At 24.5% G+C, this 144,179-nt stretch overlaps 5 protein-coding genes across 5 annotated transcripts in view; 2 read left to right on the forward strand and 3 right to left on the reverse strand.

The window, feature by feature from the left end:
• Positions 1-2,858: 2,858 nt before the first annotated feature.
• trol (terribly reduced optic lobes) lies at positions 2,859-100,482 on the reverse strand. The gene is made up of 41 exons (XM_011496463.1): positions 100,157-100,482; positions 71,787-71,940; positions 71,088-71,218; positions 69,465-69,678; positions 68,895-69,060; positions 65,941-66,101; positions 63,388-63,504; positions 32,984-33,091; positions 31,937-32,050; positions 27,754-27,861; positions 27,344-27,460; positions 26,742-26,906; positions 22,431-22,583; positions 20,794-20,859; positions 20,411-20,635; positions 19,963-20,100; positions 19,599-19,847; positions 18,535-19,396; positions 18,163-18,281; positions 17,848-18,025; positions 16,435-16,645; positions 16,172-16,312; positions 15,552-15,845; positions 15,274-15,476; positions 14,758-14,983; positions 14,132-14,502; positions 13,393-13,675; positions 12,890-13,325; positions 12,587-12,732; positions 12,223-12,403; positions 11,512-11,781; positions 10,341-10,904; positions 9,548-9,980; positions 7,858-8,071; positions 7,236-7,521; positions 6,636-6,896; positions 6,111-6,380; positions 5,767-5,933; positions 4,725-5,032; positions 3,810-4,279; positions 2,859-3,028 (listed from the first exon to the last, which is right to left on the reverse strand). Exons 1-41 carry the CDS (start codon positions 100,235-100,237, stop codon positions 2,859-2,861), a joined length of 9,531 nt encoding a protein of 3,176 aa, XP_011494765.1. The 5' UTR covers positions 100,238-100,482.
• A 15,498-nt stretch (positions 100,483-115,980) lies between these two features.
• Positions 115,981-120,268, forward strand: omd (integrator complex subunit 5 omd). Its single transcript, XM_011496465.1, has 11 exons — positions 115,981-116,339; positions 116,549-116,678; positions 116,788-117,206; positions 117,279-117,414; positions 117,501-118,167; positions 118,260-118,507; positions 118,591-118,796; positions 118,878-119,024; positions 119,085-119,225; positions 119,312-119,572; positions 119,646-120,268. The coding sequence occupies exons 1-11, from the start codon at positions 116,118-116,120 to the stop codon at positions 119,871-119,873; spliced, it is 2,805 nt and encodes a 934-aa protein (XP_011494767.1). The 5' UTR covers positions 115,981-116,117; the 3' UTR covers positions 119,874-120,268.
• Positions 120,269-121,264: 996 nt separating this feature from the next.
• Sec61alpha (SEC61 translocon subunit alpha) lies at positions 121,265-123,848 on the reverse strand. Its single transcript, XM_011496466.1, has 7 exons — positions 123,542-123,848; positions 123,345-123,412; positions 123,025-123,090; positions 122,737-122,947; positions 122,250-122,674; positions 121,672-122,061; positions 121,265-121,597 (listed from the first exon to the last, which is right to left on the reverse strand). Exons 1-7 carry the CDS (start codon positions 123,546-123,548, stop codon positions 121,334-121,336), a joined length of 1,431 nt encoding a protein of 476 aa, XP_011494768.1. The 5' UTR covers positions 123,549-123,848; the 3' UTR covers positions 121,265-121,333.
• An 856-nt stretch (positions 123,849-124,704) lies between these two features.
• Positions 124,705-125,272, reverse strand: LOC105359779 (protein MANBAL). Its single transcript, XM_011496467.1, has 2 exons — positions 125,102-125,272; positions 124,705-124,840 (listed from the first exon to the last, which is right to left on the reverse strand). Exons 1-2 carry the CDS (start codon positions 125,270-125,272, stop codon positions 124,742-124,744), a joined length of 270 nt encoding a protein of 89 aa, XP_011494769.1. The 3' UTR covers positions 124,705-124,741.
• Positions 125,273-127,104: 1,832 nt separating this feature from the next.
• The window catches only part of LOC105359780 (collagen alpha-2(I) chain-like), a 24,975-nt gene continuing 7,900 nt past the window's right edge, over positions 127,105-144,179 (forward strand). Inside the window, exon 1 of the mRNA XM_011496468.1 lies at positions 127,105-127,438. Within this exon, the coding sequence (XP_011494770.1) occupies positions 127,312-127,438 (127 nt within the window). The 5' untranslated portion in view covers positions 127,105-127,311. The remainder of the gene's footprint in view (positions 127,439-144,179) is intronic.

The following is a 144,179-nucleotide window of genomic DNA, read 5'->3' on the forward strand; positions in this document are numbered from 1 at the left end:
ACTATGTACAACAACAAAGTATTTCCTTCCAATATCCTTAGTTGTATGATTTAATCATTAAATGTAAAGTAATTTCATCTTAATGATTTTAAGTTAGTCATACGTAAAATATAGAGAACGAAGGTATTTTGAAGAGTAAAGTACGTAGTGCTTAAGCATTTATTATGTATTCGAAGGTTGATACTTTTTCATTACTTTTATTACAAAATAATTTATAAATTTCTTCTAAGACAAAATATATGATTTTTATCGAATTGACTAATATTAATATTACATAAAACTAACGCTATGCTAGCGTATTATGAAATTATAAATAAAAAAGTTTTTACTTTAGTCGGAATAGAATTTACTTTAATAAAAGTATTGTGATTTTTGTGTTATTTATACATATTAAACAATATTATTTAACATATACAGTCTTAGAAAAAAGCATTTCTTCTATAGTATCTATAATACCGCTACTTACAGGGATCATATATCTAAATTAATACGTTATATATGTGTGTGTGTGTGTGTGTGTGTGTGTGTGTGTGTGTGTGTGTGTGTGTGTGTGTGTGTTGTGTATATATTATATATTGGCGCCGGGGTTAGTCGAAATCATCGCAGCCCCGTAGCTACGTACCTAAACGCTGATAGAAAGGAACAAACTTGAATATTGTTGTTGTTAGTCCCGTAATAATATAAAGGGAAGTGAACCCCCCATTTGACAGAAAAGCTCCAAACTCACAACACAGTTCATGATATTCGCTGCGACATTAGAAGTATGAAAATATACAACAGCTGATACGCTCAATGATTTATAATTAATATCTCTGAATTCTACAACTGACAGCTTACCTTTCAAAACCTGAGCAGGAGCATATTTTCAACACATTTTCTTAATCACGATGTTCATTTTCAACATTTAACCGTTAAAATATTCATTCTTCGCTGTGTACAGAATTTTTAACAAATAATTTTGATAGCTTTTAATAAACGAATTTCTATTTTTTTCGTTGGTTAAACAAGACATTCTAAGCTTTAAGAATTGTCAAAATTATAAAAAATAACAAACTTGTAATTTAATACTTAGTTTTTATTAATCATAAGATGTTCTTTTTAAACAAATTCTGCATTTAGTGTGAATGTTTTAATTAGTAAAAAATCGTAATTCGAAAATTCACATTAAAAACTAAATGTTCTTAAGGGCCGGTAAACATTTATAAAGGAATTTGCAGTCAATAACAAAAAATGCTTATAATTGAATTTTAATCTTTTTAAATAATATTCTGGTTTATCCTTTAACCCTTACAATGTTTTATAAATAATTTAAGTATACTTTTTTTAATATTTTGAATAAATGCATACATATATGAAATACATGTTTTAAATATATTTCATTGGCTTGTAATGATACCCTACAAGTAATGAATTACGAATCTACATTTTCGAATTATTATTTTCATCAAAATTAATCTGTAATAATTCAAAAAATTGTTAATACGTTTATAATAAAAAATTAACAATAATAAATAATATATAAAAACATTATGTTTATTTATATATAATATTATTTACATAATTACTGATTATTAGTTTTGTTGTTGGCATATTCACCTCGGCACTTAAACATACGACTCAAAAAACCTTTTATGTTATATTTTCCATAATTGATTGTTTCTTTAATTTTATTTTCAAAATCAATATGGAATCAAGTAAAATAAATTGTTTACATTACAATGAATACAACTGTTCTTTTAATTTTTAATATGACGATAAGAAAAAGTGATATCAAAGTATTAAAAAATTCGTTGAAAAAAATGAAGGATATAAATTTAATAAAAACAATCTCACATTTTTATTATGTCGACAAGAATTTATATAAACAGTTTTATCTCCGTAGATTTTGTTATGAATTATAATAGTAAATAATAAAATTAATTGTGCTATACGTATTCTATGGTAGAATAAATCCAATTGTATGATAAAATAATCTAAACAATATATATTGCACTATAAATATAAGTTTACATATTTTATAGTTCAAAGAAATTAAAAAAAAAATAGAAATTAAAAATGATAATAATATAATAAAAAATTAATAAAACCAATGATATAACAAAAATTAAAATTAAAACAGTGATATAATAAAAAATTATAATTAACAAAAAAGAAGAAAAATAAATTTCAAAAATAATCGTTTCATTATATTCGATATAAAAAAATCCATTTTACATTAAATATTTTAATCAACTTTCACCTATTAATAAGAAACAATTTTACGAGCTTTATAAAATATGCATTCATAATTGATTGAATTGAAAATAATTTAGAAATACTTCATTATTTTTTAAGAAATGTGATTGATCATTTTTCGAATTTTTTTTATTATTAAATTACTATTTCAATCATTTAAACCTGCAAATCTCATATCTATTATATATTACTAAATGTAAAAATTTAAAACACTGTATTGAAGAGTAGAAATATATAATTTTTAAATTTTAATTATCATACAATAAGTATGATTGGAAATATTCTAAAAATCACTCTAAAAAGTTTAAAGTAAATAATTAAAATAATGATATTGCTATTGGTTGAAATAAGTTTATTAATATTCTTTAGTATATTTTAATACTAATATATTCGATTGAAATTTTTTCCTATCGAGCTCACAGAAAGAAATGAAGATTCGATTAAAAAATCGAAAAATTTAAATGAAAACATACTTTACTCTCCACAAGTATATTATATATATTTAATTTGCGATCACATCGTAAGATACTATTAAATTTATTTTTTAATGAGATGTTAAATTAATAATAATATATCACGTTATACATGTTATGATATTATGAATTATTTTATCCTAATAAACATTACCTTCTTAACAGTTTAGGTGTTGAATATGCAAGAAAGGATCTAGGATGTCTTAATTTGGGTGTACGGATTGTTTGTGAAGTTTCGCAATTGCGACCAGTTTTATCAATTGGACAATCACATTCATAACTATAATCTGTTTCATGACAGACACCTTCTCCACAAATTCCTGAAAAATAAATTAAAAAAATTTAAAGCTATTTTAATTTATATAATTTTAATATATATAATTTATATATTTAACTTATTTACATTAAATTATTATATATTGAGATATAATCAAATATAAAATAAAAATAATATTATACAAAGAATCATAAAATGCAATTAACAAGAGCCACAAAACGGGAATCTCAATTTTTTTAAATCAAATGCAATAAATACTTTAAGGTTATATAGTACTTTAATTTTTTATGGTAGTCACTTACGTGACATTTTACGAACGTCTAATTTTACACCATAATTATTTTGCATTTATTATTTGATACGATTTCAAGGAAATACGCAGTCGTAATAGTCTACTTTGTGAAAATTCAATCTTACATTCAGTTCATCACTAATAAATTTAATAAATTCACTAAAAATACATTTAGAAATGTACATTAATTCATAACTCAAAAATTAAGATTGAAAATAATAATCACTTGGGATAAAAATAATTGATTGGTCAAAATATATATATATATATATATATATATATATATATATAATTGATATAAAATATGTTACATTAAAATTAATATTTAATAAAATATATACAAATTTTAACTTCAAATCCAAGTATTACAGTGGCTTATATGAATTTACTCATTGTTAGCTATTTTCATTTTTTTTTACTTTTATTAATAAACTTATGTAAATAAAATGTTTTAACAAATATTTATTTTAATACCTAAAATATAATACATTGTTGATATTATAAAAAGATAATGAATAGGAACAAAAATTACCTGGTAGACATGATTTTACCGCTGTCTGACAACGATTTCCACTGTAACCAGTATGACATAAGCATTCATATCCATCTTTAGCAGTCGATTCCTGACAAACTCCATTTATGCAAGAATTTTCAAGATATTCACAAATTTCGCAATTTGTAATTGATTGACTCATTACCATATTATTCATTAAATTTATTTGTTTGTCTTCTATAACTAATCTGTTAATGCAGCCTATGAAACCTGTGTTTGTACCAGCATTTTCATTAATAACTATATTATCTGCAATTCCACCAAGGTAAAGAGGATAAAAAACATCTAGACCGTCCTTTTTGCCTCTTGAGCTAGCTTGATATGAATAAACGTCATCTACTATCATTACTCCTTCTTTGCGATCTCGGCGAATAATAATTGTATGCCAATCACCAAGAGTAATGTTTCTATCTGCTTGAATTATTGTAGGTCCCGAACCAAGATCAAATCTAAAATAAAATGCTTAACTTATTAAATAATTCAAACAACATAATATGTTATTTAACTGATAAAAATAATAATTGTAATTTTATAATAATAATAGGCCAATTACTCAATTGAAATTTATAAAAGATTATTTGATTCAAAGGTTATTTGTAAAAATAGTTACATTATTTTAATCATCAACGTAATTATTTAAATCATTTCTTGTATATGAAAATATATACAAAAAAAAAACTTAATTTTCTGTAATTATGCGATAATAGCATATACGAAAAACAAATATATATATATATATATATATATGAGACAGAAAGTGATAACTAGATAGAGGAAAACATTGTATACGTGGATTTATTAGGATAGCTTTTATTTACCGATATAATCATGTCTAGAGATAATGTAATCGATATCCACTAAAAAAAAATAAAACGAGAAAGTTAAAGGACTTACTTAAATATTGGGAAACCATTTTCAAGGGTCAATAATATGAAATCGCCAATTTCATTTGGAGTTTCACTAGTATATAATAATATGCCGTTAGAATTTTCTGGTCTAAATGAAATTTCAATGTTAAATCGCAAATTAGCGCCCATAAGAGGTGGTAATTCAATAAAACTCAACGGTGCTTGGCTAAAATATGGAATTAATCCAGTAATCACAACCGTAGTAAAGGTTTCGACTGTTTCTTCTCCATTATTCGCTACACAGGTGTATGCTCCAGCAGCATCTCCATCCACTTCAATTAAAATCAATTTATCCTAAACAAAAATATTTATGAATAGTTTATCAATGTAAGGAATATTATTATTTTTTTTTTTTACAGAAATTACTAATTGATTTAAACACGCAGAATCATTCCCTTTATATTTATGCAAATGATAATACTATATAGTATACTAAAAAGTTTTATTTAATCTGATTAACATAATTGCTGTTCTTTTTAAATCGAATTAATTAAATAATAAAATCATTGTATTTGTATGATTTAAAATTAAATTGACCCAAAATAACTAAAATAGCATAGAAATATCAATATTTTACTTTAATAATATTTGTCATTGATAAACATACTTTAGACATGTTTTATACAATAATAAATCAATAAATTATAAATAAACAGAGAAATAAAAATATAATTAATAATTTTTACTATTATTTTTATTAATACACTTATTTCTAAACTTCATAGATATATATATATATATATATATATATATATATATATATTTAGATTTAGATTTAATAGAAGTATGAATATTTTCTAATAATTTAATAAGAGCAATTCAATTTAAAAATTATAAATATAAATGTTTATGTACATGTAAGTGCTGTTACAATACTTATTAATATTACTCAAGTACTGTGAGTATCTTAAAATATCCTCAAATATAACTAACTAATTATTTTTTATCTTAAACTTATAAAATTCTTTTTATGAGAGAATATGTAATGATAGCATATTCATGCAAATTATTTAACAATAATTTCTTACATTACGTTGTTCGTGTCTAATTGGTAAACTACTATTTGATTTAGTCCATCGATATTGTACCGGAGGTTGTAAATTATCTCGACAAGCTAATTCTAAATTTTTCCCGATTTGTTCATGTTTTATTACTACAGGTTCTTCAGATGGTACCTCAGTTGATGTATCATCATCTAAAAACAAAAATTATTTTTTATTAAAATGGAATGCTTCAATATCAGTAATTTACACAAAATTGTATAAATTTTATGCATATTTTAAATTATATTGATCACTAGACAATTTTATTCTAGCAATAAATCTAATAATATAATTAAAATATTTTTATAAAACTTATCAAATATACAGACCTAGAATTTTAAGAGTAATATCATCTTCTACAACACCATCTTCGAAATCTATGGCACATCGGTATAAACCATTATTACTTGGATTTACATCGACTAAACTTAGTATATTTCCATTTTCTCTTGCATTCCATGGCAATGAAATTTCATAAGGCTTACTCCAAACATAATGGGGATTTACTATTCCTGACGTAACACAGTGAAGATCAACAGAATCTCCTATATTTACTGGATTTTTTGAAGCCTGTACTCTTACTATTGGCGTTGTAGATGCTACAGAAATATATGCAAATTGATAAATTATTTATATTATCTTTATTGGTTGAAATACTAATTAAAACTATGATTGCACACAATGTAGTTTATGAAAAAATATATGTAAATATTATTTCGTATAGTTGGCATTTGTAATTTTTTTATATTTCTTTTTAATTTATAATTAGCTACACGCGCACACACTTACTTGCACGCTTACGCACACATACGCATACACGTGCATATTCATAGTTTTATTTTGTGCCTTATTACCTTCTACAGTTACTTCAGCAACAGATTCTGCGGTACCTAAGTCATTCCATGCTTTGCATACGTATTTTCCAGCATCGGAAAATGTTATACCATAAAATTGTAATACTCCATTTGATTGACTTACTGATGTCGGTATTGGACGACCAACAGCTTCCCATTCAACATTCAATGGTTGTTCACCTGATGCTATACAATGTATAGAGGGACTTTCACCAGGTTTAACTGTTTGTTTAGTAGGTCTTAATTCAACTTTTGGAAAATCTATATATATATATATATATAATATACATTAGATTAAAAGCACAATGTAATTTTCTTAAATAAATTTTGTAGTTCAGAAATAATAATATAATATAATAATATAATATAATATAATAATGAAATTAATAAATTATAATGATTGCCTACTATTAAAGCAAATTCTTGATTTTATTTTTATCTTCAAAAAAAAAAAAAAAAAAAAAAAAAAAATAAATATTTTTTTTTTTAATATGTTTTATGTTAATATATTGTAATTATAAAGAATCTTTATTTAGGAAATAAATGAGATCGCTTGAGAACAGAGAAATACAATAAGAAATTAAATATTTTTATACAAACCGAAAACAGTAAGTTGACTTTTTGCAGAAAATAGTTGTTTGCCATAAAGATCCACGCCAAAGCAAGTATATTCGCCTGAATCTTCTTTTTGAAGATTTTCAATTAAAAGAGTTCCATCACTAACGGTACTTCCAAGAGGCATTGGCCGACCATCTTCTCTCTTCCAATCCAAATATATATTTTTATCGTCGGCATATAACAATTTACAACGTATTAATACTTTTCCACCGGATGGAATTTTTGACAATCTGTCTACAAGCAAAGAACTATGCTTGTTTTGTTTTACCTACAAAACAAGTATGAAACTTCTTTTATTCACAAAATAGAGTTTATTATTTTACGCTTAAATTATGTATATGAGTAGTGATTAAATTATCATGTAAGTATTTATTATTTATTTAGTTTTAATATAAAGATTTTTCTTTTAAGATAATTTACAAATCCATACTCTGAATTCTAAAATAAATATTATTATTGATTAAAAACCTAATCAAGCATAAACATAAAATATAATTTTTTCATTATGTATCTATTATTTTTTATTTTTATAAATATTATGTCGTGAATGTATACTCTATAATCACAATAATATTATATCATGCTAATTGTACATTTTATGTACCTGAGGAATATTTTCATAACAATATGGATCTCCTCGGCAATTATCTGGATAATCAACTGAATTTATATCATCTTCTATTCTTAATTGTACGTAGTCTACAATTACTCCAGCAGAATTACTTGCTTTACATACGTAAGTACCCTCATCTTCTTTCGATACAGCATTAATATCAATAGTAGCAGATGGCCCAAAAGTTCCAGAATTATAAGGATCGCTAAAAATTATTATTATTTTATGTAATGGTCCAGCAATAATATTTAAATTAAAAGTAAACTATTAAATTTACACAATATTTTATAAAATACAATTTACTTTCTCTAATGTTATTGTCTTTTTATTTGTAATATTATATAAAATTTGTAAAATACCCACTGCATTTGATTTTGTAAAAATAACTATAAATATTTTATGTACAAAACGTAGAGGTCTTTAAAAAGTCTTAAAAAGCACTTGAAACCCCTTTATTGTATATTATCAAAAAAGGTAGTTAACTTTGTAATGTAACTTGAACTCATAATTTCCGTATTATACATTTAACTATTTATATTAAAAATTTTATAACATATAATGTGCACGCAAATAATTATTGAAGTACATTTATTAACTAAAAAAGGTATATAAAAATTATCGATAAAATAATAAAATATAATACATTTTTTCAAATTTTTGTATTTTAATGCTACCATGATAAAACGCACCAATTAAATCATGAAAAGTACGTATAATTTTAATAATATAATTATTAGTGTGAACTAATTAAATATTTATAATGGTAAAGTAAAATAAGGTAATTTTTTTTTTAATATAGTTAAATATGATATTAGGTAGTCATTAGAAGTAATATTAAATTTTTTATTTGAACATTTTTATGAAATGCATTCATTATCTTGATAAGTGTATAATTACATTAGAATTTTTTTTTTTTTATTAAAATAGTACAAACTTTTTATACTTGAAGCCAACAAATATTAACGAATTTCGACAACCTCTCAATACAAATCAAAAGACCAAAAAGACCAAATAGTTTATTATTGATAAATTATTATGACCAAATAAATTATTCTTGAGACAAAAATGGATACGTAAATGAAAACTTCAAAATACAGGATTTCGCATTAGTAACAAAATAGAGTAAAAATGAAGATAAATTAGAAAAAGAATAAAATAAAAAAGATGAAAAAAAAATGAAGATAAATGAACAAGAAGGTTGAAGGAAGTGTAAAGATTCAAGCCATGTTTACAAAGGAAAAAAGAGAAGAGTAATTTCTTCCTTTTCAGTTTTCTAGCGAACGAAATCGCCTTTGAGAGTGCATATATATATATATATATATATATATATATACAATTAGCTCGTCCTGTAATATGAAGAACCGTTACGAAAGCATAGGTGAGGAAATTCGCGACTCACTGGTGACCGATTACAGCGTCAAAAATCTTAGTATAATTTAGTGCATTGCATGGTACAACTGAATAACCAAGTATGATAAATCCGCACAAAAAAATTCTATTAACTAACATAAAAAATTTCGCTTCATATAATATAATTATTACGCAATAATGTTATTATTGGAATAATAATTAAATATATTATTTTACAAAATGATTGCAGCTATCTCTTTAAAATGTATATTATTTATAATTATTAAAAAAAATTATAAAATAAAATAGATTAATAATAAATGAAACTTACATAATCGTTCGTTCTTTAGGATCTTGACCGTAATCTTTACTCCAAGACACAATTGGTGAAGGATAACCCGTTGCAGTACATGTAAGATGTAATGGATCGCCTAATTTCATTTGCAGTACGCCATTTTGAGGAGTAATGATTATAACAGGGAATGAATTAATTTCTAAATTAACACTGAGACTTGTTACGCCAACAGGATTTTCAGCGACACAAACGTAAGTACCTCCATCAGAATGCGTTGCATTATTGATTCTTAGCATTCCATCAGAAGCAACTTGTGCATTAAAACTAAGTGGTCTGCCATCCTGACGTGTCCATTTAATTTCTGGAGTCGGAATACCAGCGATTGCACGACAATGGAAATCAGCTGTATTACCTTCTAAGACCGTTTGGGATTCATGCGGATGAATTTGTAAAATAGGCATTTCCCGAGCTGTTGAATATTTTAAAGGTTAGTAGGTCTGATTATAATACGTATGGATAATTATTGATAATATATAGTAAATTAAAATCATTTTGTAATTTAAAATAAAAATAAGCAGATTGTAATTTATCGACTTTTCTTATAATGCTAAGTTCGCTAAATTGAAAGGCCTGTTTTGAAAAAATGATATCATCATCAACGATACCCTGTCACTTACAAGTATTTTACTTCAAATTTGTAAAAGATTAACATTATAAAGAAAACTCAATTAATTTAAATATAAATAATAATTTCCATTTATATTATCATAAGATTTTATATATATATATATATATATATATATATATATACATAATGTCGTTAACTTACGTTCTACTTCAATTATAGCACTAGCTTCGAAATTTCCTTTTTCACTATTGCTGATTCGACATGTATAAACACCTCTATTTACTATTTGAATATTATTAATGCGTAAAATATTGCCTGTAGCTTGAACGTTAGAACCTAAATTAGATTCTCTATTCTTCATCCATTTAATGTTTGTTTCGTCACCTTCCGTTCTGCATTCAATTGTGGCTGTCGATCCTTGAGGAACTTTTTGTCTTTGTGGCTCAATAGAAATAATCGGCATATTATGGCGTGGATGAATCGTTACAGAAGTAGTCACACTCTTTTCAGTTCCATCGTACAATATCGCTGTACAAATATACCATCCAGCGTCATTTAATGCAGGGTTCGAAATAATTAAAACACCATTGCTTTGTACAGCAGCAGTTGGAAGTGTTAAACGATCTGTTCGACTCCAAATAATTTTTTGTACTGGTTTTGACGTATCACAAGCCAATTTTACTGTATCACCACTAAATCCGGACCACTTTGAAGGTGATACGTTAACGACAATGTCTGATTCTTGAGAAGGATCATAATCAATACCTGAAATTATTTTTCGCAATATTATTAAATTATTGTTAATCTAGATATATAAAAATGAATAAAAATGAATAAAATGAAATCAAATAATAAAATGAAAATGAATAGAGAACAACTTCTTATGAAATTATTTCATATTTTATATTTATTATAAGTTGAAAGAGTTAATTTTCATCCACATGATTTGACAAGTAAATTGTTTACAAAATTATAATTTTGCTTTGTATTATATAGGTAAATAATCAAATACAATATTGTCTTTTATATCAAAGTTGTAATCCTATTTCATTCTTAAAACCACACAAAAATTACAAGTAAATAACTATAGGGTTTAATTTTTCTTTTAGGATTTATCAATTTCGTTATAATTACTATAAAGTTATAGAAAATAGACTAATACCATATTAACGTATTAAGTGGTGGTATCAAAACCATATCGTTTTACGTTTCAATCTATTATCAATTTAAATATTGATAAAGATGAAAATCAAAACTTCATAGTTTTAAAAAATAAATTATACAATATTATACAATATATTAAAAATTATATATTAAATGGTATTCTTATTAATTATTTTTAAGTTAATGAATTTTCCTTATTTTATGTTACCTTTTACATGTAATTGTGCTGTTTTCTCACTGTAACCACTACGGCTTCTTACAATACATTTATATTCACCATCATCATCTACAGTAACTGATGGTATTTTTAAAATTCCACCACCAAATGTTGCATTTGGATTCATTCTTCCATCGGAACGAATCCATTCTATTAATGCTTGAGGCGAGTCAGTTACTTCGCAAAGAAACTCTGCAGGATCTCCTTCTATGACTCTCAAAAATGCTGGATTTATATTAATTATTGGTTCCAAAACAGAATCTAAGAATACATACAAAAACTCTTGTTAAAAATTGTATAGAAAAGAAATTGTATTTACATTCGTGTAGCTAAATAATAATTAAGTAACTTAACCATCAAAAATAATTCAATATTATAAATTCTCTAAATAAAATCGTATTTTTTCGTATAAAAAAATGATAACAGTATTTCATAATAATCAGTTTAAATAAAATAATAAATACTTATTTATTACTTCTTATTTATAATAAATTAATTAATTTATTTCATATATTTTACGGCAAATGATAAGTAATTCAGTTTATATTATATTGTATACATACACGTTTAAATATACACATGCATACGTAAATATACCTTTAGTTGAGATTAATGATTTTGAAAATGCTGCGTCCAATAAATAAATATAGTTATATAATAGTTATATAATTTGTTATTATAAAAGTGTTGGTATATGCATACCTCCAATGTGAAGAGTAACTTTTTCTGTTCTAACATGTACTCCATCAGTAACGCGACAAATGTAATTGCCACTGTCAGAAACTTTAACTTCTCTAATAAATAATAAACCGGACGAATCATCAATACCCCTACCTACTGGTAAGTAACCCCCTTCTTTCTCCCATTTTATGGTGACGGGATCCTAAAAGTATAATTAAAATTTTATTACTTGCCACATATTTTTAATATAAAATATTAAGCAAACTTTCTAATATAAAAAAAAAAATATATTAAAAATAGTAATGATAAAGAAAAAAAGAAAAAATGATAATAATAATAATATCGATCAAAATAATATTTAAAATAAACTATAATTAATGCTTACGTTGTATAAAGATTTTGCTGAACAATGGTATCTAACGCTATCTCCGATTTTGACAATTTGAATTGTCGGTTCTTTAATTTTGACAACAATTGGTGATGACTGAATTGTAGTTGTTGAAGGGATTGCAGGTGATTGAGTAAAATCAGCTGTAAAATTTTGAAAAACGATTAATTCAAAGTATTTTTACCATAGGTTATATCTATATTATTAATGTGTGTATCGACGTATTTATATAAAGATAAAAATTAATGTAAGCAAAGACGCATACATACACATACATTCTCATGTATACAGAATACTTACCTATATCTTGACAATATTCTCCAGTATATTGCGGGTTACAATTACATTTAACATGGGCTGACCAGTCCAATTCACAACTTTGTTCATTTCCATTACATGGGCAGGGACTGCATGATCCTAATATACTCGTAGAACGATCATTTGCATTTCTGTAATATCCTGGTGCACATGCTTCGCAAGAAGTTCCGCTGTATCCAGCCGGGCATCTACAAATTTCTATTTGAGTTGCTCGAGGATTTCCCGTAAAAATTTCTACAGCAGTATCTAAACTAATATCACTTATGTATGTCGCTATCATTTCCGTACAGTATGTTGCTCGTACTAAAATAGCATCAATATTTGTAAGAACGGTCATTAAATCAGATCTAGTTGCAACTCGAAGACCATTAAAAGAAATGTGTCGCCACTCGTGTTCTTTCAACGGAACTGAAAAGGTCTGAAAATATAAAAATATTTTAATATACTTCGGATATAAACAGAATTTAATAATTTTGCATTTTTACCACCATAGACTTGGGAGATATTTCTTTCGAACTAGTCCAATATAATGTTAATCCATTTCCAACTAATATAACATCTTGATCTTGATGACACACGGAATATGGTTGCGCTACAATATGTAGAGATAGTAATAAATTACCACCGTAACTTTTTACTTTATTGCCCGTAAACACAGTTGGTAAAGACCAAAATAATCTTTTATTACGATCAGTAGTAAATTCATATCCAATTTCATTTACAGATATATTTAATTTAAAATTGTCACTAATCACTTCACGTCTAGATCTAACAAAATATAATATTATCATAAAAATTTATCAAATTTTATGCAATAACATAATAATATAATCATGTCTGTATGTGTGTGTGTATGTGTGTATGTATGTATATATATATATATGTATGTATGTACACACGCACGCACACACACACACACACACACACACATTTATATATATTCCACATATATATATATTCTATATATTCCTATTATTATCTATATATCCTATATTTCTGTCTATATTACTTCTAATTACTACTATATTACTACTAATTCTATCCTATATTACTATCTATATATCCTATATATTCCACATATATATATATATATATATATATATATATATATATATATATATATTGAAGTTAGAGTTAATTATTTATTAGTAGTACTTTAATTTATAAAATATGATGAATAAAAAAAAATCATACACGAGAATTTAAAGAATACTGCATACTTACGAATCCGTCAATGTAAATCCATGTTGGTTGTCATATAAAAATATAGGAATTTGTTGAATGTATAAGGAACTTTCGTGACATTCATTGGTTACGCCATTGCAAAAACATTCGTTACAACCGTCTGCATTATGTTCTGATAATCCAAACGTTGAAAAACGACAACGACCACAATCGGGACCTTCAGTGTTCCGCTTGCATTCACAGTGGCCATTACTGCAATTACTTGATTCTGATCCAAGAACATTACAATGGCATGGAATAACTGAACCATTTTTTATTTGGCAATCGTTTGGAGTGCCACGTAAAGCATCACCTACATATCCAGATTCGCATAATTCACAGTTTTCTCCCGTTGTATGATCAGCGCAATTCTATAAATTAAATAATTTGTAATATTTGAGCAATCTAATCTTATATTAAATAAACAAAGTAAGTAATTATAAGATTGTCTTAATTGGAACAAGCTTGTGAAAATCGACATTGATAATTGCCATATTTGTTGTGATTTTTTACACAATATCTTTTAGCAATATATATATATATATATATATATATATATATATATGTATATATAAGAATCTTCTGACTCGATATAACATAAATATAAATATTATATTAGCTTTTACCTCGCATGCTCCATTTTCTGGATCACACTGATTTGAATGACCGTTACATTTACATGGCTCACAAATTCCAAGATATAAGCCTTCGATGGCTCTGGTGTAACCAGATGCGCAGTCTTCGCAAGAAAGACCTTGATATCCAACCGGGCAACTGCATTTTTCAACTTCAATAGCACGCTCTTTTCCTGTATTAAATTCTTCAGCAATATCCAATGAAACATAAGCTAATCTACAATATTCATAAATTAAATAGAAAAAGACAAGTAAGCGATATGACAATTTTTCAATCAAATAACTTCTTCGTTTCTTTTTTTTTTTTTAAATATACAACTTTGAATATGTAATGTTTTAATATTTTTATGACTTTTAGATATTAGCTGAGAAACTACTAGATAGTAATTAGATAAATAATTATAGTACGTAGTACTTTACACTGTTCTCATCTGATTGTAAGTAAACACTGTGTTTAAGATGTAAAATTAAATTAAAATTATTATTTAACCAATTTATATGACTCACGCAGCTTCATAAGTATGAGTTGTATAAGTTGCTTTAATTCTAATGGCCTCTATATCGGCAAGAGCCATTAAAAGATGCTCTCTATCAGCTGTAGTTCCATCAGATCGTTGCCAATATTGTTCAAGTAAAGGAACGGTAAAAGTTTTCGCAATATTGGGATCCGAGACTTCTCGAGAGTAATAAAGAAGTGTAATGTCATTAGACTAAAAAAGTCCAAACAAATTTTTTCATATAATTAATGCAAATAAGTTATATAATGTTATTTCAAAGTTATTTACACTAATTAATTCAACATCTGCTGCGCTGTTTCTTGATGTTAAACCACCGGGTGAAGGTACATATCTTACGATATATTTCAGATTTCCTCCATATGCAGTTATTTGATTGCCCAAAAATATAGTTGGTAAGCGCCAATAATAAACGTCCCCTGCTCCTCGATCAGGAAAATCATTAAAAACTATCTCTCGTGTATCAGGTTTTATATTAATCCCCAAACTAATTGGGACTGATTCACGATCTTTCGAACCAATCAATTGAAATCCTTGTACAGAATTGGTAAATGAAACTCGAGTCTGTAATTTACATTATACTTTTGGAAATCTATTAATAATTAATCTTTATTTTACGTTAAAATATTAATATACTTAGCATATTTGATTTTTTTTTTTTTTTTTTTTTTTTTTTTTTTTTTTATCAAAATTAATTTGTAATAAGCTAAACGTGCTTTAAGCATCTTAAAAATTCTAATATTTGAAACGGAATTTTTATGGAAATTAAATTATACTATTTTTATTATAATATAACAATATACAAAAACAACAAATTTTGTAATGTAAAATTCAAATTTGGTATGTCTTTTAAACAAAACATATAGTCATAAGGATTTATATAGTCATACCTCGCTTCTATACCAATTGGACGAAACGCACGTATTGGTGGTTCCCATACAAAAACAATTTATGCATCCAAATTGATTTGTTGAAGCCAAACTAAAGGTGTTAGCTTTACATTGATTGCATTTAGGTCCGATGGCATATTCCTAAAGTGTGAAAATACTTGTGTAATATAAATCATATTGATAAATTTTATAAAGAATAAAAAATGCTCGTTACCACTTGTGGGTTTTCGGAAATATTATACTGTGAGATTAATTTATTTTACCTTACATTGGCATCTTCCGGTGTATCGATCAGGTTCAGGACTTAAGCTTCCACTACGATCGCACGGTTCATAAGATCGACATTCTTCTCCTCGTAATGGATTACCTCGATACCCTTCGGCACATCTTTCACACCGCTTTCCTTCGTAACCAGGGGGGCAGTCGCATTTTGGATTTTTATTATCGAATTCCAAGTGGCAAGTTCGTTCAAATCTAATGAAATAGATAATATTAATAATCACTAAAAATGTTAACATGCACTAAATTCTCAACTTACGGTGTATTATTTTGTATATGTAATTAATGTATCTATTAATTAAATGACAAATAAAAAAACATTTAATACATATTTTTAATTAGATATATTAATAATATTAAAAGTCAATATTTTTCATTACTTACATTAATATCACAGTCATTTAATAAGTATTTTAAGCAGATACTAATGAACGTTAAAAATAAGGCAGAAATTCGGAAACGAAATATATAATCAATAATTAAAGAATACTCTGTACTAATTACTCTGTACCCTAGAAACTTAATGTTAATCGATATTGGAAATTATTACTCGATGATACAGTTTTTAAACTATTTATATACAGTAACTTTTTGCAATTCTTATAGTATTTTAATCAATAAAATGTATACATTACATTTAATAGAAATTTTGAATGAGAATAAATTTGTATGTTTAGAATAAGTAACTTTCGTTATTATTCAATGTACGTCAATATTATCTCAATTAATTCATACTCTTAAAAAATTGAATCCATTGAAACATCTTACACAAATATATACTTCAACAATGTGAACTTTATGACAGTTCAATTATAGTAGATCATCAGGTAATGGCCTCTCAAATAATTTCTATCATATTTTCTATTTATCCGCATACACTCTGGCTCTGGCTATTCTAAAAGCTTATTTCAGATATAAATACAAGTTAAAATTTTCTATTTTTGCTTTTTTCAAAATTATACGGTCACGTGTACTGATAATGAATTGAGGATAAGTATTAAATCGGAATATATGGGTGACGTCGAATATTCAAGGTCAGTGCAGAAGAAATGGATCGATTGCAACAGGGGGTGTTAATTCAGGAGCAACCGAAGTAGGAAATTCTAGAGTACGATCGCAAGAAAAAAGTACGAGCAAGGAAGCCTTTGAAGACTCTTCGCTAGTGAACAATTTTCATTTTTGTAAATGCAGTAAATGTCAATGAAAATGTCAACGCAGAGTCGCCCATCGCATTCACAAACACGTCTTAATCGTCTAATATGCAACGCTACACACACGCTCTCTCTCTCTCTCTCTCTCTCTCTCTCTCTCTCTCTCTCTCTCTCTCTCTTTTATAACAAAAGTTCTTTTATAACAAAACAAAAACAAAAATATTGTAATAAATCTTCACTACTTACTGGTTTGATGGAAGTGGGCATGGACAAGCTTCGCATGGAATTCCTCGTGACGGATCCCCATAAAATGTTCGAGGACAACTTTGTGGTAAATTTTCTTTATAACACTGGTTAAGCCATTGTCCACTCTTACGTCTTATATATCCAGGAGCACAGTTTTCACATGAAAGTCCAGTATATCCTTCGATTGATTAAAACATCATACAATTATTCTTTAAGAACATAGCATATCAATACTTAAAAAACAGATTAATAAAAAAATAAAATAAAATATATTTTAAAAACAGTGCCTGCTATTCAGATGCGTTTTAAACATACCTGAAGGACAACGACATTCTTCTATAAAAGATGCTGAATCCAACCCAGTACTGCGAGCTGAATCCAGAATTACATTTGTTATGGAAACATTTAAGTGCGGCGAATTCTCATATTGAGCTCTAAAAGTAAACATACCCATATGTATATGTATATGTATATGTATATGTATATGTATATGCATATGTATATATATATATATATATATATATATATATATATATATATATATAAAGATATACATTTCATAGATACATAGTTCGTCTTGTATAACTTATATTCGCAAAACAAGTATTTTCAAATTATTCAATTCAATTCAAAACAAATTAAATTTATAAAAATAACGATTTTACTGCATTATAAATATATACATACTTTATTAAAATATTATTGATGTTTGCTAAAACCATCATAATATTTTCTCTAGATGCTAAAATTGATCCTCTACGATCCTGCTTGTACCATTCTCCATAAACGAATCTGATTTTTTGTCTTGACTCACGATTATTGAAAAATTGCGAATTAGTATGAAAAATGCTTATATCATTTCCCATAATTATTACGGAAGGTGCTTCATTATCGATGCCATAACTATTATATCTAAGATCGTACTGTAGATATCCACCGTAAGATTTTAATTGATTACCGTTGAAGTTATCTGGTAATCCAAAGTAAATGACACTATTTTTGTTTACTTCATTATTAAGAGTTTGAACATGAATTCCATCATGTTCTATTGGAACCGTTTGCGTAACATTGGTATCTAAGAGAACTGTTATTCTAGGCTTTATTTCAACAGGCACAACTTTATAACGATCAACAGGCAGGGGAATCTGATGTGTAAACAATTTAGCGCTTCCACACTCAGTTGTCACTCCAAAACAGAAACAAGAAATGCAATCTTCAACTTTATTAGCTTCAGAATTGAATTTTCCTAATGGACAAATGCTTGTATTTTTAACGACTAGAATAGTATCAGGCACAGCAATAACAAAACCCATTACATTAATTCCCTCGCACGAATATGCGCCTTGATCTTCAACTCTCAAGTCTGGACAAGTTAAAGTGCCAGTTCCATTAGTTGAAGTCATCGAACATTTTTGAGGCACATGCCCCCAATTCAAACGCCAATTGATCTCCGGTATCGGTATGCCAATAGCTGTGCAAGTTAATGATAGTGTATCGCCTGGATCGAGAACCATCATTGGTGGTGGTGGTATTAAAATATACACAGGGGCTGTAGAAAATTAAAAACCAACTTTTAATAATTATTTTGAAATTTAAGCTATAAGCTTGTAAAATGTAATAAATTCATCAAGTTGTTATATATATATATATATATTTATAGTAAAAAGCTATCAGTAAATATATAAATTTATGACTGTATTTTAAATGTATTTCTAGATTCTTTCAAATAAAATGTCGATTAGGTTACTCACAGCATCCGATTTCATCACTACCATCCACGCAATCATTTTCATGATCACAATGATAACTCTTTGGAATACATTGATTATTACTTGAGCATTTAAATTCTCCATAATAACAAGGTGCATTGTATGATAAATCAGCGCAATTTTCTTCGTCACTACCATCGCTACAATCTTTATCTCCATCGCACCGCCAAAGTTTACTCATGCATTGCTTATTTGAACAACGAAATTCATTTGGTTCGCACCCATGATGACCTTAAAGTCATATTATAAAATTAAAATATAAGACATTGAAAAAGTTTATGTGCTTTTAATTTATATACATGTCTTTTTTACATTAATTGAATTATAACTATAAAAATAAACTTACCGCAATGTATTTCATCAGATCCATCAGAACAATCAATTTTACCATTGCATATGTCGCTTTTAGGGATACATTCTTCGTTGGAACACGTTGCCTCGTATTCGCTACACGACTTTGAAGATTCATACCACGATTGGTTATCTATAAAAAAATGATATTGTCTTGAGCCACTTGTATAAAAGAATACAATGAATATGAAAAATATATTAGAAATAAAAAAAATTTATTATACATTAAATAGTTACATATTAGTACGTCTTACTCGGTTTTCTTATCATTTATCTAATTACAACACAAATAATCTAAATAATTCGTATAACCAAAGTAGAATTTCTTTAAGATTTTCATATTTATTAAATATACTAATCACTCCTAATTTCTAAATATTTTTGTTGGTATTGTATTCGTAAACAATCATATTAAATAATCATAAGCATAATATTTATCTTACATTTCTCAACTGTAAGTTGTGCAGTAATTTGAGATCCAGGAAGATGTAGATATTTTTCTGCCTCGCATATATAGTTTCCTGAATGTTCTAACTGAATGTTAGGAATTTCAAGGCGTCCATTGTCTACATGACTACCCGGAGGAAGCGGTCGATTATTACCTCGAATCCATCGAACTTTTGCTCTTAAAAGACCTTCATCACGGCATTGAAAAACTACCTCGGATTCTAAAGAAAAATAGATAATACAATTTACCGATTTATTTTATTTTAATTTGCCCTTCGCTTAAATGATATCGTTAAATAAAGAGAATCTTTATATAATATGTTTTTAAAATATAAATTTAAAATAACATTTATTAAATTTATATGAATGAACTACTTACTCTCATTAATAATTTGATCAGTTGGATAAACTTTGAGATTCAGCCTGGCACTTTCTTCTTCTCGATCTGTATTGAACAAGATATAAAATAAGTTATTATAAACTGTATAAACGTTTATTTTTCATTTGCAATTTTTGTCTGAATTCTCATCACGACTTTATACTCTAGAAACCAATTTATATGACAAATTCATGGTTTCATTAATATTTTAATTAAACTATTTTAAAAAGTTAAAATTTAATTAAAAACATTCAAATTTTAACCCTCATAATTTATATATCAATTGTTTATAATTTCTAAGTAAATAACAAATAATATAAATATTTTACTTAAAAAATATTTTACCTAAATAAAATTAAACTAATTGCTGTAAATTAAAGAAATATATTAAAAAAAATTAATATTATTTTTCAATTAATTTTTCAAAATATAAAGTGCAATAACATAAACATTTAATAAATAATATACAACTGGAATTTATATTCAATTTTATATAAATACATAAAGACACAGTCGAGTATTCGTATGGATTAATTCATTACATAATTAATTTAATTTAATGACATTCATTCTCACAAAAATTATGAAGATGAAAGAACAACTCAAAATTTAAACAGTTAATTTGAAACTAATATAAATGAAAAGGTTCAATCTTTTCCTTATCCAATAACGAAGTTTAATTTCTACTTATATGAGTATCAAAATGATAAAAATCAATAAATAAAAATTACACGAGTGAAATATAATGAAATAAATTCCAAGTATAAAATTGGAAGAAATATAAATGTAAATATAAAATTGATATACAATACAAATTCAATTAATAAAACACGATCAAAATCACACTTGTATATAATATTTATATCATGTTAACAATAAATGTATTAAAACAGTAACTAAATCAACATTGTTAAATTATATTAATATTGTATTTGAATATCTTTTACTGATATCTACCTATAATACATGTATAATATTCAATAAACTATACAAAGACATGTATAGAATTACTTATAAATGATTAGCTTACATAATGAAAAGTTTACATAAATTGTGAATTATTTTTCATGACAGCTATTCAATAAAAGTCGTAATTATTACTCGCGATACTTATCATAAAATTGCAATCAACTTAATCGATATAAAATTATTATGACTTAATATTTCTTAAATAAAGTATTTGAAGTTAATTAAAACATACTAAACCATAGGAAAATTTACGTTTAAGTGAAATAAGGTAAGTAACTGCAATAATATTTTTAAATATAACTTATTATTAAATAACACGAAGAAATAAATATTAATAAACTAAAGTCTTTTTATTCAATTGAATTAAATAAAAATTACTTGTATTTGATCAAGAATTTGAATGAAAAGAATTTTTGTTAATTAGATTTACTAGATGAAATAGTGTAGGATAAATCGTTTCATTATATAAACATACATAATATAGTACATATCTAAACATAATTTATTAATACTTTGCTTAAAAGAAAATTAATAAATCATCTTACATGCTTATAAATTAGAATTTTAGAATAATTAAGAATAACATAGTATATGCATTGTAAATATCCAAAAATAACTTAAATATATATGTAGCATCTTAAATAAATGATTGATTTATTTATACTTACGTTGATATGGTGAACAATTTTGTTCATCATTTCCATTCGGACAATCTAATCGACCATTACAAATATCCAAACGATTAATACAATAGTTTGGAGAACATTCGAATTCATCGCTTCGACAGCCTGAATAATTCACTCTAGAATTATTTACATGATCTGTAACAGAATAAAAGTGCATTTATCAGTAATTTAGATTTTCTTATTAATTCATAATCCTAGCAAGTAAAAAAGAATCATTATTTATATTGCACAGATTTTTTATAAGTTCTGCATCCGTTTATGTATACTAAATTTTATAAAAGCAGATAATATTTTTTATGAAAAGATAAACATACTCATGCATATTCTAAAATTTAGAACTAATAATAATAAAAGCAATTATATGATATTTAAAATATTAGCCACGTATAAATGCAATAAATAAATAAAACAATTATGAAACGAATGCAATGATTTTGATTATGAAAGTTAAAGATGATTTTTACGCAACTACTATAAAAAAAAAAACTGGTATAATGTTTTAAATTTATTCACACGTTTATTTACAATATTTAATTAATATGAGTTAATCTTACAATAGTATATCAAATGTTTTTATTTGTTATAATTCAATGTTGTAGATTCAATGATTGTTGAAGTTTTTATTTCATATCTTCTTTAATTTTATATATAATTTATGCGCCAAAATTCTATCTACGTAATTATTATGAAATAGGAAAAACAAGATTAAATCTTATTTTAAAAATCCTAAAGAAAAATATTATTGTGTGCCAGATTTGATTTCAATTTAAATATTTAATTTTATAATAAAGGTTGGCTAAAAAATATACAAATACTAAATCATTTAATAATTATTTATATTACTTGTGTAAAATGGTATTACCATCCTTTCAAAAATATTAATAACTAATAATGTATGTAATATTAAACAAATAAATAATATAATGCAGATTCATATTTTCATGCATGCATACACATGTACATAACTGCATACGCGCGCACAGACAGACAGACCCACACGCGCACACACGCACACACGCACACGCACGTACAATATATACACATTAATATATTCAATATTTTAATAAAATTTAGTCATACTGCAATTGTTTTCATCGCTGTTATCTAAGCAATCACTGTTTCCATCACAGAAAAAATCTTTTTTAATGCAGACTCCATTTTTACATAGTTTTTCACCAGGTTCGCATTCTGCAAAATATGTTTGTGAAAATGAATATATTGATTAAAAATATGAAAAATGTTTGCACATTTTGCATAAAAGACGTATTAAAACTAAAGAAAAAGAATATTTTCTGGTTATCATGCACTTTATATTGTGCATAAATTGGTGCGAAATATATTAAATCAAATTGAAATAAATTTTAGTAGTAGTAAAATTTAAATAGTGTTGTAGAATATGACTAATTAAACTTATTTATACCTAATCCATAACAAATTAATTTGAAGTTCATTCTGTGTATCATGCAATTATAAAATTGATAATGTATTTACATTATAGTAATCGTTTAGAAAATTTGGTATTCGATTAACGCTGAAGTTTTAATATCAATAGGTAAATATTCAACCATTCATTTATCTAAATAACTTTGTATTCATCAAATACATTATATTCAAACTATTGTTAATTATAAGAGCAACTAACAAATATCATAAAGAAGTTATTATTGAAATAAATGTATACAATTATATTCTCACAGCGTTAAAAGAAAACTTTAAAATTACATACATGTAATAAAGAATATAAGTAGAAGTTTTATAAGATAAAATGCATAAAATATATCGAAAATCTTAAGGATTGACTATATAAAGATAAAAATTGAAAATTTTAAAGAAATTCTACACTAATTTAGGAAATTGTATAATTTACTAATACTAATGCAAACTTACTATGTAAACTGTTAATACTAAGCTTCCTCTAAGGAAGAAAATAATTATTTTGCTTATTAAATAATTTAACTTATAGTAAAGTATTAATGATACATTATTAAGTGTTAAATAATACTTTCTAATTAATTTAAAATCAATATTAAAGATTTTCCTAATTATTGATTAATTAAGAATTATTAATTAATAAGACATTATTAATATTTTATTGATATACGAACATTTTTGTTAATTAAATCTATTAAGTTTTTCACTTTATATAAAAACAAATTGATATTTAATATTTCATTTTGATTTATGTTCACCTGTTTAAAATGGATCGTTTGATTTCTTATTCTTCGCACAATTCATGATACTATATGAACTATCATTATATACTTAATAATATCACTCTTTTAACAGTAATAGAGTGAACAAAGTTATTTAGAAGAAGATGAATGTCAAAATTAGAGAAAAATTTATGGAAAATCAGCTGATATTAATTTTATTTTAAATAATAGAAAATTTATTTAACATAAATATTATTAATGAGATAATATATTATTCACTATTGCGCCAGAGTCAAATCCTGTTTGGTACAGCTGGATCATGGTTTATCACGAGTTCGGTAACCTATGGTGTTCGTATGGCTGCAATGTATTAGTTCCATATTTTTATCTTAAAATATACATTTGTCGGTAGAATATTGTTAATAAATAAGTAATAACATCGATTGACAAAACTCATATATAAACTTCACATAATATGATATAGATAAACAAAAGTTGAACTATGATCGAAATTATATTACAATATGTAATGTTTTATTTTCAAACATATAACTTAAATAAAAAGTGCTCGATTAAAAGTAAATATTTTTAAATGATACGTAACAATATTATAAATTAAAGTCACTTTTTTATATAATTACTTAGCATTATATGAAATGTAGCTGGTTGTTTGTCTTGAAAATCTAAATTTAATTGATTTATAATGAAATACATTTTGTATTATGAAGTAGATATTTAATATTAGCAATATTTTTCATTTCATCCATTAATATAAAATTATAAACAGAAATACGTATAAAACAGCTATTTAGTATTTAAACATTTCTACATTATTTCTATTTATCAAATAATTTATTATAAATGATTTTAGTTAAAATTATTTGTTTAAATCGCCTATTAAATATTTATTAATCGATAAATCATTTTTTATTTTTAAATTTAAATCAAACAATTAAGTTGAATTTATTTTTATAAATATGTTCTGAAATCTTAAAAGACTACGCCTTAGCTTAGATCTTCTATCATTAATATATTCATTAGACAACAAAAATAATAATTTTATAAATTTACGTTTGACTTTTAAATATTAAATAATAGAACTGTAATTATAATATTTGAACATATTCGTTCATTAATTTATATAATGCATAAACCATATTATTTATACGTGATTATAAGTATGTATAAATTTTATATTCATATATGCACGGACACACGTTATTACCTGCGTAATTATGCATGCACGTCTATATACAAATGTATCTTCATTTTTTATTATAAAGAAGTTAAGTATATTTAGTTTAGCAAACATATTTTTTAAATATTATTGAGAAAAAATGGTAATGTTTTATTAAAATAATATACCGTATGAGAGCAATAATTTTATTAGCTATTTGGTATTAAAATGTAACTGTCTTTTAAACAATTTTTAATGAAACTTATTTTATATTCCTTACAATATAGAGATCTTATTATTTTCTAATAAAATTATTTTACAATATTTATATGTAGTAAAATTTTATTGATTCCTTATACACGAAAATAAGGAAAGTAAAAAACAAAATGCAATAATATAAGGACAAAAATATTCTTTTAATGCCCCCATATAATATAAAATGTGTCTTGACGAATGACAAGAATTATTGCATAATTAAAATGTTAGCAAATTAAATCAAAGTTCTTTACGCTAATTAAACACTCGTAAGTAATGATAGATATGTTGTGCTCATTATCGAATGAAAAATTTACGTATCTTAAGTAAAAAAAAATATAAACTAAAATTTTGTGAATTATTTATATTCTAAACTATATTAAATGAATACATTGTAAAATGGATATTATAATAAATATATGCTTTGAACTAAATGAAAGTCAAATTATTACTGGAAATATAAAAACTATTGGAAGAATTGCTTTAAAGATTAAAGATAAAAATCCGCATATGTCTTTGTCACATGCAAGTTCAGACAAAAAATTCGAAACGTAAATTATTATTAATATGAAATACCATGCTTTTACGTCTTGCAGAAAACTATGAATTATGCATTCATGTGAGTGTTCAATCCAAATTTATGGTTATTAGTTTCTAAGGCAGTGGCAGTATTTGAGAAAAAGGAAAACAAGCGAAATAATATCATACTAGATAATGTTGACGAATCATATATTATAGATCCATTAGAAGAGCCATTGTGACAATCTTCATCACTTCTATCGGGACAGTCTGGATAACCATCGCATCTGTAGACGCTTTCTATACATTTATTTCCACTCACACATTTGAATTGGGTCGGTGTACAGTTTTTTTCTATTGACGAAAAATATACATAATAAACAATAAAAGAAAAAAATTTTTTAATGCAACATTATTAAATCGACAAATAACAAAATTCGAAATTCTTAATCGATTGCAAATGCAAATCTTTTCAAACTAATTAACATTATCATTTTATTTAAATTATTCAATAGCAATTATTATTAATGTGAAACTTATTAAATAAAATTAATATAATTATTGTGAAATATTAAGATTGTTATTTATAAGAAGAGTAATTATAGAAAATTTAAAAATTATAGAACAATTTATTATGAATCCAATCAAGTAATATGAATGACATAATTAAAAAAAAATAAATAACATTAATGTTAAGCTTAATGAAATAACATGTCAACTTTAATTATAATGCTTCAGTAAAAAATTTTTATATATGATTAAACAAAATTTGTTTGTAATCGAGAATGTACCGCAACGAAGTTCATCTTCAGCGCCCAAACAGTGGTCTATTCCATCACATACCAATGCCTTTGGAATACAAGAACGATCACCGCACGTGAAGTCCGTAGGAGGGCAAGGTGCAAAGTCTGAGAATTATTTGGATGAAATAAACATTTAATTAACCAAGCTGTTTTTGAATAACAATATTTCTTTAGTAATGCCTTTATTAAGAATGAGTCCTAATTTAATTCCTTACTTCCATCAAAATATTAACAAAGTTATCAGAATCCTATTATGAATTACTATAATAAAATGCATTTGCTCAATGACATATAAATAATTAAATATACTATCGACAATTACAAGTATTTTAATCATCTTTACATCTTGAATGTTCCATTATAAAATAAAAACTAATTTTCAGTGATAAAATAATTACCACAATCTTTTTCATCAGAGCCATCTCTGCATTCTTGAACCCCATTGCATAGCGAGCTATAAGAAACGCAGTTTCCGTCTTCGCAATAAAAATCATCGGGTCTGCAATCTAATTCGTAAATGAAAATCATATTAATTTGTAATAAATAAATATATTGCAATAAACGGAAATTCTACCAAAAAATAAAATTCGAAAAGATTAATGTATTTAAAAACAATTCCAGATATATGCTGGATTTTAGATTCATTGTTAAATTAAATTGTAACTTAATACTTGATGGTCAATAAAACTTGTGAGACATAATATCGGTTTTCGCTTGTATCACTTCGGTTCATAGATTATTACTAAAATTAGATTCTAAAGACATGAGTAAAATTCTAATGACCTAAACGAGGAAAAATTGAAAATATTTTATATGGAAAAAAAATCCATTGTTTATTAAACTTTAAACGTTTAATAAATTAAATTAATAATCCTTATATATAAAATAAATACTTTATTCATATATAACAACTGGTTCATTCGATATTTTATTTTATTATTTTTAAGTATGCAGTAATGTCTTATTGTTAATACATGTAGAGAAATTTTTAATATAAATCATTTTAATATAATAATGTAAGATTAAAATTATTTTAAAATAATAAATTATTTATTGAGAAGGAAATTTCAACATAAAAAAATATAAAATATATTATTTTCATTGACAATTTTAACAATTTTTACAATATATACGGAATATTCATTACTTACAAAAATATCAAAGAATTAAAAAAAAAAATTTATATAAACGGTATTACAAGCATATCTACTAGATTTATAATTACCAAAATATTAAAACATATTATATAATAAAATATTCTAAAGGTTATATAACTTGTAAGCCTTTTGATATATATATATATATATATATATATATACCATCAATGCGAAATATAATTAAGCATTTTATTATTAATATTAAATTACTTTTATACTTTTTCAACGTATTTATATGAAGATTAGAAACAAAATCTAAAATGATGTCTACTGTAATCCGTTTCATAATACGCTGATTATTAGAAATCAATGTTTGCTTCCCCTGCACTTATATTTTATCTCAATGTAAATAAAACTTTTTGTTATATACTATATTGAATGATAAATCATGCAATATTTGCTAAGAAGTGGCATAAAGAATGTGCGAACACATCTTGAATTTTTACTCTAATGTCACGATTCTACTAATTTTACCCTGTAGACAGCTTAAAATTAAATTAAATTTTTTTGAAGATGGATAATTATCAATTTTTATAGTCCTTATAATTTACAACTATGAATAGTTTTGATAAATATTTTTAAAATATATATATGTAAAAATTAAATGTAATATTCAAGCATATAAGATTCTTCGAGTAAATAAAAAATATAAAAATTAATATATTTGTTTAATTTTAATGTAGGTTAACAAAAATGATAATTTCGAGAATATCTCAATGTCTTAAATGACATGTATTTATAATATAAACCCAATGACTGAACGCCGAATAAATATTCTGAGCTTAGTTATTATCATGATCAATTATTTTTACAGATTCTTAATAGAAAAATAGCTGTAATTTAATCTTTCATATTACCATAAATATCTGAATCAGGTTATTAAAATAATTATATTAACTTGGTTTTTTCTTACTTTTTAGTAATCAATTAGTACTTACTTATTTTCAAAATAATGAATTAAAATAAAAATAAATTTCTCTAGTTTATAGTGTTTCTATCTAACAAAACTATATAACATTAAGTTGAAACTTTTAAAAAATATATTATAATAATTTTATAAATATATTTTAAGAAACATATTCATAATCCATCTAAATATAATACTGTAATATCTCTTATCTTAATTAAATTTTAAGTTAAATTAAATTAAATTAAAATTAAGTGTGTGTGTGTGTGTGTGTGTGTGTGTGTGTGTGTGTGTATAAATATGCATAGATAGATAGATAAGTAGATAAATATATTTGATCGCGATAAGAGACAAAAATTTTAATATTTAATAAAATTCGTATAATATAAAACTACTCATTGACCTTCATTATACATAACTTTAAAATTTTATTTTCCAGTTAAAGATTAAATAAAAATCTCAAAAACAATAAATCAACAAGATTTTAATTAATTTATAAAAATTAAATTACAGATAAAATAAATTTTTTAATGAATCATATCTCAGCCATGACTGGTTTTTTAACATATTTCAAACAAACTTGCAATATAAATATTTCAAAAAACATAATAAAAACTTTTTGTTAACTTTGTTATCTTTTACATTAAATTACATAATTAACGTATATTACATATAAATTAAATTTAATACGTATCTCGGTAATGTTATTACGAAATAAAATCAGTTTTTACTGTATATTACGATCTTTATTGAATGTATAAAGATACTAATAATGTTCATTAAATAATCATATCCTCGAAATATTGCCACTTTATAATTAATAGAATAAAAAACCCATATTTAAATAATTTGATTTTAAAAAATAATTATGATATCATTGGTTAAAGTAGTAAACTGCATTATACAACAATCTTAGACTTTGTCCCCATTTATATTATTATCAGTAACGAGTGATTTATTCCATCGAAACAATATTGCAATCTCTTACACAAGAGATCACTCTGTTATTCAGTCAGTCAAGTCTTCCTGCTAAACTGCGATTTTTTCGTATTTTCAATCCATAGTATAATACTTGAGAAATACTATATTATATTTATTACATTTTACAAATTATTTGATTTAAATAATGTTTTTATTAAAATTAAATATGTCAATTTGAGAATAATTTTCATATCCAAGAATGATCTATTTGAATGATTGACTAACTTAAATAATATGTATCGGTTGGTAAAGTTTTACTTTTATACTAAAATTACTATTATTAATAAATATTTAATTTTGAATTATCAGTTAATTAATATAAACGTAAAACTTTATTAAAAAAATTGCAACGTCAAAGAAAATTAATTAAAAATATAGTTAATCCAAAGTTTATAGGCTATTTAAAAATAAAAAAATTAATGTAAAAGTCTGAAATATTTCGCCATCGTCAGTATTGTAAACAATTAAATAATGTTAGAATTAAATGAAAACAACTGTACATTTAAGTTTTACTAAGAGATACTTTTTGAATGATAATGTTCAAATTATAGTTTTGTTTAAATTTTGTTAAATCATTATACTTGTATATGCAATACCTGCATTTACAGATATAGTATAAAAAAGGTAAATTTAATTACGTACTGTTATATGTCAATCATAATTGCAAAGAATTTTAATTGACCAAAATCTTGCACTACACTACTATCCTGACACATTCATTCATTTACCGAAAAATTATTTATAATATATTTATTAATAAATATGCTTGTTTAAAATTGAATATTAATCCATTTTCAGCCGTAACACCTAATTAGTAAAGTATATAGTAAAGTTTAATATTTCTATCAAAATTACTTTTAAGTAGATATTCTTTGTCTAAGACGACGTTCATAACTAATTGTTAATATTATTTACGAAGTAAATTTAATTAATATGAAATTGATAAATGATATTAAATTGATAGGAGACTTAGAATAAATTAAATCTAAAAATCATTTTACGCATTCATGGATTTCAGTATTATTCGTATTAAATATTTTTCTTAATAAATGTTCTTGTACATGTATACTTTGTGACCAATAAGAATTAAAATATATAGAAAGAATATAAAAAATAACATGGATCTCTACATTACAGTTATTATTTTCTTATATTAGATTATTATATTATTATACTATAAATAATGAGAATTATATTAATTAATTAATTGCGAACACTAACATTTTCCTGGAAGAACATTAAATGTATTAGCCAAAAAATATGCAAAATGTTATAAACGGGGCCACAATTTTGAAAGCACACTTAATTAGTTTATATTTTATTCTCCGCTATAGATGAAATAAGCTGAAAAATAATTACATATATAAAATAGATTAGTAAGTATATGTAAGCAGGCACAATTATGGATAAAATCTTTTTTTTTATTATTAGCACCGTTCAAAAGAACAGTCTCTCATTTTCTAGGATTTTGAAATAGAAAAAATTGAAAATGATTATTATGAAAAGTACTGATTAATAAGAGCGAATAAAACTTACCACATGAATCCTCATCGTCTCCATTTCGACAATCTGGATAATCATTACAGCGTTTGTCGATACTGATACAAATTCCTTCTAAACAACGATATTCATCACTGCTACAAGTAGTTACTACAATAAACAAAGTAAGAAAATGAACAATTAATAAGTTAAGGAATGAATGTAAAAATAATGATCGCATTTTAAAAATACGGAAATTTTAGCAGTTTGTAAGATGTTTATTTTCCACAAAAACTCCGAATATTCTTATTATTACTATTAATTCAAATAATTAGTACAATCTTAAATATCTGAATTCAATTAAATAAGCTTTAAAATATATCTGAGAACTTTTTTCAGCGTTGATCATAAAATTCTCTGGAAATCTAATCTTGCACAATAATATTTTTCCCGTTGTTTTCATAAAAAAAGTGCTTATAATGACAAAAATAAAGTATACACCTATATATGCATATTAATATGAAAGTAATATTTATATTATTTTAATTAATGTACATAATAGTATGTTATTATATATTTGCGTCTAATTATAAATAAATATAAATGATGTAAGATTCAATTATATTTTACATATTAGTTATACTTTTCTTAGGAGCCAAACTATCAAAAGATAATGAATTAAGATAATATAATACTTAAATTCTTTATTCTATTTTAATATCAATTTATCATAAATAAACACTAATTTATTAAATACTAATTTACTAATTCAATAAAATTATACATAATTCAATATATAATTCTATTATAACATTTGTATTTAATACGTAATAAAGATATACAAGTATTGAAAAATATCCAATTATTAAAAGTTAAAAAATTCAATAAATTTTTCAATAAATCTTAAAACAAAATTTTAAGATTTCATCTACAAATAGTTTGCATTTTATAAAAATAATGAAAAATTATGTACAATAGTGTTATATTCTTTTAAATAAGTATGTTAATAATTTGAACCAAACTTAAGAATTTATATAATTGTAGTTGTAATTTAAAATTAAAACTATTAATTATTTTTCATGATTAGATCTTTTCTTTACTTACAACAATTTTCTTCATCTGAATGATCATAACAATCCGGTCGATCATCACAATGCAAACTGCCCTTTATGCATTGACCGTTATTGCACACAAAATCATCTGGTCCACAAGCTTTTAACAAAAAAATAATCAATATAAATAATGACGATATGATAAATATTTAGAAATATTCTAATATTATAATAGCTAGAATTAATTTATAATTACAATATTTTAAAATATACATAACACTTAAGCTTTTCAAGTTCACTGAATATATAATTAATTAATTATGTAAATTATTAAAGAAAACTATCGTTTTATTATCTAAAATGAATAGCTTTTTATTTTCAAATCACCAATTTATATTTTATGTATCAATAAATATATTATACGGTTCGGCACTTACCTACATATTTTTAATATATTAAAATATTAATCTTATGCTGTTAGTTAAATAGAAATTATAAATAATCTTTTTATATTATTTTATATTATTACATATTACCAACAACTGTGAATATTATTTATAATTCTTTTGTACAATTAGTAAATAAAAACTAAAACAAATTCAAAATTATTATTGCTTAATTTTGCTTTATCAATAATGTAAAAATATAAACTTTTCTTTATAAATATGCATTATGTTAAATCAATGATCGCACAAATTAATCTCTATAATTAAAAATTGAATAGATATCTTTAAAAACTAAAAAAATCCAAATTTCATAATCTTTGTAATTGGAGAATTTGTCATATTCTAAATAATATTCATAACTTCATAGAAAAAACCAATAAGTTTCATATCAATAAAAAATTTGCTTTTTACTGAAGTCTAAATAAATGTAGTTATAAGATCTCAAATCTATTGAAATCAATGTTGAAATAAATATTTTTAAATATTGTGATTTTTATAAGTTCAAGTAATATTACATGTTTCGATATTACACACACGCGCGCGCGCGCGCACGATAAATATTTATAGTGTATAAATTACTTATTATTATAATTATTATAATTCATAAATTGAACATTGTTATTTCATTCAAATTAATTTACAATTATAACATTTTTATTGTAATTACATAGATTTATATTTATGTATTTGAAATACATTACGTCTTTATTAGATAATATATAACAGTATTAATGATTTTATATAAGGTCAAATCGCCATAACAAAATACTTAAAAAAAATTTGTATAAACAGTATCTTACCCAAACACTATAGATTCAATGATACATAACCACAACAAAGTTATTGTTAATATGCACAGTCTCTAATTTATCAAAATTCCTTTTCTATAGAGAATGTAGTACGAACGCTTTTTAATGCTTTACTATCATATCAAGTTAACTAAACGAACAAGTATGCTTTGATACGAGAAACTACAATATAACTATATTACTTGACACCAGCTTGTCACCTATAATCTTTAAAGCCGACAAATGCTATGAAACTAAAAATAGTCCTTAAATTTAAATCTGAAAGTTTACTTAATAGCGTTAACTTCTATACCCTTATATCTATAAAATGTTTATACTTGTAACATGTATATAAATAATAAATAAAATTTTGAAACAATTTTCCTAAAAGGTTTAAAGAACATTTTTGAAATTTCATTTAACGATATAAAAGTGAAGATTCATATATTTTAAACGAAATATTTTTATTTTTAATTTGAAATGAAAAAATTATATATGAAATTATTCTTCCCAAATCATATTTAAATGATGTATTAATTTCATAACTTTCAAGAACGTAATGATAAAATGAAAATAATCTAACCAACTAAAAAAAAATGAATTGTCTAATAATTATTAATGCAGCATTAAATATATTTCTAAAATCATTGTTTCAGAATTTATCAAGATCGAAAATAAACTAATTGTTTATTATTTTATTACAATGGATATATATTTATATTTCTAAAATTAAATGTTTATTATCAATACTACGAATATATGATTTGATTTGATTGTTTCTTTTGTTTGTCATATTTATATTAAATAATAACAATAATTAAGAAAGATCTGAAATATAAATTGACAAAAATTAGAGAATTGAGTGTTGTATCTTGAAAAGACTTAAATTAATAAAAATTACAGTTTTATGTCATACATGTGTATTTATTAATAAAACTAAAATTTAACTAACTAAACTAAACTAAAACCAACGAAAAATTAATAATTTTTTGTTTATCTATTTTTGTATTATAATACTTTTCTTAAATTAGGTAATTTTAAATTTATCTCAAATTAAAACAAAAGATTAAGTTTCGATTTAATGAATTAAATGCACCTTAAAATAAAAAATGTAGATTATAAAATAAAATAATAATTCCAATAATTAAAAGAACATATACCCGAGGCAACTAATAAATTTAACAAATAATTAACTTTTTAATTGAATCCAATTAATATTAAAAATAATACTAAAAAGTTATAAAATACATAGTTATACTGACGTATTAGAAATAAAAATTTATTTATATATTACTCTCCTAAATAAAGTTTTATTTAATTTTAAAATTTGTAAAACGAAGAAAAAAAATACATTACAGAAACAGTTACATTACATAGATTCATAATTCATATAATAAACATGTATTTTATATAAAACAAAGTGATAATTCTCGATAACATATGAGTGTGTTATCAATTAAATTCACGAAAAAATAAATATCAGTTCAAATATTTTCTAATACTTATACGAACTTTAAATCACAATGTAGTCATGCAGTACAATATAAATACAATGCAGTATAAAATTCAAAAAAAAAAAAAAAAAAAAAAAAACAAAATATTGTGTAAAATGACAGAAACCAATCATTTATAATGAGTTTTTTTATCATTTAAAATATGCAATGAAATTATAATTACATCAATTATAATTTTTAATATTGACAAATGCATGGCAGACTAACCGAAAGTCGTAAACGAAATCGATTGGAATTATAATTTAATTATAAAAATTAATTCTAATTCCGTTATGGATAACAATAAAGTATTTATTATATGAATTAAAATGTTAAAAATCAATAGTACTATTATTGTTCATAGAATAATAATACAATAAAATAATACAAAGATATATGATTACAAAGCCAAAAGAATATTGATAAAAATGGGATCAAGTTGAAGTAATTCCATCATTGATATCTATAATATGAATCAACCATTGATAAAGTTTTGTAAATTGCCCAAATAATATATGAAATCTTAGTTTGCTAATTTAATATAAAGGTTTTGAGCTCTAAAATTCAAAATACTAATGAATTGTTATTATCTTTTATTGAATTTTTTGCTTGAAAATACATGGAAACTATTTTAAAAAAAAAGGAACCATTCAACAGCTCAAGCATAGCAAAGTAATAGCAGGTATAATAATATAAACTTAAAATATTTTTAAACTTCACGTGTACTCTTCTACATATTATATTTTAATACCAGTAAATAAAACAAATTCGTAGTAAATATTTACCAATATTGTATAGCAGCATTAATTATGTAAAAGAAAAAAATTATAAACTCGATATTCCAAAGTAAAGTGCTTATAATTTTCAAATTAAATTATATTTTTACTTACATTTGCAATTTATTATAATAATAGCAAGCACATATTTAAAAATCTTATTTACATCGTTTTGAAAGCCCAAATTATATCTATGCTTTAACATCTTATTTGAGGCCTTGATTTTGAATATTCATAAATCAATTTTCAAACATTTTTCATGAAAAAAATTGTTTTAAAATTTAAATAATAAGCAACCAAATAAATTAATAATCTTTAATATTAATAATATTAATAATCTTTACCAAGATTAATGGAAAATTTTTCAAAGCAAACTATAAATATATGTATATATTTCACTAGAGTACACCTTTAATAAAATATACAGTTTTTAACAATCTGATATCTTAAAATCGTATTAATAAAATAAATTTTTTCAACTAATATAATTTTTCAACTCGTATCATTAAATTTTTTGTGTTGTTAAAAATTATATAATTAATGTATGAAAAATTGTATTTTATTATACCACCCCTCATAATAAAATACTTTATATATTATAAATTAGTGTTAGTAGTGTTAGTTTATTATTAAAAAATGCTACTACTTATTTTCATATTTACTCTAAAAACAAGAACTACAATGTTTTCAGTATAATTATTTTGAAATTAAATAATTGTTTGTTACCTTAAAAATAATATTTCTTAATAGCAATAATATTGATAAGAAAAATTTAAAGAAGAAATATACAAGAAGAAAGAGTAGTAGAATAGAAGAATAATACCAACTAGCCATTTATTATTTCTCAAAATGTATATTCTGCAGAATATTTGAAACTCAGTTGAATAACCATATTCAATTGCAAAAAAAATTATTGCCCAGTCAACTCATAAATTCAAATTTTTATAGTCCATAGAAATTTTTTATTATAAAAAAAAACTTAAAAAATTGAGTTGATATACAAATAACTTAATATTATAAAGGCATCTCTTTATATGATAAAATGATAACCTCCAGTTTCATTTTCTGTTCATGATTCATTATAACAGCAAGCATAATAACAATTGTCAATTAACACATTGTGTGTGCGTACTAAGTAAGTGCTTTATATTAAAAAGAAATAAATTATTAACCTGAAAATAATTTATGCCTAGTGTCCTTATTCATAGTGTACTTAATATTTCTATTTTATTATTAACGATTAAATATTAATTCATTTAATTAATTAATAAACCATAAAGTGTAGATTGTATGTATAAAATATTGAGAATGAAAGCTGATAAAACGTGTTAACGACCATGTAAAATCCCAATGAATATTTAATTACGTAGTTTTATACATGTGCCTGCAGAAGTGTGTGCGCGTATCATAAATAATGATATATAATAACGAACAATACGATATAAAAATTTTATTAATAAGATTTTAAATAATTTTAATTCAAGATTTAAGTGATACATTACTTGTTATTCAGTAAAATGACCTTAATTTCAAAATATTAGTATAACAAAAACAATCTACGATATTGTTGGACCTAAAAGCCAACATAAAAAAAGCTAACATCTCAGCTAAATCGTCCATGCAAGCTTCTAATGGATTGCACTATGCAAAAATATTGTCGACTACGAAATATCAGATTTTCCTCTCCTTACGCTTTTTACTTTCCATTCTTTACTTTCGTTACGTAGATCATAAATTTACTCATACCTTTTTATACTTCTAAAAAGCTTCACTTTTAACAAATTTCTTTCTAAAGTGCATGTATTATGAAACAAATAAATAAAAACATGTTTTATAAAACGAGTGATACAAAAAGATCTGAAATTATTGTGACATTTCAGATAATTTTATCATAATTTTAAATAAAAGTATACTAGATTAATCACTATTCATAGTATATATCTAATCAAATGTAATTTTAAATATTTTCAATATTCATTTATAAAACCTTTATTATGAATTTGCAAACCATTGCAAGCCTTTAAATAACTTTATTTGCAAATATTATGTACAATAAAATTGTACAACTAAATTGATATAACATTTATTACTTCAATAAAATTATTTTGCTTCTATTTTATAATAAAATATATAATTAATTTGGAAATATACAAAAACATATGAATACAACTAACAGCATAATTGAACTTCTCTTTCTACTACTTTTTTTAAAAAATTTCGTTCAATAATAAATTCTTTATCCATAAAGTAAATAGACTTATATTTGTAACTTTTTACAAAATATCTGTATGCATAGTAATATAATAGATATTTAATACTACTCAAAAAACTTGTAAAACATATAAAGTCATTTTAAAAAATCAATATTATGTACTAAGTTATAAGTAGTTTGCATTTAAATATCTTAAAGTATTTGTTAATGAGTTATGAAATAAACGAAAAGTATTCATTAATTATATAAAATAAAATTATATAATTTTAAGACTTTAAATCAAATTTAATTGGCTAAAAGAACTATTTAAAGTTTGAAAAATTTTAATTCATAATTTCTAATCTATTCTTTAAAAATTATCATTTGGATTTCACAATAAATAATAAGACATAATTTACAATACAATTGAAGCAAATACAATAAATGGGATATAAATACATGTTTTTTTTTTAATTTTAAAATAATAGCTCTTTTTATCGTATAAACAAATTTATTTATTGATTAAATAAATAACTTAAAAAGCGATGATGAATTGTTTATTGTTATATAAATTAAAAAAAATTATCAAAATTTGTAAAAAAAAAATGGTTACAATTATTATTTCAAAGATTTGAATTCCAAATACTAATTTAAAATCAATTATTTTAAGATAAGAACTTTGATCAAACCTTTTGCTAATCAAAGAATACGCTTACTCCATAAAATTTTCAAAATAATCACATACAGTCCGAATAATAAATTTAAAAAAGTACATCACTGGAATTTTTATATCAATCGTGTATATCTCAACATTAGAACTATGGAGTTAAGTATTATTAAAAAATATTATCTATATTTCTAACTAGATAAATGGTTTATTATTTGAATTTATTAGTAATAAATAATTTCTATTTAAAAATATAAAATTTAGAAACTAAAATTAAAAGCAATTAGACTAAATTTAATAATATAAAAACTGTAGCAGTTATATTTTATTTACATTTACATGTTGATACAATTTTTAATTTTTATGAAGCGTATATATATATATATATATATTCTACTCGCTATATAATTAAACACAAATATGGTTATATTTATATTTATATATAGACTTTATACAAATGTTTATTATTTATATATATATACATACAATATATATACAATTATATATACATATATGTATATATAATTTTACTATGATTCTTATTTAGTCTATAATACCGAATAATCACACGTTCACAAATAGTCGATCATATGTAATTTAAAAAATATATATCAATATACAATTTTTATTAACACTATATACAAAAGTCACTATTTCTAATTAAAATAAGCCTAAAAATATTATCCGCGGATCTCAAACATAACTCTAATTATTAATTTATTTTAGTTTATCGTTCTTAAAAATAATACAAATGATTGGACAAACATTTAAGTATTATATTATTTTTAATCATAATATTACCCAAGATTCTGAATATTTCCTTATTAAAGAAAAATGTTTAAATTATTTAAAAATTTTGATGCTCTGCAATTATCTTATATATACTAATACATATAATATTGCATAATAGAATAAAAATAAATTACTGATAATTAAAATATAATTTTATTTAATATAATAATATTTATATATAATTTATAACTAAACATATTGATTTATGATTAGTGATTTTATTTTAGTGCTTAATGCTAATTTCAGGTTTAAAGTAAATCTTGAAGAAATCCTGTAGTTATTTTTTCTTAAAAAAAATTATATATATATATATATATATATATATATAGTATGTACGGCACACATTTCACACATATATACAAATAAACAAACATATAGAAATATCTTTTACCAATAATAACACACGGAAAATAAATATATTTTATTGAAATAAGAAGTAAAGATAGGAACCTTAAAATGACTACAAAATGTGATATAAATAAGTGCATTTTTTAAGTTAAACAATTATAGATTATTTCTAATAAAAAAAAGTTTAAGTCATAATTTTTCAATTCTTCTTCAAAGAAATATTGATAGTTTTGATAAATTTTTATTATCCTTTCCTTTTCACATCTTTAATACCCAATATAAGTAATAGCTTGTATAATAGCTAACCTTTCGTATCGGCTAGTACATACTTGTACAGACAGGAAGTGGTACGTCATTGCTGGCTTATACTTCCGGTTTGTACTTGAATAGCTGCTTTAACCCGTCTTCATTGAAATCAATAAATTAATGTATCGAAATAAGCAAATATATATAAACAAGGACATTTTCTTATTTATAAACTTAATGTCTATATTATAATAAAAGGAAAATAAAAATAAAAATTTAGATTTTAAAAATAAATTATGAATATATTATAAACAATAAATTTCTGTAACAAAACATTTCATGCACGAAAATGGCAAATGAATTATCAAGGCAACACTTTACTCCAATGTTACAAGTTTATGCAATAATTTTTATGATGAAAAAAATTAATATAATATGATGATACCTATGAATTTGTATTTCAAGAAATAATTATGGAAAATTAGATTTTGTAAAACAAAATCTTTGCATTCGTCAAACTGTAAGGTTAAAAGTATCAAAAATATCGTATAATTTTTCAAATAACGAAACTTATATTTGGCTTATTTACTAAATTGGAAAGAATTATAATTCCTAAAACATAAATAAAATAGTATCAAATAATAAAAATAACATTTGTTATATTAAAACTTCATATAAAGATACCATTAAATAGAAACAATATTAATTTTAATCTTTAAAATTATAATTTTGTAATAATATTAATAAATATTTACAATTTTTTCATTTCAAATTAATATAATTAATATTATATAATATATTATATTATATATAATAAATAGTATATATAATAATATGATATATATAATTAATAATTCAGTTGAATAAATTAAGTGTATATATAAAATAACGTTATTACTGACGATGTTTTTTAATATTTTATTAATTAAAAGATGTTTTTAATATCACAAATGCCACTTAAACAAAATTTAAAAAATTTATGATGAATAAAATTATATCCTTTCATTGATTAATGCCAATTATTACACAATTCACATTGAAAATTTAAACTAATAAGCCTTTAATATTATAAATCTATTATAATATACTCTCAATTTATTTAATATAAAAAATTTCACAAATTTACGATTCTTGTATCGATTAAAATCTAATATACAATTTTGTAATTTATAATACTTTGTTAATAAATGGTATATATTTAGCGTTTCGTTAATATTCAGTATACAAATTGCAAATATTATATTCGTAGATATAATACTATATAGGACTAATTTAAAAAAATTAATTTAAATGTAAAAATATTAAAATAATACGTATTATGTAATAAGAATATAATGATAATACATATTATTATCTTCGAGTATGATTTTAATTCTTCTGATATGTAAGAAATATAGTTTTGTAGATAATGCACTTTTACAAGCGATTTTGTTACGTTGTATTAATGTTATTAAAGTAACGAATTGATTAGAGGATACAGAAGTAATTTCTTAAAAACTTAATTCGTTTAAAAATTTAAATTTAGAAATGTAAATTATCCAGGGGTAACAAAATATTATCAATGCTTTTAGAATTAATAAGTCATCATTTTCAGCATTAAAATATATCAGCACATTATAAGGTTACAATAAAGCAACAATAAATAAAAATTCAATTTAATGAATCTTAATATTAAGTATATATAAAGTACAAAATATAAAATTTGTTATGCAAGTAATATGATATGAGTATTAAATAATTATAAAAAATTTCATTGATATTAATCGATAAATAAAAGATCTTATATACAATGTCCGAGTCATGATCTTTTTATTTAACATATTTACGAATAGCTTTCACGAGATAACTTAACATTGGTACTTTTTATATACATTTTTTATAATATATGAAGTCATAAAAGTATAAAAGTCATCACTTTGAAACGAAGCTTTTAAATTGAAGATATTTGATTTTTTTTCTACATACATCATTAGTACGATTACAAATTATTGCAAAGTACAAACTCTTTTTGGATTATTAAATAAAAATAATTCATTTAAAAATTTTAATAATTATATTTTGAAAGATTATTATTATGTCATAAGAAAATTTAACTATTTTATATTGTTTTGTAATTATTATTTATTACCAAATATTAATATACCTTAATAATATATATATATTTATTTACATTATTCTTTATAAAAACTTAATATGTATAAATTAAGACAAAAATTATTACCATGAAAAAGTATGTATATCAAATTTTTTGTAAAAAATATAACTTTACAAGCAATAAAAATCCAATCAAACTAAACTTACTATTAACGACAAAATAATTTAAAATAAACTTGATTTCAGGAGAATTTTACTATTTTTAATACATGCAAATAAAGAAGTTGAATCATTAAACTATATTAGCGTTACGAAGCTTACATATATGAGAATAGAATCTATTAATAATTGTTCACCATACATTATATTTTTAGATAGAAGAGTCCATAAAAACGTAGATATAGAATCAGATTCTTAGATTAAAAATTAATTAAAATATACATTATGATGATGATGCTGAATAATAAATTTCAACATGTCTAGTGAAAAAATTTGATTTACCTAATTTATCTTATTTAAAAATTTCTTTATCCATGTTCTAATATATCATTTTTAGTGGACTACAATTTTCAATAAAACTGTCAATTTCAACTTTTTGATATCATAATGAAAATTTGAAATAATGATTACATTATTATTTTTCAAAAATTCAAATGTTCAAATGTATTCACAATATTATATTAACATTACAATACCCTTCTTTTCATTCATTTTTATGAATAATTATTTTTTTAATAAATTATGTTTATTAAATACACGTATAATATGTATAATAATTGTTGTACTTATTAAAATTACGTAATGTTGTTTCATAGGGTACCTGTATACTTCATACCGTACAATACGCTTCATTAGTAAACTGGTTGATATATTTATAAATAATTTTTAAAACGCATTACACATAAAATCTCACAGTCTATTTTATATGGAATTTTAAGTAAGTTTTAATTATTATTAAGTTTTAATCATATGTTACTTAAGAAAAGAACTTTTAATTTTATATATTACACTTAGAAATATTATAAATAATCCATGTAAATAATATATTAATTTAAAAGTAATATAAGAAATGTAAGCTTTAATTTATGACTATAGATCTTAATAATTGAATACTGAATATAAATATCATTTTTATTTTATTAACATATTTTACTACGCTTTAAAAATATTTTATGAAAGAATTGAATTGATCGAATTAAATAGTATTATTATAACTAAACATTATATTTTTATTTATATGAGTAACTATTTCGAATTTTAACTTAATTTTTTTAATAAGAAAAATTGTTAGAAAGCATAAATCAATCTCCTAATAAAGTATGATTGGCAAAATTGTAAATTTTGTATACGTTCTCGAATGTATATAATATTTCCATGCTAAATTTAAATGTACATCTATTCTAATAATGTTCTAATTATATAACGAAATTTAATTCTAAGCTCATAATTCTATCTTTGATACTACTTAATCATAAAATATTTTCATCTATTCGACTAAATACAGACATATGTTAATTGATAATCTATTAAAAAAAAACATACGACTTATTGATACTTACTAAAATGTTTAATTTTAATTATTTACATGACAATTAGGTAGAATAAAAATTAATTGTTAACCCTTGTAATATGGTTGTATATTTATTGATTGGTATTCTATTCGTTAGAATAGTGTTATAAATTAATTGATGCTAAATTAAGCTCACTTCTTTCCAAAATTGAAAAATCTTTTACAAATCCGATAAAAATAATTTACCAATATAAATTATAATACATAAATAATGAGATAACAATCTATAACAAGAATAAAAATTAAAATTTTCATGTATAAGATTTTATACATATATATATATAGATATATATATATATATATATTCCCAATATGTAATAAACAGATTTTTCCGCGTGAGGTATTGTGGAATATCATAAAAGTAGGTGTCGGGAGGGAGGTAAGTAAAATATCAATATTCAGAAAACGTTTATTATTTGGTTTATTACCGATTTGACCACTATGTACTGAACATAGTATTTCTGTTTGAATTTAAATACATTATTACAATTAAATAAAACAATTTATATTAAAAAAAAAAGCAGTTTAAACAAAACTAGTAAATAATTAAACTTGATTCTATTGAAGCATGTAATAAAAAAATTTTTTTTTTAAATATAACGAATCACCTCGTTTCCACATTTAGAAAAAAATTTTATTAATATGTATGTATGTACATATATGATATTCTTCAAGCACATAGCGATACATGATTAATTTATTAATGAATCAATTATTTTTTTATTTTAAATAGAACAACTTAATTTATAATACACACACACACACACACACACACACACACACACACACACACATGTATATATATATATATATATATATATATATATATATCAAGAGTAAAAGTATATTTTCATCAATACAACATTAAATGTTAAATCTATTCTATTTATTGAGATGTACCAGTAACGATAAAATAATATTACAACTAGCAATGATATAATTAATTTAACTTTTACTAGGTTTACTATGTACGTTTATTTGTAGAAAAGTATTTCGAATTGAAATCAATATTCAAATAATATGTTTAAGGTTAATTAAATTATACATTTAAAGAAATACTAAAAATTATCCTATAACATTAAAAGAAAAAAAAGAAATTGAGATATAATTACCTCCTTCATTGTATGTTCGTCTATCGGCGAAACTTTGATTGATGGAAATTGAGAATAGAATGTAGATTATTAGTTGCACCCCTGACAATTCCATCTTGATTTTCGTAAATCTGCAGACGTATGAATGATGCATATAACATCATTAATGTGAAAAATAGCTCTAGCATTCTTTTCTATGCTCTTATTTATTCAAAACATTTCCTGCGTATTAACTCTTAATCTACATGGTTCTAATTATACAGTAATGTATGCATTGAATAATCTATTTTTGTAGTTTTACCTGGATACAAATAGACAAATTTATCTTAGACTCCGAAGAAATACAATGGTATTCAGATCATTGCACTAAATATTTATAAAATTGAGTACAAAAGTCTTTAAGATGCTTATTTTTAGTATAATGATAAATTTAACAAGTATTTAAAACGCCATTTTCTTTGTATATTAAATATACTGCTGACAGTTTAATTCTTAATTTATATCGTTGGTTTCAGCGTCGGAAAATTTACCAAAGCACGGCTAAACCAATCAGACTTCACTTATCTGTTTACAGAATTATGCACAAAGTGAAAACCAATGATGGCTCGATATTTCTGAAAGTTTTGGAAAATCTGAGAACAACATCTATTAACATATACATAAATGACTATACTCGCATGAATTTCTATAACTAAATACGAGTAAATGAAATAATCTAAGCAGCAGCATTCGTTCGTAAAATAAGTATTTGAATTAATAAAATATTTTAAAATTCAATCCTTCATGTTTATTGCCAGAATTAATTTAGATATTGCTTGGTTAAGCAGTAGCCAACCGACTACTGAACACGTGTTTTGAATTGCGGTATTAAAACCATGCAGATGCTCATAAGATAATAATAAGGAAATAAGCTTTAAATAAACGTGCAAAGGAAAATTGACCCTTTTTCTTTAAAGAACTCGATTATCAATTATTCTTATTTAAATGTTGACATTAAAGTATTGCAAATATCCTTTATTAATGTTTATAACTGTAGTGCAAAATTGAATTAAACTTTGTGCGGCAACGCCTTGAGGTTGAAAGTAAAGTTATAATAATAAGCAAACGACAAATGCTACATCAGCGATTATAATAATAAAAAACCTCATACTTATTAGAATATAATATGGAATCTACCCGTTGCGCTTACAACTCCATCGATATTCAAAATTTTTCTTCGATTGTTTGCAGACGCAAACAGCTTGGCCGGGGCGCGCGTAAATACGAAACAAAGCAGCAAGAGCAAAGAGCGCGCGCATTGTTGCCGCGGCAGGATTTTTAGAAAAGAGGTCCGCTCGAACAATTACACGCTTTCCCGATAAAGACAAGTAAAGTCGCATTGCGAAATTCACAAGTAGATAATCTTCCTTAGTACGATCGAGGGACAGCCCTAGCGAAAGCCCTATTGAATGAACCGAACGAATAGACGAGTACAATAGGTGAAAGGAATTTGAGTTACCTTGAGATCGTCAGGGTTAGCGACTGGGATGCGCGGCAATCGGCGGCGCAAACTAGTTAAAGGAGCGCCGATGGGAGCGATTGGCTTTTTTCATCTTTAGGAGGCTAAGGAAGCGCTCGAGACGGCGGCTCCGAGGTTTCGGAAAGAAAGGTCACTCGAGCTTGGCTCTCGCGCTCTTTCGAAGAAAGAGAAGTGATCGCGCAGCCCGCGTCGGCCGGACTGGTGAACTGGTAGTGACGCCGCGAAGCCGAGCACTGAAGCTGCTGACGAGCCTCGCCCCCCACCTTCCCCGCCACTGTCAACGGGTCGCCGGCACTCGGTAGCAGCAACGGCAGCGGCCGCGTGGGAGGCAACGGTCAGCCATCCAACACTTTCGACTTCTTTGCGTCTGCTTCGCGTCTCCTTCCATCGAGCCGCAAGACGCCGATCCTGGTTCCCGGTCCCGACGCAATATCGTTAAATTCGCCCCTGCTCCGACTCCTGCTCACGCTCGTTCCTTTGCCTTCGCGGGGTAACCTAACGTCCGAGTAAAAGCAAGAGAAAGCAGGAGAGATACAGGAGGGGAGAGGGGTGGTCCACGAACGACGGCATTCGGAAGCAGGCAGACCATCACCAAGGCGGAGGTATGCGGCGCGCCACGGCGAATTCTCCGTTAGAAGGTGCGCAAAAGACGCGCATGCTTCGGCCCTCTTCCTCTTAGTCCATCTCCTCTTAGTCCATCTCCTCATCCTCCTCCTCCTCTTTCTCCTCCTCCTCCTCCTCCTCTTTCTCCCCCTCCTCCTCTTTCTCCTCCTCCTCATCCTCTTTCTCCTCCTCATCCTCCTCCTTTTCGCTTGGCTTCGTGCTCTACCCGAGTACCTGCGCTACTTGAACTTTGCCCGCGTGAAAAGCCGTGGAGCTCGAGAAAGAAAGATCGGCTCGTCGTATGCGCTCCAGCGTCTCTTCGCCTTTTCAACTTGACTCCTCTGCGAAACTTGAGCTTAGGCCTCGATACCGCTTTACTCGTAGCTAGCTAAACTCAGCGTTAGTATTCTCGCGCAGCCCCTGCTTAATCAAACTGATATCTACCGGAACGTTCGGCAACTTACCTTTTCTTCTTACCCCGCTCGCTCGCTCGCTTAAAAAGTAAACATACTCCTATAAACAATGGGCTTGAGCGCTCCTCCACTCATAGACGATGATAAAAATATTAAACGACACACGAACCGCAGCTTTTATTATATTCTATTTGTAAATTTGCATTTAATGGTTGGGACTGCAGTGCAATAAGAGTATGCTCACGCAGTATGGGAAACGCTTTCTAATTTTTCGAAATTAATTAAAAATATAATTTGAGTATTCGGATGCAATATACAATTGATAATTCAGATATACAGAATTATACTAATAAAGTAAAAGTTAGATTGAATATGATTTTGATGTTTTTCCCATCAATTTACTACTCGATATTGTCAATCGTAAAATTAAAGTCTTGGACGCAGATACCTTTACCAATCTTCATTACCATCAGTCCACTTATTGTACTTATCTTTTACGGCTGCATACACAATTTAGTTTGCGTGCTTACACGTTACATGCTTAGCACTCGTAGGTTACAGTTTGAACTCTATAGCAGCACATTCTTTGGTCCCTTCTCATATTCGCGCCAACTGTACATTATACTTTTGGTGTAAACGGAGCATTGATTGTATTTAAATGCGAATTGATATGTGCTCTACTAACTTGAAGATTATTATGCTCATTTTATTTATGCTCGATTCAATAATCGTGCGAGAAAAACAGCGCATAATATTGAGCGTTTAATGCCACACAATAACAGAGTCGTAATTAATAATTTGTTGAATATCTTTAAAAGAAGACTGTTCGATAATATTCAATCCATGAATTACCAATAAATCAACTAAATTGGCGACGTTACAATTCTATTGTCAGCGATTATTTCAATGATGAGATATTTTTAATTTCGCAACTTCGAACGAGCTTGATTATTTTACCTACAAATATTTATTATTATAACAACGCAATATTAAAATAACTATACTAGGCAATTTTTATTTTTATAGTTCCAAACCAATCGAATATCATTTGTATTCGCAATTTCTAAAGATATAAGCCATTTTCAATGATACAATTTATTGCTATTAAATTAATTCGATAAATTTTTTAATTTTAATTTTAAGTTTAATCAAAGTCCCATCAAACATAACGAAAGCAATATATGATTATAAGCTATAATTATTTAGTTCTGATCATATAGCTTTGTGACAATAGAATATTAAATTTGTAAATATTTTTTAATTGAGATTATTCAATCGATTAATTATTTTTTCGCTTATTATTAATTTACACTTTAAAAACACACACACACGCACACATGCACACGTGTGGGCGCGGGTGTGGATGTGGGTGTGAGTGGGTGGGTATGTTTGTATGCATGCGTGTATAAACACTGCAATAATAAAAATATAAAATACTGATTAATAATTATCAAATCTTGATTAAAAAAAAAATGTTATATAATAATATAATAATACTTAATAAATGAAAATTGCCTAATAAAATTATTCTCTTTTTATGATATTAATGATACGCAATAACGTAATATTCTAAAATCAAAGTTATTATTACTTTAAGAATTTGATTTGATAATGTTACTCAATACCGAAATCCCAGTACCAAAAAAATTACGCGTAGGATTCCGATTACTCTGCTGATACAAAAATATCCGACATTACAGTAGGGGAAATTACTGCTAGAGCAAGTACTTATTCTCAACTGCAATTTAAGAAAAATTGCGATCTATTACACAAACCTATTATTAAAATCGTGAGCTTGCATTTTTCATATACGGTCTTTAAAGACATTTTTAATCTTATTTACGACATAATAAAAGCTTTTATCTTTCTTTTATGTCTAACGATTTATTTAGCTCATAATTATGCGATTCAGTATTCCTGCAATTTCTTAGACACATACGCATAAACACTTATTGCGATTGGTTTTCATCATTTGAGGATGACGAGATTCAATGACCTAAGCTATGACGTATTTTATGTTCATGATCTTCGGCTTACTGCCTTTCTTGATAATACGATCAAATTAACACTTCTTACTTCTTAGAATAACAAATTTTATTTAAATAACAATAAAATTTTATTATTCTTTTGTTCTTAAAAACTATTTGTACAATTTTCATTTTTCAATATAGCGTTTTTTTTTTATCGCTGTAAATAAATAATTTAAGCATTTAAAATGTTTGTATATCATTGTGACCCATCTAGTATTATTAATATCGAGCTAGATTCACTCATTAATTTAAAACGATATGACCCACAATAGTATACGTTATAAACTATAAATTAATTAAACATCTTTCTGATAAAAAGCTACGAGCAGCGTGTGTTCTATGTGTTGACAGTCGAATCTTACTTGATTTTTATTGTTTCGTTAGTTAACGCTTTAACTGAAGTTAGAAATGACAGTTCAAACATGCATGTATAAACTTTACTATTTTAAACACACATATAAATTACTAAAATTACTTCGTACTCAACTTCTATGAATTCCTAAGAAACATATTTATAATTTGCTAACTTACGCCATCAATTTAACGATGCAAGGAAAAGCAAAAGAAATTCAAAAATAAAGCGTTAAGTCGCTTAAAAACTTATATGAATATTTACGATTATTAAAAATATTTTATAAATTCTACACTATCTTGTTCAAACTCAATAGTTAAAGAAAAATCTTAAATATTAGAGCCAAAAACGTTTTATATATAAAATTTTATATGAAATTGTATTGTTCAACAATTTGTTCTATTTTTAGATTTTTTTTTTGTAATATAATAACTGTTTAAATACATAAATCAATAAATAATAAATAAATAAACATAATAAACGAAATTTTACAAAAATTGATTATTAAAATTAATAATAGACATGGTTTATTAATTAATATTATATTTCTCAGTCTATTTATTAAATTATTTTATTTTAATTAAAAAGTAAATAAAACCCTTACAAAACTAAAATTTGAAAATTAGGTAAATAAATGTGCGTGCGTGCGTGCGTGTGTGTGCGTGCGCGCGTGTGTGTGTGGGGTTGTGTGTGTGTGTGTATGGTTTATGAACGGTTAAATACTATAGATTAATATTATGAATATAGAATATTTTTAATTATTCCATATGCAATAAATATCAATTATTTAACAGTAAATGTGCTGGCATCATAGATCTGCAGTCTTGTCCTCTTTTTTTAAAATAGATATTATGACTTACGCAGTATAGTCGTATTACCGCGTCTTTTTATGTCCTATATTTCTCATTTATTTTCGTTAACTTATAAAATAAAATTATTAAAAATAAAAAAAAAACAAAGAATAAAAGTCAAATTCTAATGTTAAGAAAATTTTTTTGATAAAATTATATATAATAATTAAAAAATTATGTCAAATATTTTAATTTAAAATTACAAGTGTAAATAGTTGTTTTAAGTCTCAATAACAACAATTAGTGAAAGGAATACATAATATTAATTTTTATTCAACTATATATATAACGACAAGGTTAATTTGATTTTTAAACACTATTATTGACTTGAATAAAAATAAATAAATCATAGGAATATAAATTAACATTCGACATTCAATTTGAGATTTACATATTAAACTGTATTTTATGCAACATAAAAATTGAAATATTAAAAACAATTTTACTTTACTTCCATTATTTGTAATTTTTAACAAAACAAAAAAATGCAATGAAATTATGCAGATATTTAATATTTAAATTAATTAATTAATATTTTAATCATTCACATAATTTCAAAAAAATAACGTCAGATTATTTATATAGAACTTTTACTAATCTCAAAAACTACATATACTCGAATCGCAAGAATTATTAAAATGAATTCCAATTTAAATTTAAAAATATAATAATAAAAAATTGACGCTGAACTATTATATTGTTCAATTACAGATTTTTTTTTTATATTTATTTTAAAGTTTTTATTTTATAATCTTTTGCTCAAATAAGAAATGTTTTACTCCGATAAATTTATTATATATTTTCTAATTATATTTTCTTATTATACAAATTTATTGATTATTATTACAGTAATTAAAACTATCATTCTAAACGATTAACAAATATATAGATGAAGTAATAGCAGAAAAAATGGGCGAGGACAAAGTGAAGAACAAAACAATTGTGAATTTCCTATGTAATTGTATGTATGTTATAACGTGTGTTTTGAATTAAAAATCGTTTCCACATACCTTGAAAGCGAATATCGTTAAATTCAATATGTAAGTACTTTATAAATACATAAATAATTTAACAGTTCGTATTAAGATTACTAATATATCGATATCTAATTTATTATCCGATTGTATCATAAATGTGCATGAGCAATTGATTTAATAAATAATTCGAGTCGTTCCTAAAATAACAAAAATAAACTTAAGTTTCTTCCAAACTTGACGATCCCTCTCTTGAAGGAATATTAAGGCAACGGTATTGACTGAAGATAAAAGCACGTGCGGGGAAGAAACGAGAAAGCGCGCGAAAGAAGGGAGCAAAATGTGCGAGAGTGCGTACGAGGAAGAAAAAACTTTATTAGCATGGAGATGCGATGCAAGTTGTGCTTGAATAAATAAATACCCGTTGCGAAGGAAGACGTGCTCGGTACGCAGTGGTTACGTCGAAAATTACTTTCTCATTCAATGCAAGGACGTAAACCCGAGTGTGCCGGCAACTCGTGATTGGAGCAGAGTGTCTCGCTCCTTGTCTGGCTGTCGGTTTCCTTCTCAACTCAATAAAGGCACGTTTCGAAACTTATTTTATTTAAACTTTTCTGATTTTCAAACGTGTGACGGCTATTTTAAAGAGCGACAGTCGGACTTTACAAGCATTCTGCCGAAAGATATACAAGCACTTTTTACTAAGCACGAATTTCTGCTTTTAGCGATTGGGTGTTAACGAATCATGTAATGTCTAATTCATCGATATATTCCTATAATTGAACGGCCTCTAACTCTTTTACAAGGCATGAAAATGTAATTACTTGATTATCGTTAAGTAATCGTTGCAATGACTCTTATTAAATATACTATAAATATTCGTAGACTTAATTTCACACTACAATCTTATATTATACAATTTTATTGAATTTTCAAAACATTGATAATATTCTATGTCTAAATATATTCTATAATAATTGTTCACGTTGAATTGCATATGTGTAATGATAATCTTCCATATTATACTAACATTAAAATTCTATTGGAAATAGCGTAACATATCTTTTGTTAATTATTTAAAAACAATACAATTATTATGCCAACTAATATATTATTGAAAAGCTAATATATTATTGAAATTTAAAAATATAACTTAGCTAAGCTTAATTATATGCTAGTCAAGGTCAATGCTAGTATAATAAGAAATGTAAAGTATTTTATTGAAAAATTATGTTACTTCTATTATCTATTTATATAATTATATAATATGTTATAAAATTACATAAATAAAATTACGTAATACATATGCCGTAGGTTTCAAAGGAAATAAAAGATTTATAATAAATTTAAAGGCCATATGCCATTCGCATTAAAGATAAGTTTCAACGAGATACTTTTATCAACTCATTATACTACCAAAATTTAATAAAAATTTTATCTCTATACTTTTTATGAGCAATTTAAAATTTCGAAGAAAACAATAAGATATACCAAGAAATTATTTGCAACAATGGCTTTTTCAATAAAATATCAGCACTCATAATTTTATTTCATAAATGAATATTCCTTTTTATTTTTTATTTAGAAATTTTTCAAATATATATAAATTTTTTTTTTTTTTCAATATATTTATCAAACTAGTTAGTTATATGTAAACATTATATTATTTTCGATCAAATGAAAAATTTATAAACAATTTTATATTAAATTAAAAAATAAAATTATTAATAATATACTTTCATCCATTTCATTTCAGTTACTAATTAAGCGACTAAAAATAATACTGTACACATAAAAAAATAAAAAATTTTTTATATTATAATACAAACTTCAATCGTAATATATTTATATTGATCACTGAAGTAAATTATCTAATTAAGTGTGAAAAATTATAAGATTTGAATATCACTTGACTAAATTAAAAATAAATATTCCAAAATTAATATAATAAAATATTATTAATTTATAGATGAAGAAGTAAAATATTGCAAATACGCCCCTTATAAAAATGTATATTTGTAAATATTCTTATAATAAATCTTTTTATGAAGTTATGCATACATTTAGTATATATTATATATTAAAAATAATAAAGATAATAAAGAAAAAAAAACAATTGTAACAGAACTCAAGTAAATTCAAGAGTAGAGCAATCAATGTTACATAGAATCTTAAATAAGATCTATGTGTTTTGTTTATAATAAAAAGCTTTTAAAAAATAATCACTTTGTAACGAAATTTTATTTTTGTTCCCACTCGCCCTCTTTCTCATAGTGTAAAAATGTATTAAAATATGAAATGCTATAAATGTTTATTATTTTCACTAAATTTTAAATTCAAATAATGTATCTTATAATATTCTAATACAGAATCTCCACTACGGATTGATCATAACATAATATTAGTTAAATTATAAGAAATATTAATGAAAGTATTACTATTATAAAGGTGGGGAAAAAAGTAACTATAGAATACTCTGAATCGATCTCATAGTTGAATAGTCTAAAACCTTGGACTTAATTAAAAATGACAAAAAGTTTCACAATACGTATAGACACAATAAGTATAAATTAAAAAAAAACAATTTATTTTACAATTCATGATTAAGTATTTCTAATCAAAATAACAAAATTAAAAGAACGCCATTTGCTTTAAAATCATAAAAACAGCTTTCAATTATGGCGGGGCATTTGACTATATAAACAAAGGACACCGCTGTGCTGTTCCCTCGCTGAGAAGTATGTAAATTGCAAAAAATCAGTAATAACGCGAATGCAACACCACAACAGGGGATTAAAGGGATGTGTACGTGTAGCAAGTACGTGAGAGCAAAAGCAAGTAACGCCCACCAATCTGGCTTTTCCTCGCTTCCAGTGTCATTCCGAACTTCTAAATATACCAAGGGTCTGTTGATAGTATCACACAAGTCATTACAACTGTAAAAATTCGAAAAATTAAATACACTAGTACTATAATATTTCAACGTTAACTAATAAATAACACATATGTGCGTTGATAAGAATTGTTTAATAAAGGAAACTTCATAAAATTTTATTTAATTACTACCATATTTAATAATAATTCCTCTGCTGAAATACATTCTGTATAGCGAGTATATATTAATTAAATAGTAAATACATAGTGAATGTATAAATGTAAATATATGTTAAACATTGTATATAATATACAGAATATAAGTAATATACGTGTACATATACATGTTTATGTTTAGGACTTTTTCTTATAATAAAAGATTTAATCATTTTGAAGGTTAGAGCACACTTATTTCTAAAAGTTAAATAACTTAAATAATGCTATCAAGTATGATTGCATAGTTTCGATGATTTTTCAAACTATTCAATTAATGAATACAAAATAACCAAATATGTTTTACACATTTTTTCAATTAATTTATTGAATAATAATAGATAAAGAATTTAGAAATTTTATTTTCAATTACAAGTAAATGAATGTAAATGATATTTCTTAAAACGTACACTTTCAGTTTCAAAAATACATTATTTAAATAATTATTTTTATTAATTATTTTCAAATGTACTCGCTGTAAGAAGTTAAGTTTGAAAATTTTTTCTATATCTATTTATTATAAAGTAATAATGAATTTCTCAATATCACGAATATCTGTATATACACTATATACATATCATTTTTTATGTTTTCATAAATATTAATATAAGTATAACAATATATATATATATATTGTTATTATTATTTAAAATTTATATATATATATATATATATATATATATATATTATACAATCAAACTGATTCGTTACACATAAAGAATGATTTTAAATCGTGAATATATATATATTTTTTTTGCATATATACTAAACTGATTTAAAATAACTCAAAATAAAAGCTACGTAGAATCAATATAAGTATTACATGCTCTATATGAGCTTTATAACTTATGAATATATACAACATATAATATCAAATCAAGAAAATCTACTTTTTTATTTGTATTTCGTTCGTCTATATTATTTAATAGTATATTTATATGTATTCTAATAACTTCAATTGAAATTTAAATTGCGATATCTTAGATGATGATATACTGATGAATACATTGAATTACAACTAACATCGACTTAATGTTTATAAATACTTTTATCGTAAGACTCATATACTTTACAATAAGATTTATCTAAATGTACAATAGAAGTTATATAAATTTACTTACATAAGGTATAGAAATAATTACATTGCATTACAACTGAATTTAACTCAATTTTTATAGACAATTTTACTTTAAGATTTTTAATATATAAATATTTATTAAATAGAAATTAAAAACTGTTTTTTGACGCGTAAAATTATATTTACATTTTATTTTGTTCGTCTAATGTTATGTACTTAAAATATAATAAGATTAAAATTTAATAATATAAGATAATAAAACAAAAAAAAAAATTTAAAAATTCAATAATTAGAAAAACCGTGTTTCTCAAGCATTAATAAGGTATACTATTAAAATATATTTGTTAATATATTTTCCGTAATGATATATATATATATATATATAAACTATATACATTAAATATAATACTAATTTATTTCATTTTATTATTAATCACGATACAAAAATATGTAAATTCATATAAATATAAAAGATATTACAAAAATTAGAGTTTAGAAATAACTAAAATAGTTAAATAAAAAATTGATGAAAATGGTTATATTTTACTATAAAAATGCTTGAATGTTTTTATTAACAAAACAAGAACTTCGAACTCAATGACACTTAATCTTATGAATTTTGTTTCAATTTACGTTCCTATATTAATGCATTTACATACGTTCATCTATTTCCTCTACACTTTCTATATAACTTTTATTAAGACAACGGTTGTCATAAAATGATTACCTTATTTCAGTCTTCTATTGTTATTTGAAGATTTAATGTTTAAAACAGTACACAAAATATCGAAGTTTTTAATGAGAATGATCTATTCCATTTAACGAATAAAAATATGAAGCTTAGTTAGTCACTTTTAAAGACTTATGAAATTAATAATAAACTTGTTTTAATTACAGATAAACTTAAGTTATGTTTAAGCCTTACGTTTTTATAATTCAAGTTGGAACTTAGTGAGTTATTTTTACATTTTAGATTTTATGTAGAAATTATCATATAAGCAACAGAAAATATTACCAAATAATTAGATAAGGATATTATAATAATATTACACATTGTAACTATTTACTATTCACTATAACAACTATTTAGATAAAGCGTAAAAAAATGTATAACAAAATTAATGTTTATAAAAATACATTCATCGGCCTAATTTATTTTTAAAATCTGTTATTCAAAAAGAAAATTAGTTTGACTTTTCATTTTTATATCATATATTGTTTATACAGTTATTACCTATAAATAATGATGTATATTAATTAATAAATAATATAGTCATTAATAATAATTTCTAATAACTAAATAATTTAAAATTACTGTATTTTAAATGAAAATATGCTTTTAAAAATGCAACTGTATCAAAATTTCTGAATAATTAAATATAAGTACTATGATCGATTAATCGGAAAAGTTTATTGACTCAAAAATTTTTGTATTTAAATTTTACTTATAACAAATATTAATACATTTTCAAGGTCTAAATTGTTTTTTATTAACTTAAAAAGTAAAAATCTCTCCATAAATAATTTTAATATACTTTGACGAAAAATGGAAATAGTTAATAAAAACTAAAGTTAATAAAAATTTAAAATCAATATTTTAAGTAAAATAATTTGTTCTCCAATAAAAGTAATTTTACAATTTATTATTCAAATGCAACATATATACCCCCATACAACACTGTTGACCAATTACAAGAATATTCGATCTAGTCGTACAGCTCGATAACAGCCTGGTAACATGATTACTTTCAACGTTTACAGTTTTAAAGTCATAATATTTTCACTCAACTACTTAAAACGTTCGATAAACATTATAAGAAAAAATACCATATATAGCTAAACTAATAAAATTTTCTTAATATATTTATCATACAGAAAGCAACGTATATAATTGTATCCCTTATTTATTCCATTATTGATACTAAAAAGTATTATTTATTATTAAACAAAAATTATTACATCTTTCAAACAACAAAGAATGTAAAATCAATTTAACTAATTTTGAAAAGAATGTTTTATTATTTTAGATTCATATCAATTTCTTTCTAATTTCAATAATTCTAATATTATTCAGTTCTCAATAAATAAATCTACCAATTGACCTATCGATGAAAACATAATGAATTTGTAATAAAACAAAATAATAAATCATATATATAAAATATTAACTAAAATAAAGAATAGTAGTTAAAATAAAAATATATAATTTTAATTATAAAATAAATACATTAAAGAAATTTAATTTTACTCGATGATATTTAACAACTACTTAATTAATATTACAATATAAATTTTGGGATTCAAATCCAAAATTGACTATTTTACGTATATATATAATTTTTTTTAATCGTAACGATTGTGTATTACATCAAATACGCCTTTCTGTAATTGTTTGATGAAAATATTTATAGAAGATTTATTTCTAAATATATAAATTGCTTTAAAATATTTGAAATATTTTTATTTACTTGTTAAAAATACAATTTAATAAAAAATAATTTTTTGTCAAATATAATAAAAGAAACACGTGTTTAAAATATATACAACTTATTTAATAAAAATTTCATTATTATTAACATCGATGAAAATTATTAAAATTTATCTAAATATTTTTTTAGTTAAAATAAATCTACAATTATTCATACAGGTATTACCGATTAACATTTTTATTAACATAAAATTTCTATAACTTCAGACATTAGAACATAATATCTTCTATTAAATCAAAATATTTTTCTTTTTAATTAGTAATTCATGAGGTTATTTTTACTCAATTAAAATCGAATATAACCGTATTTGAATTTCGCGTACGTCTGCTACGAATACGAATATTATTGCTATTGCTATTCGTGTTTCTATTATTACAAGAATATTTATAGGAATTCTAGTTTCACTTTAGGTATATGCGAAGCAAATCAAGTTAGATTTTTTTTACCAAATTCAAAATATCCTAGTACAAAAAATAAATAGAATTATGACTACTGATAATGAATATCTGATAATGACAATGATATAATAACTACTGATAATGATACACTTATAGAATATTAAATTTGATTCATCCATTATTATTTATAACAATATTTAATAATATATTTAAAACTATGGAATTTTTATTTATAATAATTTTAAAATATGTCGTTATAAGAACGAAATATTTAACAGATAGTTTCCAAGCACAATTGTATTAATTAATTTAAAAATATTAATATGCTTTATAAAGATATACGTACATAGCAAATAAAATGTAAACGAAAGTCTTTTTAGAATTGTTAGAATATTAAATTCAATTTGTGCTATATACATAAAGATCTTTAGTATTGAAAAAAAAAAATTATAATTATAAGAAAATCTTAGAAACCAGGAAAAATTTAATACCTTGTTACCTCTAGATCGTTTTAGCTCTAAATATAATATTCTTTTCTATAACAGTAAAATAGATTTATGTATTAATTGTCTTGGAATACATAATAGTAAATTATCTATTTTTTTATTATTTTCCAAGATTTTTTATTTTCTGTAACGATGAAATAATAAGAAATTTCTTTCTTTCTTTCTTTCTTTCTTTCTAAAGTATTTTTCTTATATTTTTACATTTTCTAAAATATCTTTCTTACCTAAAGTAATGACTTACATTTCTAAATTTCTACAGTACTAATATATTGCAGCATATATATTTATGTATTATTTATATCATATCCTTTCTTATGTTTGTGATTTTTACAACTTATTTTTGTGAACTTATTTTTGCCTATTTATGTAACCATATTGCAACATATAAAATTAAATTAAATATAAAATATTCAGATAGCATAATAATAAAAATGTCGATAAATAAAAATATGCGGTTGAAGATTAATTATAAGCGTGTAAATAACTTTACAGTCAGCCCAAAAAGAAATTACATATACAAAAAGAAATTAATTTAAATAATGTACAAATAAGATACCATTTATAATAAATATAAAATTATTTAATTTGGGTTACAGAATCAATAACTATAATTATTAAAAGTAGAAAATATTTGAGCTAAACGAAACACCTATTAAAATTGGAGATATTAATTAGGCAAGTACGGATGTCGCGAATAGCTCGATGTTTTATCGATCGTATTGTGTTGTATACAATACAATTATTAAATATTAGCTTCCGTGCCTTTGTGCGTGACGACTGGAGGTTATTAGATAAAAAAAAACTTTGAAAAAAAGCATAAATTTCTTTTTTTGAAATAGGTAATACGCTTAATGAGAAATTATTTATATTGATATTACATTTATTAGACAAAAAAATATCCAAAGTAAAGGGACTTGAAAAAGTCGAAGAATATTACATCAAATTTTTGAAGTAGATAGTTATATACTTATTTATTGACGAATATTTTCACGTTGAATATATTTTATAGTATATATTTTAGAATACTTTACTTTTTTTTCATATGCTGAAAACAAGAGATTCGTAATGCAGATGGATCGGCTTAAAATAAGACTTCAGCGTCATTTGCAGCATCTTATATGCTAACGCCTACATCGCAACATAGATGAGGAAGAATCCGACGAAAAACTCTTGACTTTTTTGAATATTCATTAGTCTATATTCTATAAGGAGACTGCTGTTGGCCTTATTTTTCGTATAATGCAGATATTAACTTATATGAGTTACGTCATCGTGAATTATAAATGTGTATAACCAAAAAATCTAATCTTATAAATAACAGTGTATTTAAAAAATATATTCATGCAAAATCTACCTTTTTGGTAATATATTATAAAAATAATAGGAAAGTAGATATATAAAGAAATTTATAATATAAAATATAAGGTAATAAATTATGTAACCAAGTGTTTCGAATAATGGGTATTTCGTTTTTAATTAATATTACACTTAAATATTAATTTATCTAATAAATATTTAATTCGCGCATTTATATTATAATATTAAAGAAACTGTTGGATTTTAAATTTTTTTTAAAAAACAATGGGTTAATAAAATATTATGTTGAAGAATTTTAATATTTTCCAAAATAGAAACTAAAAATCGTAAATCGTATAGTTATTTCACGTTACATAATTAATTCGCATTTATATAAAAATTTATCAATAGTAAGTTATTTTAAAAAAATATTCACTTTAATGATTAGTAAAATGCTATTTTATATAAAGATTTATAGTAAATAGCCAACATAAATAAATGAGTTTTAAAATGAAAATAGTACGAACAAAATTAATATATTGGTTCATAAATAATTTTCATTTATCAAAAATATTTTTATATAATTGTTTAATCCTACATCCCTCATTAAATTAATTTTTAAACAATAATAATAATCTTTATTGAAACAATTTTATTAAAAAATCCTTCAAACAAATATGGTTTCGTAATACACTATCTACACGAATAACAAATTAAGAATACAAATACGAACTTTAAAGACTTAAATTACTTTCATCAAGCACTTAACGGAATTGTGTCAATTAATAATAATTTTGAAATCATAACTTATCTTTTAGATTTTATGAAAAAAAAAAAAAATTGACCCTTAATATAATGTATATATTTTCAATACGTTAATACAACAATTACTAGGTATTAAATATATTATAAATAACATAGTAATTTAATTAATTATATGATATATATATGTGCTCGCGGACACGTGTTTAACTGTGTATAAATGTGTATAAATTTTAAGCTGGTCTCATAAAAATGGTTTAGTCTTATCATTTTATCATTTTATCTTAGGTACAACATTGAAACTGTCTTTTTAAATATATATATATATATATATATATATATATATATACTATGGATACCCAATAGCATTGCATGATGTTCTTGATATACTACATGACTATTATCAACAGAAAGTTAAAAACTAATAATGATAAATTGACTTTCTACATTATCGAATAAGAAAATCAATATATATATATATATATATATATATATATATATATATATATATATATTTATTTATTTACAATTATCAACATTACCGACTAGTTCTCTATATCATCAAAAGTTGGTAAAATGTAACAAAGAATATATACTTACAATTTATATTAATATTATTGTACAAATGATATATGTATTTAACGTTTATAGAAATGACAGTCTTATTTATAAATTTTAATTTATCAAAAAATAATAACTCTCATATTAAAATATTATAAATATAAAAAAAATATCGCAAGGAATAATTAAATACAAAAGTCAATTAAAAAAATAAACTTTCAATATTAATAAGATCGTTTTTAACAAATCATTTTTATCATCAGTTAATTTTTATCATATTAATTAATGTAGAAAAATTTTGATAAAATTCCTGTAAACTACTAAATAAATATTTCGATAACACAATATATTGACGATTAAAAATAATACCTTTTTATTGTTATTTCAACTCCAATATATGTATAATAATTTTAATAGAAATATAAAATTAATTTATTAAGTACTAAAATCCAAGTATTTATATTATAATTTAATCGTAAAGATTAAATGAAATAAAATAATTTATTAATAATAATTATTTAATATTATATATAAAATACATTTAATATATATAACAAATTTGTGCTTATATTTCAATTGTAATCATAAATTTTCTTGTGCTAATCATAACAATATAAAGTATTTAAATTATTTATATACAACAATATTTTTATTTTATAAGAAACTTGACGAAATTATGTTAAAAAAAATAATAATCTTAATTTTTATCTTAATCTTAATTACTATAGAAGGAGTTTAACAAAAATTACAAACACATTAAAAACTGTTAAAGAACCCCTTTAATTAAACTATTTATTTCATTGATTATTTAAAAGACTTTTTATAGAATTTGTTTTAATATAATAAATAAAACTGTAATAAAAACTATTCAAAAAATTTTAAATATAGTCATTTATAATCATTCAGCAATCATTTATCTATTCACTTTGTTCGTTTGATATGCTTTAAATTATATAAATATTGATAAAGGAAAAATTATTATTTTCTTTACTTATGGATAATAATAATAATATAAAATCATTTTATTGTACTTACTAGGATATTTGCAGTCGATTTCATCACTACCATCTTCGCAATCAGATTTAAAATCGCATTTTTGTGTTTGCAAAATACATCTAGAAATATCGCAGGCAATCTCTCCATATTGACACTCTAGAAAGTAAATAATATAATTATTTAAGAGCACGTATGTATATGTGATTATCTGTGTTTACATCATGTGTATATGTATGTTTATTTGGTAGAAAAATACATATAACAAGGATTTTCTGATAAACTTCTCAAATAATATGCAATTTTATTTCTAACCTATATATCTAGTTTAATTTTATGGATATTTAATTATTTGTAGAATTATAAAATAACAATGCATTATCCAAATATAAATACAACAATAGCTACTAAACTACTAATAATAATAACTGGTAAAAATTCCGAATTATATAAAAATATAATAATACACGTAATAATATATTGGATTTTAATTTATAGATTTTTATAAAAAAGACAAAAAACATATTAAATTCGATAATCTACTTGATTTCGATAAAAACTTTTTTATAAATAATATAATGTTGTTAAAATTTCCTTAATTGCTTATTTTACAATTTACTATCAGCCACATTGTTAATACTTAAAGGAATAAATATCAGAATATCAAAAATAATTTATATTAATATAAATGTAATATTTTGATCACCACATTGCAATATATATATACAATTAAATATATACAAATAATATACAATTATTTGAAATATAACTTAAAAACTTTTAAATCGCACTTAATCAATTTTAATAACGAAAACATATTTATAGTAATCTAACAAGTAATCATAAAAAAATATTCATATCCTTCAATAAAAGTTTATTATATCTGAAAGAAACAGTATACATTTTATATTCATATATTTATTCGACTCGTTTAATTGTTAAAATAGAAGAAATAATAGGCCGAATAAGAGATTTAATAAAAGATTCAGTTGTAATTTATCTAAATATAAACACCAAAGTTTCATCATTGCTCACAGCTATAAAAAAAAATATATATATATATAAAATAATCTACCATTCCAATTAGACGTTGCTTTTTATTGCAATAAAAAATTAATTATATTAAAAATATTGAGAAATTACATTTTCCATATATGCAGTATCGCTATTACTTAAAAGTATAAATTAATCTTTTAGATAAATGTATTTATTAACAATGGGAAGAGAATAAAATAAATATTGCGAAATAATAACGTCACATCTTCATAATTAATTATATACTATGATATCATCATTAATTATACACTATATACTATGATGAAATCAATTCTACAGAAATACAAATTTTAGATCATCAAAGAAACAATTGAAAATATATGAACTTTTAAATTTATTAACCAAATGAATACTGTTAGTAACTAAACTGATTTTATAGAATATATAAAATCTATTGAAAATATATTAAGTTGATTTAATAAGTACTTAATAAAAATTAACGAAATATTGGATTAATGAAAGAATAAAACAAACATTTATTACAATAAATAACACATTGAAAAAATTAATCATAAATTCTTTATTTTATTGTTATATTTTTCATAATTATATTAATTTTCCGTTTAATATATTTCATTTATATTATGTTTCGTGTACATTTGTATTATATTTCTTATAAAAGTTATATTTATAAATCAAATGAAGTGATAGATGATTATAATATTATTTTTAATGATTAGAATTAAATAATGTATAAAATTTAATAAAGTATATTAGTTATTAATGAATCAGATAATCAATACTCAACGCAAAATATTAAATCAAAGGAGAAATTATTAATCAATATTTCAATTATTTAAAAATTAAATAATACAACCTTAAAAACGAAGATAGTTAAGATAATAAATTAAAATTTTTTATTCATCATATATTCTATATTTTTTATTGATTATATATTATATATTCTTAATATATTCTTACAAACATAGCATAAACGTGGAATAGATTTTGGATGTCAATATGCTATATGAATATCATTGAATACTTATGATAACCATGTTAATCATGATACATAGCAAATTATTAAAATTTCGTTCCATACCTTTTGGTATTTTGATATATTGGATATAAAAATAAAAGTAAAAATAAGAATTATAAAATATTTTAATACGTATAATTATTGTATTGGAAAAAAAATCAGTTTAAAAGTGTGATAATTGCTATGAAAAAAATGATGGTAAAATAATATTTAGCCTTACATATTTTCATTAATTCATTTATTTATATTTTTTGAAAATCATATATAAATACTCTGTCATAAAAAGTAAGAAAATAAATAGCATTATTAAAAATAATGTTGTTTCATTTTTTATTATTCCATCATATTACTCATATACTACCAAATTATAATCTGAAATAACTACAGTCAATGGAAAGTTTTAAAAGAAAAAATTTAAAAATTGGTTCTAACATGATCGTTAATAAAACCATATAAAAAAAGTTTTTTTATGATGTGTGTATTAAAAAAAAAAAAAAAAAAAAAAAAATATTAAATCACATATATGAATAGATACAATTGATCATATAAGACTCACTTACCTAAAACAGCTCTTAATTGAAATGTCAACGGATTAACTGTAAATTTTCCGAATGAATAATAAGTGTTAAGATGCTTTTCAAGTACATGTCTAACATCTGTTTCACTACTCATCGTACGTATATCCAGATGGACATGAGATTCAAATGGATCTGGAGCATTCCTAAATATAAATTTCTTCTATTTTTATTGTATTCGCTTAGTAAATAAATTTTTCAAATCAAATCATCAAATATATTATAATGGTAATTTTATGAAAAATTATAAATACGTTTAGTACGTAGAAAAATATTTAAATTGAAATGTGAAGATAGAACATTTATTAAAAAAAAAATTTTTTATTTAATCACCTACGTTATAATCAAAGAAAGCTTAAGTAATGATTAGGTACCAAACTTTTTTAAATACTTCTATCTGATTCTGAACGTTTAATTCCAAATAGAGGAGATGTATACTTTTTTAATTTTATTAATGTTCGAGATAAGATATTATTGTTATTATTATTATTAGTATTATTCAATTCAAGAAAAGCTTAAGATTTTATCAATTTATATAATTGTTATTTTTTATTTTTACATATTATTATTCATTATTATTATTTATTTTTTACAATTTTAATAATTACATCGATAATCAATTAAAATCAGGAGTAAAACTAGCTTAAATGTAAATTTTATAAATTTTGTAAATAATAATTTTATAATTTTATAAATTTATAAATAATAAACGGAAAATTGCAATCTTATTATATCGTTTTATGGAATATACTGTTATATTCATTAATTTACCTTTTAAATTATCTTTCATATAGACTTTATATATACTTAAAGTATTTTTAATTTATAAATATAAGCATACTTATTAATAATTTTTAATAATATTAAAGAGTATAAATCTTTATGTATATAATTAACACAAATAAAATATTTTCAACACGCATAAAAGGAATATAATTATTACACTACGTGTAGAATACAAATTTTTAATGAAATAGATTATTACAAATAAACTAGTCCTTAAAAACCTGTCTGAATATATTTAAGTGGATAAGAAGTACTTTTTGCTACTTCCGGAAGCCGTCAAATTCTGCGTCATAATCGTCTGGTTATTTTTATCAATTTTATTTGAATGCTCACTTATATATTGCTAAGTTGGATTTTAATTATTCAATAGTTTTTATAGCATTGATAATACTTATTGAAATAAATTTGTTTTTTTTTATTTATAAAAATATAAATATTTTAAAAATATATTTGATTTATATTGAATTAGAAATCATTATTTTGTAATTGTGCTTTTAACCGAATACTATTTTTTTTCTGCATAACTATTGGTCTATTATTACTATTAATAGTCTCAGAATAATTCGGACTGCCTAGTTCGTACGCATTTCTTAAGCTAAGAAAAATTCTCGTAAGTTTTTTATGTAAGTACAAAGTTTGTTATGAATTTATGAAATATTCCTTTCGCTCAGAAGACTTGCTTCTGTAATTCATTATTTCATGCACTTAAATAAATATCATATAGAATAATATAAAATATCGTTTCGCGTTAAAAAAAAATTAAACTATGAAATTAAAAAAGAAAAATTGAGATTATGCCAATGAAATTATGCTCAAGAATAAAAATGTATAAAATACATCAGATGTGGACATCCTGTTTGTCACGAAAAACAATCATTCCGTAAAATAATAGAAGCATACTTATAATCGATTCTTACTAAATATAATTAAAGTTAACTTAAGCCATATTAAGTTTGAAAAATAATGAATAACAACGTTCATATCAATACTTGTAAATTACACTTTTTCGCATTCTGGTGATCATTATCAAACAACTTTCTTCAAAATAATTTAATAATTTATATTTAAATATATATTTTATTCTATTATTGGAATAATCTAGAACTTGAATTTGATAGAACTATTGATATAGCTAAAAATAAATTACATATATATATAATATAATTATATAGATAAAAAAATATAGATAAAATTTATACTCGATCATAACAAATTGAATGTGAGAACTGAATTATCTGGAAGATTATATTTCTCTTCATACATTTGCACTTCTCTTTTTTTACATTTCTCTTCATACTATAATGAAAAAACTGCATTGTAAAGTGATTACAATTTGCCTAGTAAACATGAAAAAACTGATCAACCGTTATAAATAAGTAAAAAAGAAACCCATTTGTGTAAAATTAAAATTTAATACTCTTCCTGAATATTCCATTTTGATAACTTAACTATCAAAAACTTGCTATAATCATGTATTTTGTGAATAAGAAGTTACCGTTCAATCATTATTTAACGGATCATTTAATTATAATTAAAATAGGCTTAAGAATTTTTTTCTAGTATTCAACAACCGAATTAGTTGTTTTTTTTTTACTTGTTATTAATCAAATCTATAATCTTAATAAATTAATTTTTATTTTTCATGTTTAATAAAATAATTTTTTAGCTTATTATTATTGTTCAAATAATTATAAAGTAATATTTAGATTTTGATTTTTTGTATAGTATGTTGTAATTTATAATCTCCAAAATTAAATTTTCTTATTAACTCCTGATGCTTAATATAGCCAATTTACTATAGAACATAAAGTATTAAATTATGCAAAATATGTTGTTATTTATTAAATTAATGAAATAACTATTTGTAAAATCAGTTAAAATATACAATTATAAATAATTTAGTTGATTAATAAGATGTTATTAATTTTTACTTTAAAAAATATCATGTTTGATCTGTGATTAAATTCATAAAAATTTATATTAATAATAGCTAAATATTCAAAATATTATTAATAAAAAGTTTTTAATTAAAAATTAAACATTTATAATTTCTTAAACACTAATTTTTATATGATATGTATCACTTTTAAACAAAATTTGAATACCTTCAATGATAAAGTTAAAACAATATTAGTCCTTCATATCATACTTACTCCATTTTAACAAAAGTTACATGATGGTCTTTTTTCAAATTTTGATGCAAAATTTCTTCCACGCTCTTAGTGAGATTTTCAGCGAATTTTTTAAATTTTTCACCATCTCTTCTTTCAAATTCTTCCCGATATGGTTCTTTAATTGTTATAGATATTCTATAAACATCTAAAAAATCAAACAAAAAATAATTATTTAGTTAATTAAAATAAAACATATTTTTATTATACATAATTACATTAACCTATAAAATCCCTATATCCAAGCAAAAATTGATTAATATATTCGTCATCAACTTATATTATAAATGTTGATTATTAAAAAACTTAGACAATCGATTTATTCGAAGACAATTCGAAAGGTTATTAATAACTCTTGTTTTATAACATTCTTTTATAAAAATTACATTAACATAATTATGATATTTTTAATTAAAAGCAAATCCAAAATGTATTGATCATTCCCTTTGGGCTTTTAAATAGAATTATTAAAAATTTTTGTTAATCAACATAATTAATTAAAACATTAATTATTTACAATAATACTAAACCTATATATTGAATAATACATACTTTTCTCATCATAGCTATTTGGTTCTTCAATTAAGTTTGATTCGGTTATTGTATTTATATGGTTTAATGTTGTAGATCGTATTGTATGGAAATCGACGCTGTTCGCGCTTCCTTCAACTTCTTTCTCTATCTCTAGTTCACCGGAACCCAAATCATCTTCATCGTCACCTTGTCGAAATTTTGAAGCTAATTTTGGTTGTATCGGATTATCATTCTGTAACAACAAAATTTTGATTATATAAAAATTACATAAATCAAAATTAATGATAATCTACTTCAATTATTAGATTCAACGCAAGAAATTCATAAGAATATGCACTAACAAAATCAATTATTATTGATATTATTTTATTTCTGTTTCTATTGATAAATATAAACGTAAAAATTTGCAAATGTAAATCAACCAGTAATTATATGACTAGTAAATGTATCTTTAACTTACTATCCAAGTAATCTATAAAAATCTATAAAAAAATCTATAACAAAACTTTTCTAGTTTTAATTTTTTACCATTATATCATTCGGAGTAGCAACATTTTCCACTAACCAACATACACACTTCTTAATATTACAAAATATTTTAGAGAATATATTAAATAAAAAACTTATCGTCGACGAATTTCTAAGAACAAGACAATTCCAATGACAATAGTGCTAAGTAATGCCAAAATCAATATTACATATCTTGCAAATCTTCATTATAGAGAAAAATACGTTTTTTCAATGTATTTCTACGATATAATTCTTTATCTCAATCACTCAAATTTACATGAATTAAATAAGGGTTGCCTCAATAATATCTTAATAGCACCTATATTATTGTCAAAATATGCTTGATTTTATACGTTTATTCATAAAATAAAAAAAGCAATCTAATCAATTTACTTCCCCAAAATTTTAAAGAAAGTCCTTTGAAGCTTCAAAAAGTATAAAGCAAACACAAAAATTGAAGTGAACTTTAAATGAATTACTTTAGCAACGAAAATTTCATTGAAAATAATAGTTAAAATCTTTAATTTGACAACGACTAATATCGAACAGCTATTTGAAGCAGCAATTGAAAATATTTCTCTAATAAATATTAATAATAATGAACAATTACAATCGTAATAAATAGCTTTCAAAACTATAAAGCCCACTATTTAAAGACTTTGATATTAAATACTTTTAGCTACTGATCAACAGTATCCTTTATTTCTACATTTTTTATTTTTTATTGTTGAACATAATCAATAAACATAATAAACATACAGTCATCAATATATTAAGTCATAACAGTTTGAAAATATGCATGGTGTTTGATTTATGGAACCAGAAATTGTATAAATTATTTTTATAACTGTATTTTATTAATTATATAATAAATTATTATTTTCGAAGTATTTAATTTTCTCATTTAAAATAAATTTATGTTAATTGTTATGGAGACTTTAAATATTACGTATAAATACTTCATTCACTATTATTCGTATTTTTTTTAACGAATATTCAAGTAAATTCTATTAATGTATTAGATTCATTTTATTTCACATGCCATATTTCTTTATTAAAAAAAAGAAATTCGTATTTATTACTATAGTATTATAACTAAATCAAATTTTTAATATAAAAATAATTACTAACCGTGTAAAAAGATTTTCTAGATTTATATAATGAATCATCATTCTTAATTTCATTATCCTCTTTAACTTCTCTTTTGGGACGATCGTCAGTATTAAATATTGAGTTTGTGTCTCTTGATTTTTCAAACTGACCTATAACAAAATTTATATAAAACAATAAATAATTAACCTAATGACAATGAGTGATAATTGTAATTACTAAAAAATCTCTAATTTCATATTTCTTCTAATAAAATTATTAAATAAGTATTTTTTGACGGTAAAAATATATAAAGAATATAATATTTTAATAAATTTAATAAACATTTTATCTAATAAATATAGGTACTTTTTGAAAAATTTTTATTTTAGTAAAAATAATATTTAAAAAAATGTAATTAAATTAATAGTCCAAAATTTTAATTTTAAACAAATAATGAAAAAAATATTTTTAGCATTAAAAAGTGAATTTTAATCAATTAAATCAATTGCGTTTAATTAATCACTAACTTCGATAAATATTTTTAACATTGAAGTATACATAAAAAATATTATTACAAAATAGAATTTCATAATAAGCGCTACTCGGGTATAAATTTATAAATAAAAAATGTTAATGACTAAGAATATTATAATTTATATACTTATAAAAAGTATATTTGTACTTTCCGCTATTTTTTATTACTCTGTATTTATATGTGCAAGTTTTATAATTAATTACCTATTGATGGATATTTTGATAATGAAAATATATTTATTTTACCAAAATTCAACCAGTTCCAAATATTGTGGAATAATGATTCTTGGTATTCTTGTTCTGACGTTGTATCTGCAATTGGTAATTTTCCATCGTGATCAAATACCAAATCATCATTCTAAAACAAAAGAACAATATCTTGATATATTAAAAGTTATATAATTCTAGTAATAGGTTATAATTTTTATATTTACATTTCTCCATATATAAATAAAGGAAAGTAATTTCTAGACAAATATAAAAATGTTATAGTAACTTATTAAAATTTTTAATATTAAATATAATTTAGAAATCGTTATTACATTTTTCGAAATATAACTTCGAAATATAACATTTAGATGAAAAATTATTTAGTGAATTTTTAAACTCCAATTTTCATACAAAATATAATTCTGAATGAATATCTTATAGTCACATTGTAATTTAATATTCTGCTTGTAAAAAGAAGTCCTTGTTTAGAAATGTTATACTGTATAAAAAATAACATTTCTTTAATTCAGTAAGAAAAAAAAAATATTAAAATTTCTTTAAATCAAAGTGACAGCAAAATTTCGATTCGCATAACAAAAATTTCGCTCGTACGTTGATATAATGAAAAAACATTTCAACTTCAATCACAAGTACAAGAAAGTGTCGTCAGAACAATTGGTGTTTCTATTTCAAGTACTATTTTGGTTGAATTGTATAAATATTTATTAGAATTTTCGAAGATCTGTGCTAATAACTGTATATATTATTAAATTTAATGCAACCTTACTGCAGCTAATTTTATTTCAATTATATAGTATTTTATTTTTGAAAAAACTGAAATGAATAAAGTACTGAAATTCAAAAAAAAAAAAAATTTATTAGAGAATGATGAATTTAGAATTAAATAATTAGAAAATAAATTGTACTGATTTATTTTTAGTATAATTGTAATCTAACTCTAGTGTGTTCTAATAATATTGTTCAAATAATATTGTAATGACAATATTTTATTAATGTATGGATTTAAGTAAAAATAATTTGTGCAAAAATATAATATAATAAAATATATCAAAAAACCAAATTATATCATATTATATTTTGTTCAAATTTATGTATTGATAAATTCATTGGAGTTTGATTAAATGTATAATTACAAATACATATGGATTAATATTCGTAATAATATAAATATTATTGGCATAATAATAGTAGTAATAATAATGATATAAAAAAATTGGAAACATCTATGGCTTCCGTATTCTTAATAATAGAAGAAAAGTAAATACTAAAATAATTTAATTATTTTGTTTTGCAAAAATCGTGTTTAAATAAATGAAGTATAAAAACGTAGTTAATATTAAATTTATACTTAAGTAATATTAATATTTTTTATGAATTTAAGTCAAAAGAAAATACATTTTAAAATCATCAATCAGAAAGTAATTGATAAAAAGCTTTAATATATTATATAAAAAATAATACATAAATATATATATATATATATATATATATATTTTTTTTTATTATTCATAATATTATGAAGTTTTTTTTAAAGATTATATTGTGTATCTCTTTTTGTGTATTATGTATTGAGGGTAAAGAATATGTTTTAAGAAAATATGAATGCATCCAAACTTGTAAAGGTTAGATTAATGACATTACTCAATAATTATTATGTTTTATATAATATTTCATGCTACTATTGCTTATTTATAAGTTTATAGATATATTATTGATACAATTAATTTACATTTATAAAAATCTCATATAAAAACCTTATATACAATTAATACAATTAAACAATCTACAATCTTACATAAAATAAAAAAAATATATAGGTTTATTATGTCGTATATTAAAATATATAATTTAGAAGAAAAAATATTTATTAAAAACTGTTGATAAGCTTAATTTTAACTTTTAAAATTGGTTTTAAAATTAATATTATATTAATTTTATTTAGAATTTCCTGTCCCTGATCAAAATGATTGTTTAAAATTTTGCAACAAAATATTTAACAAACAAAGTAAGAAACTAAAAACATATTATTTTAATGTTTATTATAATTTTTATAATAAGTTTTTTAGAATAATAAATTCATTGCAAACGATACCTTTTCTATAAATTCAAGTTTTTATTATAGTAACTTTTTTTTTCTAATATTACCTCGAATATTCATGTAATTCATCTTGTAATATTACTTTAATTTCATTTACATATTTCAACTTATATATCTTAAGTTATTTTTATTAAATTTTGCTACTTTAAATTAAACTTTAAGTAATACATACTTATCCCAAATCTTTCTACTTTAAGTAATGTACAAATAATATCACCTCTTATCACCATTAGGGTATCTGAATAATCGAGTGAATCTCAATCATCTAACATATTACATCATCTTGCCCTCTAGAAAATTTGGGATGTTTCTTTTAATATTTCTTTAAGATCAATTAATTATTTGCAAAGAAGAACTCTGCTATCTACTAATAATAGAGCAAAATAACAAACCTTTTTCGCATCATGATCTTATAAAGTAAATTAAATAATAGCATTTATTTAAGATACATCTTTCATATAAAATGTACTATCTTCTCATTATCTAATTAATATTTAATATTTGGCAGATACTTTTCACATATTGATTGTACGTAAATAAGCACAAAAAGTTATTTTATACGTCTCATCTGTACATATTCAACGCATATGCAAAACCCTTTTTTTAGTCACTATACACTTTTCTGATGCACCTGTACAATAGTTGTTATTTCTATTTTCTTTGTCAGTGTTTATATTCATGAACAGTTTACTATAAATAATACAAATAATATAAAAAGACGATGAATAATAATTTGTTCTACTGTCAATCAATTACATTTTTTTTTTATACATGTAGACATAAAGTTTTATTTTGATAAACATGGAATTCATGTAAACGTTGATGTTTTAATATAATAAATAATAAATTTTTTTATTAATATGTTTTTTCATTGTTTAGACATTGTAAAAATCACTTCGAAAGCAGATTGTTATAAGATATGTGAACGTATGTTATATAATTATTCAATATATTATTATAATCTAATTTTAACTAAATTTATTCTAATTACTTAAAAATAAATTAAATAAAATTTAATCATAATTAAAAGTAGATAAAAAGTAGTTTTAACTTAATTATATAATAAATATTTATTAATTTATAGAATAAAAAGTACTTGAGTTTTGTAAATATATTCAATCAATCACATTGATTCTTCAGATATTTTTACAAATACAAAATATCTAATTTACGACTTTTTACAAATTAATTATGCTACGTAAGAATATTACAAAATAAATAGAGAAACAAATAATTTTATTTTACTTTTAAGATACCATAATTATATTATATATATATATATATATATATATATATATATATATATATATAATTTATATAATTTATTATATAATGATTGAATATTTAATTAAAATATTGAAATATATATAAATTATAAAATAAGTATATTAAGATAAAATATATTTAAACTATTAAATTATTATAACTGATACATTTCATAAATTTTAACTGTGCAAAAATTTTACCGATTAATTTATATAAAGTATGTTTATAAATAATTAAAGTTTCAAGTCTCAATGAATGAATGAAAATTATATTCTTCTAATAATATGTTCTTTACTTACTTAGATTTTCCTACAGTATATCTAGAGGAATGTAAAGACGACTGTAATGAAGTGTTTAAATCTTCTGAGAAAAGTTTATTAGAGAAAAAAAATTTATAATTATAAGAAAAAATATTATAAATTTTCTGAAACATAATATGTATCATCACAAAATGAATTGTAAAAAAAAAATCCACATTTTTAATTATAATTGAATGAAAACTACTATTCCAGTCCAGATTTTATTGACAATATATTTTATAATTTTTAAGGCTTTAAATAATTTGGTGAATAAAAAATCAATATTTAAAAAGTTTAACGTTAAATTACAAAAATTGTACATTCTTTTAATTTATCGGATTGTTAGTTATTAATTAAAAAATGTAATTCTAGAAAAATTGTAATAAATTAAGTATAATAAACTTATTTATATCAATTAATTATTTAATACACTTAATATTATTGATATTTTTTAAACGAAAATTAAAAAAGGAATCTTTAATTCATAAGTTATGATTCATTGAATAATGTATCATATATCAATAATATATATATATATATATATATATATATATATATATATATATATATATATATATATATATATATATATATATATATATATATATGTATATATGTATGTATGTATGTGTGTGTGTGTGTGTGTGTGTGTGTGTGTTCGGGCGCGTGTACGTTTAATTGCATAATTAATAAAATAATCAATAAAAGTATATATTTCTGTATAATTATGTAAGATTTTATATTAATACAATTTTAAATATAATTAACCATCTAAACAAAGAAGTTCACATCAAGTACTTCTTATCAACAGTAAACTACTTAAAAAATGGGCTAGAATAATCAACAGGAAGTTAAATATACAACTTAATTTATTCCGTCGGAAAATTCATGAAAAAAAGGTCTGCTTGTAATTGAGGATGTAGTAAAATTTGCAAAACTAATTAATCATACAGTTTAGACGATACAGCTATACGATTATATAGTTCAATAAAGAGGACATAGTCAAATTCATGTTTATCAATCAGTTCTTCTGTAAACATTTTCATTGTTTTCTTTTTTCTTCAAATCCATAAAAATGTTTGTAAAGATCAACACTAAATATATCAAATGATTTCATTAGTCTATTTACAATTCAATTCAATATTGAAAAAATAATAGGTAACATTTATTGAAATTAATTGTCTGTAGTTAAAAAAAATCAATTACAAATTTTCCATTCAATTGGCCATAATTATATAGACCTACAGTCTATAACATCAATACTTAACCAAATAATCAATATACTCTTAATTGCTACATTTATTGTAAAATATACTGATAGTGATCATAACAAAAAAGAAATCCATTTTCACTATGTAAAGGCAAATATAAATTCAAATCTACACGTAGTTTTTATTTATCGTTTTCTATCACTAGAAAATAAATAACCCAAATATATTGAAAAAAGATATCGATCTCCCGGATCCTAATATTTTATTATTTGGGAATAGGAAAACTCTTCGTTTTATTTAATATACAATTGAGAGTTACTGTTTTTCATACATACTAAGAAATAAAATATAATAATGAGAATCAGTAAAAACGTAGCTGCCATCTCAAAATTATTCAAGATTTAGTTAAAAATAATTATGTGCAACACTTTCATTTTTAATCCAATTTATCACCAAATAAAATTCATAATATTTATGAATGATTAGGATCATTCATTATATTTATATTGGGTATTTTTAAGAAACTAATTTAACCAAGATGAAAATGAAAAGTGTCAGAATAGTATTTGATAATAAAGGTTGCGTATTATAATGATATTGTTTTTGTTGTAAAAAATCATATAGAATAAGGTAAAGTGTGATTAATAATTTTTTACTAATTGTAATAGAATTTAGATCATTTAATAATAGTATGATTAGTAGTAGCTAGATGGCAAAATAATTTTATATAATATAATTTTATAATATCTATTAATAGTATCTTATAAGTATAATATGTAATTTTATATGTATGATATAATAATTTATAGATTACAAGATTATTTATGATAAGAATTACAATACATATTCTTGACATTACTGGTGTAATAATCACCATCAAAGAATCAACAATCAACCAAAGGACTCACAAACAATTTACGTTAAATAAACAGAGGCTTTTTGCTTTTAGTCACTTATATATTTCGATACAACAATGTACATAAGAATAGTGTTAGTCAATTGAAAAAGGAATTAATAATTTAACAATTTCAGACAAAGAAGCATTGTCTAAATTATTTTAATTCCCTACAGACTGGTATATTCTAAAACACACCTTGCGCTTAAAAATCCTAAATATTTATTTTTATAATAATTTTACTACCAAGAACGCTTTTATTTATAAGATTTATAATTACTACAATAATAGTTTTATTGGTATAATTTATATAATATATAATTTTTCAATACAGATTTAAATAGGTTTTGTAAATACCTTTTATTTATATAAACATTACTATCTTGTTAATTGTTTACCTCTCTGTCATACAAATCGAATTTCTTATTTTAATTAAATTATTTTCCGAGAAATATCCAATGTAAATATAATTAAAGTGTATATAACGAGTTATCCAAATATTATAAAGAGCTATTAGCATAGATGTTATATAAAATCATCGATTTAGTATTTAGACAATTTTTCAAATAATTAAACACTTATACTGTTACATAATCAACTATTTTTATTTTTAACGACACTAATAAAACTAATTCTATGAAATATTGAATGTAACCATTAAACATAATTATAAAATCATAGACTGCACTTGATATTTCATATTCATTAAATATTCTATTTACTACAACTAAATAAATTTCAATTTAAATTTAAAAATTAGTGAAGTATTTTAAAATTATTTATGTTTTAAGTGTATTATGTATAAAATATCAATATTACTTTAATAATTCATTCATACAATAAAAATTAATTTAAATTATCTCATAAAAAAATATTAAGTTTCAAAGCTACAAAATAATCTAATAAATAATTATAGTATTATTGAAACTTTATATAATTGTTAGGACCGATTTTTTTTTTAATTAAAAATCAAAATATATACTCATCATGTAAAATTTTTTATCTAAAGAACTTTATACATAAACATTTATACATATAACGATCTAAATACCTAAATAAATATATATAAATGTACAATTAATTACATGTAGTACAGCGATCATTTGAATTTGGTGCATAGGAAATTTTACAATATATTTTAAGTTATTTTGTAAGTTAATTATTGACGATTCATAATTTAAATTAATTTCATTTTCCTTAATTAGGAAGTTGGATGTTTTTTAATAAAATATGTTATTCATATATTGTAATAATTAATCATATCATTTCGTCATTAATAATTATTTATTAACTTATTTGCTTATGTATTTCCTTATAGCATCATTGAACAATCTTCATTGGTGAGTACGACAGAATACAACTTAAATATAATGTACGGTGCAGCTGTTATTAAAAAAAAAAAATAATAAAAATAAATATATAAGAATCCGTAAATACTCATGTTTTCCATGGTAATTGACTTAAAGCAAAATTTTCAACAAAATATTATAAAAGTACAACAAATCTATAAGTATGCCAGCATATATTTAAAAAGTTTTAAAATCAATTATTACTATAATATACAATGTTTTTCAAAATAAAAATTTTTTCTAAATTTTATTGATTATGTAGAAATTACGTGTAACAAAATATTTAGGTGGTCCTTGCTAATTGTGAGATTCAGTTACAATAAACTTCTAAATAATTATAAAATCTTTAGACCTTTAAATTTAATATGAAATGCAATAAAATATGTAAGTAATTATAATTTGGTCAAATTTATTTATGAAACCAGGCATATTTTCATAAATGCTAATTATTTGCTTATTAAAAACAATTATAATTAATAAATATATGAAAATTAAAAAAAATATTTTAATGAAGTTTTTGAAAAAATAAGAATATAACAACAATGTGTTAAAAAAAGATATCGTTTATCCTAGATTATTATACTTTAATCTAAATTTTATAATTAAATTGACAATTTACTTATGATTATATCTAGAGTTTGTTGTAATAACTTATTACATGAATAATTTAAAATTGTAATATAGTAAGCAATTTTTTCTTTTCACATAAACATTAAACTGTGACTTTATAAAAATGTTCTAAATATTCTTCATAAACTAATAACGGAATTCTTGCAATATATACTGCCTTAAGAATGTCTGTACTTATAAGTCATAAAACTTTTAATTTGAAACTTATTTATATGCATATAACGTATGATGAAATAAAGTACGATGTCACAAATATGATTAATACGTCGATAAGAGGGGAACAATGTTTGAATTAGAGATGCAATGGAAAATCATAAAAGCCAATAAAAATTACCTCGTTATATATTGTAAGTTTAATTTATTTTTATGATAAAAAGTTACCTGTAGACTAAGCACTAAATGCTATTAAAATGCAAAGACGTCGTTAAACGAGGTCTTTTTCGAGAGATTTGGCGATGGATCGTTAGTATTCCGTCGACGCGGTCTACTCTTTTCTTCGTTGTTCGTACTTGTAACATGTTCTTCGCATTAATATACCCTCTAGGCTTAGGACAAAAGACGATCGCCGTTGCCACAAACGCTCTCGCCTCTCTTAGATTCTCTTCTTTTCTGCAACATCTTTTTCACGCCCTCGCACTTCTTCATCCCAACACGCTCTACGAGACTAACGTATATTTTCGTTAAGTTGACGCACTCAAGAAGTCTCTTAAATACAGTATTATTCTATTTTCTTTTATTTCTCCTTTGCCTTTAAATGCACTTGTTTTACAGGCCTTTAATTCAACGTATAGGACACTTAATGCATAACAGTTAAAAATTCTTAATACTTGCTGTAATTTCCATATGAAGTAACAAGACAATTTTTTCAACGCTTTTAAGACTTCTCAATACTTTTAAATGGTTCGTAAATTTTCTAATTATAAAATTTAAATTCGTTAAAACAATTTTAAAAACTTATGACTCTAAATTATTCCTTTTGTTACATTTTAATATAAATAAATATAGTGTATTTACGTATGTATTTGAGAATTAGATATTTATGTGAAAAATCTTAATACAATTTAAGATTATTAAACCAAAAGTTTTTAGAAAATAATACAATATAATTGTAAAAATAAATAATACGTATAATCATCGATTATATTAATTGAAAATATATAAGTTATTATTAATTTAATAGGGTTCGTCTTTTTATAAATAGTTAGTTTAAAAATGTCTGATTTATCATTTCTATCATTAACTTTCAATATTGATATCAAATTAAATATTTCAAAAAAAAAAAAAAAATGAAGGTATTTCTACTATGTTATGAAAAAACATAGTATCTTGCATTTCATTAGCAAATTTTAGCAATAATTAAAATTTAAATATATTTATAAACTAATAACAATTATTGAAAAGGATTTGTATAAATTTTAGTTGCCGATAAAAGCTTAAGTACAAGATGAATTAGGTAATTAAGACTAGGAAATCAATTACTACGTAATATATATGTGCTTAAATGTTATTTCAAAATTTTGATATATACAAATCAAAGACTATATATATATATATATATATATATATATATATTATTAACAGAAAACTACTGTTCATAAATTTTTACAACTTTATTAAAAACAACAGTCTGCTTAAAAACAATTTTATAACAATAAATAAGAAATATACAAAAAAGTAATAACGAGAAAAATTAATTTCATTAGAATATATTAACAATTTGTTTAAGATAATTTCTCATAAGTTTGAGAAAACGAATAAATTTGATGTATAGAAAATCTATGATATACAATATTAGACGAATAGTCACGGTGTGCGGATTACATTGAAGATCTACGCTACGAAATGGTACTCTGATCCTGAATTTATATGGTGTATTAGATAAGAATTGGTTCTTTATGAGTCACACGTGAGGTTACTAGAAAACACCCAATGCTGTCCGTGAACAATGTTAAGAATACACACTGATACATACACAATTAACTTGAGTAATTTGTAATCAATACGTGTCACAGCTAAACTTAATATATCGTGTTATAGACTTAATACTCTGAAATATGTCGTTGCGAATTTTAAATATATGCAGACAAGGTATATCCTAACATATCAAAACATTACTCTAACTCAAGTAAACGCTATAATTTAATTGATTACAAAATTTCAATAGAAATTATGAGTATTTTATCCAATTTTAATCAATTTTGTACTTCATATTTATAAATTTATATATTTATTAATATATCGTTAATATATATGTAATTAACTTTTTTTTTTGATTTTATACTTTTTCTTATTTTATTTTTATTTATTACCTACAGCAAATTATTATTGTACTGCATTTGTAAAAAGATTACATTAATTTTGTATTGAAATGGATTATTAAATATCATTTTTTAATAATTAAAAAATTATTAATTAATTAAATAAATTACTGCTTTAATACGAAGATCTTTTAAATTAAATTAATGGTTTTTTTTTTTATGTTGAACAATTAAAAAAATTCAAGTAATTTTTACATTTACCAAATTCTTTTATTTTCAAATCTTCAATTGTCATCATAAAGACTTCTTATTTATAAACACTTATTTATATACACTTATTTATAAATTATTTCAATAAATAAAGAATAGTGTGAAGAATTTTCAGATGCATAATATTATTTGTGCGACAAGTTAATGTAATAATCAAACTTAACATCCTTCATTCAAATATATTATTGAATCACTAATGATAATAACACTTAATCAAATATACCTATTAATTTTCTAACGATAATAAATAAATCTTAGATGCAACATCTTCACGAGTCCTATCTTATAATAACACCAACTCTATTATTTTGTAATTGCTTCATATGAATGGCTAATATTTATTGAGACGCAATGCATCAAAAGTGACACACTATATAGATGACATTCATCAGAACTAATGACTTATGTATACTGACTTGTTAAATTATTACACCATTCGTCAACACGTAATTTTCTAACTCTTAACACAATCAAGAGCTACATTTCTAAACATCTCTATTTCAACCTTATGGTATTTTTTTAAGGATGCTCAATCGTCGTAGACTGTACGACCTATATAGTATTAAGGCACAACACAGTAACAATATGTTCGAGATTAGTGTATCATGATTCCCAGAATCGAACTACCTTGTAGCAGATCTCGACTACCACAATGCTAATTCCACCAAATTCTAATCAATTGTTTCGCTATAATTGCCATAAATCCATTTTTTCCCATTTTAAAATACAAGAGCAATAAAAAAAAATAAAAAATTAACGCTTCCTAAATTACTTACTTTATAGCAAATAATAATATAATATTTCATTCGATATAACAAAATATAGCTGGAACACAATGCGCGTATATATATATATATATATATATATATATTAATAGATGCATAAAGATGCTTTCTTTGGTAAAAATAAGAAAAATAAGTTACGGTATTTATAAAATATAGCAAGCATAGAAATCATGCTATAAATTTTATTGCGTAGGCTTATATTTTTTAGGGTAGTTTAGCTATATGACAGCTGATTTTAAACTTAATTTTAAATTTCACAAAATCCACATAATTTTAATACAAATAAAAATCTATGCAAAATATAACCCTATTACAATTTATTTACATCAATAAAATCAGCAAACTTGATTATTCTTTGAAACTCAAAATGCATAATAAGTACTAAATCAAATTTACAGAGAGAACGATATCTCATTGAGTTAGAGTAATAATCTCTTACCAACTCGAAACTATTTGAAATCTATAACTATTTGTCTCTTCCTCCTTGCGGTTGCAATTAAATATCTACCCATTCAATAATTCCATCATCTAACCATATTTGAGAATATATCTAAATTTTGTTTAGATTTCATTAACAACTTATGTAAATTAAATTTTATTCTTTCATTTATCTATAAAATTTACCGAAAATAAAGCATCAACTAAATCGTAAAAGGCAAATATTACAAAGAAAACAATTTTTGTTCACCAGTATAAAAAAGTTTTTTATTTTTATTATTATTATTATTATTATTATTATTATTATTATCGTAGTTATTGTATGAAATTTGAAATATGAAATTATTCATTTTTAATTTTAGTTTGGTATATATATATATATATATAATCATATATATACGAAATGAAAGTACATTAAAGTCAACAATAAATTGATGTTTGAAGAAAAAACTATGAAAATCAAAGTTCTGCAAATTTTTATATTTTTACTTACATAAAATAGTTGATTAGTAAAACTTACAGAATTAAATGTAATTATATATTTATTATCAAAATATGCTTTATTGGACTTATAATTATTCTAAAACCTCTAAACGATAATTGTACATTATTTGATTCAGTATTCATTGAACACAAATTTTCTTTAAATCAACTTCAGAATATAAAAATTAATAGCGTAATTCATAACGTTACCTAAAATTCTTTATTTAACGTTACATTTATTTTCTTATTTATTGCCATAACTCAATTCGATTTATATATTATCTTCTAATATGGACACTTATTTATCTAAAACTATTAGAAGTACTAATTCTCTAACTTAATTCTATATGCTACTTCATTTTTCTACTTACGCTATATTAATCTCTTGACTTGTATGATTTAACCAACCACTTAATTTTTATGGTTTTAGAAGCATTTAAAAAATATTTATTATGTATTCGTGGACTTGTTTGCATAAAAAAAAGTTTCCTGTTTATATATACTTTAATATCGGTAGAAATTTAATATATTCATAATGTTTTCGCAGATAATTTCCTACATATATTTATTATTCATAAAACTAATAGGTAGTAGTCGTAATAAATATTATTTTCAATAAATTTTACATATATATGTATTATGCATAAGCTATAGTACATTAAACCTAAGTATTACTTTCATAAAAAAATATTACTATTATAAGAAATAAATCTTTAAAGTATGAACATATCAAACACTACTAAAGTTTTAGTTTTAAATGAGTAATTAGATAAAAGTTTAAAATTTTCAATAGATAACATAACAAAATAGAAATGTTTTATCCATTAGGTTTATTACAAATGTGATATAAAACTATCTACATTCTATAAATAGATTTAGATAAATTAGAAATTATAAAAGTAAAATTTGATTTTATAATAAACAATAGATATACTAGTAATAAAAATATATATGCTACTGCTGATAAAGTAGATACCTATAATTGATGCGTATCTATAAAATGAATGTCATGCATAAAGAAACCTATTAATTACTAATTGTTATACGCCATTAATTATGATATTCCTTAACATAACATAAATATTATAACAACTGTCTTTGAATGTCTTTGAGTATCTTAAGAAAAATGATAGTTTAAATCAATATTATAAATCTAAAAGCATATTTTATTATTTCATATCCAAAACTTGTGCATAGATAAAATATATATAATTTTTATTATTTTAATCGAAACATTATTTGATATGCTTATTTTTTCCTAATTTTACTATTATTAAAAATATATGATAGAATATAGACATTTGCATTCGTGTATTATTTATATTTCGAAATAATAAATAATTCTATTGTATACTACTATTATGTTTTTAGAAATTGCAATTAATAATTACAGGCATAAGTAAATGCTATAACCGAGTTTTTAAAGATTTATTTTGATATATTAATGTATGATTATATATTACCGGATTTTATTAAACAGGTGTACTGATAAAATAATAAAATTAATATATTTAGCATATCCAACAAGTATGCTGTATAAATAATTCAATGATAGTAAAATTGTAAAGGAATTTCAATTTAATTAATAAGTAAATTCCTAATGTTAATATATACATATATAAATATAATTTACTAAATTACAGAGAATATTTACTTACTGTTTGAATTCAAGTTTAATCGCATTATATTGAATAAACTAAAATAAAAAATAAAAATTTAACAGTTCATTGAAATATAAATTTACCATTGTCAATAATGAAATCGAGTAGTCATAATGGTAAATATTCTTATTGATGCCATAGAATTCTATGTGCCAAAATCGTTCAATACACTTCCGATTCTGACAAATCTCACGCACTTACAGCTTATGAGTAAATACATTCACACTTATACAGCGTACTAGTCTGTGCTCTCAAGAGGTTTTGAACACACTAAACTAGGGTAAGAGACAAGTCAAAAATATTCAAGAGGTGATAAGGCACCAGACTTCACTGATGATACTATATATAATTTCATATCAAATAAAAATCAATAATAATCGCACAAATACACATTGTGGAAATTCAACAATAAAGATTATAAATTAAAAATAATAATAAATTATAAAATATTATGTTGCTATAACAGTTGTCATAGAATTCTAAAATAAATTATACACGCACAAGTATATCTAAAACATACATAATGTACATAAAACATATATAAACATAATAAATTTCTAATTTAGTAAATATAAGCATTTATTTACTTTTATTTGAGTAAATTGCAAATGTTTTAATAAAATTGTCTTGTGTTAATAGTTGTTACAGCCTCTAGGTATTGAAGTCTGATACGTTGAAAATGTACACATAATTGGATCATAATTGGTAACTTGAGCCACAGCACATATCAGATTTATTTAAAATGCACCAATGAGGATACAATTTTTAAATGAGATTTACCTAAATTTTCTAATTAGGACATCCAAAAGATATACAGATTGATTAAGTAACATACATATTCTTCTTCTAATTTGATACAAGTAATATCGCTTAATTTATGCAAGTATTAATTAATACTTGTAATGATCTGCCAGTAAAATTCAAAAGTTATTCTGTATCTAATCATTATGTATATTTAATAATAATTTGAAAATATTACATAATATCGTAAGCATTTACTATAATGTAAGAATTTTTTAATAAACTTATTTATAGATATGAAATTATTTTATATATAATAAATTCTAATGGGAAATTATTATTTAGAATTATGATAATTACTATAATATTATGTATTTGTTAAAAATAAATTTCTAAAAAAAAGGTAACAATTTGTGCAATAAACATTAAAAACTAGAGTTATAGATTTTGCAATAAAATATGTCATATTCATTTAATTCATAACGTTATTTAAAACAAATAATAATCTTATATTTAATACATAATAATATTGTATTTAGAATTTATTAATTATATATGCGATATTTATAAGCAGATAATGTTAAAGTAATATTTTATATTTACATTGATAATACAAAACATTTTCAAAGAATCAATACATCAATTCTTAAAGTGTGTGAAAAATTTGCTTAAAAAATAGAATAAATAAAGCAGTTGAATCTTATATTTATGAATACCAAGATCTTACGCATAATTGCCAAATTCATTTTTTATTAATTTCAACAAATATTACGTTGAATCAAGCTGCGAATGTCTATTAATAAAATATTGAAATTTGCGTGCTATTACTGTGGCTGTTATTTTATTACTATAAAAGTAAAGTATAAATAAAACATAAACATTGTGATATAATTATTTTGTGCAATGTGCTCAAAATTATATGGATTTCTTGTTTAGCAATAATATATACATTTATTTATCTAATTTTATTTATAAAATTTTAATATTTTAAAATATTCAGAAAATGTTTATGATAAAAAAAGATACCCCCACAGATGTCCATTTATTTCTGAAATACGAACGAATGAAACTTACACCTAGAGCTGCCATCTAGTGAATTTCAGATTGTAGTACTTCCTGGAAAGATATATCTGATATTTATCATATTTGTTATATGTGTGTAAGCACATGTTTCTACCAAGTATCCAAACTGGAATTTAGTAGACGCTACGTTAGCTGCAACATTTTATGTATCCGTAAGTGCGAATGAATATGCGTACCCGCGTATGTGCAAATATGTACGTAATTGCGTATTAAATGCAATTAAACAGTTTTTCAAGAGATTGGAAATCTATGTATTAACAATATTATTATTATTATATATATATAATGAATTTTTATTAAATGTTTGTTAATCTAGAAATTTGAATATTTTCGTTAACAATTAAGAAACAAAGTGCTAATCATAATATAAATACTACCTTTTAAAACCAAATGTTTAAAATTCAATACTCTAGATAAATGAAATTTTAAGCTATTATTGTTTGCAATGCTCTACAAAAATTATTTATACGCTCTTATGAATTATACACTCAATTTATATAATATAATATAAAAACAAATTAAAATATGTAACTCATTAAAAAAAAAAAAAATGTAATATTAATCACGTCTGCATTTTACGTTTGATCTCGCAGATTCAAATAAATAAATTAATATTGAATAAACGCTAAGGGAAACGTTTTTAAAAGCACAGGAGGAAACTCGTGTACTTTAGTATATACAATTGTCAGAAGCGGATCTGAAAAAAATCCAGTTGTATGAAGTAAACTACGCACGGCTTCCCTGTTTCGTGCATTCATATGTGTAATATAAAAAATCAAAAGAATTGCAGACGCTTATTTTATAGCGCAGATCATTTAAAAATATATTCAAAGAATAAAACTTAACATCAACACTACGTATTTATTACATTTACTTATAAACAATAAGTTTTAGTTGAAAATCTTTTGAAAAATGTAATAAATATAAAATTTAACTTGTATAGAAATTTTATTGGAAAATTTGAAAAGTAAAAAAATATATATCTGCAATAAGCCTCTCTTTATTATTGAATACTCAACCACTAGCTCAAATTAAATATATCGTATGAAATTATAATATTTTTTTATACAATAATATTAATATGAATATTAAATTTAGAAAGAATTATTATTTTGAAATTTAATAATTATTGAAAAAATTATATTTCTTAAATAATAAATATATTAAATGGAATATTTAAAGAAATAAGGAATTTATGTTAATTAAATGATAATATACACAAATACAGGAAAAATAATTAGATTGGCAAGCTTTTTATTTTGTGTGTGCGTGCGAGTGTAATAAATATTTGTAAAATTCATAAAATATTACATTTTTATGATTACTTTAAGAAATTATATATGTGTAATATGAATTTTTAGTATAATTAATATCCACAAAGTTATTACAGTTAATTATAAATTAATATGAATCATAAATGAAACTGTCTAGGTGAAATACAAGATCGAAATACTTTAAAGAGATTTACTACTTAGATCGTAAACAATAGACTATTAGGAACAGTTCAAGCACAATGCCCTACTTTATTTTTTCACTAAACGTTTCGAAATCTACGATGAAAACTTAAATACTCGAATAGAGATTCTTTTTGTGGTATAAACCCTTATAAGTAATCCACTATGCGCTTTATGAATATGTTAGAAATAATAAAATTAAATAAAACTCACACCAAATGAAAAATGAAGTAACTATCAATTTCCACGTATTTTAATAAACGCGTATTTTAATAAACCTTCGTTAATATTTGATATCTTCTTACAATTTTAATATTTACATTTTTACATAATTAAATACAATTTATAGATTCACAAATACGTTTATATTAATTCATAAAATACAATCGTTATGGTATGCAAGCATTATAATATTCGTTATTATTAATAAATAATTAATATTAATAGCTGCATTAAGTAAGTATGTGTCTGTTTCATTACTACTGTTTAATACTATTTATATGATTAATAATAAGTATAGATTTTATTTTCAACGTATTTCTATGTATTAATTGACTCTAAATTGGAAGAAAAATTATTGTACAAAAATACATATGAAATTGCAAGTATTTCATAAAATAAATTAAATAAACAACTCGTTAAAAATGAAGTTAAATTTTTGGATTTCGTAAAATGTAGTTACATAATAAGAAGTCTCAACTCTACGTGTCTTTGGTGTCTGCACTTTGTCTTTCGAGGTAAGAAGAGCTTTACTACAATTCAGAAAGGATGATCTCATATGAACTTTCATATCTTTTTTTGCTCTAGCAGCGGTCAAATAATATCTTACCAACCAATCCTCTATGTCGTATTCTACCAAATTTGAAAAAGAACTATATATTTTTTATATACGCGCGTATTTGTTAAAAATATTTCTATATAAGTTTAATGCTAATAAAATAAGCAATTTTTTTCATAGATAATTTTATGCTATTTAAAACGTATTTCTCGTAATAGTTTCAATACTTATATTGCAAAAATATGTTATCATAAAAGCCATAAATATTTTTAAAAAAATTTTAATTTATTGGTTAATCCTTTAAGGGTTGTTTGTTCATTTGTACACTGATATTAAATGAAATAAATTTTCTTTTTTACATGAATACTATTTATTATAGCAAAGGAATTTGATTAATTTTTTAACATAATTTTCGATGTTAAAATAAATCAAATAATAGGGTGTAACGATTTATCGATAACATTAATAGTATTACACGTCACGCGTTTAAACAAATTTTTCTTTGATACTTTTTATACCATTAATTTCTGTATCTTTTTGTGTCGATAAAAAGAGAGTAAAGAAATCCAAGACGATGAGTGGTCGGGTCAACAAATTAAGAATCCCTACTTAACTCGACCACATGGATTTCTCTCTATTACTCGTTTCAAATAAAATTCCCAACTCTTTCTTATTATTATCACTTGCTTAAACAATTTTTTTTTTTTCTTTTTTTTTTTCTTTTTTTGTAATAAACTTAATATTTTTCAATAAATAAATTTTAACCTATTTCTTTGTTTTGTTTCGTACTTCTAACCGTTTATAAATAATTTCCTTTTTCTTTTTCTTTACAAATAAATTTTCCATGGAATGATTGTGAAAACTATTCAATGACAGCTTATACAATTTTTTTAACTCTATTTATGAAGTCTATTTATCATATTATAATACAATGAATTGAAAAGAATACGTGTATCCTATTAATTAATAGTTTTATTTAATAATTATTCCCTTCATTATAAGTAATTAAATATTAAAAAAAAATCCTCGTATTCGTTTAATAAAAGTATCTATGAATAAATCAAAATTTTAATTTCATAAGAATTTCATTAGAACAAGAGCAATGAACAATAAAGGGTTATAAATTGCATATACTATATGGGCTTAAATTTTTTATTCAATTATTCACGGTAATCATGACACTTATTGGATTATATTATCGATATAAATAATAAGGATATAAACAATTTATTTATAATACACATTATATACTATTCTTTATATACTATTATTATGATAGTTTTCATATTATATCTTAAATGTCTAATTATTTGCAAGATATAGATGAATTGTATGGAAATAAAAAATAATTAATAATTTGAATTATCTATTATTTTATCATTTATCATTTATTTATTTATTTATTTATTTATTTGTTATCTATATTATTATTTTTAAATTTGTAAAAATCTATAAAAAAAATATTTAGGGACGTAATTTTTCGCTGAGTTTACACAAATAATACCCTGAAAAGATATATTTGCGTATGGGGAAGGGAGACGCGTATACAATGTTAACTCAACAGGCAAGAATATTGAGTCGACGTCTAAATTGCGAGAGTGTCGTCTATTCTAGTGCATTATATCTAATGAATGGAGTATCAATAAGTTTAAACAGCTTTCGCGATACGTTTCGATGGATTACGATGCGAGACATCGTCGGCTACTGTAAATACATCTGTGAAAGTAGCAGCAACGATGGAAGCAGCATTATTAACATTTTGACGAGACCTTTACTCGGCTGTTAGTTAGCAACTGATGACGGAATTTCTGGGCACGCCGTGTTTTATGTCTCGCTATTGCAATTTTTACTTGACGTTAGTGTTGCTCCTCTATTGCATGTGATAGTGACGGCATCTCTTCCCCTTGATCACTGAATATATGCCGATTTTGTAACAATACAAAGAAATCTCAACGTCTGTCACATATTTATATTCACATTTTTTCAATGTAAATGTCACTAATTTATTGATTGTTAGTGACGCATACACTGGCATAATTATCTCACTGGTTGCACATTGTGAAGATTATTCATACTGGGCCTGAAAGTAGTCCGCGCGAATACATTCAAGAACAGCTCTCCTTATAAGGGATCGGTCGTGCTGATATACAGACCCATGCGGTTATAAAAATAATTTTAGCTCAACTTCTTAAACTTAAAAAACTGCACGGAAAAATATCAGATATAGGCTTACTCTGTTAAAACAGTTAATCGGTTGTTTTTATTATATAGAAATAGCAATTTCCATGAATTCATTAGGCATAAAATTTAATTGACAATATCATACTGCCATTCACTATGTTACTATTTTTTGATGTTCTAAAAAAAAAAAAAAAGAAGAACACTATGAATACAATATTTTATTAATACGTAATAAAAATGTTAGCATATAAAATTATCAAAATTCTTAAACTTCATGGAATTACTAGTTTTTTAAATTATATTTGCTCAGCGAAACTTTCAAAGGTCAATTAAAAATAACGAATTAAATAGCTTAACATGTTTTAAATATAAATTCTATTTGCGAGTCTCAAAAACCAATGTTTGCATGTGTAACTTCATTTAAATGTTATTTACTGAAAATAATCTTTTCTACTGAAAATGAGAAATTAATGTTTATAGCTCTTAATTCATATTGTTACAAGATAATCTAAAAATGTATAATAAATATTATATTTTTAACTTTGAAATTATTATAATTGTGTATAAATAAATTGAATAATCATATAGACAAACTAATGTACATAAATATATATATATGTATACTTAATTTTTTACTTACATGAATTTTTATATATTTATATATAATTAATAATTATTATTAAATTGATCTATAATAAGTATTATTCAATTAAATATGGTTATTTCTCATTCAATATAATCAATATTGATAAATCGGGTTTTTAAGTCGTTAATAATGAATGGTAAGTATAATAATTATCGTGGTAATTGTAAACAAATTCTATACTAATTATGAATTATTGTATTTGATAAATTTTAAAATTACAAATATTTCAGATTTTGCTCATCATTTCAGATGTTGCTATTAATAAACGTATTGTATAGTATAGCATATATATATATATATTTAAGGAAAATATAAATTATTCATTAGTATTTATAAATAAAAGGTATTAAACGCCTACGATTGAATTACCATGAACAAAATAATCAGATACGCTACAATGAAAAAAGTATTATACTCAACTTTAAACGATTGAAGGGTTATTCTTTATCCTTTTCAATGCCTTCCAATAATATATTTTTAATTTGCAGATAAAATTTATATACTATAATTACAAATTTTTCGATTAAATATGTATTTTAGAAAGATGTAACAAATCCTCTGAAGCGTTATTCGTATGATAATGGTATATACATCGTACATGCTTGGTTGGATCCCAAAAGCCAGTTCATAAATTTATGAGATTAAGATAAAGAAGAAGAATTCGCCAATGCTCGCTCTTTTATTTTTTTATCCGTAATTTTAGACCATTCACTTCCTTTATTTGGGAATTTTAATACACACATAAAAATAATTTATGCAGCATGACTTAAATACCTTTAATGCAATCTAGTTCTAATATTATACTTTGCAGCTTATAATTATTAATTACTTTTTCGTATTTGAACTTAAAACAATTAATGCAGAAGGTCAATACTTCAATGACTTTCTATTATTTACATATAAATAAAAACTCACCTGGTTATTGTTTTCATAAATATTTAACAATTTTAGCTCTGACATAAGTCAGCAATTACGTCTATCTCTATTGCATTCCAAAGAATAGACTGTCTCGGATGAATTAATTTAAAACCATAAAAACTAATACACAAGAAAATCTTTTAAAAACTAATCGAGACTGCGTTTTTCCATTAATTCTTGGTTTCAGTGGCATAATATGTTATATGTGTGTATACAAGCTCTACCGTTAAATTTTAAACTGCGATTATGGACTTATTAAATGACGGCATATTAAAGATTGTAGTAAGTAGCACCTCCTTAGGCGCTGTTATAGGCACACTGGCACAGGTGAACTTGTAGATAATGTGGCTGACGCTACCTGACCAAGCGTCGAAATTCCTTACAGAAAATTATTGAAATCCTTAAATGAAGAAGCTAGCCGATATAAAAATTTGTGTTAAAAAACTGCATGCTTATAGATAATACGATTGCTATCTTGTTCCACTGGCCTTGTGCCGGGCTTTATCCAAACACTCGTTAGTTTCATGCTTCACAGGGTTTTCGATTATGAGATTAATTCATTAATTACGAAACGCATCTAAAACGTTATTTCATTTAATAAGCACAGGCTTTCCTTCGAATATTGCTTGCTAACTCGTCTACACAAATTTTCAATTTTAAAAACAACCGGAATTACAAACTGTTAGATATTGGTGATTTTGAAAAGTCAATGCAACAGTAAAATGCCTGCGATACATATGTAGCACAATGAGCATAAAATTTGTTATCATAATAAATTTTACCTTATATTCGGATACACAAAGCAAATATTAACTACAAATTGTTTAGTCTTTCAAAAAGTTAATAATACAAAAACTTCACTTAAAAATTATTATTTATGTAAATTATTATTACAGAGTGTGCACACAGAGCGACTCTTAGCCTGGTTTGTGGATTATACTCAACAGCAAACTTACTTTCTATTAAGAGCATTTGTTTCATAAAATAATGCTCAACATCTTAATAATTCACATACCAATATTTACACAAATAATCCATTTTAATAATACTATTAATGATTATAATTCTTCTCATAATAAATAAATCATTTTTCAATTATTATATTAAAACGATACAAGAAGAGTTTAAAAAAGATAGATTGAACAAAAATATGTGATCTTGTCGATGTAAGCTATGAATTTCTTATTATTTCCGTACAACCACATAAAATCAATTGCAACAGGGTCCATCTAAATTTATTAATGAAATCTTTAAATGAATTATATCAGTAAAATAAAATATTTTATACGCTTACGGTGCTTTTTCATATAGAATTTTTAAAACTAGAATTGTTTGAATGTAGTTTAAACTGAGTGAAAAATCGTTCAAAATATTATATTAAAATTTAAACGAATTTTATTAGGGATTTTTCTACCTTTTGATTAATTGTTAATAGAAAAGTAAAAATAATAATGCTTCAGTATAAATAATTATCATTTATTTATAACCAATATATACGTAACATCATGCATCTCGTAATCTTTATAATTTCATAAATTATTCTTTATTGTTAATAAATTAACAAAGTAAAAAGTCCTTGTTCTCATATTTAAAATACTGATGTTATTGAAAAAAAGAAAAAATACGATCAACGTAATATAGCCTTTGACATGATATTCTGGGTGCGCCAAATGAAAAGTGTAGCACTCGCTTACTTTCAGTAAGGATGTATTGCTTTTTCGTTTAACATAGAATCATCAACGATTTACCGAACTTCGGCGCTTACACTATAAAATTACAAAAGCTAATCAACAACAATTTTATCAGAATAATAATAATAGTATTTATTTACTAAGTAAAATGTAGTCCAACATAATTATCCCTATTAAATTATAAAAAGCAATTAGGAAAATATTTTAAATACAAAGAGATTTTTTGGGTAAATTTATAGAAAAATTTTTTTATAAATAATTATATTTATCATTCGCCTTCAAATAATAAAGATAGATTTTTCGTAAAAAATATTATTAATATGACAAATGACTTATCTTAAAAATTCAATATACAAATTGTACGAGTAACTTTCTTAAATTTTGAAAATCCTTTAAATTTCTTTTTCTTAAAATAATATCATGTCCTTAAAAGCATAAAAATTTACGATATAAATTTATTATTTTGAATATAATCACACCTTCCCTATACTGCCTAATAATTTATATTTTTACAATTAATCATTTATAATTTTTGATTTATAAGAAAAATTTTTTTACTAAGTATTTAAAAGTAATTGACATGTTTATAAATAATAATGATGCTTTTTATATTTCTAGGTCAATTATTCTATTCACATTATAAGCACTCGATTATAATACAGTTATGCCAATCAAGATAAAAACTATATTAAAACTTCTAAATAGTGTTTACTTAGTGAATTATATTATATAACAATTTTCGAGCTGCAAATGTTTAAATAAAATAAAACGTAAACCGAAAAGAAATGTACTGCTAATAAACTATATATTAAGTTATAGTTTATGCTAATTTAAACTATTATAATTTCGATACGATTAAGATTCGTAATAAATTCATAATTTATACCATTGTTTCAAATATATCAGAGCTTTGTAAAATATTTATAAATCTTATTATTATTAAAATAGTATTAAAATAAAGATTGTTATACAATTACCAATTCAGAAAAAAAATTGAAAATTGTCTAATTTATTCTTTTCTAAATAAGCGTATCTCTCTAAAATAATTATATTGAGAGATAAAAACATAAACTGTAGAATAATTAATCTACTATTTCATAATCTATTATTTTCCAATTTATTCCAAATTTATTTGTATCATAATAGGATCTTAACAATAAGAAAATCCGTATTTTTCATGACATAGAATCGGACTATTAGGGTTAGAATTATAATAAATATATTATATTTATATATATATATATATATATATATATATATATATATATATATATATAAATATTATATATATAATAATTATAAATATAATAATATAATAAATATAAAAAAATAATAATAAAAATAAAAAATAGACTATTAGAATTAAACAGAAAATTTTATGACCAATCGTCATTCATGACAATGTTTTAAATAATTTTAAACAAATGTAATGCAAGGCCATATTTTTTATATTAGTAAAATAAACTACAAAATAATACAGATACATCATTATGAAATTAACAAAAAGTGCACTTATATATAATGTGAAATATATTTAAAGTGAATATAAAATATAATTAATGTTAATAAATTTTTAGCAAACTTTATGATACTATGAAAATTAATTTTTAGAACCTTGTATAATAATATTTATAATTACGTAATATGTGTAAATATTAACATTCCCAATAATATAAGAAAGCTGTTACTAAAACTTCTTCTATAAGTAAATATTATGCCATTATTATTGTATTATATAATACATATTATTGAAGATCTTAAATATTTTAAATTTGATATTTTATAATATATATATATGTATATATGAAGCATTTCGTTATAAATTATTTATAAAGTATTAAATTTACGTATAAAAATATTTGATAACTCAAAAAACCATGAACTTAATTAGGTTATTAAATGCCTATAACAAAAATTAATTTAATATGATTAATTTCAATACTCTTATAACTCAAATATTTAAAAGTGGCACATTTATACCGCGTTAAAAATTTAAAATGAAACAAAGACTTACTTTTAAATACCAGAGTAATAAAATATACAACAAACTGCAATATCATTTAAGAATAAAGTTGTTTTTTTTTTTAATTTGCGCTGATAACAGTAAATATTGTTGAATAAGATAAATTATCAATCTGAAAATCATTAAAAAATTCTGCGTGCACCTAGAACTTCGCGGCATTCAAACAAAATTAAGAACTCAATTGAAGAAGCTTTAAAATCACAGGAGAATTTAAATAAGTTTCATCCGACTAAAAATTATGAAGATATTAAATAACATATTACATATTTTTGTAAAATGAATTTTTACCGACATTCGTTTAAAACTTTTAATTTATGAACTGATAAAAATACTTTACACAAAAAGGACTATTAAGGATATTTTAAAAGAAAAGTTCTCGACTCTTGTTGCTAAACAAAAGTGCAAATTTCATTATTGTTTATAAAAGTTACATTTTTAAACCCTTAGATCCAATTTCACGAAATTTTATAATAATTTAATACATTTAAATCAATTATTTCCTTTTAATTAATCGTGCATTCCATTTTGTAATATATTACAGCAATATATTATTACTTGAGGAAAGTAAGTATTAATTTCTATATTTTATAAGATTAACCTAAAGAAATTAAATATTTTTTGTTGAAATTGACGAAATTACCAATGACATTATATATTGCTAATATACAATACAGTAATAAATCTGACTTTATAAATACAATTTTAAGTGATAAAGTTTTTAAATTTTTAATACTTTTAAAAATATTACTATTTGAATATTAATATTTATGAAGAATTTATTTTTAAATCCTTTTAAGAATAGCACTTTCTTAAAACTTACGACAATTAAAATAAAATCCTTTCAATTGAAAAAATATTTAAAAATTAAGTGTTTAATAAATTTATGTAAATTTAATTAAATGTTAATTCATGAAAAGAAAAATGAAAGTTTTAAAGGTACCATTATTTCATTGAAAGATTATTTCTTTGTATTTTGTGCTCTGATTTTTTTTAAATCAAATTTATTTACACGCAAGCAAAAAATAATTTTGAGTGTAAAAATTTATTACTAATTATTATATATTAGAAATTTCATTTATTACATGCAAATTATTTTTAATATAGTTTGATATTTCAAATATATAGTTACATGTTTACTAATATACTTTTAACAGAAGTATTATTGTAACTCTAAATAAGAAATTATTTTTAATGTATACAAAATATTTTTCAAAAATAACTCGATATATTTAATGAAATAAATATATGATTTATGATAAAAATGTTATTTTTAAAGCCTTATGAATAAATATTAATAGTTATATTCATCAATATCATTTATATTAATTAAATATATATTTAATTAATATTATATTTAATGCAGATAATTTGAATAGTATTATTTAAAATAATACTCAAATATTAAATATAATAATTATCGAAAATGCAAACAGAACTAAATAATAAAATTCGCATTGTGTCCTAGTTTAAATTAAAACTGAAAAATGTTTTATTGTTAAAACTTTGTCACATTAACTGATTACAACATTTACTACTCGTTTAACTAATACGTAGAAAAAAAAAATAATTCAAATTTATATTATTTATGTAAAAAATTTAAAATAAACAATTATCTAATTGGGTGTCCAGTGACTAACGGCCATTCCAATTTCGTTGCTGGTTTCCCACAATAATTCCGTTAGTGACATTTTGAATATTTCGATAAAGATAAATAATACCGTACTATAGATTAATGTTGCTCGACAGATAAATGAATAAAAATCAAACTAATACAAACATCTAAAGCGAAAACTGTATTACGATACACTACGTTCGAAATGGATTACAATATTTACTTTGTTTCATCAATAAGTAAATAAAATAATTACTTGCTCAAAAGTGAACTGTAAAGTATGAAAACTAACATAAAGAGTTCAATAATTTCGATTTTGATCCTATTAAGAATAAAATAATAATAATTTTTTATAGATAATTAGGTAAGTTGAAAAAATTTCTTAATTCTATCATAAAAGAATAATGTATTAATAACATAGAATAATATTTATTACTTTAATAAAACGATTTATATATATATATATAAATATTAATAATTACCCTTTGTTGTATCGTTAATGTTATCGAAGTTAATACTAATATTGCTATCCGAATGTTTTCAATTTCTTCTAAATCATAAGTCAGTTTGCGCATACAAACCTTTTACCTTACGATTAAACAGGAGAGTGAACATTAATATTAAAATGCTTACATTGGTTTAGTGTGCATGCATTTCATGTTTAATTTAAAATCATCTCTTCCATTTGTCTCGCAAGTTAAATATATCTGTCAAACATAGATGATAATCCAAATAAATAAACCCAGAATCAATGAACGTAATTTGATACATCAATATTACAGACAATCAGTCATTCAACAAATAGTCTGCGCTCGATTAAAAACTTTCTGACACCATCTAAGCGACAATTTTAATATCCAATCGATAAAAATATGCCTGCCAAAAGTAACGAAGCAAAGACTGAAGAAAAAGAAGACTAATTTTTAAAGACTTTGAACTCCAAGCCGAGCCTTGGTGAACGGGAGTAAGCTCGATTACCGTATCAATGCACCGATAACTCGTATTTCGTCGGTAAAGAATAGTTTCGCGGACGAAACTAAACGATACCTATGGTTAGGGTTGGAGCCAAACCGTTATTGAAGCAAATTTTCCGTAAGCGGCTTAACGCACTCAATAAGCACTGAAAAATAAAATAAGTTAATAAAATGGCGCTGACCTATAATGGCTTATTTAGGGCGCATTTACGCCAAGCTAAAAGGTGGGTGGGAGGGGGTGGGTCGCCGTCAATTAGGACAGCATCGTTGAGATGATAAGTAAGAGTACAGAAAGTTAAACGAAGAGACGAGAGGATAAATAGATAGCGATTAGAAAGCAAGGAGGATGGACGAGGCTGAAAAGAAAATCGAAGGCTATAGCGATAGGCTCGACTCGACGGGCCCTGTCCTCCGTTTATCTCGATCTCGCAAAAGTGATGATCTCGGGCATTTTTGACACTTGATGAGGCCGCGAGCTGATGAGTCAATGTTTCGAGAACCATTCAATCGGCAGCGTCGTTTGCAAAGATTTTTCGCGAACGAGAGAAGAGCTCTGACTTAGCGAAGTCTAGGGTCGCGGGTGAGAACGCGAGCCTTACCTCGAGGCCGGTCACGAGGGCAACAAGAGCTGCGACTAGCACTGCCATACGTAGATGCGCCGATCTCCTTGAGGCCCTCATCCTGACGATCGGTTGGGGCACGCGGCTCCTCCTCCGTAAGGCTGTTTGAGCGGCGATGACGAGATGCGGCTAACCTGGATGAATCGGGGCCCGCGCGGCCTCGCACGCGTGCCGGAGCTGCCGAGTCCCCCCCGAAGACGACGTCGAGGTACGGCCGCTCGCGCGAGGCTGTCGCTGTCGACACGAGGAAGTCGTGTCAGGTTCAGGAGCCGAGCGTACACCTCGTGCCGGTGTTCGGTAGCGTCTGAGAGGTCCGAGAGGCCGGGCGTGCCGGTAAGATAAAACTTTTCAAAAGCATCATGCTTTTTCCCTCTCCGCGCCGATCTGTCCATCCCCACTTGGCCGCTCTCTCTCTCTCTCTCTCTCTCTCTCTGCCTCTGTCTGTTGCTCACTCGGCGGTTCTCCCGCGCTCTCAGCCCCCACCCGGAGCGGCGCCGCGATCTCACACAGCCTCCGCTCGCACTTTCCGCTTCGCTTCGTTGCCTCTTCGATGCCTTGACGTCCCCCGACCCCTGACTTCTCCAGCTCGCGCCTTTCTCCGATGCTCCTTCCGTCTGTCTCCCCGCGTGGTTCATCGCCGCCCACACACCCAAACGCAGCCAGCCGCGCGTATGCGTGTACGCGTCGCGATCCCAAGGAGACACTCCCGATCGCGTCAGGCCGGACAATTGAGCGCGACGTTCCCGGCGCCGACGGATCAAGAGGTGCGCCCGACTGATAACGAGCGTTCACCACCGCGCATTTCACCGACTACCTCCTCCACGCGACGATTTTTCAGCTCCTTTCTTTTTCCTTTGACTACGCTCAACAATAAGGGGAGCAAGAGAGCGATCTTGGAGCTTTTAGCAGTCCCTCGGATTTCCCAACGCTTTCCAACTACGATACAACTCAAGCTCTGCCATATAAGCTTACCTTTAATGATCTACCTACTTACTCCTCCATCTTATCAAATCCTAAGTATAAATGATCGACGAGATCATTTTTTTACAATACCACACGCGCTCACGAGGATCTTATCTTCTTAAACGAACAGTACATTCACTTATAGTAACATTATTTTTGTTTAGTAATTCACGTGCGTGACTGTTCTCCGCTGTCTAAATACATAATTGGCAGTTTTTTTATTAAGTATACAGTTCGTGTTTTCAAAGTAACTAAACTCTATTAATAAATTCTAAACTCTTCAATTGAAATATTTAGAGGAATATTTGGTAGGACATCATTTCTGTCGTCTTTATTTACACGATTTGATTTCATTTCATTTACTGTTAATTAGACTGTTCAATTTCTTAAAGATCAATCATTTTTGTCATATAAAAGCATAACTTTAGTGCTTTGTTTATAATAACTTAAAATTTTCATCTATCATTATAATAAAATCTATTTTTATTGAATTCATTAGCTATATTTAGTCAATTAATCAAATGTGTCATTTTTTTTTTTTTAATTATTATCTAGTAGTCAATTATGATTTTGTTGAAATTTTCTAATTTTACAAACTTTTATGACATTTAATCAACACTGATGTAAAATTCATGTAATGACAGCCGTCTTTTGCAAAATGTACTTAATAAGTTTTGGTTTATTAAAAAAAATTAAAGAATAAAACTTACAAGTGCATAAAATAGTCTTATATATTATAATATAAATTAAAAGCAACGTTTTGTCACTCGATATTAATAAATTATTATTAATTTATATTATTGCGATAACAGGATAGCTTATATGCCTTGATAATAATCAAACCTCTCAATAATAAATACTAGTTATTATATAAAAAAAAAACGCAATCATTACTATGATGCTATTCTTATTAAATTCTCGTATTATTAATAATTGTGAAGTAAAAAGATCAATGAATAATTTTACATATTAATTATGTATCATATCGATCAAGTAGTATAATTATAAAAATATTAGTTGATGTTACTTATTAAATATTTGTCTGAACGAAAGAGAAAAATAGTTGCTTCTCTTTAATATTATTAAAGTATCCATATAAATACACACAAATTCAATTATAAATATTCCGATCCATATGAACGAAGTCTACCTCGGATACAGTAACATGTTAATCATGGATTGAATAATAAAAATGAAATTATCATTAAATAGAAATTATATAAATTGTTTTAAATATTTTAATTCGACTTACATATACATGTTTCTTTCAAATGAAAGTCTTCATTAATTATTTTCAAATATGTCGAAGTAAAACCAGACAGCTTCATAAACTATTTGATGTTCTTGTGATGGTTATGTATTTATCTATACTTCTATGCATTTATAGATATAATTTAAAAGACATATGAGTTATCATATAAATAAGAATACTAAAAATATATGAAAATATTTCATTCGACACGCTATTCAGTTTCTTAAATATGACTAATTAACGATTTTGTAAAGAATGGTATGTACGCAGATACATTTCAATCGCTTAATCTGATTTATCTCGCTTCTTGAACTCTAATCACAAAATTTACACTTTTTATTAATGCACAGCAAAAATAATTATTATTTTAAATGAACAGTGAATGATGAATGATCTATATGATATATAATTTCTGACTTATAATCAATAAATACAATTTTATATTCTTACAATAGATTATCTTATTTTATATTCTCATTACATAAACAATCGATCTTTTTCCATTGGAATAATTAAATCGAATAGTAACGTTTTCTTTATTATACAAATAAATGAATTTCTACATCGTAATTCTAGTATACTATTTCAATTAAAATTCAAATGTGTAAATCTTTCTGAAAGCTATTACCAGTCAATTTAGCGCTAATATAATTTATCAAATGGTAAAGAAAAAATATATGGTGTTCGATGTCTTATTTAATAAAAATATTATTCACATTTTTAAAAACTAAATTTATAAAAGCTTTTTTGTTAGAGAATGAAATCGAATAAATAAATAGTTGTAATTATATTGTATAACATTGAAAGAATATATTTCATGCAATATAGATATTCTCGATTTATTATTATAATTTTTTATCATCTCTTTCATTCAAAACTTATTTTAAAATTATTTTTAATATTATTGAAAGTCTTTTATATATTTTCAAATATATATTTAATTAAAAGTTGTTATGTGTAGAAGATAAAAGTATCACAGTTTATAAGAATATGATAGAAAATATTTAATGAACATATGATAACACGTTTTCAAACTGTCTTATAGTATATTTCAATTCAATCCTTTATCTATAAATTTTTTCAATCGATTCTTATAAATTGGATTAATTAAAGCTTGATTAATCTATATTTCACAAGTATTCAAATATTTTACAGGCAATCATTAAATGCGATATCAAAGTACAGATAAAGAAATAATTAATATAAAAAAATATTTAATATGCTTTAACATAGTTGATAAATCTCTCATGGAAAACAATATTAAAAGTGATAATTGTATGTCAATTAGTAAATAATTGAAAGACTTTGATAATAAGTTTGTAATAAATACTAACTGTAAATAAAATTTAGCGTTAAAGTGACATGTTATAAATTGGATCAGTAACTACTTTTTTTTTTTTTTTTTTTTTTTTTTTTTTTTTTTTTTTTTTTTTTATAAATTATGTTGATGCATAAAAATGTTTGATAAAAATTATGTTATTAATTTGATACATTTTAATTACAATTATGAAAATAAATTGTACCTTATCAATTATATAATATGTAATAATTAATGTATGAAAGGTCACTTCAAAGGATTAATGAAAGGAAGAGAAAGAGCCAATGGTAAAAAGATATATATATATATATATAGCGGATATGAGTTAAACAATATTGAAATGATTTGTATTGACTTTTAATGAAATTCAGAAAAATGATAGCAGATCTTAAAAATGTATTGTATTTAAAGATCGATGAACAGTTTTTATATTTCTATATTGTAATATAAAAATCATATTTATTTTCATAATCAAAATTCATGAACATTCTAATTTTTTGTGCCCATTAATAACGAATTTCAAAATTATATTATAAATCCATTAAATTTACAATAAATATAATTCTATTAATAATATATTAAGATAATATAAATTTTTTGTAATTAAACAATAATAACGTAAGATTTGTAATTAATTAATAAAATATAATATTTATCTATCTAGATATTAAAATTTTAATGTTATTTTTTAAATAAAAATAATAAAAATAAAGAGAATATTCAAAACTATATAATAAGCGACTATTTGATTTTCTAATTTATTTTTCTTACAGTAGAAAATATTGACTAACTTTTTTTTTCCATAATATTTTCAGAAATCTTGAGTTTTGCAGAAATCTTAAATAAATTTTTCACACAGTAATTAATTATTTATAAATTAATACAATAGAAATATTGTTGTTATTAATAATAAAATATTATAAATTCACTGATTTATATGCTTTGCATTTATATTCCAGTTTTGCTAAATAAGAAGAACGAAATCCTCTGCTAATATTGGGAATTTTTTTTTTAATTTCCCCATAACACCATCATCATTTATTTTTAATTCATGTATGCTAATTAAAAATATATTACTACTACATATTACACTATATTTTGTTTTCAAAATTATGAGTACTATAAATCTATATTTATTTTTAGCATTATATAATATTATTATATAAAATTACATACTTGATATAATATTTTGTTAATAAAATTAAAATATTAATAGATCAACGCATCTGTTTTTTAATATACAGTATACAACGAATGGTTCAAATTATTTATAAGCATTCAATGAAGATAAGACCACATACATTAAAATTACAAATTTTTCTTACTCCAAAGCCAAATAAATTATTTATATTCTTAGAATTTGCAATATATATTATTAGATATAATACAGACTATTGAACCAAGTTTAAAAAAAAAAATCAAATGAATAGATTAGAATCTATTGAATGAACAATAACATTGTAAGGCATTCATCGATACACTTAAGTTAAAAAATGTATGTCAAAATATTAACAACATACGTATATCTTAAAACTAAAGAAAATAGATCAGAAAACAAATGCTTACGTATAAAAATACTTAATATTCAATTAACTTATTTATATAATATAATATATAATCTATTGAGTGATATTGCTTAACAAATGTATGTAAATTGTACTCCAAATAATTTAAAAAATAAAGTAGTTTTTAATAATATAAAATAATATAATTAGTAATTTTCTATATATAGAATTATATATATTATTTAAAAAAAAAAAAAAAATAGTATATTAGTAAATATTTTCTCTACATAATGTATTCTATAATTATAAGCAGTTCAAATATAGCATTCTCATTACTAGATATAAATTGTTTTCATTAATCATTATATTTTCTTTCGTAGAATTAGAAATATTAATATATTACATTGACATATAAAAATCAATTTCTTCTAAATTTTTGTAAACAAAAAATTTTTTAATTATTATAAAACAATATTTTCTGATCATTACCAAAATTAAATATTAATGAATCCTTAAAATAAATATATAAATACAAATTTTTATAAACACCAAAAATCTCGATAAAAAAAAATCACGTAGCACTTTTATTGCTAGTATTGTCTGAAAAGTCTGAAGTTTCAAAAGTTACAGTTTCAGAATAAGTAGCACATACAAAAGCTTATTCGAAAAACCGAAACCATTGACTCTTCACGTATTGTTCATCAGATAATGCGCGACGCGTCGATAGTACAAAAGACCGTAAAAAAAATTTATATGTAAATATTAAGAAAGCAAAGTGTGAACTGGAATCCCCAAATATTAAATTTAATATATAAATCAAACGTATATTTAAATGTTATGATAAAAATATGATCTATCAAAGTGCAAAAGCAGTTGACACGACAAACTTTCGTTGTCTATAAAAAACGATACTCGTCTAAAAATAATCTAAACCTTGAATTTTTTAAGTCTTGAATTAAAAAAAATATTATTTACATAAATATAAACAATTTTTATATTTTTAATTCAAATCTTTAATTATAATTATTAAATAAAGCATAAAATTAACGTTTTATAATTTAAATAGAAAAAATTTGATATTTCTGTAGAAAAAAATATATTTGAAAATCTAAAAGATAAATTGGTATATTTATGAAATAATCGTAAATAAATAAAAAAATCATTTCAATAAAGATGTTTATTTTATATAAATTATAAAACATTCAAATAAAAATGTACAATAAAGTTAATAAATATTTGGATAATAATACATTATGCAATAAAATAAAGCTTAAGATGAATTTTGAATTTAACTATAAATTTATATAGAGAATCTATATTGTTTATATATTACAAAAATATTTACTGTACTAAAAACTATCTGGTGGAAAAAATTTAAATTGCTTTTGATTTTTCATTTATAAAGAGTAAGCAACTATATAAATAATTTACGTTTTTAATTAATTTACCAATTATAAATATTTTAAATGAAGATTGAAAAAATAATATAATTCTATTAATTATATATGTTTTAAAGATAATTACTATATACTTTCTATTATCTCAAAAAATCATATAGAAGTAAATTTTTCCGAGCTCGTTTAAATTCAGTTAATCATTAGAAGATTTTAATTCTATTGGGAACATTAAAACATTAAATCATTTGAAAATCGATTAATGCTCACGTTTATTATTTGTATTTAGAAAAATATATTTATATCGGCAATTAAATTTAGTAAAATAGAAATTATTAATAAATAAAAAAGTATTATAAATAAATAAATGTATTGATATATTTATATTAATAAAGTACCGAAAAATAAAGAAATGTAAGAGACTCCTCTAACACAATGTTTAAAATTGTATAAAAATCTATGACATTGAACATAATTAGCATAAAAATTCATGTATAAACATTTGTTTGCGAAAGTTGCCAGTTATAAACAAATTATATTATTTCTTATTGTACAATAAGAACTATGGCTTCTTAAAAAGTATATTTAAAAAAAAAATAAAATAACAAATTAATCATAGCTGGAAGAAATAATTATTATATAATTATATGAATAATATTAGGAATAAATTTATAACAATTTTGAAAGTTAGTCCAAGCCTAGAAAACTAATCATCACCGCTAGAGGGCAGAATTTTAAATGTAACGTTCTCACAATTTAGTATAGGAAGCGCTGAGAAAATAATATATCAACCTCTCGTTCTTTTGCAGACAGCTCATCTTGAAGAAGCTCGCATAATATAATTTGCTATTTTAGGATACTTAGTTTTATTATGCGAAGCATGTAGTGTATGCCTTTTTTGTTATTATACAAAAATAAAGAAAGAAAAAAGGAGTGAAGTCAAAACACATTTTTTTGTACTTTCAAACATCAATAATTATACTTCATGTCATTCATGATTTCAAATATTATCGAATATAATATTAAACAAGTTTTTCATTCAAATTTCATATTTATTCTATTTTATGCTGCGGGTTTTAATTGTTATTTTTAATTTTTAAATAGTTCTACAATAAGTTTCGAAAAACTTAGAATGGGAATTTATAAATTATGTATATGCAAATGACGAGATGCATTTGTAACTTAAACTAAAAATTGCAATAACACAAAAAAAAAAAAATTGTTATTATACGAAATTGACAATGAGAATAGAACATTTGGCAAATTTTCTTTTTCCTAGTATTGTTTTTTTTTTTTTTTTTTTTTTTTTTTTTTTTTTTTTTTTTTTTTTTGGAGACATATTTTCGACGACAGTACCGTATACCACCGACGTATTTTTATTTTTTAAATGAAATACACTCATATATGTATACACATCCTCCGGGTGTGCGTTTGCAACTTTCAAGTGTCAAAAGCTATTCAACGCGTTCTAGTTGATAGTTGATGCATGGGGGGCGTGGCTGAAGCATGCGTTACATATAATTACTACCTATACTATAGCATAGCTAACACATAACTAACACGTACACAGTGGTTGCATCTTCTTCGAATCCCATCGTAGTCTATTTACAAAAAGAATATTTTACTGTCCATATCACATATTTCAATCAAAGTGCATGCAAAATGTTTTCGAATCATTAATGTAATATAAAAAATAAAATATATCATGTTCTTTCGTATCAAACTGATAACAGTCATAAAATAATTGTCCACACTATTGTTGACAGTGACAATAATTGATTCATAACTCTTTAATGTCGTAAGGATATTTTCAATAAGAATCCTAACTATAAATAGAACTAATGAACTCTAATATCATTCGTATGCATAAATCTTCGTATTCAACTACATTATTAAAAATCCTTGAAATTATAAACTGTATATAAATTATAAATCTATTTATAATAATAAAAATATATTAATAATCATTAAAAAATTTAATTGTTATAATCACATGAAGTTTTAAGTATATCAAGGAATAAAGTATATAAATATAAATTAATAATAAATCTAATAATAAATATTAAAAGCAAACATTAAGGATTTTATGTGCATACTATCATTATTAATACAAAATCTAAGTAGAATTAAAAATTATGTATACGAAAATTTAATATATCATATTTGTAATCTATAAATTATATGATTGAACTTACGATTTCTTAAATTGTGATTCAATAACAATTAAAATAAAAGGTTAAATTTATTTTGCAATATCAGAATAGAATTGTCGTAAAGTCGAGTTGTATAGGAATTCATAAAAATAGATAAATTTATTATTAAAAAAGTTAGAAATTTTTTGTGTCGTATGTATCTTTAAATACTAAAATTATTTTTAATGATATACCTTACTGACTTATAAATCTATAATTAATATAATTTGTATTTTCGAATTCCTCAGACACATAAATAGACTTACAACCTACCCTCCTTCTCCCACAAATGTATCTAATTTAAAATTAATATATAAGTGTCTCTTGATATGGAGCCGTTATCGTGATATCGTGATATGTTTGTGACAATTTTGTCTAGTCTATCATCTGTCAAGACTATCTACCATAAGTAATTCTATGTTTTCGCATTCCATACTAGCGCTCAACATTGAATGAAGTTCATCAAACTTCTTTAGTAGTTAGGTCAATAACGCGATGACTACGAACTTCCCTGCACTTTTGATTTTAATATATGATATAATATATATATATATATATCTACGTGATCATTACTAAACATAGTATTACTTACTTTATTGGGCTATGAATGGAACAATCAATCATCTTCATCCTCACTATAAACTGTATAAAAATTATATTTTAATTTTGCTTCCTGCACTGTATCGTCTTTGTCATTTAAATATTTATTTTCTACGTTTTACTTCATCCCCTGTCTCTTTAAATTTCTGATTATGTTTTATCTCGTTGACTCTGACGCCCCCCCCCCCTTTAATGTGATACGCGCAATCCTAGTCATATTATTAAAACATGAAAAATACGAAATTCACTATGTTATAAAACATTGATATTAATGATGTAGAATCGTAAAGAAACTAAATAAATATCTAAACAATTGCAACATTTGCAACATTTCATGGAACGATACACAAAATATTAATTATATTTTAATTGTAACATAAATTATCTTACACCTACATGATATTCAAAGGAAATCGCTTCTCAAGAAAAAGCTGATGAAATACGTGAGATTGTGCCACAAATTTGTTAATTGATATATTAAGATTATAAACATCTCTAATTAATGTATATTAATCATTTCATATTAATAATGTCGTATAAAACGTATTTGACACATGTCTGAATATTATAACCAACAATTTTATTAAAAATCTAAACAAGAATATTCAACCAGGGGAAGGGAAAAGTATCTAACAAAGTATCTAGCTAAAAGATCTCCTTCCCAAAATTCGTATTAACGGCGTAACAATTATGACATAACAACCTGCCGTTTTCAGAATATCAAATCTAATACAAATGTACAATTAAATAAATGACTATTTATTATGCCAATTAGTCCCGTTTTTTTTTTTTTTTTTTTTTAATATTACTAACTTATTAAATCATTTTAATACTTCATTTATTACTTTTATCCATAAAAAAATTAAACATTAAAAAAAAATGAAATTCTTATGTTACAAAATTTATGTAACTAAAAATTTATTTAATAATAAATGTAGAAATTGTACAAAAATAATATCCCAAGTATTTAGTTCAATTCCAGTTTTTAAGCAAATATGAATTTTCAACGGATTCCCAATCATTTATGATTTTACTATAAAATTCACTATAAATAAATAAAAACTCAGTTTTTTAAGCGTTATCGATGCTAACAATATCATAATTAACGTTCTTTTTTCTTCTTCTTCTTCTTCTTCTTCTTCTTATTCTTCTTCTTCTTTTTAAATAAAATTAATTACAAATTATAACTTTTATAAATATTTTTTATTAATTCAAATAATGGATTAAGACAATTTTTCTACTATTCGATGAAAAATCTTTCAATTAAAGTCCTTAAAGTAGACTAAATCCAGTAGTTAAATTTTTTGTATTTTATGCTTATGAAATTGATGATATCAAAATTAAACCAAACACATGTATTGATATATAATAGTTCAGAAAAACAACACACATTCACAATTGCAATATATTATTATATTTTAATGTCATAAATATTAATTCTCCAATTATGAAATATGTTTTTAACAATTTTATTACTTTTAGAATATTGATATTATTACTGAATCTAAATTTAATAATAATATATTTATAAATAATTCTCCTTTTTAAAAATTTTCTTTAACATACAAATATATTTGATATTGATTCACGATAATTATTATTATCGATGTTATTCTCGAAAATTACTTTATGTTCTATATTGAATTTTTTATTTACTAATGTGTCTTTAAAATAAATTCCATCAATACCTACCGAGATTTTAGCGAGCTGCTTATTTTCTATATTTTCAGAAATATTTAACATACTTTCATAATGTTGATCCAATCAATATTATATATTTTAATAAATAAATTAGTAAATAATCAATTATAATTAACTGTAATTAATTAGACCACCAAATTAAAATTTAGAAAGAGAATGTAACATTGGTTTATGAATTCCATATTAATCCAATAAAAGTATTAATTGACAACACATATTTAACAGTTGAATTATTATCGGCTGAGTAGTCATCACCACAATTTGACTTAAAAAATTTCTTAACTGTCATTAACATAGTTTCTTAATAAAAATGACAAAGATAATTATTTTATTTAAAGCACATTATTATTAACGATAAAACCCGCCGAAAGCCAACCAATAGTATGGCACATTCCATTATTAACTTTCTTATCAATATTATCAGTAGACAGAAACGCCAATCAATTTTTTTATCAGCATGTTAATCAACTTATTAATAATCTCTCTTTCTCCAACCCAAGTTACTAAAAGTGCATCCTAAAACGCAGCCAACCAATCAATCTACGTTTCGTACTATCAACTCTAAATACTCCAATTACTCTCCCCTCTTAAAACAGAATCTATTGAAATAATGGTTACTTCACATTTCACAGTGTCTAAAAATAATAAATTATTTCTTATACCAATTTATTGTAATCGATTCAAATCAATTTGAAAACATTTATTTCATTTAAAATAAATTTTGAATATATTTGCTTCCGAAATTAATATATTAGTATTCTTTTTACATTTTCTTAAACTATTAAATTATTTATTATAATGATAATTAAAATCATTTAAGAATTTTAAAAATTATTCTCAATATTAATAGAGAGAATAAAAATTTAATCATCTCGTTGAAAAATTTTTACTTATTTATTCTATCATTATTAAGTATTTAATATTAGAGCTTAATAAAGTTATAAAAGCACAAATTGTTAAACTTTTTAAATTTTCAACATTGCTTTTCAGAATGTACCAATATTTTTATTATTTATATAAAAATATAATATAATCATGATATGAAATAAAAAAAATATATAATTTCAACCATGAAATGTAATGCCGTAGCCGTAAATAATATTCAGAAAACATATATAAAAAATCTTACAATGATTCATTAAAACTTTTAACGTGAGAAATTTTATACAGAATATATTTTATTTTTAAATGGAACAATGGAAATTTGACTATAGGACAAATTATGATAACTGTATACACAATAATTAGTGCAGAATTTAAAGTGACTCAATTGTTTAAGCAATTATTCTTCTTTTACATGTAAAATAAAATATTTTCATAATAAATGTGTAATAGTTAATAATTAATATTTCAAAAAATTTTATAATTATATTTTTATAAATTAATATATATTTTTTAAGAAAAAAATTAAGACTAAAAACTTTGAATAATTAAGTACGAAAAAATCAAAAATATTGAATAGCATTACGATTTTATATTGACTAAAAACTTTTAAAATACATTTAATTTTAAACACTAATCAATTTTCTTTTAAGTACTTTTACATAAATTTATTCCGTAATATTACAAAAATATATAATTATAAATTATTTGTGTAACCTATAAAAGGAAAATAATAATTATAAAATTTATAAATTTTTTGATTATAAATAAATAAATACACAAATAAAAATGTTTTATCTTGAAATAATATCACGCATAGAATTTTTATAACAATTTTATAATTTCAAGCATAGCTGTCCTACAAAAGAATTATAATTTTAATATATAAAGTATTATATTATTATGCTGTTTTGTCTTATCACAGAAATATAAACATATAAAACGGTAAATTTTTATTTTTTCACAAAATTAATTACTTATTCTATCATTTAGTAATTTCAATATTCGTATAAAGTTTATATTCTAAATAAGTTATTACTGTAAAAAATATTAAATTTCGATATTAAATTATTTTCATTATTTTGTTGAAGTTTTAAATACTTTTACTTACTTAAATAGATATAAATAGTTTTTTCAGCTACAAGATTTATTCTAATTATTATCAGCTTTGATATATCCACATAATATAACGTTATTTTTAACATCTCAATGTAATAAAAATAGAAATAATAGAAATAATAATAAAAACAGAAAAATACATTATTGCGTAAATTTGTCTAGAAATTAAAAACTGATTTCATATAATAATATAATGTACAATTGATTTTAAAAAATTACAAAAACTGAAAATATTAACTACCAAAGTGGTAGACTAAAAATGTACAAGCTAATGATTCAGATTATGAAATTGATACGTAAATAGTCAATATCAAATATTAATACAAAATATATAAATCCTAGTGCTTCTAGTAAGCACTAGTAGAACTATTACCGGAACAATTACACAGTAGAACAATTATCAAGTAAAAGCTATAAATTGATTATTTATTGTGCAATAGCTACTATGATATACATTTTAGATTGAATTGTTAAAACAGCTAAGCTGTTCAAAAATTTATAAAACCTATACAATTATTAACGTTAAAGTAAATTTTTTTTCTTAACAATAAAATTATTTTATTTTAAATACTTTTGATTCTCACATTGTATCTTGACTTTTTGCTTTATTTTAAATATTATTTTAAATATTCGGCGATAATAATTACTATTTTATTTCATAAGAAAGCAATCAAATATCTTATTCTATCTTAGAAAGTCAATCAGCAAGCACTGAACAACTCTCCCCTCTGAATTTTGTCTATATTAATTTTTGTATAGTTTTTTTTTTTTTATCAATGAGATCACTTTTAAGATTGACAGAAGATCAATACAAAATAGTCGATTTATTTAAAAAAAATATTTTATAACAATTTCTCACGCCACCCAACTTATATCCATTGAATTCTATGCAGATATCAAGAATGTTTCTTTCCGAGCTCAATTTAAAACCAAAGACGTGTTGTACGAAATGTATTTACGTAAACAAGCAATATTTATTGTAGATAAAATAATTTAATACATTGTTGTTATTACTTTACAATATTTAAAATATTTTATATATATTCAGTGTTTATACAAAATTCAATAAAAATAAGAAATATATTCCATTCATATATTTCTCTATTAACACTTTTAACAATAGTTAACGTCGATTACAATCTATAAACATCTGAAAAATATTTTCTATCGAATGTGCAATTATCACATATCACAATAATTATTAAATACTACAATTACTTCTTTATCAATATATTGTTTTTTAATTTACGCTGATATATTGCGTACTGTATAATAAAATAACTAGTTACAGACATATATATATATATATATATATCACTATATTTTAAAATAATAATACTTTTGAATAACTAGAAAATAAATTATTATTATTATTATTTGATTAACCATTAAATTACCAAATATCCAATTTTCGAATAACTGAACAGACAAACTATATGATGGATTATTAATAGAATGTAATTCTATTAATACCAAACTAAAGTAAAATTATATCTAGATTATTTAGCAAATAAATATTGAAACGATCTTTTTGACAAAAAAATTAATTACGTTGCAATTAATACTATAATTATGTATTTAATACAATAATGAGTTACAATAATTAATATTAATAAATACTAAAACATTATTAATGTAGATGAATATATATATATATATATATGTATGTATATATCATTATGTATAATTAATAATGAAAACAAAAATTATAATGTAAAATTGCTCAATATATGTTTTTTTAAATAAACTTTTGATTCATTTTTCAAAATCAAAATAATCAATTTTGAGTCTCCAATCATAAATTATTAATATATCTAATCACATAAATTACTAACTATTAATCATCGTTTATTAATTACATTTATAAGTATAAATTTATATATATACATTTCAATTAATTTTTTGATAAAAAATTTTTTTCAAAACATTACAAATATAGAAATAATATCATATCAATTTTCCATAAAAATAAATATATTTATGTAACATTTCATTTAGATACTTCCATGTTTGAAACGACATAGAATAAAAAATATACAAACGTCAATGTACATTTTAAAAACAACCTTTGTAAACTTTGAACAAACGTAACTCAGTTATTAATAATAAAATTATCTTTGATTAATCCAAGAATTTTTATAATCAATATACTATCTTTATCTAAAAATATAAAGTCATATTATTAGAGAATTCAATTTTTGAAGAAAAAAAAAAAAGAAAACTACAAAGCAATAATTTAAGATATATACACTATTTTTAATTCGATTATTAAAGAACTCTGTTGAAAAATTTAGAGCAGCATTTTTTGCAATTGTTACGATAATGTGTGCCTTTGAATATACAAGAATTAAAATATTAAAATTAACTTTCCTTATTTTTACAAGCATTAGTGGTATGTATTAAATATTCAATTTTTTCAAGATTAAGCTGTTTCTTACATATTAAACCGTGCTCTTATAGACGAATGAAACTAAATTTATTAAATTACAATTTATAGTTCAATATCAAATTACAAATTAAAAAATTTATTATAATGAAACTAAATGCTAATGAAATACCACTCAATTGTGAAAAGTAACAAGTACGTTCGTTAAAAGAATATATAGAAACTATACTCCTCCATGCGCTGTCAGAAGCTTTATAACACTCATATATACGTACTTTGATGCAACAAAAACTACAATATTTTATGGTACAGGTGCATTGTATTTTGGCAATTGCAAATTATAAGGAAAGCTCGCTGCTTACGTTGTCAAAACTTTTTAATCTCTTGCGAATTGTACAGATTGGCTCATTGAGATTGTAAAGCGCCCTCGGGTGGTCGGATAATCAACAAATCGGCATTGTATAAATACCAAATCAAGTAGCAACTCGCAAGCGGTTTTGCAGGTGTGAGTTTTCATCGGCAGCAAATAGCAGATATAAGATTTTTATTTGCGCATTAATTTAAATTTACCAATTATTGGTTATTGGACATTATCAAGCATCCGTCCTTATGCTCACTCTTAAACAAAATGCCGCATTTGACGGATTCCCTGCCACCGCAGGACATTATGGTGGAGGTTAGGAAATTCATCTCCGGTACTGCGAGATCGTCACAAAGTTCAAACACCCTGGAATTGACAAGAACGGCTCTGAATCTTTTGAAAAATGTGCCCGCCACAAGGGAAGCCGTACTCGAGTATTTTTGCTCTGTCTTTTTTGTCGCCGTTACGAAGTACATGCGACAAATTGAGGTTGGTCGTGATTGTTTACATTCACAATTTTAATATAAATCGAATGAATGTGTAAACGATAAAATTTCAACATTAAAAATAGAATTAATAGTGCTTTAACTTTTATTATTAAATTCAAATTAATATTATTTTCTACAATGATGAAAGTTTAATAATTTTTACCCTTCCAAACTGTCAATCGTATTAATTAAATTATTTATTTGGCATAGACAAGGCAGAATTTACCAATTAGCGAGGAAAATATTATTGCTGAAATACATGTAGTTTTAAGTAGTTTTATTAATGGAAATCCAGAGGCATGGGCGCCTATCATATCAGCTTGGTCTCTCGATCTTCTTGGTAAATTATCATTAGAAATATTAAATATTTATCGTCATGTGTATCATTGACATGACCAAATTTGAAGAATTTTATAAGTTTGAAGTGCTTTATAAGATTTTCATTTCAGGAAAATTATCATCTGATTATTCTAAACGTATTAATTTGTCTGGAAATGTGGGAATCAATGACTCTCTTCAACAATGGATGTCTTGTAGAGCTACTAGAATCCTAATAGATATTACGGAACAATGTTTACAATGTCTCATGCATGCAGATACAGAATCTTGTATAAAAGCGTTACTGGATACTAGCGTATTACATAGTCCGCATTTTGATTGGGTCGTTGCTTATGTAGGTAGCTGTTTTCCAAATGTAGTTATAACTAGGGTACTCTCGTGTGGTTTGAAAGATTTTTATGCAATGGGATGCAACGACTTTAAAGATAAAAAAATTGATCCAAAGTTAAACTCTGTTGTTGGAATTTTGAGTCATTTAACGGGTAGTCATTTGTATTACATCAGAACCGCTTTGTTGGATTTATTTATGGTAATTAATATTGTCTTAATTATACTTTTTCATATATAACATGTAAATATTAATGAATATTGTATTCTACAGTGGAGTTTAGATGAAAATATCAGTGTTAATGAAGATACAAAAATACAAAGGTTAGCGACTGTTCCATTTTTATTAAATTTAGCATCACTTTCGCCAATGTTATTAAAAGCTATTACCAGGGATATATCACAAATATGTAAGATTAATAAAATTTATTATAACTTTAATTTAAAAGTTAAAATACTTAAATTTGCTTTTAATATTAACTAAATTATCTTTTAGTGAGACCAGATGTAATACCAAGGTTAGCTTTATTTTCCACAGATTGGATTAGATACTTCAATGACGATGCTAAAAATTTAATAAGTATCGCAGTGCATTTAGCATTAGGATGTGATCAGGGTGCACTTCAAATTATAAATATTTTACTAGATACGAGTCTAAATCCAAGTAATGTAGGCTATCATAGTGTAAATGCTGCTCAAAATGTAAAAACTATTTGTCGTGAAATACTTGAACTAATTTTAGAAGAAATTGAGCTTACAATTAGAACAGATAACTCTAAATCGAATAACATACCTTTACTAGCGTCGATTAATCAAGATTTGCCTTCTGTCATACCGCTTCTATTGAATTCTCAACCACTAAAAATTAAAACCGCTGTGAGACTGTTATCTCTTCTTGGCACTCAAAATCCTAATGTTTTAATATCAGCAGCAACGTACGTTCTACAGAAAGCTCAAACGACTTTTCATCTAGCTGTATTAGTCCGGCTTATTACAGATAATGCCAACTTTTTTTCAAAAAAATATAAAACTGAAAATACACTATCAGATAATGGCTATTTTACGCAAGTAGTGGAACAAGCTATAAGAGAAGTGCAATACTCTAATATAGCAGATGATCTTGCTACGCGACAACTTTTTCAAAATTTAACTATATTATTAAAGTAAAATCGTTACAATAATTTCATAAATGTTAATATTATAGCGACAATATATATATATACATATATATATAATTATAATTATAAATTTTTAGATGGGAAAATTCTGGAAGAATACCTAGTTTAAAATCTAATTTTATAAGTCGCGCTGTAAAAGTTAATTTGTTACAAATGACAATGTATCTTATGAAAACGAATAATGTCGATTTTGCAAGTGATATTGCTGAAATGTTGGATTGTCTCAATCCACCAAATAACAATAATTTTCCAGCAAATGTTGAACTTATATTAAGATTAACTAGAGCTATAATACGTTTTTTTTTTATTTGTATAGCAGAAAATGGTAATATTAACATAGTGATTATATTGTATTATATTCTAATCAATTTGTGAGAATACAATTTAAAGCTAATTTATCTATTTTAGATATTGTAAAGAAAGAACGTGGAGCGAAAATAGTATGCCGATTTCTTCGAGGTCTAACCACATATTCTCAATACGCTAGAGTTCTTGCACTTAGGGAAATTTTAGAAATTACAATATTTGGAGACCCTGCTAAATATTTCGAGGCTAAAGAAAAATTCAAATTTAATATAATAAAATCATTTCTTTTGCAACAAAATCACAAACAAGTAATTATTGTATCTTAAGAAATAAAATATTTATAATATATATATATATCACTTTAAATTATAAAATCGCTTATTACTTAGGGTACTGGGGCTATTTTAGCACAGAGACATTCGTCTGTCTTTCATGCTGGAATAATTGGTCAAGGTCCAAGAAAACCTCCTCCCGATAACAATGTAGATAAGGAAATAGTAAAATTAAACAATACATTATTAATGGATGTAATAAAGGTAATTGAATAATAGCTTATTTTAAAATACAATAATTATTTATAAAATATTTGTTAACAGGCTTGTTGTAGTAATCGTGATTTTTCCCAATATCCAGTGGATACCGATGCTTTAACTTTAGTAAGTTTATTGTTAGTAGAATTAATATCACCAGATGTAATGTACAACGGACTACCTTGGCCAGATGAAGAATTTACTAAAGTAAGATTAATTTTAACAGTAACTTTCCTTGCCGCCGCTTTCATTTAATTAACTTACATTGTATATTACTGTTTAAAAAATTGCAGGTGACTGTCGAAAGAGACTTACAAATTCGTCGATCGTTTAAAGATGCACCTGTCTTGTGGACACTACTGCAATTAACAGCATGGTACAGGCCAGCTTTGGCTTATTGTTCCGTACTTTTAAGAGCTATTGTTGCTACAGTTTTAGCTAATTGGAGTAACAACACAGGTATAATGATAACAAACGTCATGGCTCTTGGACAATTGCTTCCTCCGCCACTTACTAGTATAGCCGATATTCTTCCAGTTCTTGAACCGCATCAAGTTTGTTTTAACAGTACTAATCTTATTGTATTTCGTTAACAAATATTCAACAATAATTTTACTTATATTTTAGATTATTACGGTGATGCGCGAATGCGTGTGGATGTACATGCATGAAAATATTCCATCACCAATGTTATTCACTCGAGCAGAAGGTGCCACTATAGCATGGCGCGATACAGACACTTCCAGTCCAAATATACGATTTACAGAAACTTTGAGACTCTTATTACTGGCTAATATTCATATCTTAGGTTCCCTATATGCTACACTATTTTTCAACGAACATAAATATATCTAAACAATACAAGATGTTTCAATGAAAATTGAAATTAAAGTATTTTGTAGATATATATTTTTATTTGTATTTTTCTTTTTTTCATAAAAAGAAAGTCAGAAAATGATGGTAATACCAAAGAGTTGAGGAAAAAAATCAATTCTAAAATTTGTAAATATGTTTTATACAATGTTATATTTCCAAGCTTAAAACATTGGATAAACTCACAATCTATAAACACCCACAGAATCATACAAAATTTAATTTACACGTTGCACTAAAAATTTTAATAAAAAATTACAATTTGACGATAATTATTAATTTATTTGTGACCTAAATCATTTTATGATCATCGACTTTGAATATTAAATTATTAAAGCTAGTTTGGTCCTCGGTATAAACATTATATTACTTACATTTCCCAAGTTTTGTTCTTCCTTTGTTAATATTTTAAAGAAGAAACTAATAATAATCTCATTACAACTTGAAAAAATATTTCTTTAAGATTTTAATATCTATTAAACATTCAAAAGAAAATACATAAACATTCCTTGGATGTAATAAAACATACGTAAATCTTGCACTAATTTAAATAAACGAATATTTTATTATATTATCTCTTACTATCTCATTAAATAGGCATAATATCAAATAAATAATTTATGAGACAAACCATAACGTATCAAACTATAAAACTACACTTCCAATGCAAAGAAATACAACGAAGTACATTCTTAAATAATAACTAATATTATACATACATATAAATCTTAATTTATCTGATATTAAACATTAAAAATTATTTAAGAATGATATTTCATACAATGAATGGTTACTGTCAATGATTGTAGAATTTACCCTAGGTGGGTGGTTCGTCCTGTTAAATAATGCAATATGAATAACATTTAAACTATTTATGATAAACATCACGCTTTGTTCATTTTATTAAGTTTTCAACACTACTTATATTTTAATAAGCATTCAAAATCTCAGAAGTACTGTTGAAAACTTTCACATAGTATTTTAAGTCTTTCTAAATTTTTGTTCAAATCCTGCATTTATTCAGTTAAGATGATATCCACTTAGATAACATTTGTAAAATTTTAATATATATGTATAATTTATTATTGAAAAATAAACTTTATTACATCTTTAAACACACTATATAATTAAGTAAAATATCTAATTAGATATCATAGTAGCATCTACATATATGAACATTCATTCTACTTTAACCATACTATTCTGTTTATAAATAGTTGACTGTAAAGATAATAAAAAATGTAGAATATTTCAAAAATCGAAAGTATCAAACAATCGATTTATACGTATTTCATATTGCACCTATGAACATTTTGAATTTTTTCCATGTATTTTTATAAACAACTTCACACAATACATGTCAAGAGTACTCTCTCTTAATAAATTAAATTTTCAGTTCACGATGCTTTTTCACTTTCTGTGAATTTTATAAAATTAAGTCATTAAAAGAGTAATGTACTCATACCACCCATTTCACTTTGTTCTTTGATAAAAATTTCAAAGTATTGATATATAATTGTAACGGCAAGTAGAATACCAGTTCCAGAACCAATTGCACCTAAGAAATCTGCCAGTACCGAAAGAGCGCCAATGCAAAGACCACCAAATGCCGCTGCAGTTGGGATGTAGCGATTTAATTCGTGAATCAGAGACTTTTCTCTATGACCTTGCATTACCATTTGAGAATCCTTTAATTGCTTTGCAACCTTCAAATTGAATTAAACGTCCGGGTTGAAACGTGTAATTTTACTTTTGAATAAAATATTATATGAATACATACATCTTTAGCGGAGCTTCCGGAGATTTCAATCCAACTTTTTGAGAAGAATGCGCAGGATCCCAACATGAAAAGAATGTAGAGAACAGCGTGTACAGGATCCTGTACAATGTGCCCTACGGATTCAGGTGGGGAGAGATAATAGCATAGTCCACCGACGGGATAAGATCGAGCAGGGCCACCGCCACCAACATCCGACCAGACTCCAAGCAGGTTGACAATAATGTTACCATGAAATTTCACGGCCAACATTTGAGAAATGACGTACAAGTTAGAGACCAGCGCAGATTGCAGGATAATTGGAATGTTGCTCGTGTAAAAAAGTTTAATGGGATAGCTACTTTGTTGACCACGATACCTCGCTGACTTAATTGGTAAATCCACTCTGAATCCCTGAAAATTATAAAAATAATTTTTTCAATCATATTGTCATAAGTCGAAACGAAAGTTCCATGTTACAATTGTCCGGTAGAGCGTGTAAAGTAGGAAGTATTTTTTCAATTTTCTTTTGACACTACACAATATTAATTACAAGATTATAAAATTATTCGATTAAAACTGATTAGTGAATGTATATTTACCTGGAAATATATCACAATGGCAAATACCAAGATCGTGGCTAATAAATTCATTAAGTTTGGAAGATTTTGCCTATAAAATGCCTCCCGCAAAGCCCTAACTTTGTCTTGTCTCGTTGCTAAAAGATGAAACAAGGCAATGACTGCGCCCTCAAATTCCGTACCACGGCCTGTATTAACAGTAGTTGGAGAAAATGCTTTCCAAACAATAGTCTCGCAAATATTGGTAGCGATGAAAAGAGAAATACCACTTCCCAAACCATAGCCTTTTTGCAATAATTCATCCAATAGCAAGACAATCAGTCCTGCTACAAACAGTTGGATGATGATCAAGAGACATACTCCAGCTCCAATTTCAGCTGGGTCGCCATACATTCCTGTCATTACGTAGACAATTGCCTGTCCGACTGTGATGACCATTCCAAATACTAAGAAAGACAAGTTTTCCATAAAAATTCAATTAAAATTTCAATTGATTTTATTAACTTACATTTTTGAGCTCCATTAAATAGCGCCCTATCCTTTGCAGTATCACCGACTTCAATAATTTTAGCACCAGCTAATAATTGCATAATTAAACCAGATGTAACGATTGGTGAAATTCCTAGTTCCATTAACGTTCCCCTGTTGGAAGCCAAAATTACACGAATCCAATAAAAGGGATCTGCACTATCCGATGACATGATTCCAAACAATGGAATCTGTGTAAACAAATTTATAGTTGTTTTAAAACATTACGAAAAAATATGATAAAATATTCTATACATTTATTACTTACCTGGCAGCAGACCAAAAAGATAAAAAGAGTAATCGCTGTCCATAATACCTTCTCTCTAAATTGTATCTGAAGGAAAAAGAAAATATATTTATATATAATTTTTCATTATTATTAATTGTCTACCATCTGTCAGAATCGTCTAATATACACAAAAGCAATAATAGTCAATTAATATAAACATATCAAGTCATATGGCTAAAAGTAACTTGAAAGATTGATTGAGCGCACGAAATACGGTACTTCAAACAATACTATTCACTGTATGTAAGCAACGGTTAACCAAAGTTGCTCTTATCCAAAAATAGTAACGTGAAACTCACCTTCCGCTGGGGCTTTCCTATTTCCGGCAGAATACTACAGAATGGCTTGATCACCTCGAGGAATTTAACTGAAAATGAAAAAAATATCCATTCAAGAAGTAGCAATATGTTGAGACCTGTCACGCCAATATCTCATGGTTTTGTATCCCAGTGACCCACAAAATCTCATAAAATTTTTGAAAATATTATTTACTTACTACCCATTTTGTTGCTATTTGTCTGGCTTCCAAATTTGAGAATCTAATGCTGCAGGTGTCCGAGATCTTTCGGACTTCAAAATACGTGAACCCTATCTTCGCGTGAGCGAGAGTAAACCGCAAGGAAAAGCACATACGACTTCACTTCTTTAATGCGGCTCTGCGAATGCAGGAACACGTACATATTAATCGGAGGCGCCGAGTCACGTGATCTGATGACGTTGACCGCCCAAAGTAAGCAGAATAGCCATTGACTACTGTCCGATACATTCCTACCACTACACACTACATTCATTGAGCGCCTGCACACTTTATAGTTATTGCCTACGCCTATTTAAAAACGTATTATAATCATAACCGAATTTTTGTATTTTAAATTATTATACGAGATTTTTTTATACTTATGCTCATGTAAATATAAAGATTCAAATCATAAAACCAATGGCAATTTTATACATTAATTAAATTAGGGTAATAAAACCAAGATATTTAATATTAAAAAAGAATAAAATTACTTTATGCAAATCATTAAGTCTTAAAATTTGATATAGTATATTTATACTATTTCAACTAAAAACAACCTTTTTTCTAATTTTGTACATTAAATCAAATAAATTTTATTTCAAAATTAAATATGTAAGCATGTATTATGAATTTTCATAAGCTAAATTATAATTAATAATTGTAAAATGTAGCGTAAAGAAGAAGAAAATTTAAAAACATAAGCATTAAATTTTCATATTTTAAATATGCTTACAAAACACATCTTTAAGTTAGCTATTTTCTTATATATCAACCAAAACTTAGTATAGAAAGATCATTACAAATTTCAAAATATTTTTGACTAATTCAATCAGGATTGTATATCCGCGAGGTATTAATAGTTTTTATTTATAAATAGAGAAAGTAGAATGAGTCAATGCTTTCTTTAATTATATATAATAAATAACAAAGTCCGAATTTTTTAAAATCTAATTAAAAAACTATATTAAAAAAAAGATACAAAAATGAGTATATTGCCTGTATAACATAAAAATATTGCAATTATTTTTGTATAGTATAAATTTATCTTTTCTATAATCACCAATTAAGTTCTTGTACAAAATATTGTAATAATCTCTTTAGATACAAATTATAAACAATTGATTATAAGAATACAAAGTTAGTCCTTTATTCATTTATTTTGCTTCGTTTTATTTGTTATCGTCTTTTCTTTTTTTCTTGCTTTCTTGGTCTATGTGGTCTTCTTGGGGTAACCTGAGGACTATTTTCGGAACACTCGATATCACTAGGATCATCCTACAATAATATAAAATACATAATAATAATTAATAATTAATAATTAATAATTTATATTAATATTAATATAAATTAAATAAACCATGTCAAAATATAATACATATTTTTGTGAAAATAATTTCATATAAATAAACTACATAATATACATTTATTAAATCTTAATAAAATCTTTAAGCAAATATCTTTTCAAACTCTTTTTAATGACAAATTTTTAATAGACTAAACTAAATTATAAAACTTTTAAACATATCTTATTAATACCTTCAATGCTGTTATACCGTCTGAAGATCTCCCATGATAAACTACTATTGCTAATAGACAAGCAACTTGGAATACTGCTCCAATATATAATCCATATCTAATAAGTAATTCAAAAAAACTTTCTTCTGGTGGTAATAACAATCTTTTCAGTTGAGGATCATAATCAGCCATGCCTAAAAAATTAAATTAATATAAATAATTCTTTTAAAATATATTATCTCAGATGGGATAAAATTTAATTTATCTTATTATCTTTATTAAATAATACATTAAAAATAAAATATTTTTATTAATATTGATCAAAATTATTTCTGATAAACTAATTAAACAAACCCCATTTTCTTTTCTTTTATCTATAAAGTCAATTATTATCAATTAGATTTTAGTAATTATTTTAAACTATAAATTTATTCATTCAAATTAATATTCTATTTCACTTCAAATATTCACAATGCTAGATTCCAATTATTTAAAAAAATTATTTTTACTTTTAAAAAATTAACAAAAATATTTATTTAAGAATTGAATTGTTTAAATAGTTTATTTTAACTACCTAAAATTAATTTAAAAATATTTTCATAAAGATAATAATTACTTGAATACGATAATTGAAAGTTTTGAACGATAGTTGTTATGTTCATGATAATTCTATTTTTTCCTCACTGTGTATTTGAACAAATTTTAATTGTGGTAAATTCAGTATTCAGCAAGTTAAGAACTATTGTTGAATTGTTTATCTAATACTGTAAATTAATGCCAACTTACTGAATGTTGATTAAAATCTTTTCTAATTATTTAAGCACAATTAGTTGAAAGTCAAATTCTGAATTAGTATTTCATTTAATGGCATTTTGAAATGAAATTTTAAACAAATTGTTGGTCAAGTTTTTCACGAATTCGAACGACAAAATCAGCATATTCATGAAGCAATTATAAGTTCACTCGTCCAATAAATATTTATTTGAATTCGAATTGTACAGCAAGTACTATTCCATACCTCTTCAAGGCATGTTGTAGATATGTGTATACATTTAAAAATCAATAATCCTTAGGGAGTCGATTGCAAGCTAGACTGACTCCATTTTGTACAACATTTGCGCCGTGCGAGGTCTGCCAACTAACGTCAATCTCCGAATGCAGATTTTTAACAGATTCTTCCCTTTTGATCGTCCAAACATCGAGACTGATCCGCAAAAATCCATTTGCTAAATAAGCTCTAGGAGATACTGATTCTTATGACTCGTGAGCTCAGTCGCAGAGTTAACGCTCGTATTTGGCCGACAGCGCAATATACGAACCTCTCGGAATTTCGTAAATGAGGTGATAATCTAACTTTGTCGCCCCTTCACGTTAACGTACACTCCATTCAGTCATTTTACCGTTCTCATGTTGGCAAGGAATTCTCAGACGAGAATTGCGTGTTCAAGAAACTCGTCGCTAGGCGGCGCTTACGCACACAAAACGCTGCAGGCGACCTCTGATATCGCGAATTAGAATTTCATATTCATAATTCCATACTCTTCCACTTAATTTTATTAGTCGAGAATGACAAAATAATGGCAAAAATTTAGCGAATAACCATCAGTTTGTTGATTACTTTAACAAATTAGATTTTTATGTAAGATCCTGAGTATCATAATCACTTGGAATATAAAATTTGGAATTGGCGGGGCGCCGACAGCGCCGGAAATCATCTGGCTTGCTGGCTTTTGTTGCTTGGGAGTCCGTGGACGTGAACCTTTGTTTTGTCCGAGAAGTATGGCTGCCATCTTAACTCTCCAATGGATGTTTTCCAAAGAGTTCGCGGATTCTTGTGTTTATTACGGGATTTAATAACGTAATTTGAAGGAAGAGGTCGGAACAAAGCCTGTCGTGATGTAACACATGCTATCGCGTAGTTAATTCAAGCTGCCCTGCTGTCCGTTTGACGAGAAGATGCTTGTGTTTACATCCGAGTTCTCATCGAGCTTCTGTATTTCTGTCATATTAAGGTAAGCGACGCTTTAACGTGTTTTTTATCTCCTGAACGATTTTCAGGTAGTGTGAAAAGCTCCAGTATCGAATAATAGAAGCAGGATATAATACAAGAATCGTCTCGAGACCGCGTAACGACGATCCGCATTTTTCGGTCGTCCGTTCAAAACTTTCGACGCAATGACTTGACCTCCAGCAGCCTCGAAATTGCCTACCTACATCTCTTCATAGCTCTAATGCATTTGTTTCGTTTGAAAAAGCTGCTTTTCCGCACGTTAAAACGACAGGGCCACACTTTCTTCGCGATCGCCGCCTCGGACATAACCAAGCTGGGCGTCCGCGACATTCTGCCTCTTCCTCGAGGTAACAACCCTGCGCCCTTTCCTACTTTAGTGTGTACCCATAATAAACATTTTCGTGTTTTATTTAAGAATTTTCTCAAATTTATCGCATTTCATGCAAGTGTTAAGGCTTTTCGCAATTTGTGTGTCGCGCGTTAAAGCTAAATTGTCGTTCTTGCGAATTTTGTACGCTCGTGGCGGTAGTGGCGAGTATAAAATTAAAAGATTCGAAAAACACTGGGGTCGTTTGCTTCTTTTATCTAAACAGCTGTCTATTTCAAATAAACTATCTTACATTTGCGAATGTTGCCTTAGCTAGCTAATTATCCATTGAAATCGTTTAAATAAAACCATTATTTTTTCATTCTCAATTGGGTCGGGCTTAATTTTATACTGACAATTACATTTTTAATTTTGTACGTTCTCTATTTACAAAATTATAAATAACAATTAAGATTGTTCAAGACTTGTGCCTTTTGCATTAATTTTGGCAGATTATACACTTTTATTATACAAATATGCCGTATTACTTATTGTAAATTCAAAGCTTGCTTTGCATAATATTATCAATTAATATGAAGTAAAATTAATTCTATATATTATTCAAATCAATTACTTGCAACTATAGATGCGATTCGTTGATCGAGCAATCATTTGAAATTCATTTTAATTGTCGCATTTAATAATTATATTATATTTTATAAGACTTGTTTATAAGAATAGACTATTTATATTAAGTAGGTATACATTGAATAAATAACTATATTATTTAATAAATATATTAAGTGACTGGTATAGTCCTTGGAGATTGGATAATTAAAACTTTAAATAAGTATGTTGTTTTAATAGAGAAGAAATTGCAGTACGAAAAGATAGTGTGCTTCGATAGTAATCTCTAGTCGCTAAGGATTTTTTTCTGCTTATGAAAGTCAAATTTTGCATGAAAATTTGATCAATGTAATGTATATCCATAATTGCTTCAAGTTTTAATTGCAAGGAGCTTAGAAAAGCAAAGCATTGTCAACACAACGTCGAAGACGACAGTAGAGTATAGTGGTGAATAAATGAAACTAAGATAAAACGAGCGCAGCGCCATTAGCCCAAGGCTAGGTTAATTTTTCCAAAGTGCCAGTAACCGAGGTGAGCAATGTTTCCTGTGGTACAAAAGTACCTACAAGCTCCACACAGCATCTCGAGCATCAAAGTTGTCCTCGCAGCCACTGTTAGACAGTAATCCCTCTCTCTCTCTCTCTCTCTCTCTCTCTCTCTCTCTCTCTCTCTTTCTTCTTACCCCTTTACTGTCCCTATCTATGCACATATTATATGCGTATATATATATATATATATAAACATACATACATCGGAGACCTAACCTCACCATGCTATAAAGAAAACATACATGTATATAGGTTTATTATATTACGTCGTCTCTCTAGAGAAGAATGCAGTTTGTAGAAAAATGCGATGGCAGGCGGCGCTGTACTCGCATTCGACAGCCATTTTGCGCATATATGCATTCCATCTTTGTCTCGTTCCCACTCTACCTCTGTCAGCTCTGTGTATTTCTGCTATAATCTGGCCCTCCGCCCCCAGCTCCTCCCTAACAGCTCTTCCATCCGCGTCTATTATTTCTCGTTTGACCTCCTACTCCACTACTCCTCCTCAAGCGCTTCCCGTTCCTCTTGCTTACTGTGATTTCTGATTCTATATCATCCTCTCTCTCTCTCTCTCTCTCTCTCTCGAATGTGCGCGCGCGCCTATTCCCTTCCTCTTTCCGTTTCTTCCACCACTTTCCCGTGCAGCTGCTGCATCTTCCATTATTATAGGCATATGTGGGAGGGGGGGCGCAGGCGCGTCAACGACAATCATACGTCCACTTCCCCTCGCATTTTTAAAAGCATCGATTTTTTTTTTATTCGACACTGCGCCTCCATTCAAAATACACGCACAGAACTAGACAAGTCAAATCAACTCGAATCTATGTACAAGAAACGAGAAGTTGCCTGAAGCAATGCTCAAATCTTTACATTAAGCTTCGATAAATGAAATTTTGCATTAAATCAAGATCAGAAGTAACCGATGTTGATAAAAAATATAATATATATATATATATATATATATATATAATATATTTTATAGTCAATGTTGATATATTGTTCACTCATTATCCTAATATCGGTTACAGTCGCCATCATTATTTTTCACAGCTAATATTTAATAAAAAAGTTTTACATTAATAAGGCGTTTTTAATAAATATTGTTGTGCAAATAAAATTAATCGCTATTATAGTAATTAATTAACAACCATTCGAGTATAAAAAATATTCTTATTATTTAACATGTTTCAATATCGGTATCTTATATATTTATCTTATATAATATCAATAAATATACATTTATCATTTAATATCATAATATTATAATATTATAATATTGATCCAATAGTAAAAGTTTAATGTATAATTGCAATGCATAAATTTATAAATTTATAATTGAAAAAATTAATAATGATTTACATATATTAGGGTGCATGTTAATTTTGTTATTCGTACTTGCATTTACATGAATATACAATTAATTGCAATAATGTATTAGTATCACAAAATTAATATCGATTATTGTACGCAATATATAATTCATAAATTTCTTTAAACATGTGTTTACTAAAAGAAACGTAACGTTGTTACGCATTTTCACTTGTGCCAATAATTTCGTTTAATCTACTGACTCAAAACACTTGTTAAATTTGAAATTATTTTCAAAGATTCAACATTCAAAGTGTATTATATGCATACACGCATTCTCGTATCACAAGATATTGAACCACAATTATTAGAGAAAGTGTGGTGGCCCCCTTTTCTATAGTGGCTCTACTATATAGTCTTTCTGCTTATTGCTTTTTCCTTTCTTTACCTATACTCGCTTGCAAATAATAAAATTTCATTACATACTTTTTAATATTTATTTAAAATAGTGAACGCCATTTTTAATTCTCACTGATTTCTAACGAAATATCATTGACAGAATTTAATATTAAAGCCTCATTAGAGGAGCAAGGGTTAACTTTTAGATAGAGGCTTAGCAATATCGAGGGGAGACAAACTGCGGAAATGAGTTCAAATAGCTCGAGTGTTAATTTTGTTATCGAGGTTATGCATCTCGTAGCCTATCGTTCGTACTTTCTTTCGCACTTTAATACCTCGTCGCGATTTTCTCGTAACTTTATTAAAACTCAATTCTCAATATGCAGCTATACATGTATCAACAGAGTCAAATATTAAGGATTAAATATTATTGAACCTGGTGGTAAATTGCTAAAATAAATACGCACGATGGAAAGACCGATGGCAATCGGAAATCGCTCAGAACCTTGAATCAATCAATTCGAAACTCATCTTTTTATCATTGTGTAATTAATTATAAGGCTGCCGTAAGCGATCGCTTATCTTTATTTACAGCCAAGCCCGTATAAGCGATAAGAAAGTAATCATCTAGTTCGTTCACACATTTCCATTTGTTACAACACAATGTTTCACAGTCATGTGAGAACACAAAATTAAAATTTTTTAATTCTACTTCTGCAACGACAAACGCGGTCAAACGAAATTAAACGCAACTTTCATAGAAATCAGAACATTCTCGCGCGCCCGGCTGTGCGTCTTATTAATGACATGAATTCGGCACTTTCTGTCGACAGCCGCCGCGGGGAGGAGGAGGAGGGGGGGGGGCGTCGAGTAGGAGGAGGCCTCCCACAACCTACCTCAAGCATTATCGACTGAATTCGCGGATACGCGCCTCTGCGCAACCACTGCTCGCGTCGCCATTAAGCTATAGCAATGGCCACCGATGCGCCGCGCTGCAAAACGGTACCATATTTCCATAGAGCACCAAGTATGCCTCATCTTCCTCCCCCTCGCCAATCTGCTTGTTCCTATGCGAGGGTGGATTTAGACGTGTGGCACTGGCGAAGCAAACACTGTTAGCGGTGACGTAGGTTCTTTAAGAATCAGTTAAGCAACAAGTGACTTCATTTAGTTGACACTTGGTTATCTCGCTGTTTATCGCATCCTTTAAAGAATAGTCGATAAGGTTAGCCGGTGGTTCACCCCCAATGAATATTTATTCTTCGAGACTTTTTTTCTCTTGATATTGATGAATATTTAGGAATTAAAAAACGAATTGCTATTTATTTATTGCGCGTTTATTATAAACAAATCAAAGAGCTGAATGTAGAAAGAAAAATTTAGATTCAGATTCAGGCTTGTTACTTCAGGTAATATGATCCAACACCTATATATGACAAAAACGAAGAAAAAAAAGTAATCAGATTAATTAATATTACTAAAGTTAATATTACTACATTAAGAAACAACAGCTATCGTCATGAATCTCTTTAAAATTAAAATAAAGAGATCGATAAAAATTCAATATCCTGAATTTCGCACAAGGCCTTATCTTAAATCTTTTATCAGGTAAAACTTATCCTTATATTTCATAAAAATTCACTGGTCGACGCTGAATGTTATAAATCTAAAAGAAAACTTTATAAACTAATCAATATATGATTACGCAACTAGAATCATTTATCAATTCATCCATAATAATTTATTAACAATATTTTAAATCGTTCCCTTACTTTATTCAGTCATTAAATAATATACGTTTTTATAAAAGATGATATTCTTATTTATGTTTGAATTTATGAGTCATCATTGCTTTACCCATTCGTAACAAATTATAATATAAGTTGTTGATGACGAACCGAATGAGAGATGGGACACCTGGAATTTCCTACATATTCATGGAGCTAACGATAAAAGTGTTTCTACTTTGCAATAATCTACTGTCGCATATTTTTTATTTACATATTTACATACTATCGCCTATACAATATTTTTTACAAATAAATTTCGAAAAGGAAAACGGTAAACAAGCGAATGTTACACGCATGAGAGAGTGCGGACGCATACGTAAATAAAGTATTAATAATCAATCGATAAATGACGATTGATGGCGTGATCGCGGAATGGAATAAGCGAGACGCATTTTCTACACGGTGGTTGTGATTTAAATTTCTTTTTATTCCTGTTTGATCATTCCTTCTTCTTTCATTATTTGACCTACGATGTCTTTTCGCAATTTTAATTATTTCATAATGATATTCATTATATTATTAATTCAATATTAAGAAAATTATAAGCATATTTTATTAATAGCAATAACTGCGCATACAATGAAACGGTTAGTTCAAGGCACTACCGCAACAAATACAAACCGTATTTCTCAACATTATAATTGACAATCGACAATCGACAATCGACAATCGACAATCGCCAATTTTAAAAAGGTTATGAATTAATCTTAGAATATATTTAATCATTCAACGGCGTTTCATCTTTAATTACCATCAATTCAGTTTTCCAAAAAAATTAAAATGCTAAAAATACAAGGAAAAGGAATCGCCCATTGTATCCTGTTGCACTGACCCGTGAACTAATTGTAAATGCAAACACATATGCGTTAAGCGCGTTTTCACGGTCTCTTTGGGACTCGTGTTCATCCAGTTAAAATGGGCATTCCGTCTCATGTTAGGGGCAACTTGGGCAGACAAACGCATATGCACGTACACGCACATGCTCACATAATCATAGAGAAAGGAAGGAGGAGATTCTAGTTCAAGAAAGAAAAATTACTCGAGCGGCTTATGTGACATGGGTGGTGAGAAGATCTACAGCGAGCGATTCTATCCCCGTCCCCCGCATGTAGAGTTCAACTAGTTTACAAGGGTAAAACCGAGACGAAGTCATATCGACCGCAGCATACATCGTCGAGGATGACAATGATGACAACGACAACCATCGCTATCACTGTTACTACTCATTGGAAGTTAACTATTATGTAAGACATAATAATGTAACACCGAAACTCTACAGTTCAGTGGTTCATCCTCGAGTAAAGCTTTCTTGTAACATAAGCTCGGTGAATTTACTATGATCCTACAAAATGTAGCTCCGAATATCGTATCTAGACAGGGGAGTGATATATAACCAAAAAATTATATCTCGTTTAACTTTTCACCGATCTTTCAAAATAACTTGTTCAGTAAAAACATTTATGAATATAGATTTTATTAGAATGTAGCTACCCTCCTCCCATCTATCTACTAATCTCCATAAATGAAAACAAATTAAATTATCACTTCAATTTACTCGCTCTGCTGTAAATTATGTATATTTTTATTCAAACATATATCGCACCCTTTTCTTTTTAGTGAACATTTTTACTCAACGAATGAGTAAAACTTCGCTTACTAAAATGAGTAAATACCATTAATTGTGGGAGAAAATTATTAAACGCAAAAGCACGTTCTTCGCTATCGCAGAGAAAGGAATTATAATAGATGAGGGAGGGGAAAGAAATGAAAATGAAAAAAGGATGAAATAGAGTAAAGGTCGATAAGGAGTCCTTTGTCCCTGTGTTGTAGATTGCGCAGACGGTGCGTTCGCACGGAAAATGCGATAAGTCGGAGAGGCGAAGGAAGAAAGGAAGCTGAACGACGAAGAGACTCGAACCGTGCGCGTGTCGTGCATCCCAAGCCATTGGTTCGTTCGGCCTTGACGTCACTGACGCGTCGGCTATGCGTCGTACGAATGACCCAAGCGAATGAGAGAGAGAGAGAGAGAGAGAGAGAGAGAGAGTGAGAGTGAGAGTGAAATGAGAGGGAAGGACAAACCGAGCGAACGAGTGCACAAATCATCTACATTGCCGACCCAAAATCGTTTCGTGGCCCGGCCATTTCTGCTCGACTTTCGCGAATGTGGATCGCCGTTGGGCAAATTTATACTCCCCAACTTTATTTCCGCATCTGAAATTAAACTAAATGCATTTTAACTAGTTTTAACTAAGCTGCGACTACTACATCAGTATTTCATTCGCCTGTGGCTTATAACAAAATAGAAATATCCACGGAGTGATTTTCACATATAACTTAATGACGCGTACACAATGCATTCTCTTGTATAATATCAAAATGCAATAAAAGCAAAAGTAACTCTGTTTTCCTCTGAATATTCAATTGAATTAAATAATACGGAAAGCATATTAACTAGCCGCGGGTCTTACCATTCTCAACTCATTCTACTAATATATATGTGTGAGCACATTTTCCACGCATGTATAAGGGACATTAATAAAAATTAGTTAATTACCATATCTTACAAAATATAACTATATATTAGTTATACAAATAAAAAATCAACTCTTTTATTAGCACATTCATACTTTTACCAATTCTTAATATATTTCGTTATTATTTTAATCTAATTTGTATTAATGTTTTAATATATCTTAGTAAATTAAATTATTAATTGCATAATTATAATCATGAAATATTCTATCGATTTTGTTTCTAACATATAGCATTTTTTCTTATCAAAACTACTAGATAATTAAAATCTTTATTGGCGCTATATTATATATAATGATGTAATCTCTTTTACATTGATTAGAGATATGCCTTAGATATAATTCTTGTTCATAAACTATAAGTAACAAAACAAGTTTTAATCGAAATTTAAAAAAAACTTACAAATTTACAAAATGAAAACACTTTGTGTAATTAGTATACATTATTGTTTATTAATTGTATATTAAATTGTATTTTCTGTTGTTATATATATTATAAAATGAAACTATTATATATTTTATTAATATCGACACTTATAATAATAATTTATTTTTTCAATAAAGAATTGTGTCTTTTAGTCTTGGCTGATTATAAAAAAATCAATATTTTTTTAGATTTCAAACAAATGTAATATGAAAAACCATATTTACAACAAAATAACAAACTAAATCGCATATACATACAAATCTGAAGAAGTGAATTATATTTGAAGTAAACTAACTTTTAAATAACATTTAAAAACATTTGTTTATTGAATTTTTATCTTATATAGTATATACAAGCTCTAGTGCCTTTCGAATACTATATTATTTAAAACAAACCTGCGATTATTAATAAAAGTAATGTTTAATTAAAGCGTGAATTGATCTTAAAACAATATATAAAGAATAAAAATAAAGTTAATTAATCATCTATTGTATTCAAGAATAAAATTTCAATTAATTTGTATATTTAAATGACTGCATAAGAAATTCAAAATAAAAAATTGTGAAACCTTCATTCTACAACTTCGATTAAATAATTTTAAATTGTGAAAATTAAAATGAAATTTTCTAGAAACTTTTCAATTGTTAAATTATAATTATGTATAATGAAATATCAATTAGTTTCCTATTAAAATCCAATTATTTTATAGGGCTGATTACAGGGTTATATTAAAATAACGTATAACGAATAAAAATAAGATATATTTGTACTGAATTTTCGAAGATTTATATTATTTTATTATCTTATTTTTTTCTTTTAAAATAATCTATTGTACTTCATCCTTACCTTATTGTCAAAAAAAGTGAAATACTCTCGAATGTTTTTTTGTCTTTGGACACTGTTTTTCATCGAAATGGTAAATTAATTTTCTATTGTATTCCATCAATCTTATATTGTAAAATATATTCTCCATACTACAATTATCCGTATATTTTACTATATTCTGCGTACTAATTTGTCTAAATTTTTATTATACATTTTTATTAAACATTGTTTTAGTATATTTGACATACCTTATTATTCTTGAAAATTTTTACATAAATATAGACGATTACTAAATTGATAATGAAATTTACTATTAAAACTAAATTATGTTTATATACGGCTTTATTTATTCAGAAAATAGACCAGAGTCCGTTAAACGCAACTTTCCTTAAAAGCAATTTAATATTCATTCTACCGATTTGCCCTTATTTGAGATAAACTTTGTATATTTTGAGCTTTATTGGTCTTCATATTTTTCTTATTTATTATGCATAATATATATTTTAATAATTTTCCATTGTCACAAATTGAACTAGTTCGATGATTGATTCATTTTTACCAAACCTTATCGCTTATTTGTATTATTGGAAGGTAAGTAAGTAAAAATTCAGATATTAAGCGTACAAAGTGACATTTCTGCGGTTATCCAATGAAATGTATTCACTAGCACTTCTTAATTGGACATTTGAGTCTTTATTTAATTTAATTTCTTTTGAGTATTCATCAAAACAAATTGTTACTTATTTTTAAATACATAACTATATCCGTTTTCGATTTATATATATTATCGCCAATAAATTCTATAATAGTATACAATCAATAAAATCGCCGTAATTAATTTTTATATCATTGGATATTTTAATAATGTTTCAGATAATTAATTATATCCAATTTATATTGTAATATTTTACAAAATGGTTTTAGATGATTAAAATAAAGTCACATTTTTTTATCAATATATAAATGTAGAAACTTTTAAATATTTGAAGCTATGTTTAAATTTACGTATATAGAATGTCTCAACTTTTAGCGTAATGTCATCAACCTCTACTCAGGCATATGGAATAGCTGCCATATGTCCAAGTAAATAATGGTCTCGTACAATAATTTGCAGTGAAATGATGATTATGAAATAACTGAAGAAAGTAAGTGATTATTTTTCAAAAAACTTCAAAAATATACGTATTAGTTTTAAGAACAGGATACAAGCAAAAATTGTATTTTTTAAATATTTTGTAACTTGACGGTATTCGGTAAAAAGGTGCTATATTGAAGCACTTATTTTGAAATAATACTTTCATTAGACTTGAACGACATCGTTTTCTTATTGCTTCTTTGTTTTTTTTTTGTCTTCTAATTAATCGTTTACACTTGAGCTTAAATCCTATGACTAGATTTTTAAAATATTTTGATTTACCTAATTACTTGAATAATTGTAATTATGGGGCAAAGTAGTACAGCGAGTAGTCCTTCAATTTTTTTCAAAATATTGATATAACTAAATTTATAATATTAATGGTTTTAATAATTTCAAGACTTTCGTTTTGAAAAGAAATAATAAAACTTTTAAGGGATGATTAAATATTGAGTAATTCATCAATATCTGATTTTTATGATATATAAATAAATATAGATTCATTTTAAAAATATCAGACTAATATGATTTTTAAAAGTAAATCATCTGTTTAGGAACGGGGAAAGAAAATCAATTTTTCTCCTATGCAATTTAATCTTCAGCTTTCATCCCACATAAATCATAAAATGATATACTGTTTAGAAATTTATTTTAATATTAATATTTTTATACAAGAACGGGAAATATATTTCTAATTTTTCAAAAACTTGACTAAATTAATATGTTTACCGATAATGTACTTATTTTTATTAAATCTAATTGATAATAATAGCAATAATAATAAAAATTATTGATTATAATTCAATTATTGTATTTAATATATGGTTAAGAAATGTTAAAGCATTAAAAATGGATTTTGACATTTCTAAATATATGAAAACTTTTTAAAATTCTGTTAGTATGATGAAAAAATCGATGAAAAGTAAAATTTAAAAGAATTCCAATAAATAAATTTATCTAAGTCTTTAAATTAATAAAAACTGTAAGCTTAAAAATTCTATAAAGTATACGTGTTAATGTCAAACGTTATGAATAGTCGTCAGAAAATTGAAAGTTAAACATCAATTTCTTCCGAGGCATATTTTGCTCTATTCATTGAATAATCCGTATACTCTTTTTGTTTAGACTCTAGCAAAAGTTTTGTTAAAGTAATCAGGAATAAAAAAATCTTAAAAGGCATAATCTTCATTAACAAGTTTAATATTCTTGAATGGACGGAACATGAATATTGAAAAACCAACTCAAACTTCTAAGCCCGTTGAATTCTGACCTATAAAATTTATAGTCCATTGCGAGCTATCAGCATCGCAGCGAAAATGAAATTCATAAAAAAAACATACAACTTGCTCGAGAGTGGAGGACCATCTCTATGCATATAATATGGTACTATAGTAAAAAATAAAAATGAAAGAAAAAAAAATAATGGAGAGTTGAATATAAGGAGACATACGAAAAAACACAATGACATAAACAGAAAGAGAATAGAGAGAAATCGAAAAAAGAAGAATTAATCGAACTGCTCGTCTTGTTGCGCTACGAAAAGGAGACCAGTGAGATAAAAGGACAACGACGACATATAGAAATGTTCACGAATAACAATGCCACAAACTAGTTTGGAGGACTTAAAAGAGTATGAGCTGAGAGTATCTGCCCTTCGATAAACTGGCCTATTGAAACTGCCAGAAGTATTTTATTCAAATATATATTCCAAATATCTCCAACGTTCATACATTATAACAAATGTGTACATAAGCATAAAATAATCAAACAAATATTGCAGTCACGTAAATAGAAATAATTTACGATAATTATTAACATTTTTATAAAATCGTAATTTTACTATTTGTTATATATATATGTATATACAATGCTTGCCCTATGGTCATTAAAATATTATTAACGAGCTATCTCAAACGAGATATGATAGTTAATTTATGCAACGGAAACATGATATTTGTATTGATTAGTATATGAATAAGTAAGGGAAAAAAAAAGTTTAAGCCTGACCAAAGGGAGTCAGAAACTCAATAAACATTTCATTTTAACGCAGAAGGTACAAGTTATAATCTCATAAATTATTGGCTTTGCGAATGCTCACGAAATCTCGAATCGTATTTCGTACGGTCGATGCGACATGTATTTTTTTAATTTTAAAGCAAGAGGCAGATTGGCTGGTAAAGCGATCGAGTAAAGAAGACATATAACTTGTGAAGCACTAAACTATAAAATCGAATGCTAGACACTGCCATTGTTCGTTGCGAATGATGTTGCTGCGATTTTTAAGCGTTAATCATTAATGTCATGCATGGGTGTATTTTAGTGATTTTCTTTATGTGTCGAAAAGGAAGTGGAACCTTGCCATGTAATCTTATGAGCAACAATAACAAAATCTCGAAATATTTTTATTTCTTATAGATTTAAATGATGTACCCTAATTTATTATACTGTGGCAGGAAATTCTGCAGCTGTAAATTCTTTACACATGAATAAAAGCAAAGACTTATTTAGTAAAGAGTAGAAAATATAATTTAATTTATTCATAAACTTCAAACTTCTGGCCGGTTTATGACTAATTTAATTAAATTCTTTTGTTATATAATTAAAATTCTATAGATTATCATTAATAAGATTTATAAAATTTCCATTAAGCTTAACTTTAAACTATGAATAAATATATTTACTACTGTATTTTGTTAATGCGATAAAATGATGTCGATGATATTTTATAATATAGCATTGAACGAATGGAAAGTAAATTAAATAGCATTACAAGAAACGATTATGAATCGTTTAGTATGAACAAATCGATCGAAGTTGTGTAAAATTAGTAAAGCTTTTCTTATAAATTTTGAACAAGTCATGGTATATTACTTTGTGAAAAAATACATATATACATGGTCTTGGATTTACTAATTTCATTTACTTTACTCTACTTACTATGATTGTTTTCAGCTGAGCTATATGGAATTAGCAATTATTTGTTATCTGAAAATATAAAATTATATAAAAATAAAATATAATTGAATTGTAATATTAACTTAAGAATAATAAAATATGAATTCAAAATATTAAACTATAATTAGAAGCTTTCATATTCAAATCATAATTAATGTAATAAATAGCTTTTAAAATATTTATTTAATGTTGTACATTCATCATAAATATATTATGTTAACGTGATGTGAAAAGAATTCTTACTGTATATAACAAGTAAATGTTTTCGTCCAAGAATATATTTTAACAACACGTTAAAATATTTTTTTCAATAGCTTTTACGAATACTTCAGAAAAAAGGAGGAAATTGAATTTTGCTGGTATGATAATAGCTTAATCGTATCAATACTTCAAATTAGATTATATTATTAAAATAAATTGTAATAAAGAAATAATATTTAACATACATTTGAAGCAATAAAATTTACTTAAGTTGCATTATGAGTGACTACTATTTATTTAAAAATAAATAATATTGTATTAAAATAGACATTTTTGTAAATTAAAACGTTGTACTTCAACTGAGCTTTAATACAACGTTGAAAATTATTATGACATACGATTTACTGTTAGAAGATAGAAAATATAAAGTACGATTTTATACATCAACTTATGAGTATAAGAAAGATAATTTATTATTTATAATGCTTACTATGCTCATTTATAATTAAAATATACAATTGTGATAATATTAAGAAGAAATTATTTATAAAATCTTTCTAAATTTAAAGAAGAAAAAATATTATAATTTCGGAAAAAGTTTGATATACTATTAGTAATTTTAGGAAACTAAAATTATAATTTATATACTTGCTATTAAAATTTTAAGAAATGTTATTTATGAGGCGGTAAAGTTTGCATAATCATTTCATTGTATGTTACGATAAGATTTATTAATTATAAGACATAAAGTTTGCTTGCTTTTGTTTGATTAAAAAGATTTATTATGAGCTTATAGTTGATACAAAGAGATCTCGTATAGTTTTTATTTATTTAAGATAATATGTTTCTTTCTAATTAAAAATACTTAACTGGGTATTCAAAGATATTAATTATTAATATTAAATAGAATAGTGTATATTACAGGATTAAATATTGACTTTGAAAAATTGAATAAACTGTAAATACACTTTTTCGCTATATAAATTTAAATTATAAATTTTCTTAATAATTGCATAGCACCTTTTGTTATTGTCAGTTTATTTATAATTTGACGAATTGCTGATAAATTTAATTTTTGGTGGCTATTATCTTTCAGTTTTTACTTGAAGGCAACAATTATCCGAAAGATATACTGAAAGTCCGTTTAAAAAGCAAAATTAATGACCTTTATTTTATTTATCAAAAATTTATTTATCTATACTTGCTTAGTTAACTAAGTTAATTCGTTACTTTCTACAGCATTTGTTATTCAATAGAACCAAATTGTTCTAGTTGACAATTATCCAACCACTTAATTTCTATTTAACAAAGGCGTATTAGCAATGGCTATGCGTTTTCAATGATAATATACTATGCAATGAGTTTTGCGTGGTATCCTTAACTAATTAGAATGATATTCGTATTTCCTTTAACGTTCTTGCAATATAATTATCTAATCATATTACAGCTCTCAATTTTTCTCACTAATATCTTCGGGTGCTTTAGTAATTGTCGTACTTTTATCTGACATGGTTTGATTTTTACCCCTATTAATTCTTTATTGTTGCTCGATTTGCTTTTAATTAATATCCTTACATTTCCTTTAGTTTTAGTTGACAGGTGTACCTGTGTGGCTTTCTAGCCTATTATAGAATTTATATAAACGATTTTTCGCTAAACTATGCAAGTTTTAAGATTGTGTATTACTTAATCAAATGAAAACATATCTCACCAATACAATCAAATTTAAATCGTAATTTTTAAGGAGCAATGTATGAGAGATTTCATTCACAGTCCTTATAATATACTTTATTTAACTGAGTTGAAAAATAGATATCTAAATCTGATCCTTAACGTTGTATCCATGTTTGCTGTTACTAAGATAGGTTTACTTAGTATAGCCATTTTTTATGCTAAAACTAGTTAAAGTTAAATGTAAATGGAAGTTCTACACTATTCATTTCAAAGATACTTCCAGTTTATTTCGCATTCTATAGTATGTAAATTTGTTATTAGAGTGATAATGCTACACATTGCCATGTATTTCTATGAAATTGCTTAAACAGCCTCTAAGTTCTTATTCACCAGCTTAACTATTAGTCTATCTCTAATAACTTGTACTCTAGTAGTTAAACAGGTGTTTTACCGAAGACCTGACGTATATAGATCATTTGTAAGTTCGTACGGAATATGCATACCTTCACTTCCAAATATACAGATTTAATAACAAATTAATTATTTACTGATTAATTTAAAAAATTTTTTACTAAATATTTTCGACCATTACTCTTTATAATTCTAAGATCATATTTATATTGTCAATGTATAGTTTTTTTTTTTTTTTTTTTTTTTTTTTTTTTTTTACAATAACTACTTATTTTTTATATGCAATTTTTATCATAGACGTAACATTATCATAAAATGTTTTTCTAATAATTGCTTTTCTAATTATTTTACATTTAGTAATTATACATTTTTGGGTGTAGAATATTCAAATGCTTCAAATTGTATATCCGATAATGATTTATATTTATTAATTAATTGTCGTAATGTATATTGGAATAAAGAAAATGAATATCTTTTTCAAGTAAATAGAAGGTATAGGCTTGAAATTGCGCTGTATAAAAGTAAATAACAAGTCCAAATTCATTATATTAATTTATAGATCGAGTCAAGTAAATTATCGGTGAGCTCTTAAAAAAAAAAAAAAAAAAAAAAAAAAAAAAAAAAAAAAAAAAAAGACTTTCATTTCATTCTATAGGCGAAACGAAAAATTTGAATCAAATGTAAGAATAAAATTGTTGTAAACGCTATGAAGGGATACAAGGATATGTTCACGCTTTTGACTCAAAGTGAGAGTATATTCTTTATCAACTAATGACAACCAAAATACAAATGGAGTATATACGTTGATCATTCGAGGTCGAAGAAAATGCCGCCGGCATCGACATGCTGATGAATTTCGAGGTTCGAAAAGCACGTCATTCGATATTCAGCACTTAGTGCTCTCAGACTCAACTGTTCGCCGACCTCGAACTCCCCGATCCTGACGTCCCTTTTTTGTTTTTGTTTTCATTCCTATTTTGCTCAAAAAAAAGTCGCACTCACGGCTAGTACTAATGATTCGTCATTCTGGTATCGAAATCATTTCTCTCTTTCTCGATGCATTATAATAATATATTCATTGATAAATATTAATGTGAGCTACTTGTATTGTCCGTGTATTACTTCAGTAAGGCTTACCGATTAAAGCCAAATATTCTTCTATAAATATAATTTGAAATGATAATATTCGACATTCTGCGAGTTGCGTTTTACCGACTATGAAAACATTATTGCCACATCTCGAAAAGTTATTATAACTTATTGCTATAATGTTAATGTTTCTGAAAATATTTACTTTCACATTCTTGATCGGAAATGCAGATATTATTGAGTGCGCAATCGTGCATTCTCCATTTAATTTTACTATTTTAACGAAGCCACGGAGTGTGGGTAAAAGGCTGTACGTTGCCTACTTAAAAGTTGGCTTGAAAAATTTTTTTTTGAGAGAAAGTCGCGTGCACGATATTCAATGTATTTACAGCTGCATTAGTAGTAAAAGTACAGCAAAATAAGACGCGTTCACGTGGGGCACTGAACGGCGTGACTTTCGTGTCGCGTGCCCTGACTACATTCTAACCTTGGACTTAATGGCACTCTTGTGCACACTCGACTCGTTTTATCCGCTTCTTCTTTGCGGACTCTTCCCTATCTAGCAGTTCTTGTGCAACACCACCACCACCACCGCCACCCCACCCCACCCCACCCGCCTCCCCGTTTAAAAGACAACTTTCCTTCCAAGTCACCAAACACCATCACGATCTAGTATGCAATCGGCACTCAACCGGCATTCCATCTCTTTATTACATTGGCTTTTATATTCGAAGAGCGAGTTTAGATGTTTAGCACAGCTTTTACATTGTAATGCATTATCGTCTTAATTTATCGATATTACAATTAATAATTGACTGATGTATATAGAATTCCCAATGCGCAAAACAATTAATAAATATT

This window comes from Ceratosolen solmsi, unplaced genomic scaffold (genome assembly GCF_000503995.2).
Source record: "Ceratosolen solmsi marchali unplaced genomic scaffold, CerSol_1.0 scaffold29, whole genome shotgun sequence".
In the NCBI taxonomy this organism is placed as follows: domain Eukaryota; kingdom Metazoa; phylum Arthropoda; class Insecta; order Hymenoptera; family Agaonidae; genus Ceratosolen; species Ceratosolen solmsi.

Bases quoted from the DNA above. Each gene is read 5' to 3' on its own strand.
- trol (XM_011496463.1), bottom strand. From the start codon at position 100,237: ATGAGGGCCTCAAGGAGATCGGCGCATCTACGTATGGCAGTGCTAGTC. The intron at 71,941-100,156 runs GTAAGGCTCGCG...CTTTTGTTTTAG, and splicing joins CCCTCGTGACCGGCCTCGAG to AATGATGATTTGGTATTTGA. The intron at 27,862-31,936 runs GTAAGTTTTATT...TTTACGAATTAG, and splicing joins AGACGATGAGGATTCATGTG to ATTGCAGACCCGATGATTTT.
- omd (XM_011496465.1), top strand. From the start codon at position 116,118: ATGCCGCATTTGACGGATTCCCTGCCACCGCAGGACATTATGGTGGAG. The intron at 116,679-116,787 runs GTAAATTATCAT...TTTTCATTTCAG, and splicing joins TTGGTCTCTCGATCTTCTTG to GAAAATTATCATCTGATTAT. The intron at 118,508-118,590 runs GTAATATTAACA...TATCTATTTTAG, and splicing joins TATTTGTATAGCAGAAAATG to ATATTGTAAAGAAAGAACGT.
- Sec61alpha (XM_011496466.1), bottom strand. The intron at 122,948-123,024 runs GTAAGTAATAAA...TTGTTTACACAG, and splicing joins TCTTTTTGGTCTGCTGCCAG to ATTCCATTGTTTGGAATCAT. The intron at 122,062-122,249 runs GTAAATATACAT...TATAATTTTCAG, and splicing joins CCATTGTGATATATTTCCAG to GGATTCAGAGTGGATTTACC.
- LOC105359779 (XM_011496467.1), bottom strand. From the start codon at position 125,272: ATGGCTGATTATGATCCTCAACTGAAAAGATTGTTATTACCACCAGAA. The intron at 124,841-125,101 runs GTATTAATAAGA...ATATTATTGTAG, and splicing joins ACGGTATAACAGCATTGAAG to GATGATCCTAGTGATATCGA.